Source organism: Staurois parvus, unplaced genomic scaffold, assembly GCF_062004578.1.
Source record: "Staurois parvus isolate SC_StPar_1 unplaced genomic scaffold, SC_StPar_1.0 ptg000249l, whole genome shotgun sequence".
NCBI lineage: Eukaryota > Metazoa > Chordata > Amphibia > Anura > Ranidae > Staurois > Staurois parvus.
The window spans coordinates 7,351,198-7,495,376 of record NW_028318045.1 but is presented as its reverse complement, the minus strand read 5'-3'; the positions used below and the strand labels follow the sequence as shown (position 1 = coordinate 7,495,376).

General features: G+C 43.9%; 2 protein-coding genes across 3 annotated transcripts; one reads left to right on the top strand and one right to left on the bottom strand.

Moving 5' to 3' along the window:
* Positions 1 to 16,149: 16,149 nt before the first annotated feature.
* Positions 16,150 to 38,803, bottom strand: MKRN1 (makorin ring finger protein 1). Of its 2 annotated transcripts, none has more exons than XM_089680720.1 (8): positions 38,642 to 38,803; positions 36,123 to 36,251; positions 34,564 to 34,667; positions 30,501 to 30,724; positions 27,810 to 28,024; positions 24,917 to 25,027; positions 21,382 to 21,523; positions 16,150 to 16,613 (listed from the first exon to the last, which is right to left on the bottom strand). In XM_089680720.1, exons 1-8 carry the CDS (start codon positions 38,758 to 38,760, stop codon positions 16,401 to 16,403), a joined length of 1,257 nt encoding a protein of 418 aa, XP_089536846.1. In that variant the 5' UTR covers positions 38,761 to 38,803; the 3' UTR covers positions 16,150 to 16,400. The 2 variants fall into 2 exon arrangements, with proteins under 2 accessions (XP_089536846.1, XP_089536845.1); XM_089680719.1 differs by having other exon boundaries at positions 34,456 to 34,667; positions 38,642 to 38,802.
* Positions 38,804 to 47,399: 8,596 nt separating this feature from the next.
* LOC149459739 (uncharacterized) lies at positions 47,400 to 137,816 on the top strand. Its single transcript, XM_089680718.1, has 18 exons — positions 47,400 to 47,502; positions 52,394 to 52,508; positions 53,430 to 53,604; positions 54,737 to 54,848; positions 55,978 to 56,084; positions 67,284 to 67,410; positions 71,100 to 71,220; positions 75,676 to 75,761; positions 79,945 to 80,090; positions 80,300 to 80,359; positions 93,993 to 94,059; positions 95,682 to 95,776; positions 118,133 to 118,261; positions 125,415 to 125,529; positions 129,179 to 129,334; positions 132,279 to 132,439; positions 133,660 to 133,748; positions 134,202 to 137,816. Exons 1-18 carry the CDS (start codon positions 47,406 to 47,408, stop codon positions 134,431 to 134,433), a joined length of 2,190 nt encoding a protein of 729 aa, XP_089536844.1. The 5' UTR covers positions 47,400 to 47,405; the 3' UTR covers positions 134,434 to 137,816.
* The last annotated feature ends 6,363 nt before the right edge of the window (positions 137,817 to 144,179 follow it).

Here is a 144,179-nt window from a genome sequence, read left to right as displayed (position 1 = left end):
GCCAATGTAACTCTGCAATAAGATCCATACCTGGAATTCAGGTGAAATTGCTGCTGATTACATTGTTATAATTGTTATAACCCAGAAGGAGTTTTTTCACCACATCATATATAGATTAATTTGCTTATAGTTTCCTTTGAGTCTTTATGCCATTCTTCTAAGCTCTGAGGAAGCAAACACTTGTTATATTACAGCTTACCAATAATTAGATGTGTTGGCTGCATTCATTTTCTCTTAGGTTTTCTTTTTACTGGTTTTATCTGGTGATCCAGGCAGCAAGTATGTTGTTTTTCAGAAGCTCAAGCTCTACAGCATTAGTTTACACGGATGAGAAAAAAAACATTTAACACTGACAGGGGTGCTTAAAATTATCAGCTTTTATTTATTCATGTAAAACCTTTATCCCAAAAGGAAAAATAAAAAACCTGTTTTCTGTAACTGATTATAAAGACTGACAATTCTGCTGTCTGCTGTACCTTCTGTGCTCATTTCTCCAGAGTTGTGTCTCATTAATACAGGAGGTGTGTTACTGGCCAGATCACCTGGTGAAAAGCAAGTAAAAAGAAAAAAACAAAGAAAAAAAACTGATGCACCACATATAATAATTGGAGTGGCTCTGAGGAAGAGGCAAGTCCTCGAAACGTGTCAACCTATTGGATGTCTACACTCCCCATTGTGGACTGTTACTCAGCGCGGTGTTGACCCAGCTGTTCTTTTATGATGTGCCTTGACTTTATTCTCGTTTGTGAGTACACCTATTTTATTTCTTATTAAACATTTTTTATGGTAATGCACTAGGCCTGTGCGCCCTCTCTTTGTTCTTTCCTCATTCAGTATATTTGGATTCCCCCGGTCCATTTGAGGGCAGCAAGGTGTGCATGTTCCAGGACATTCTTAATGTGGTTGTAACCTGCATCGAGTCCATCCCCAAGCGCAGGAGCATTTGTGTTTGCTGGTTCATAAGTATTTGAACACCTGAGAAAATCAGTGTTAATATTTGGTACAGAAGCCTTTGTTTGCAATTACAGAGGTCAAACGTTTCCTGTAGTTCTTGACCAGGTTTGCACACACTGCAACCGGGATTTTGGCCCACTCCTCCACAAAGATCTCCTCTAGATCTGTCAGGTTTCGGGGCTGTCGCTGAGCAACACAAAGTTTCAGCTCCCTCCAAAGATGTTCTATTGGATTTAGGTCTGGAGACTGGCTAGGCCACTCCAGAACCTTGATATGCTTCTTATGGAGCCAATCCTTGGTTATCCTGGCTGTGTGCTTCCTGTCGTTGTCATGTTGGAAGACCCAGCCACGACCCATCTTCAACGCTCTGGCTGAGGGAAGGAGGTTGTTGCTCATAATCTCACAATAAATGGCCCCATTCATCCTCTCCTTAATACAGTGCAGTCGTCCTGTCCCCTTCACAGAAAAGCACCCCCAAAGCATGATGTTACCACCCCCATGCTTCACAGTAGGGATGGTGTTCTTGGGATGCAACTCATCCTTCTTTTTCCTCCAAACACGACAAGTGAAGTTTAGACCAAAAAGTTCTACTTTGGTCTCATCTGACCACATGATTTCTCCCATGCCTCCTCTGGATCATCCAGATGGTCATTGGCAAACTTCAGATGTGATGACTTGAGCAGGGAAACCTTCCATGCAATGCATGATTTGAAACCATGATGGCGTAGTGTTCTACCGACAGTGACCTTTGAAACTGTGGTCCCAGCTCTCTTCATGTCATTGACCAGCTCCTCCCTTGTAGTTCTGGGCTGATTCCTCACCTTTCTTATCATCAGTGATAACCCACGAGGTGAGATCTTGAATGGAGACCCAATCCGAGGGAGACTGACAGTCGTCTTCAGCCTCTTCCATTTTCTAACAATTGCTCCAACAGTTGATCTATTTACACCAAGCTGCTTGGCAATTGCCCCGTAGCTCTTTCTAGCCTTGTGGAGGTCCAGAAATTTGTCTCTGGTGTCTTTTTACAGCTCTCTGGTCTTGCCCATGGTAGTAGTTGGCGTCTGACTGACTGTGGGGTGGACAGGTGTCTTTAAAGAGCTCAGACAGGTGCTACTAAGTTAGATTAATGAGTGGAGTAGAGGTGGACTTTTTAAAGGCACAGTAACAGGTCTTTGAGAGCCAGAATTCTTGCTGTTTCTTAGGTGTTTAAATACTTATGTTCAGCAGTGCAAGACAAATAAATTCTTTAAAAATTATACAATGTGATTTCCTGATTTTTTTTTTTAATTCTGTCTCTCAGAGTGGAAATGCACCTACAATGTGAATTTCAGACCCCTCCATGATTTCTAAGTGGGAGAACTTGCAAAATCGCAGGGTGTTCAAATACTTCTGTTCCTCACTGTATAAGAGGATGACTTTGCTCAATCAACAGGACGAGGTGACAACCTTGTCATCTATGTATCTTCTTTACCTAGTATTGTTAGTAAATGTGAGAGATTTAGGATAATTGTTTGTCCTCATGCTAACTATAGTCCTGTTCAGCTCCAGCCTGACTGTTTCTGGCCCAATGGATTTCAGATTTTTCAATCGTGGAGGCTCAGCATCACATGTGGGCATTACATTGGGTGGTGTGTATGCAAATACAGTTTTCCTAGGGACACCCTCTTCTACATGCTGATATTCACGCCTCAAGGCATTTTGCTATTTGCTTACAGTGTTACTAAACCCGGGATCCTGCATTCAATATATCTGGTTTCCCACAGTACACACAACATGGAAATGCAATTACTTTGCTAAATATAAACTGCTAAATACCTTTTCTCATCAGCAGTATATAACAGTCTTGTGTCCTCTATCAGTGTCCAGCAGAGCACTGGTTAATGCTTGTAGGAGGAGTTTTCATTCTCCCCTGATTGTCCTATGAGGCTGCATAACCCATGATCCTCTGTCTGGACAGCACTGATTGGCCCTGCGCTGATCACATGCACCCTACCAAGAAAGGAAAAAAAAAACTCTTTAGCAATACACATCAAACTGAGCATGCGCAGTTTGCCCCAAAGGCTCTGTTCTATCAGCAGATGGGTTGGGAACTGTATAAGAAGGGGAAAATCAGAGAAAATCAGAGAATTAGAGTCAAACATCCTTTTTACACAATGTGGAGGATTAACCTCCTTCCACAGTGAGTATAAAAAGCATGCTTTACTGCATATACAGACTGATTTTACTGTTGTGGGTTTAGTAACACTTTAACTACTCACAATAGCCAAACCAGCCAGGGCTCTTGAGTGGTGTCCTGAATCAGGAAGCTGCTGGCCCCTCTCACCAGCTTAGCATTACATAGAGAAGCACAGAGACCCAGTGATGACATCACTGGGTCTAAAATAAGGTATGTATGGACACATGGAGGATGTATTACAGGATCATTCTTTTATATGATCTGTATCTTCCTCTGGGATAAGAGGACAGTGTCACACATGCATGGTGGGTGTATTATAGGATCATTCTTTGATATGATCTGGGTCTTCCCCTGGGATAAGAGGACAGTGTCACACATGCATGGTGGGTGTATTATAGGATCATTCTTTGATATGATCTGGGTCTTCCCCTGGGATAAGAGGACAGTGTCACACATGCATGGTGGGTGTATTATAGGATCATTCTTTGATATGATCTGGGTCTTCCCTTGGGATGAGAGGACAGTGTCACAGATGCATGGAGAATGTTTTATAGGGTCATTCTTTTATATGATCTGTCTTCCCCTTGGATGAGATGACAGTCTCATGGATGCATGGAGGATGTATTGTAGGATCTTTCTTTCATTTGATCTGTGGCTTCCCCTGGGATGAGAGAACAGTGTTACAGACATATGGAGGATGTAATATAGGGTCATTCCTTTCTATGACTTGTGTCTCTTAGAGGCTGATTCATCGTATAAAGTGACTGATCACTTCTTAGGAACAAAGAGTTGGAACTCTGCACTGTTGTCTCGTCGGTGTTCTGTCCCGACTGTAAAACAGAAGCCCAAAACATCACCAACACAGAAAATGTGTCCTCTTATCAATGACTCATTGCCATTACTGGTCAATATTTGACATGCTTATGCACAAATCAGTGCAAATACACATGTAAATCACAACTCTCATTTATTATGAGAGCAAGAAGAGGTTTTTACACACATATACAGTATCTCCCAGAAGTGAGTCCACCCCTCACATTTTTGTAAATATTTTAATATATCTTTTCATGTGACAACACTGAAGAAATGACACTTTGCTACAATGTAAAGTAGTGAGTGTACAGCTTGTATAACAGTGTAAATTTGCTGTCTCCTCAAAATAACTCAACACACAGCCATTAATGTCTAAACTGCTGGCAACAAAAGTGAGTCCACCCCTAAGTGAAAATGTCCAAATTGGTCCCAATTAGCCATTTTCCCTCCCTGGTGTCATGTGACTCGTTAGTGTTACAAGGTCTCAGGTTTGAAAGGAGAGCAGGTGTGTTAAATTTGGTATTATCACTCTCACTCTCTCACTGGTCACCTGAAGTTCAACATGGCACCTCATGGCAAGGAACTCTCTGAGGATCTGAAAAAAAAAGAATTGTTGCTCTACATAAAGATGGCCTAGGCTATAAGAAGATTGCTAAGACCCTGAAACTGAGCTGCAGCATGGTGGCTAAGACCATACAGCGGTTTAACAGAACAGGTTCCACTCAGAACAGACCTCGCCATGGTCGACCAAAGGAGTTGAGTGCACGTGCTCAGCATCATATCCAGAGGTTGTCTTTGGGAAATAGATGTATGAGTGCTGCCAGCATTGCTACAGAGGTTGAAGGCGTGGGGGGTCAGCCTGTCAGTACTCAGATCATATGCCGCACACTGCATCAAATTGGTCTGCCTGGCTGTTGTCCCAGAAGGAAGACACTTCTAAAGATGATGCACAAGAAAGCCCGCAAACAGTTTGCTGAAGACAAGCAGACTAAGGACATGGATTACTGGAACCATGTCCTGTGGTCTGATGAGACCAAGATAAACTGATTTGGTTCAGATGGTGTCAAGCGTGTGCGGCGGCAACCAGGTGAGGAGTACAAAGACAAGTGTGTCTTGCCTACAGTCAAGCATGGTGGTGGGAGTGTCATGGTCTGGGGCTGCATGAGTGCTGCCGGCACTGGGGAGCTACAGTTCATTGAGGGAACCATGAATGCCAACATGTACTGTGACATACTGATTAGAGCATGATCCCTTCCCTTTAGAGACTGGGCTGCAGGGCAGTATTCCAACATGATAACGACCCCAAACACACCTCCAAGACGACCACTGCCTTGCTAAAGAAGCTGAGGGTAAAGGTGATGGACTGGCCAAGCATGTCTCCAGACCTAAATCCTATTGAGCATCCTCAAATGAAGGTGGAGGAGTGCAAGGTCTCTAACATCCACCAGCTCTGTGATGTTGTGGAGGAGTGGAAGAGGACTTCAGTGGCAACCTGTGAAGCTCTGGTGAACTCCATGCCTAAGAGGGTTAAGGCAGTGCTGCAAAATAATGGTGACCAGGGGCGGACTGACAACTCATGGTGCCCCCGGGCAATAAGGTATCATGGGGCCCCTGTGTCCTTGCCCAAACTCAAAAAAGCCTATGAAAAAGGTACCAGTGGCATCTCATGGGGCCCCCTACTGACCCCGGTCCCTCGGGCAGTGCCCGAGTTTCCAAATGGTCAGTCCGCCCCTGATGGTGGCCACACAAAATATTGACACTTTGGACCCAATTTGGACATTTTCACTTAGGGGTGTACTCACTTTTGTTGCCAGAGGTTTAGACATTAATGGCTGTGTGAGTTATTTTGAGGGGACAGCAAATTTACACTGTTATACAAGCTGTACACTCACTATTTTACATTGTAGCAAAGGGTCATTTCTTCAGTGTTGTCAAAAGATAGAATAAAATATTTACAAAAATGTGAAGGGTGTACTCCGTGTACTCAGTTCTAGATACTGTACATGTGTAAATGTACACACTTTACAGAACATTCTCTGCCAGTTAGATGCGGCTTTCATACATCAGCATTGTGTGCAAGGACCCTTAAAGTATAGCTAAAGGCAAAACCTTTTCTTTTAGTTTTGGACACAGTGGAGAGGGATAAAGTGAGGTCTTATTGCTGTCTCTACCCCTGTTAGGGATAGTCACCCTCTCTGTTTGTCTTGTTTATAATTATCATTGAATATGAAAGTATAAGAAACCCTAAATTTTGAGTTGCCCCAGAAAAGTAATAGAGGGGAAATTTTCCAATGGGGACACTAGGTCTTGTGACCTAGGTATCCCCAAGGAATTCCCTTAATTTGCAGAGATTTCTTCTCACTTCCTGTTTTGGCTATGGGACAGGAAGTGAAGATAAATCAACCCAATGGAACACCGATGGCAAAAAAATAAACTGACAGAGGTTTTAAGTCTCCCTTGGTTCTTCTTGAAGGGTCCTCTGTGGCTGACAGAAACCCGGGTTCAAAACAGATTAGGAAAACATAATGTGACCCTAAACTATATCCTTATTCTTCAAAAAGAATCCATACACATCCACTACTTAATGGCCTTGTAATCTTTTTGATGAAATCATGTAACGTGTTCCGCGATCTCCCATATCTCTCCTTTTCACCGTAACTTCCATTTGTAGATCATAGACTCAACATTAGCAAGAAAAGACAACCTTGAACTAAAAGGACTTCGGAGAAGGGTAACAAAATAATTAAGGGGAGTTGAGGACTTAAGTTTATATGGAAAGACTAGAAGGCCTCATGCACACAGGGCATTTTGAAAACTCTCCTAGAGGCTTTTCCTTCTGGCAGCAGCGTGTTTGCAGAAAAAATGCCTGACACTTGTAACAGTGTCTAGCACTTTTACAAGCCTTTAGGTATGTTTACAGGCATCAAGCGCTTGGACGTTAATTCATGTAATTGGCCAGAATGTTGGCCAATAAAACGATTTAACGCTCAAGCGCTAAATGCGCCTAGCATTAAAGTGGTTGTAAAGGCTCAATGTTTTTTACCTTTATGCATTCTATGCATGAAGGTAAAAAACCTGAGCGCAGCAGTGCCTGTAGCCTCCACAATACTTACCTGAGCCTCATGGCGATCAAGCAATGTGCAAGACAACCTCAGCTGTCCCGGGTTTCTGCCTCCTCATTGGCTGAGACAGCAAGCAGGAACGGGAGCCAGTCAGCCAATGAGAAGGGGGTGGAGCCAAGCCACGGCTCTGTGTGTGAATAGACATACGGAGAAGCAGGTGCCCCCATAGCAAGCTGATTGCTGCAGGGAACCCAAAAAGAGGAGGATCCAGGCTGCTCTGTGCAAAACCACTGCACGTAGTAGGTAAGTAAAGCATATTTATTAAAAAAAAATAAATAAAAATGAACCTTTAGAATCACTTTACACGTTTACAAGAGCAAAGTGTTTTTTTTATGCCAAAATGCTACTGCTCCTGGACACACTGGCTGTGGGTTTTTATTTTCCTGTCTCTAAACTCTCTTGCCACTAACCGTTCCTAAGAGTCTACGTGTGCATGGGCACATAGGCTAACATGGAATGGACATTGGGAAGCAGAAAAAAACAAAACGCCTGACACCCCTATAAGTGGAAATAAAAACATCTTGTGTGCATGGGGCACAAAAAAACTCTTTTTCATGGAAAAGAGCTGCTTAAAATGGGAAATTATTACTGTATACAAATTTTCAAGGGCGACAACAGTATTGGGAATAAATTGTTTAATCTAAGGAGTCTGAAGAAGACACGTGGCCAAGAAATTATTTAATCCTAAAATGTGTATGGGGTTCTTTCTTGTCAAAGCCCAATACATAACTGTGTAATTTTGTACAATGTTATCACTACCAAACCCCTTATGATAGGTGCAGGTGACACCCACGTTTGGGACTGACTCGGGAGTCTGTAGGTCCAACGTCAGCTCTAAGCCAGAGAAGTGAGCGATTATATGACTGCTGATCAGTCAGTTCTCGGTAGATTGTTAGTCACTGCTCTCTGCTCCTCCAATCCTCACTGGAGTGTTGGGCTGAAGAGGCGGCGGGTTCATCTGGCTTCACTGCTCAGCCAGCTGGGTGGATCCTGACAATATTGTTGGGACCCTTATTGAACCTGGAGCAGCTCTGCGATATCAGCTATAAGCAGACTCTGGGTAACAGGAGAGCAAAAGTGAGTGCACTCCTGTAACCCACAAGAGAAGTATGGCCAAAAAAAATGCTTTGACCTGTTTCCTTTTAATGATATTCTTGTGGCACTCAACATTAGGACTGACTTAGAGTCTGCAAGCCTGACCATTGAAACATCACCCTCCTTTTACTATGCCCTGGTGACTTCTTTGCACCCACCATCAGGACACCCCCAAAAAATCTGGTATACATAGCACTTCTTTCTCTGCATTCTAAGACTTGCCATGATAGCAAAAATAGGATTTTAATTTAGAGTTACATGGGCAGCTAAGGGATAATTCAACATTGGCAAACAAACTGTAGGACAACCCTTAACCCCACGTGCTACTCACAAGCCTCAGTTTTGAAGCAAAGCCATCCCAACAGCATGATCATAAACGGAGGTGAACCTTTGTTCCTCAATGGATTCCAAGAAAGGAGGTTTACAGAGATTACAAAACTCCTAGAAAGTTTTTACACTCAGACCATTCAAAAGCAGTCCAACTGAGGGATGGGCAGCACAGCAATACAAAAAAAAAAAAAAAAGGCTCAGTCTGTCTGCAGCTCAAAAAGCCACCTAAAGGCCTCTAGAGCTGAAGCTGGAATGAAATGAGGCCACAATGCGCACTTGGTAGAATATGTGAACAAAAGACCAGGTGGCAGCTTAAAGTGGTAGTAAACCACGGCCTTTATAAAAAAAAAAAAACACAACACAAACAAACAAACAAACCCTGCAACACAATGGCTTAATGCCTTGCATACTAGCACATGAAATGCTTACCTTAGAATGAAGCCCTCCAGCGGCATGCTGTCACCAACAGGGCTTTCTTTTTCACATGGTCTTCCTTCACGGTTCGTATGCTCCGGCCATCTGACTACCGCGATAACATTACGCACGCTCATGAGTTTTGGCCGTATTACGGTGCTCTGTAGAGATGGCATAGGTATGCCGTCCCTTCAGAGCACATGCGCCAGTGACGTCACAAGCTACATGCATTGTGAATATCTCCTAAACAGTGCAAGTTTAGGAGATATTGTCATCATAGGCCTGTAGGTACAAGTTTTAAAAAAGACTTTACTTCCACTTTAAAAATCCAGAAACTACTTGCTTGATGTTAAAGACCCAAGCAGCATTTACTGATCTAGTACTGTGCACCATGACAGGAAAAAGAAGGGACCCAATCCTTCAGACCATAAGCTTGGCATATAGTAATCCTGAGCCACCTAAAGATGGTAGAATAAAAAGTCAATGTACTCTTATGGAGACCATAGAGGATGACAAAAAGGGAATCTGTCTTTTGAAAAGAAAAAAAGCAATGGCTGAGAAATAGACTCTCACAGCCCAAACCACATCCAGACAATGGAGGATTTTTATTTTTGGTGAACTGGACAGAACAATAATGTGTTAGATGAGGAGAAAGACACAACCAACCTTAGGTAAGGAAGAATTCCTGGGTTTCCGCACCATCTTGCCCCCTGTGCAAAAGCAGAGGGTTCCTTACAGGAAAAGGCTATTAGTTCAAATGCAAACATAAAAATTGCTGCGCTGCCTCTCCCCAAAACTACTTTAAATAATTAATTAAATGAATGAACTTCATACTACACAAAGGGCCCCACAAATGTGCATGTGCTATAATGCCCCGTGGGCTGGCAATTATATCCCTCCTCCCCAGTTACTAAATCCCAGATAAACCAATAAGTAAATACAAGGTGCTTAAAGGACAATAGTGCTAAAAATAGCACATATACAATGCCATGAAACTGTGTATACAGTGAAATTGTCATGCTCCTAATGACATCATAGAACAAAACATGTAGAGCGGGGCTTGATAGCCCTACACTTGTCCTCTGAGAAGGAATTGCTTTTTGCTGAGATTTAAAGTGCCATACACATGGTTTTCATGTAAGTGCAATTTTAAATGTTTTTTACCCAATAAATATAGTGTTACGCTATGGAAGTTTCCCTTTGATGTTTTTACGGTGGTGGAGGAGTACTGTGGAGGTTCTGGAGGAGTTTTGGCACAAATGATTGATCTAGAGGTGTTTCTACTATGGAGTCTGTCATCAACGTATAGAGGTGTCAAGACCACACAGACGGCCAACTTTCCTGAAGGAGAGTGCTGCAACATTTCATGCGATATTTGACCTACCATTCTAGGTGGTCAATTATCTGTGGTGAGTGGGGCTCTGGAGGGGGATCACTAATGCTGGCCATAGACAGGTCGAAAATCAGCCGATTTTTCAGCTGATAAAAAAATCATCCAATTTTCCCACCGTTATTGGGTTAATTGGTCAGCTGTTTTTCAGGGTTTTTGCACATTTTTTTTTTATTGGGCATGTTGGAAAATTTGCAGCCAATTTTGACGATCTTTTTTTTCAATATAAACCAGCGCAAAACACAAACTACCTCACAACAATAAGTGAGCAATAATGAATAATAACCATTACATTTAGGTATAAGTGTCACACAAAAAATTAATTATTAAAATAAATTTAAAGTCCAGTGATACATAAAATAAAAAGTATTCCCATACAAAAAGAAAAAAAAAAAAGAAAAAAATCAGTGACACATAAAAAAGAAGTGACACGTAAAAAAAGAAAAGTCCAGTGCCCCAAAGAAACTTTTGATTGAGAATCTTCAATGCTTATAGTGATCCTTCCACCATCCACCAGTGCAAAAACCAACATGAACCGCATTCACCAGATAATAGTGAGTATAATGCCTTTCAGGATTATTTAGGGCTCCTGGACCCCCTTTAAGACCTCCACTATTTTCCACCTCAGAGATATGGATATTCCTCCAATTGTTCCCCTCACCAACTCCACCAAGTTCCAGGAAGGAAAAAAAGACTAATAGTGTGATACTGTTATACCTCTTACTTAAAATTTACTTTAAGCCAGACCACTCACATTTTAAAAGATAATAACCAGCATTTATTGTAGATAAAAAACGAAATTCCACAGATCTTATAGCAGGACCTCACAGCCTTGTTCACAACAGGATGGCAGACTCCAAAGAAAAAACTTCCTTCACTAAGCAAAATGGCCGCTTGGAACGCACCGCTCGGCGTGTGTTCCACTCACCGGAAAGGACGTAGGACGTTGGGACGACCAGCTGGAAGTACGTCAACACGTTTTGCCCCACCCACAGGGCGTTCTCAAGACCAGTCTGGTCTGGCTTAAAGTAAATTTTAAGTAAGAGGTATAACAGTATCACACTATTAGTCTTTTTTTCCTTTCTGGAACTTGGTGGAGTTGGTGAGGGGAACAATTGGAGGAATATCCATATCTTTGAGGTGGAAAATAGTGGAGGTCCTAAAGGGGGTTCAGGAGCCCTAAATAATCCTGAAAGGCGTTATACTCACTATTATCTGGTGAGTGCAGTTCATGTTGGTTTTTGCACTGGTGGATGGTGGAAGGATCACTATAAGCATTGAAGATTCTCAATCAAAAGTTTCTTTGGGGCACTGGACTTTTCTTTTTTATGTGTCACGGATTTTTTTTCTTTTCGTATGGGTCACTTGATTTTTTAATATTTTATGTATCACTGGACTTTAAATTTATTTTAATAATTAATTTTTTGTGTGACACTTATACCAAAATATAATGGTTATTATTCATTATTGCTCACTTGTTGTGAGGTAGTTTGTGTTTTGCGCTGGTTTATATTGAAAAAATTTTAATTTTGGTTCTTATACCTGTGCACAGCGGCATTTCACTTAAAGAGGGTGTTAGTGAGTTGGTCCTGGGCACTGTGTTTTTTCTATTTGCATTCGATTTTGATGATCGCCCGATTTTCCCGGCAATGATGGGCAAATCAGCCGATCGTTTTACCGATAAAAAAATCTGCGCATGAGCCATGACCTGCAAGAAGAAGAAAAGAATAAGAATTCCAGTCTGCTATTATATTTTATATGAAAAAGTCTTGTGGTTGCAACAAATGTATCCATTTGTAGCCAAATAAAAACATCTGTATCCAAATAAAAACATTGTAATACAAATAATGTATTACAATGTTTTTATTTGGATACAGATGTATTTATTTGGTTACAAATGGATACATTTGTTGCAACCGCAAGACTTTTTCATATAAAATATAATAGCAGACTGGAATTCTTCTTATGTATGGCTGTCACATTGTATGGTGTGCTCCCGTCTCTGCAAGGGACAGAAGTTATGGGGTTAATGCCAGCCGTAGGCAGGACAAAAATCAGCCAATTGTTTTAATGTTGGTGGTAACGGCCAATCGAACAACCGATTTTTCGCTTTTTTTAAATTGGTTGATGTTCGACCCGTCTATGGCCTGCTTAATTGGAGCACTACACACAGAGAATTGCTATGGATAAGAAGATTTACTACTGTATCACTTAATATTCACACCAGATGCAGATGGGGGTTTCTTTGGAACGTTCAATTTTTCTTTTTAACTGTTATATGTTTGCACAATTATTGGGACTTTATATATAGCTTTATACAATTTCACTGTATACAGTTTCATGGCATTGTATATGTGCTACTTTTAGCACTATTGTCCTTTAAGCACCTTGTATTTACTTCTTGGTTTATTTGTGATTTAGTCACTGGGGAGGAGGGATATAATTGCCAGCCCACGGGGCATTATAGCACATGCACATTTATGGGGACCCTTTGTGTAGTATGGAGTTCATTCATTCATTATTTAAATTCGTTTTTGGGAGAGGCAGCGCAGCAATTTTTATGCTTGCACTCACACATTTGTGATTTTGCTAGCAGCAGCCAGTCTAATTGATCAGTCCAAACGGGTGAGTCTGCATGGGAAACTCATTGTACAAAAGGTAATAACCAAGGAGTTTGAAGTCAATGGGCTCTGAAACTAGGTAGATAGGGTGAAAACCTGACCTTTGATAGTACTGAAAACTAAACACTGGTCTAGACCCAGCTGTTAGAAGGAGAGGCTTTCATCACACAGAGAAACACATAGGGTGGAAGCCAGAGACTCACACCAAGTGAAGTATTCCCTACATGAATGATGATAGACCTTGCAAGAGGTAGACTTCCAAGCTTTTAACATAGAAATCACCAATTCAGAAATGCCCGTGTCTCTCAGAACCTGAGCTTCAATGGTATTGATTTTAAAATCAGCAATGGTTCCTCATTGATGGATGAAGTATGCTATAGCTGTGGCATTGTCCATCTGAATCAGATGACCCTCCATAAGGATGGTAACACTGCAGCCAACCAAATCACCTAATGCTCCAGGATGTTGATCGGGAGCACTGACAAGATGCCAATGATTCCTCCCTAGCCCAACAGGCTGGCATCAGTCATGAGGATCATCCAAAGTATGGAAGGAAGGGCTTCCCCGAATCCAGCATTGGATTCCTGAGCTACCAAGCCAGTAATAACCTGGTGGCTCTTTGTGCCAAACTAGAGAAACTTGACCCACAACAACAGAATATTGCACTGTAGATATTTTATGGTGCCCCCTGGCAGGTGATGTGGTGAGGGAGGTTAGGAATTGGCAGTTATTTGGCACTAGGGCTCCTGGTGGTGCAAATTGTGTAGCTTGCAAATAGGTGAAAGGAGTGGATAACTCATACATCCATGTCAAAGTCTTTATTCCTTCAGCATAGTGACAAACAGCTTTTCAGCAAATAGCTTTAGTCATAACCTAAAGCGCATCCCTCAAGAGTGCTCCAAAAAAGGTATGGCTGGAAAGAAAAGGCTACAGTGGACAGACTAATCACTAGACTTCAAACAAGAGTGGCCAGGTAAGGCTGAAGTCCAGGAAGGGGTAATAGCAGGTGAGAGTAATCATGCCCAGGAATGGGTCAAGGTAGGCAGCAAACAAGAGTAGTCAAACTGGGTCAGCAACTAATAGACAGGTATTTTAATGCTTTAGCTCTGGGGTAGCTGGTGATCAGACAGCATCTGCAACTTCAAAGGCTGGTGCTAAAATACTCTTAATACCTACCTGGTCAGAGGACATGCCCTGCATTGTTTCAGTGAAAAATGTCCAAGGTATGCTAGAAGTCAATGAAGGGATCCTGAGTACTGCAACAAGAGGTCTAGAGTGAAACTGAGCAAACAGGACTTACTCAAAAAAGGAGGCTACCATCAATCATGCAAAAGAAGAAAGTCAGAAAACTTCTGGGCCATAGAGGCTCAATTGGAGATGGGAGAGTCTGAAGTTTCTCCTGTTGAAAAAAACATTCTGAGCAGGGCTGAGCAGAGTCCAGGACTAGAGCCTGCTACTCAAAATAAGTCCGTGCCAGAGGAAATTTCTGAAGGTTTAGGATTCATCTATACCACAGTAATGTTATAACAGTCAAAACCGTGTTGTACATCACAGCCTGCTGCAAAGGTTCCCTCAACAGGAGGTCATCTACATATCCCACAATAGGGATGCCACAAGAGCACAACAGGGCTAGTACTGAGGGCCACACCTTGGTGACCATGGCCACAAACTGATAGGGTCCCCACAGCAAAACATAGGAAACGCCAAGGCTCTAGAAAGATGGGACAGGTTGGCACACATCCTTAATGTTCATCAAAAACGTTTCCCAGGTGGGAGGACAATGACAGATGTGAGGGAGATTTACAAACACTGGTGCACACAGAATCTGGTGCAGCTGTACATAGTAACCAGTCTGCTTCTAACTTCAGCTTAATTAGGTTTTGACAATAAAACCTAGAAGCTGATTAGTTACTATGCACAGCTTTGACAGATTCTGTGTGCGCCAGTTTTAGTAAATCTCCCCCATGGTGTATTCCATACAGAATTTCTGAGCTTGAATGACATTTCAGTGATTTTAGATCCAAGATGGGGCTGATGCCCCCATTTGGTTTTGGAAATAGATTGGCGCAAAACCTCTGAAACTGTTCTGCCACAATGATATGGACAAAATTGCAATGGTCCAAAAGGGACCATGATGGAGAAGAGCTTGATGGAGATCTACTAATCTATACAGTTTTAAGGGTAGATCAGATACAGAATCTGTGGCAGAAAGAGGGGGGTGGGCACTTGTGGCCTCTGGTCAGCAAATAACTGAGTGAAAACCATAAAGTCTAGCATAACTGTCATAAAAGCCCCAGCCAAGAGGACAGAGGAACCAGCCATACCCGCCAGATCCAAGGAAGACTCCAAAGAGAATAGAGTCTACGAGCGGAGGACTATAGATTACAGGCTGCAGATATTGGCTGCATCCATAGGCCGTAAGCAGCCTCAGAGACATTAGTAGGTTGTGAGTTGGGGACACTTGGCACAGCAGGACTATCTCCCCGTGGCTAGAATTAGATATGGTGCAACTGCATTGCGGCAAGGCCACAGCTACTCATACAGCTAGTAGCAGGTGAGGATCAGATGGTCAGAGCTGCCGAAAACCACTGCAAACAGGCAGAACAGATCAAAATTCCAAATGGCTTTTGCAAAGTAGGAGCAACAGTGCTTCCAACATTTCAAGGCCAATGACTGCAGCGCCATATACCAGAAACCAGAGACCAAATCTAGCAGAAGTGTAAGAAAACTGTAGGGAGGGGGAAATAAAAAAAAAAAAATACAAGTTGCTAGCAAAAACAGGCTTGGATTTTACACAGCATAGCTAAAGAAAAAAAGACATCCATCTTCCCAGCATACTAGCAAAAAGGGCATATGTTGGTAGTGGGAGCAGTAACCAGGCATTGGCATATGCATTTTATTTTATTTTTTTTGTTTGCCAGTGTTCAATCCTCCTGCAGGCAAAATACTTTGTGCTTCGATGGATAAAAAGAAAGGACATCTATAGGGGTAAGCTATAGCAATTTGTGTAATATAGCACTGGATACTGTGTTCAATTCCCACCAGGGACCCAAGCTGCATGGCATTTGTATGGGTTTTCCTGCATTTGTCTGATTTTCCCACAATGAAAACCATAAGATTAATGTTGACTGGCTTCCTCCCAATCTGTCCCTAGGTTATGTATAATAGGGACAGTACAGGCAGCAAAGACTGTTATATGAAAAATAAGATTAATGCCTATGACAAATCCACACGTTTTGCATTTGATTTCATTTTGTACATGTGTGTTTTGTTTTTTTTTTTCCATATTTTTTTTTTTATTATTTTGAAACAGAGAAACAAACACTCTGGGGAAGGGGGAAAAAGACAGACATCAGGATAAAAATTATTACAACAGCACCTGGAATTTTAGGCCTGCCTAGGAGAAACACAGGCACTGCCACAACACCACAGGAAATAGCTACTGTCTGACACGGCCCAGACAGTCCAAACTCCTCTGACTAGCGCTATAGGTCCAGGTCATAAAAAGTGTCCAGCTCTTCATGGAACAAGTCCCACTCATCCTCTGAGTCTGTTAGGTCTTCGTCAGCACCTGCTGCCAACAACATAAGAAGCATTTCACCCAGTTCAAAGGTGACCATGTCATCATCGTCGTCGTTGTCAAAAGGATCCCCACTTTCACGCTCCTCAAATTCCCAAAACCGGTTCCTACGTTGGGCCTAGAAAGGATCAAAGTGAGGAAGTCAGGAAAAGGGTCTTTAACCTCTGTGTCAGGAGGGCATTGAAGTTCAGACCAAATAAAACATCAACATTATGCATTAGTTAATGTGACAAACTGGTTAATTAAGTAAATAAATAAGTACATAAATTTACAATAGCCAAACCCTAACTCTGGGATCAAGTCATCCATTCCCCCATTTGCAACCCCCATTACCACCCATGAAGCATCCCTGAAAACTTATGTTTCTGGCTGGGTTCAATGTCACAGGTCCACCACAATGATCAGCAGCTCCCAAATGCTGCAGGGAGAACTGCCACATAAACACAATGCTCTCTGCAGCATACTTCTGTGAGTCCAGGGCAGTGGGTGGGGCCATGATACCCTGGGCGGGGTCATGATATCCTGGGCTCACAGAAGTGGGAGGATGAATGCTGAAAGTTATTCAACCTGGAAAAAGCAGCAGCTGGGAACTGGAGATCGGGCGATTAAAGCCGCCACCACCACAAATTAAGCAGAAAATAAAAGCCTTACCCTAAATGCAGGGGTGGGAAACTGTGGCCCTCCAGCTGTTGGTGAACTACAAGTCCCATTATGCCTCTGCCTTTGGGAGTCATGCTTGTAACTGTCAGTTTTGCAATGCCTCATGGGACTTTTAGTTCTACAACAGCTGGAGGGCCACAGTTGCCCACCCCTGCCCTAATGGATTCCTCAAGGCTTCTCAAAATAACAAAGAATAAGCCTGTTAGTCTCTAATTCATTCCAAAGGTTTTCTATCATGTTCAGGTCAGGCCAATTAAGTTCCTCCATCCCAAACTCGCTCATCCATGTCTTTATGGACCTTGCTTTGTGTACTGGTGCGCAGTCATATTGGAACAGGAAGGAGCCATCCCCCAAACTGTTCCCACAAAGTTGGGAGCATGAAATTGTCCAAAATGTCTTGGTATGCTGATGCATTAAAAGTTCCCTTCACTGGAACTAAGGGGCCAAGCCCAACCCCTAATGGGAGAAAGGTAGTATTGTAATGACGGAGGTGTGGTCCAGAGTGGTGAACACACCCCATCACACCCTCTTCTGTGATGCAACAAAGAGGATAAGGCTTCTGGGAGGTGGCCTACAGGAAGTGAATGCTGAGAGACCATCTACAGGAAATTAAGCCGTCAGAAAATCAGTTTACATTTTTGTCAGTTTATGTGAGATTTTAATCATCCTGTGGATGAGGCAAGTGAGAGAAAAGCACATTGGGATGGCTGGGCCAGAAATGGCATTGGAAAACACTTCTATTTTTACAAAAAGTGAAATTCTGCCCGAAAAGGCAAACTTATCCTTTAAACCCGAAAAATATATATAATGCAGCTTCCCAATCCTTAATGTGGTGGGTGCATTCATTTTCTTTTGGCTCCCCCCCCCTCTTTTTTTTTTCTTATCTGTTGATATAGCCAGTAACACACTTCCTGTCTTGGGGTGTCTCCACTCTGGATGGAAAAGCAATGGAGACGCTAACAAATTTAATTCAACTCCAGCTAACATACACTTGAGAGGAAACAAGAAATAAAAAGGACACTAGATGTACAGTGCATGAGGAGAGGAGGAAAGGCGACACCTCATGGTTGATATATTTTCACGAGCCTGATTTGTCCCATTTATCTATGAAGGTTCTAATCATCTGGTGAGCATTTGATTTTTTCTGAACACTGCACAGAGGGGGTATATTGGATATTTTTCTTTTTTTATATATGCATGCACATGTAATATTTAGTACAGGTCATTGATTGCGTGGGACATTTGGGGGTTGTATCTAAGCGCTGGGAATATATGGTTTATCCTTGACAGAATGCCTTGCCTTTTAACCATTTTGGGAAACATTTACATCCTCTAGTACACCCTATGGTTTTCCACAATACTCTGAAATACTGCATGTGCAATTTAGGATGGAGACTTCCATTATCCTCTACAGTAATGCCCAGTGCAACCACAAAGACTTCAGAAGAAGATTTAAACATTACCATGCTTTGGACAGGCAATTTATTGCAACAATATTTACATGCAAATGGAAGGACCACTTCCTCACTAGTCCCCCACCACTAAAACAAATAAGCTGTAAATAAAAATTTACAATATTTGACCAGAAAAACTACTCGCCTAAGTGATGTTACCACTCCTCACTGCTCCTCCTGACCATTTGAAATCCCATAGGAACACAGTCCTGCACTCGCTGGGATTTTGAGTGCCAAGCTATGCAAGGGGGCAGCTGTAAGGCACGGTGATACCACCGGTGCCTGTGGTGAGTATTTACATTTGCTAATTTTTTTTTAAATATCCAAAGCATTTTCTACTAGTATGGAAATGGGAAATGTGAAGATTGTGCGCAATACAGACATGGAAGCTGTATGCGACAGCCATCTTGTGAAGGTCTCATGTGCATTGTTCCTACTCCCCCCCTTTTTTTGCAAACTATGGAATTTGTAGCTGTAACCTTTATCAAACTTCAAAAGAACCTCTTAATTAAAAATACAAATAGACTCAGTGTCCAAAGCTGTAAACAGCTAATTAGTCTTGGCAAGATGTCAGTTTCCAGGAGCCATGAAAAACACTTTCCTCTTCCCTATCGCAAGACAATAACTCGGTCAAGCCTTCACACATGACCCGCAAGGCCATTAAAGCTCTAGGAATGCAGATCGTGCCATAAAACATCTACTCCACAATGTAACAATTCCACATACAATTCATAGAATTCAACAGGAACAGGGCACATTAATATTAGATATATATCTGAATAAGGAATATCTCGCCGAACAAATCAAGGTTATACATGACTATGTTAGCATACAGGAAAGGGGAGAAAGCAGTTTTCTGCCTCCTGGACGACAAGGTACACAGTGTTTGGTATCCCTGGGTTCGAAATATGCATCTGAATATTAATCTGCCAGTTGCTAGAATATCACCTGCACATACTGGAAGTTATGAATAGTAATATGAAACTGTAGTTGGGACTGAATTTGGTGACCTCCTAGCACCCATCCCCTAAACCGGATGATTGGTCAGTTGTTCTCGGTCCACAGCCCTTTGATATCACAGAAAAAAGGATGACAGGACTTGTTAAGATTGAGCTCTCGTTTAACATCAACCAAGGAACATCTTAACGGACTTGAGAGCCACAGCAACATCTTTGCTCGGACAATTGGACTCTGCTAAAACCAAGGACTTTGCAAGTATTCTGCCTTCTTAACTCCTTTTTTTATTTCTCTGTCACTTTATATCTTTGTAACATCCCTTTCTGTAAATATTTTAATTGCACCATTTTACCTTTTCATTAATAAACCCCATTTTGAAAAGTGTTAAAAATTATCTTTAAGGCTTTTAATGCAAAGTAAAGAATCCCTGTCTCTTGAAGAGTGCTACTGTACGTAATAATCCTCTGAATATACTTGTCTGTGGTGACAGTGTGTGTTACATATGTTTATGGTTCACATTTGTTCTTGCTAACATTGTGAAGTGTTGATTGTCCCAAAGCTATCTGGTGGCAGTTTGAAGGGTTAATTGGGTAATTAACCTAACCTAGTGACAATCGTTCTCAGGCTGCTGGCACCTAGAGTGTGGTCCTGCGAGCTGGAAAATCTTTGTGCATGGTGCAGCTGAGAGTGGCTGTGTTACGCAAGTGACAGCACAGTGTGAGATTGGCTGGTCCTTTGCCAGGAGTTGGTGAGAAGCAACACGTTCGTCACAGGCATAAGTAACAATATCATTGCTGACACTGACACACACCTATGTTGTGCATATTCATGCTAAGAATATTTTTTTTTCTTAACTGCCACTTTAGTTTGGGCAGCAGGCAGGGAAGTGAACACTTGAAAGGTCTGCTCTAAAGTAGGACTGTGGCCAGGCTATGGACATTCTAAAAACATAATATACATAAATAAACCCTTGCTAACCTCTGTAGCTGCAGCTATTGCATAGTGATTTAGCCTGCAAACTTTGCAGCCCAGGCTTCTCAGTTTTACTTTCAGTTTCTGTCTGTAACTAGGCTCCCCTTCCCAGCATAGAGTTGGCCCTCTAACAGCTTAGACCTGACTTGAATGACTTCAAAGTTTTACTGTAAGCTTTGGGTATGTATTGCTCCACAGTACCTGCAACTACAGGAGGGTCAGGGAGGGCTTGTTTTAAAGCTTAAAAGTGGAATTCCTGCCTAACCATAACGATTCTTAAAAATGTACCCTTTTGCTTTCTGCTACCTTCCCTATGTAAAAAAAGATCTATATACTTACCTCATTTCACCCAACTCATGTGATCCTGCAGCTCCGGCCCCGTTTAAGGGAGCTTCCAAAACAGATAGGACTGGTGACAGCTCCCACAGCCCAGCTGCTGTCAGCATTCCCTCCTCTCCCCAGTAGCCAGCCATTCACTGACACGGAAGCCAGAGCTGAGGGATCACGCGACTGGACAAAAAAAAAAAAAAAAAAGGGAGGCAAAAAATACAGATCTGTGTTACACAGGGCAGAAAGCATAAGTAGCAGAAGGGGTTAGGAGGCATTTCCAAGACTGGTGGCCATTCATAGTTGGTTGTGCAGGACATTTCACTTTAATGGTGGTTAAGATCATATGAATATTTGAACGTTTATAAGCTGGTCACAGTTCTATTTGGTTACATGAGCATCTGTTGAAAAGTAAACAATTAAAAACCAAACAAAACAGAAGAAGTTTTAGTGGTCCATCCAGTAGAATAGAATGTGACAAGAATAGCAGAACGTAATAAAGTATGGGAAACTTACCCGATACCTGCTGGACATACCCCCTTTTTGTCGTGGCTGTGGCTCTTCTATACGACCATCAGGGTATGCATGTTTGTAAAAACAGTTGCCTCCAAATGGACAGGTGCCGCGGCCTTCATCAAAATACCGGCAAGATTTGTTGCTGGAAATAAGCAAGCCTCTCTTAGCTTCTAAACTGGGACAGCATTTTTTTACCACATAAAAGGATAACCAAAAAAGGAGTACTGTGTATCACAGTCCTCTCCGTGTGTTGCAACAATAATAACCTACAGAATCCAGTAAAACTACAAATACAGGGGTTGGACAAAAAAAATGGAAACACTACATGAATTGCAGGTGTGAAAGTGAAGACATGTTTTGCGTTGAAAGCGGAAGTGATAGAACACTCTTGCTTCCACTGTGTGATGAGACACCTAGCTAACAGATGGGAAGCCTCACTTGCCATTTCAGTGTGTGCGGTGCTAGTAATACAGTCATGTCAGGGCTTACTGAGCTTCAAAAGAGGGCAAATTGTTGGTGCCCGCTTAGCTGGTGACTCTTTGAGCGAAGTTGCCAATTTGCCGTGTCGTGAAGTTTAGTATCAAAGGTTATGATGGCATATACGGTTTCTGGGAAAACGCCCTCTCGTAAACGTAAGCGCGGTCGACATGGTCAACTGACCGAAAGACAAAAAAAAAAAAAAAAAAAAAAAAAAAAACCAAAAAAAGGACATTATGCAGGATCGTTACCCGGAATAAGAAAACTGCTGCAAAAGTGACTGCATAGCTCAATCTCAGTGTTCACGGGACAGAGATTGATCTCTGCAGTCACTTTTGCAGCAGTTTTCTTATAATGGGTCACAATCCTTTTGTCTCTTTCGGTCAGTGGACCATGAAGACCGCACTTATGCTCATCAGATGACATTTTCCAGGAAGCTGTTTATGCCGTCATAACCTTGAATACTGTACCTCACAACACGGCCAATAAAATGGCAACTTCAGTCACAGAGGCAACAGCTAAGTGGGCACCAACAATTTGCCCTCTTTGAAGCTCAATAAGTTGTGATATGACTCCTTATTACTAGCAATGCATGTAGTAAATGACAAAGTGAGGCTTCCCACCTGTTAACTAGGCGTCTCATCACACAGGGGAAGCAAAAGAGTGTTACATCACTTCTGCTTTCAACACGAAACAGGTCTTCACTTTCATACCTGCAAATCATGTAGTGTTTCCATTTTGTTTTTTTACCAACCCCTGTACATTGCATGCATTCTTTCTCACTCCTTGGACACATTAATATGTTCATTCATTTTCTAGGCAATGGGAGGGGAGGACTAATTCTCCCTTGCTGAGTTACAAAACACCCAATCATGTAATGGAATTGATGAGTGTGAGAGAAGAGTTCAGCAGAAGAAAACTGTGCAGGGCTGGTGACAGCAGCACACTGGAAGTTAGAAGCACACTGGTATACTGGCAGAATTATATTTTTTTTTCCCTACGATTTTATTTTAAAAAGAAAAAACATGGTACATATAATGCAGAGATCTACTTTTTTTTTTTTTTTTTGTATGCCCAGGCATACATAGACACAAGTGAGTACATTATTCACTAGTACTATAAGGGCCGATGGCCTCAATTTTAGATTAATCAGAATTCATTTAGGTGTATTTAACCTGCAGTTGATCTCCTTCCAGCAGGTTTTGCAATCCCATAAACTTTATGAGAATACAAAACCTTTCTGAAGCAAACAAAAGCCCATTGTCACTGGCCCAAACAGGAGTCTTAATTTGAAGCTATACTGATTAGTTTAACGCATTTTTATAATCCCCATTATAATACAGGAAGCCCCCTTAAAAGCTCCCCAAATACTGGGACTCATCCAGCTCTGACCTAAAAATATGGACAATCAAAGAAACATTGAGTGCATTCAGGTCAGACCTTCCAAATCTCTTCGTAAGTGACTATCAAAGGATGCAGAAAGTGGAAGAACATTTATCTCAGTGGCCTCCAAACTGCGGCCCGGGGGCCGATGTGGCCCTTTGCTTGACTTTATCTGGCCCTCGGGGCACTTTTATCCCCCACTAATACAAGACACTATTCCTTTCCTCCCACCAATAGGAGACTATTCCTACCACTGACACCAACGGTGGGGCACTATTTACCCCCACTGACCCCACTGATGGGGCACCATTCCTCCCACTGACCCCACTGATGGGGCACCATTCCTCCCACTGACCCCACTGATGGGGCACCATTCCTCCCACTGACCCCACTGATGGGGCACCATTCCTCCCACTGACCCCACTGATGGGGCACCATTCCTCCCACTGACCCCACTGATGGGGCACCATTCCTCCCACTGACGCCACTGATGGGGCACCATTCCTCCCACTGACGCCACTGATGGGGCACCATTCCTCCCACTGACGCCACTGATGGGGCACCATTCCTCCCACTGACGGGGCACCATTCCTCCCACTGACGGGGCACCATTCCTCCCACTGACGGGGCACCATTCCTCCCACTGACGCCACTGATGGGGCACCATTCCTCCCACTGACGCCACTGACGGGGCACCATTCCTCCCACTGACGCCACTGACGGGGCACCATTCCTCCCACTGACGCCACTGATGGGGCACCATTCCTCCCACTGACGCCACTGATGGGGCACCATTCCTCCCACTGACGCCACTGATGGGGCACCATTCCTCCCACTGACGCCACTGATGGGGCACCATTCCTCCCACTGACGCCACTGATGGGGCACCATTCCTCCCACTGACGCCACTGATGGGGCACCATTCCTCCCACTGACGCCACTGATGGGGCACGATTTCCCTCCCACTGACACCAATAGGACACTATTCCTCCCACTGACACCATTGATGGGGCACCATTCCTCCCACTGATGCCACTGATGGGGCACCATTCCTCCCACTGACGCCACTGATGGGGCACCATTTCCCCCACTGACGCCATTGATGGGGCACCATTTCCCCCACTGACGCCATTGATGGGGCACCATTTCCCCCACTGACGCCATTGATGGGGCACCATTTCCCCCACTGACGCCATTGATGGGGCACCATTTCCCCCACTGACACCATTGATGGGGCACTATTTCCCTCCCACTGACACCAATAGGACACTATTCCTCCCACTGACATCAACGATGGGGCACTATTTCCCCCAATGACACCAACAATAGGACACTATTCCTCCCACTGATACCAATGATGGGGCACCATTTCCCCCCCCAATGACACCAACAATAGGACACTAATCCTCAAACTGACGCCAATGATGGGGCACTATTCCCCCCACTGACACAACTGGGCACTATTCTTTCAGCTGACACCAACAATTGGACGCTATTCCTCCCACTGACACCAATGAAGGGGCGCTATTCCTCCCCATAATACCAAAGATGCATTGTTTACTCCCACTGATGTCGGGATAATTTCTACTCCCAATGACCCTAGTCCGGCCCCCCGAAAGTCTTATGGGCAGCAAATTGGCCCTATGTTTAGAAAGTTTGGAGACCCCTGATTTACCTCATAGCCTCCTTGTATTTCTGGATTAGCTTCTGTTTCTCCTCTTTTTCCTCCACCCAGTATTCGCTTGGAATGACAAAGTTTGATGTGATTCGGCATTCTGGACATGACCTGCATAACAAAAATGAACTATAAAAAGTGTTCCAAAAGCAACAAGCCACATGCCAAACTATTTTAATTTGGATTACATAATAAAGCAACACACTGTAGAGATTTTCAGGGACTAGCATGGCACCCGCAGCAAAATTTTGAAAAATGAATAACATGCATTGGTACGATCTAGAAAAAAAACTAAAAAAAAAAACAAAACAAAAAACGAAAAAAAAAAAAAAAAAAAAAAAAAACACACACTCCCACCACTGACTAACTTTCAAAGCTGAACTTCGGCCTTTCCTTCAGTACCAGACAGTAATATAGGCTCTTGTACGGATTTTGCTTACTCCGATTTCACAGCACGTTAAACTTTTCTCAGTGTGCAGGAGAAGCTGCAACAAATCTGACAGAGCCTGCCTCATTTCTAGGATGGGGGACATCCAGCGAAGTCAAGATTCTTTCCTCTCTAGCCTGACTGACCCTTGCCCACCCATTTCAGTCACTGAAATTCTATTGGAACTGCCTTCCACTGAAGGTGGAAGAGCGCAGATCATGCCTCACTACTGGTGGTCTATGGAAGCAATTGGGTGGCTGTACAGCTAGTCAGATTAAGCAGCCAGCAGTGTGTGTAAACCCCTCCCACTCTAGCTGACTTCTTACATATGAAAAATATTTGCGATCTCAGATTGCTACAGTGCCTTGAACAAGTATTCCTATCCCTTGAAATTTTCCACATCTTGTCATGTTACAACCAAAAACGTAAATGTATTTTATTGGGATTTTATGTGATAGACCAACACAAAGTGGCACATAATTGTGAAGTGGAAAGAAAATGATAAAAAATGGTTTTCAAAATTTTTTTACAACTAAATAGCTGAAAAGTGTGGCATGCATTTGTATTCAGCCCTCTTTACACTGATACCCTCAACTAAAATCTAGTGGAACCAGCTGCAAATCTACCACGACATGGCCGTCCAAACTGAAGGCGGGGCAAGGAGGGCATTAATCAAAGAAACAAACAAGAGGCCCATGGTAACTCTGGAGGAGCTGCAGAGATCCACAGCTCAGGTGGGAGAATCTGTCCACAGGACAACTATTAGCCATGTACTCCACAAATCTGGCCTTTATGGAAGAGTGGCAGAAACCGGAAGTTGTAAACCGGAACTCGGCTTCACAATGAGGCTTGGAGCGCAGGTGCAGTCGCTCCATGCTTCATCTGTGCTCGCCGCTCTCCACAGAGGAATTTCTCCTCGCATTTGGCCAGTGGGCGAGCGGCTTTTTCAAGCCCTGCCCTAAAACATTAGGATCATATATACACAGATATCACATGGGAGGATGGAAAGGAAAGTAAGACTTCCACCAACATGTACAAATGTGAATAAAGTTCAGTTCACTTCATTGATGTAATATTCCTTTAAGACAGTCCAACACACCACCATTATGATACTGCAGTGATGAACACCCCATCAATCTGAACACTCACCAGATGCTGGTGAGTAAACAGTAGTGGAAAATAAACCTCCCTGGTGTGGAATGATTATTAAAAAGGACCGACAGTGAAATATTCATCCTCAGTATCACAGACCAAGATCACCGTCCATCAGATATAAATATTGATCACTCTCCTTCCGACCTCCTCACCATCAAGACTTAATCATAATACTCCAATTCAATATGTGGGCAAAAGTAAATAACAACCACATAGTGTAATTCCGTTTAACACATTTATTGAACAAAACCCCCCTTAAAATAGCACTTAAAGTAAAAAAAAGCAGTGTATGAATATAACAGCCTCTTCAGCAGCGTGATAGTCTCACCACACACTTCCTGGTACGGACTCCCACAGTAGTGGTCACGTGATCACACCACGTGGTCCCGCTGTGCAAGCTGACATCAAGTGCCAACGAGTTTCGTCATTCCGAGTTCCTCTGAGCCACACCCTCAATCTGATGGGGCGTTAATCACTGCAGGATCACAATGATGGTGTACTGGACTGTCTTAAAGGAATATTACATCGATGAAGTGAACTGAACTTTGACGACATTTGTACACTTTGGTGGAAGTCTTACTTTCCTTTCCATTCTCCATGTGATATCTGTATACATATGATCCTAATGTTTTAGGGTAATTTTATTATAACACTGTTTAAACTACTCATCTATTTGCATGTTTATTATTTACATACATACACACAAACATATATAGTAAGATTTTAAAATTGCTGTTCACAGACACTCTCCATCCAATCTGACAGAGCTTGAGCTATTTTGCAAAGAAGAATGGGCAAAATGTCACTCTCTGGATGTGCAAAGCTGGTAGAGACATCCCCAAGGAGACTTGCAGCTGTAATTGCAGCAAAAGCTGGTTCTCCAAACTATAGACTCAGGGGGGCTGAATGCAAATGCCATCACACTTTTCAGATATTTGTAAAAACATTTTTAAATCTATTTATCATTTTCCTTCCACTTAACAATGATGTGCCATTTTGTGTTGGTCTAGCACATAAAATCCCAATAAAATACATTTACGTTTTTTGTTGTAATATGAAAACAATTTCAAGGGGTATGAATACCTTTTCAAGACACTGTATATATTTATAGAATATCTGGGGTGGGTATAAATATTCTAGGTTCATATTTAGTAGGTCTGATAATATGCAATAATAATTATGCAAAGTAAACATAAGTTATGTATAGTGATACAAACAAAACATGTTTTTATTCAGTCTGGGGTGTTTCAGGTTGTGTTGTTCTAACATATGTGCTAGCTGGATATACACATACATGATCAGAATACTCACTTGATGATCTTGCTCTCAAACTGTTTAGCGCTCCTCCACCTTCGTATACACTTTAGACAGTAGGAGTGGTTACAGTTGGACAGTATGCCAAAACGCCTCTCGCTGAGGTTTGTTTTTTCATATACCACCTCCATGCAGATGCCACACACAATGTCCTTACTGCGCTGAATGGCAAATGATAGCTCCATGTCTTTCTCATGCGCCTCGATGCAGGACTAGGTGGGGAAAAGAAAAATGCTTGACTGAGAAACTAGATAAAAGTTTTAACTTAAACATTGAGTTTTCCCATTGCTTATCTGCACGGTTTCTGATGTGGCTTCTAAATGTGTCAAATTATAAATTCCTGGCTGTGCTTCATATACATAGCAGCAGATATGTATTTTGGTGTTTATGGAAAGTCTCTTGCCAAAAGCTTCAATCTAAATAACACAAAAAACAGCACAAAAATTAAATAAATAAAAATAATCACAAATAAATGTCCGTGCAAAAAAAAAAAAAAAAAAAAATATATATATATATATATATATATATATATATATATATATATATATATATATATATATATATATATATATATATATATATATATATATATATATATATATATATATATATATATATATTTCAAACATAAGTTCTTATTTTCCCAAAAGGATTTTCAAAACAATATTCCAAAATGTGCTTCCACCTAATCACCACGTGAAAAATAATATTGACCGCACTCATCAGATGGAGGCGAGTAATAAGCCTCATAGGATATAAGGGATCCTATAGCCCCTCAGGAGGAACTCAAATCGCCTTCACCTTGCTTAGATACAGCAATCGACTCCACTCTACGTCTCCATGGAATCCTCAATAGTGTGCAAGGAAAGAAAGGCTACATAGTGTAATACTGCCACTCAATACCATATAAATCAATATAAGGACACTCACATGTTTCAATAAAATAACAGGCCTTGTTTAATAGCCTCAAAGGCTTCAAAGGAACAAGTTTCCAAATTGTAAATATAGGGATCTCACGCTTTAAGGATCACTGTAGAGGATGACCAGCTTTCCACCTCAAAAATGGCTGCTTTAACCGCAAAAGTCGGCGTGCGTTCCAAATACCGGAAGTGACGTAGGCCAAGAAGACGGCAGACCAGAAGTGCATCAATGCATTTCGCCCCACCCACAGGGCGTTTTTGGTCTTGAAAACGCCCTGTGGGTGGGGCGAAATGCATTGATGCACTTCTGGTCTGCCGTCTTCTTGGCCTACGTCACTTCCGGTATTTGGAACGCACGCTGACTTTTGCGGTTAAAGCAGCCATTTTTGAGGTGGAAAGCTGGTCATCCTCTACGGTGATCCTTAAAGCGTGAGATCCCTATATTTACAATTTGGAAACTTGTTCCTTTGAAGCCTTTGAGGCTATTAAACAAGGCCTGTTATTTTATTGAAACATGCGAGTGTCCTTATTCTATCGATTTATATGGTATTGAGTGGCAGTATTACACTATGTAGCCTTTCTTTCCTTGCACACTATTGAGGATTCCATGGAGACGTAGAGTGGAGTCAATTGCTGTATCTAAGCAGGGTGAAGGCGATTTGAGTTCCTCCTGAGGGGCTATAGGATCCCTTATATCCTATGAGGCTTATTACTCACCTCCATCTGATGAGTGCGGTCAATATTATTTTTCACGTGGTGATTAGGTGGAAGCACATTTTGGAATATGGTTTTGAAAATCCTTTTGGGAAAATAAGGACTTATGTTTGAAATATTACATATATATTTTTGCACGGACATTTATTTATTTGTGATTATTTTTATTTATTTAATTTTTGCGCTGTTTTTTGTGTTATTTATTATTGGTGGTTTTCACTGGTGCACAGCTACATAATTGTATACTTTCTTTGATTGGTGCTGGGATTTTTTTAGTTTGTTTGTGAAAAGCTTCAATCTGACCGAAACTCTGCACGTGTATTGAGATGCATTGGTTTTCAGTGTTGACATGTATTGCATTGCAGTGCACTCTGTTACATTGTACAAAAACAAAATTCAGCATTCTTGTAATATGCATTAAGAAAATCACCACAACAGGTCAGGAAAATTTACCAGCCAGGTCCTTTTCATCAAAGCACTACAATAGATCAGTAGTGTAAAGAGGCATCACTGTAATCTGTTTGCACCATTACCACATTTTGCTGCAGTACAACACCTAAATTACAGTACACTTATAGATATATATATATATATATAATGCTGCTAAGGTGGACTTATTGCAGGAGTGACTGTTCCTTTTGCAATAAAAGCTCATCTTCTGCCTTTTAGAAATAGTAGTAGGCATGGCTGAGCAGCTCAATATTCTTGGCATGCTTTGGATGCTGGGATGAATTAACTCCCATGTGCAGGAATTATTTCATCCTGGGCCACCCAATCAAGATAGGCAAAGATGCCAAACTCTGGAGATGGAAATATGAAGTCAGCTGTGGCAAGGAGGACAGAAGGAGATCAATCCACAATCAATATATAGATCTCTGTCGTAACACAACATACCTCAAAAGCATGCAAAGTGTGAATGGGCCCTTATAGAGTTAGAAAGAACACAAAAATCTGAATGATTCATCTTTATCTCCTACCTACTGAAACTGCTTATGAGATCGGACAAATGTTTTATGCAAGCCAGAAATAATTTTAATACATGTCTACCATGTACCTTAATGTGTTCCGACCTCTGAGACATGTCAGTGGGGTGCAGGACCTGTAGCCCGCACATGTCACATGGGTCTCCATGTAAGTAGACGCAGTTCTCTCCATAGCGGCATTCCCCCACTGCGGCATAGGGACAAAGCTGCTTCTTCAGTTCGGGGTCTGCTGGCTGCTCCTTGTCTTCCTCTTGTTGTGACGATCCCTGAGTTTCAGTGTCTGAGCCAGACGGAGCTGGAAAGAAAATAAATTCTCATGTTTTGTTCACAAATTGTATCATTTACAAATCACTCTGACCATGTACTGGATGCAAGCATTCCAGAGACTGCCAGATGGGAGAGACTTAGCAGGCAAAATGTAAGAGCTGTATCATCATGAAAGTGAAACCCTAGTTTATGGTTTTAGCTTGGACAGGGTGAGGAAGAGTTAGAACGGTCAGCTTATTATTGTGCACCCCTTGGGGAGAGTTACCCACAATTACAGTTACAGGGAGCATTCAGTAACTGACTGGAGGCAAGGAACAGAAATGAAAAAAATTTGATGAAACCAGTTGAGTTTGGCCCAGTGCCTCTTCCTACTTAATATTTAATGTGCTGGGTGGCCACTTTGACCTATAATGCAGCTTAGTAGGCAAAAGGTGGTGACACCAAACTTTAATTTTACAGGAAAAAAGGCCCTCAAGGAAGCTTCTGGCTATTGTTGGTTTTCCTTGAGCATGGAAGGAGAACTCCAGTACACGCCTGCATGTAAAAGGAAGATTTGACAAGCAGCTGTGAGATCTTGACAATATCTTTCTGGATTGGGGACAGGCAAGAAGAAGGGCATACTCACAATAGGGATGATTACCTATTACCATGACAGAGCATAACTGTCCCCCTCCCCTGCTGGCCTGCACTTACGTTGGGCTGGGTCCAAGAATGCTTTCTTCTGGTTCACACAAGTGTGTACAGTTGTGAGTCTAACTCTAACATGCCTACCTCTTCAAGTGGAACAGTGCAGAGTACAGAGAGCTCACATTGGTAAAAACAAAACAAAAACTAGACTCTGAAGGTCAAACATGCTCAACCACAATACAGATTGCCTAGTGTGAGTACACCCCAACACTAACAGAGGGGGCTGGGGGAACTACAATATAAGTAATTGTACCAAAAGGTGCCGTTACACTTTAAAACAGCTCCAGATGCTTGTTTGCACACTAATCAAAACCGTGCCCTGATATGCAGAAAATCTGCAGGAAAGGATAGGCTACAGCACAAAATGACAGCTCTGGTCCCTCATTGCTGTAATAAACACAGCTAATTTTCCAGGGTATCAGGAAAATACTTTGAAAGGGGAAGTACAGCCAAAGCCATTTTGGCTAGGCTTCTCCTGTAGGTTGCAGGAGTGCAGTTCATTCTGCACGCCTGTGACCCATTTTTAGCCAACAGCAGACTTTAGCCAGTCCACGTTCTAAAAAGATCCCCCACAGCCTGGGGCTCCAGTGAGCACTGAAGGGGCATAGCAGAGAGCAGAGACTGAGTGTCACAGCTCCCTGCTTAGAGCGGAGGGGACATCTGTGTGTTCAGCAGTGTTTGATTGCTTAGTTCTCACTGTAGTGCAAAAGCATCACATCGATACTGCAGCCACCTAGGCGAGTATAAATGTTTGTCCATACTTTAATGAAAAGGATAAAAAGGCAGGCATTGTAATGCACCAATTTTAAAAGCTGATACATTACAACAGGTCCAAGTACTCTTAACAGTGTATTTCAACTTCTACAGCCAAATAACAAAAAAAAAAAAAATGTGTTACAGGTTCTTATTTACATAGCAAGACTTAAAAAAATAAAAAATGAATTCAGCTTACTTTTTTAGATGCTCCATTCTAGAAGCTTCAGCACTGTAAAATCCTACTAGTTCTTTGATTAGGAGGGGGGGGGCATGTCATAATTAACCTTGTTTGCACTGTCCAGATCTACATTATGAGTTGTAACTAGATTTGAACACTGTCTGTCCTAATGCAGACTATACATGCTTAGTGGGAAACAAATAAATACAAACAGATTTTCCCATCCACACAAGCGAGGTGGATGCAGGAATCCTCCCTGCTATGCTATTGTATTCTGACGGTGGGGACTCCTCCACTGTCATAATACATTGATCAGTGGTGCAACTAATCAGATTCAGTGGGTGATCAAATTAAAGTTTTCTAAAAGTTCCATTTGACAGAAGTTGATCTACCATCGACTTCTGTCGAAAAGGGAGGGTCACACATCGAATAAACCGGCCGAATTTGGATCCATGTGTAGCCAGCTTATCAAATAGTTAACGGCTTATACACTTGGCGGCTTCTTGCATTGTACGATAATGGAAGGGAGCTCCTCTTGTCCTTAGGACAGACTCCATGACAAAAAAAATCTATGCAGTCAGCCACAACTTCTACTTAATAATAAAAAAAAAATAATAATTTTTTAAAAAGGTATGCTGTGCAAAAGGGAATACATAACCAACACAGACACGGCGTTTTATTACATTTGACTGCAGGAGAGGAAATAGACTTTAAAGAGTACCACAAAAAAAAAAAAAAAAACACAAAAAAGGATCCTGAAACTAGCAATTTCCTTGCAAAAAGGTGAATATTTTACTCCGTTCCCAAGATGGGACTTAAACACCCAAATGTTCTCAGAATAGAAAACTACCCATATGGAGTGGCAAAAACACAGGCAAAATTTTCATAGTCCCACCCACATTCTTGACATATTTTCACAGACCTGTCCTTATATGCATGCCATAGATCATATTACTGAGAGGTATTAACACAAGTAAAAGCACACAAGAATCCCACACACCTCACTGAGGATTTGTGTTGTCTCTACAAAGGCAAAAAGCATAAGAATATTACATACAAATACAGGAGAAAAGTTATTCCAGCCTTGATGGATGGTGGCACGTTACAGTGTATATCCAACCAATATACATTTATTTTTATATTAAATATAAACTTTTTGGATAGGGTTGATATGGATTAGGACCCCTGTTGGTTGGTTTTGATCTCCACTTAAGCTGCCCATAGATGGATCAAAATTTGGCCCTCTATTGCTTTTCCCCATTTGACAGAAGTTTATCTAATTGTCAAAAGGCTTGAGAACAGTGCTGCCCCAAAAAGCATAGCCGCCTCCCCACACACATCACATGCGACCATCACTGGTTGCATGGAGTCCCGGATGCTTCCCTGCATCGCTCTGCCTGCGACAGCCCAGGAGACCACCTTTCCAGCCACTTGCTTGCTCCACGCTGCCCAGCATGGCCGCATTCCTGCCAAACTCTGCAGCAAGATACACACCAGGGCAGACACCAAACTCATGCTATTTGATGTACTTATTGCTTTCACAATGAATGCATACATATGCGTTTTTAATCCGCCTCCCACCAGCCATGATCCGCCTGTATATATAAAAAAGGTATGTAATGAAATGGAAAGGTTTTAATAAAAAAAATTAATTAGCATGTTGGTGAGGGGCGAGGACGAACGAGTGAAGGCAAAATATAAGCAGATTCAACTTCAACGTGAAAAAGAAAACCATTACAAGCAGGAAGGCATTTTACTGGAAAATATATGTCTTTTTTTTGCAATAAAAGCTTCTCATCTGCTTGCTAGCGCAGTTTTGTATAATGTATACTGTGTAGTGCACAATTGTAATGCTGCTTTTGCCACAGTCTTGAAGGAGGTTGAAAAGTTCTGAACTGTGCATTTAACAAATTATGAAGAACCTTGTGGGAGGAGTCTACCATTGTTGTGTATAAAGACTTTTAGGCTATGCAAGAGTCTCCCTAGCATCACTGCAATTTTTCTTTTCCTACTTTTTACTGACGCCAGTTTCGTATATTATTAGAATATGATTTTTGGCTAGCCCCAAGATTTTTTTTCCTGTGCTGCTGGAGGAAAAAAACAAAAACAAAAAAGACGCCCCCTCCCAAAATGATTACCACGTCCGCAGTAGAGTTGCCCCGGTACAAACTCCACGGCATTGACCCAGTCTTCAGATTGTGAGACCCCTGCCGCCAGGTCACTAGCTGCCAAGTCAGCTGCCTTACTGTTTATGCTGCCGCTGGTTTCCGGGAGGGAGTTGAGGGGGCAGATCAGTGCTACAGAGGTATCGCCGATAACTTCTGGCTTTAGTGGTTTTGTGTGTTCATATCTTGGAGAGAAGAACAAACAAATTAGAATGGTGCATCTTCATAAAGAGTTAACATGTATCTAAAAACACAAAACACTTAAAACTGATCCACAATGTGAATGTGTTGCTGCACATATTTATATGTCCTGCAGATGCAGTGGGATCTGAACCATACAAAATGTATGGCTCAAATTACACCGCACAGAAATAGCATGTGATTTGCACAGGAATGCAGTGCAGTTCCTGTGCTAATCACATGTGATGTGCTGCACCGTATCAGTGTGAACCTGGGCTTAAAGGGATGTACAAAAGAGTAGACAGCAAATAAACAAGTAAAACTTATGTAGATTTGTTTCACCCTCTGTGTATGATCTTAGGCTATTCACTATCACTGAGTATAAGTTTACAACCACTTTAATAGAACAAGCGGAGATGAGAAGCTGATTGGTTACCATGCACAACTGCACTACATTTTGCACTCTCCAGCCTTAGTAAATCAACACGTGTCTTTGGGTGAAAACTCCTCAGCTTAGCTGCAGTGTTGTCACCCTTTCCTGCATACTACAATTGGTACAACGCACTCTTTAGAGATTAACGTTGTTTGTCCTGGCAACCACTCTCAAGAAAACTGAATGTGAAGAAGTCCAAAGGTTTTTAGTTGTAAACAAAACAAGAGGGGACATTTTCCAATGGGACTTTCTCACTACAGAGAAAATTCCCCCTTCTATCTGTTGTGCCTCCAGGGCAGAAGGTAAATGGAAAGTTCAGTAATTGGAAAGAAATAACTATTAAGAGATAACTGGAGTTATAACCCTTTCTGGAAAAAAGACCCTAAGTCTAATCAGCGGACGTTGGTTTTTTTTTTTTTTTTTTTTGAAGGTGCAAGCTATCCTTTTTGTGTTACCTAACCACTTGCCATCCACAATACATCACTGGACTGCAAGTAGTTATAACAAGCTCATGGCTGCAGTTGCAAAGTAAAGCAAAGGTGCAAGTGCCGGTTCACATATATGCGGAACGGATGCGGTTTGAACCTCATGCAAGATTGTAAGCTCCAAGGAGCACGGCCTTCCTATCCCTCTTGCATTGAACTGTATTGTTGTTGTATTGTCTCCCGCTATATTGTAAAGCGCTGAGCAAACTGTTGGCACTATATAAATCCTGTATAATAATAATAATCTACATGACGTGAAATAATATTACTTTCTATGGTGCCTGTTTACATATGTCCAGAGCACTGGCAGTGCGGATTGAAGAAAGAGTCCTGTACGATTTCTGAGTAGTGCAGTCTGGTTCAGGTGCGGATTACAGGTCATTAACTTCTATGGGAACCGTTACTTAACCGCATGTGTGAACAGGATAAAATCCTGACCTAAACCTGACCAACTACTGTGTCAATTAGCTATGAAACCTGAGCTTCAATCCACACCGCCCATGTGTGAATCCACACTAAAGGATACCACTAGAGCCCCTCACCTGCAGTGGTCTCCATAAGCACAGCACCCTCGTTGATAATATCTGCAGATCATACTGGAGCGGCTGGTGGAGAGATCGTGTGAATAGCGGCAGTTGTTTCCTTCTTTGCAGACGCCGTGCATAAAATATCTGAAACATAGAAGAATTAATAGAGCAAATGTACTTACAGGCAGCATGCTGATAAGAGACAAGTGCAGAGTGAGCAGAGATGACATCATCACTCTGCTGCTGTCTTTTCACTGTCCAATCAGCAGGCTGGAGGTGGAGAGAGGACAACAATGTCCCAAGCTATGTTTATACGGTAACAAAGAAAGTGGTATCATCCACTGGGCCAGGCTCTCTGGCAGAGCTGTGAATATCTCAGGACGAGATGGACAGACATAAAAGTATTTTTACAGATAAAACAGCTCCCTGTAGTTTATGCAAACCCATATGGGTGCCCGATTGGAGAGAAGCAATCTGGTGAATAGCCAAACTTACTTAAAAAGCCCACTATACTCTCAGGGGTGTGGAAATTTTTTGAAAAAACTACTTGTTAAAGGGACTAAATTGGTGTCCCAATCTACTTGTCCCTCATGACAACCTACTTGTTTTGATAAAATTGTTTTTGTTTTTTTTTTTTTAACCAAAACCGCATTTAAATCGGAGGTGATATTAGGAATGTTTTAAAAACAATAAAGGGGCGTTATGGTGATTTAAATGTTGAATAATTTTAACATTGCACTGTATGTCCTTTTCCCCGCCTGTCTCCAGCACCGTACCCGGGGACTAACAGGGAGCAGAGAGACACCATGTAGTGTAATGAGCACTGATTGGGTGCTTTTCAGAGAAGGGGAGTGTTGGGCTTATCCTTTATCCCTTTCGCTGCCAGAGCCGTTTTTGCGTTTTTTGCACAAGATTAAAAATAATAATTTTAAGCCTAAAGATTATACAAAACCCCCCAAAATTATAGATTTTCCTGAAAGCAGAGACCCTAGAGAATAAAATAGTGGTAGTTCCAATTTTTTATGTCGCATGAGATTACCGCAAAATTTCAGTAAAAATTATTTTAGGGCACAAAAAAAGGCAATAAATTACCATATTTTTTGTAAAATATAAAAAATGAGGTTGCAGTGAGTAAATAGATATTCTACTTGTCAAACTTTACATTTTCATGCACTCGTGAAATGGCGATGATCTTCAGTACCCTATATTTTCTATAGGCAACACTTCTAAAGCCCCTTAGAGGTCATCAGTATAGTGTTACGGAGGAGGTCTGGTGCTAGAATTATTGCTCTCATTCTGGCGTGCGCGGCGATATGCAACATGTGTATCGCAATCAACGGTTTCAGGTGTAGGCACCCCAGTGTGTGCTTTTACGTTTGTACGTATGTACAAGTGTGGAGGGACTCAATTTTTTTTGGGTGCAGCTTTCATTATTTACGATTTAAGAAAAATTTTAATATAAACACCTGAATGCCCCTACTGGGACTGGGGAATGCTGGCATGCCACAGGGAACCAATAGGAGCACCCAAAAGTGCCCTTCCACAGACTGACAGGGGCACCCCTCTGGGGACCAATCTGGACATCCCACTAAGAACTAATATGGGCATCCAAACAACTCTATAAGGGATTAGCATTGGTGTGCCTCAGGGGACCAATGTGGGCACCCCACCAGGGACTGTGGGCACCCAACTACCTCTCTAGGGAATAATGTGAGTGCTGCACCAGGGACTAATGTGGTCACGCAGCTGCCCCTGCCCCAGGGACTAACATAGGCACCCAAGAACTAATATGGGCATCCAAACATCGATACAGGAGACGAACATTGGTGTGCACCAGGTAACCAATATGGGCACCCAAGTTCCCGCCCAGGGACTAACATGGGCAACCAACTACTGCTCTAGGAAATAATGCGAGTGCTCCATCAGGGACTAATGTGGGCACCCAATCGCCCCTCCAGGGACTGACATGGGCAACCCTTCAGGAACTAATATGGGTATTCAAATACCCATAAGAGGGACTAACAATGGTGTCCCCCCCAGGACTAACATGAGCAATAATAGGGCACCCAAACGCCCCTACAGAGGACTAATGTTGGAATTACCCAGGGGATCAATGTGGGCACCCCTCCGGGGACTAATGTGGGCAGCAATCGCCCTCCTGTGGGCCCCCCTCCTGGATTATAGACACCCAAAACACCCCTACAGGGGACTAACACGATCATCCATCAGGGAACCAATGCAGGCACCCCAGCAGGGACCAATTCCGGAACAAAAGGGCTCTCCCAGGAACTAACGTGGGTGCCCATGTTGGGACTAGATTGGCCAGCCAAGTGTCCCTCTCTAGGGAATAGTATGAAAGGCCAGGTGTACTGCATGGGGCCAATGTGAGTTTCCAGGAAGTTTGTGGAAGATTCGTGAACACACACGTGCATATCCCACAACACATGGCAATCCCCACAACATAGCCTGCGGAGGGTCCCTGATAATCTGCCCCCTCCCGCCGTCTTCCCATTAGCTCCGCTCACTCCTCCTACCTGCAGGTCACCTGCCTCGTCCAGCCGCCCGCGGGGGGATTGTCCGGAAACGGGGGCAACGGGCTCTTCCCTGCCGCCACTGATGTAAGAGCTACAGGTGCCGCCGCTGCTTCCGCCATTCCTGTTTATCCCCCCTCCACAACACACCGGAACTTCCGGGATCTCTTGCTTCCGGCGGTGGGCGGGGCGTTACCGCACCAAAACTTCCGCTCAAAGGCAGCGGACAGCCGAGGTGGAGGGGCGGGGTATAACAAACCACGCCCCAGTGCATTCAGTACGGGCTTGGTTTCCCGCCTCTGTGAGGGATGGAACGCTTTTTTTCGCCCCGCCTACCAGAGTGCGGGAAACATAATACCGCCTGTGGGAGTAAGCGCCGGTACAGCCACGCCCACCGGCAATCTAGGGTAATAGAGTGGCAGCCGGCGGAGTTGTTACAAGGGACCTCAGTCATAGCGGGGAATTCATCAAAGCTGGAGCAGCTGTGCACGACAACCAATCAGCTTCTGCCTTTCATTCTCAAGGTTTAAATGAACAACCTGAAGATAGAAGCTGATTGGTTGCTATGTACACCTACTCCCGCTTTGATCCTCTTTAGCTTCCTCTGTTCTTTGCTCCTGCTGCCTGCTCATTGGGCGACCATCTCTACACTTGGCATGTTCTCTTTATGGAAACGAGTCTTTCAGCCCCCAGAGCCTGAAACATGTCAGAATGACTCCCTGTTCTGAGATACGGCTTTACTATAACTGTACAACGAGTGCAGCCATGCCGTTAGCTCCATGCCTGCTGTCCCGGCCATTGAGATCTCTGGTACTGCTCTTGGTTACACCATTCACAAATATTTTCAGTGTGTGTAAAGCCAATTTTTTTTTCAGTGGATGGGGATATCAAAAATTTGAGTTGTCATCGGAACAGGAAATGTGATTGGAAGGCCTGTTTTGGGGTCTGCAAACTGTGGCCCTAGGGCCGGATTCGGCCCTTTGCTTTCTTTTATCCGGCCCTTGGGGCACTATTACATCCACTGATACCAACAAAGGGGCATAATTCCTTCCACTAACCCCAGGAAAAAAGCACAATTCCTCCCAATGACACCAGAAATGAGACACAATTCCAATGACACCACTGATGGGGCATTATTCCTTCCACTGACACCTGTGATGGGGCACTATTTCTCCCACTGACACCACTGATGGAGCACTACTCCTCCCATCACACCAGCGATGGCACATTGTTTGCTCCACATACACCAGACCACTTTTTACTCCCAATGCCCCCAGTCCGGCCCCCCTTAAGTCTGAAAGGACAGCAAACTGGCCCTTTGTTTAGAAACTTTGGAGACCCCTGGTCTAAAGCCATATTTACCCAGGAGGTTGGGGGCGGTAAAAGCATGTGGTCAAGCCCTGTTAGACAGTTAGTCTATGGAGGTGTGTGTATTACATTGCCATGAAAGTGTTAGACTTGGAGGTCTCTGAAGAATTCTGATCTTGGAAGGTTGAACGTGGATTTTAGAATCCACTTAACTCGCCTTAACCCCTTCATGCCTACGGGTAAAACAAATCTTAATGCCTAAGCACAATTTTTCAACTTTGACATGTGTCAGCAAAACCGTACATATCATCACAACTACTTTGTACATCCAGGTGAATTATACCGTGTTTTTTTCAGGACAAATTTGGCTTTCATTTGGTGGTAAATGGTAGTGAATATCTCCTTATTTTTTTATTATCAAAGGAAAACTGGCCCAAAATAATAATAAAAAAAACAAAAAAATTTTTTAAATGTAGCTGTATATTTCTTACCATAATCTGCCACCATAGAACAACCCAAAATAATTTCTCCTGCTCCTGACGATCGCAGCGATACCACATATGTGTATGTTAGTTGTTGATTGTGCCTGTTAGTACAGCCCAGAAACAATAGTGCGCAATTTGCATTTTTTTTATTCTGTCACTAACTGACACTGATACTAATTTAAAAATTAAAGAAGAAACCCAGACCAAAATACTGACCCTGACCTTGACCCAATCCCTGGCACAGACCTAAATCAAAGGTATTTTTGTTTATTTTTTTATTATTTTCATTTTTTTTTTACACACACTTGCATTTTTGTTTATTTTTTATTATTTTTATTTATTTATTTTTTTACACACACTTGTTTTTTTTTTCCTCAATGTATCTCTCTCCTCCAATGTATCTCTCAATGTATCTCTCTCCTCTAATGTATCTCTCAATGTATCTCTCTCCTCTAATGTATCTCTTAATGTATCTCTCTCCTCCAATGTATCTGTCTCCTCTAATGTATCTCTCTCCTCCAATGTATCTCTCAATGTATCTCTCTCCTCTAATGTATCTCTTAATGTATCTCTCTCCTCTAATGTATCTCTTAATGTATCTCTCTCCTCCAATGTATCTCTTAATGTATCTCTCTCCTCCAATGTATCTGTCTCCTCTAATGTATCTCTCTCCTCCAATGTATCTCTCAATGTATCTCTCTCCTCCAATGTATCTGTCTCCTCTAATGTATCTCTCTCCTCCATTCAAAGAGAAAACAAGGGAAGCGGGCTTCACAGTGACTGATCACTGTGATAGCCATTCAGAGGCTATCACAGCGATCAGGTGACCTGGAATTGGGAGTTTCGGGTCCCGATCGTTAGAACGGGACCCAGGGCTCAGTGATACCCCAGTCTTTGTGCTGGGAGCGCACCGTGCGGCATGCTCCTAACAGAAAGACAGGTATGCATTAGAGGCCCCACGGAAAAATGCCCAGTTCTGTGAGGATGCTAATGCGGTCGGCATCATGGAGTTAACGTGACTGTATCTGCATTTTTAAAAATAATAAACATGTTATATTCACCTGCTCTGTGATGTGGTTTTGCATAGAGCAGCCCTGATCCTCATCTTCTCTGGTCCCCTGCCAGTGCTCCTGGCTCTTCCCCCCCCCCCCGCCAAGTGCCCCTATAGCAAGCTGCTTGCTATGGGGGCAATCGTGCAGGCTCATTCCAAAGCCAGCTCTGTGTGTCCATTAACATACAGAGCATGACTTGGCTCAGCCACCCCTCCCTCCTCACTGGCTGCACCAATGGCTGCCACCGCTGCCTCTGAACCAATGAGGAGGGAGAGAGAAGAGGGAGGGGGTTCTGCACACAGGATTGCACTTGGTTCTGCACGCCATTGACCCCTATTCAGCTGACAGCAGTCTAAAGCCTACTGGCGGCTGACATCACTGAGCCAGTCCAGCTCTGGAGAGATCCTGACTTTAAATGTTGGGAGCCACCCAGATTCCTGAGTGACAATTGGCCCAGCCTCTCACGTTGCTGAGAGCCTGAGGGAGCCCCTTCTACACCCTCCACAGCCTGACACTCCAGTGAGCGCTGGATGGGCACTGACACTCACTGGCTGTAAACCAAGAACTGAGTGATCAATGGTCTTTGATCACTCAGTTCTCGGTGTAGAGTCGGACCCATGCTGCATCCTAGGTGACTATAATTATATGTTATTTTACAACCTACACTTCTCTTTTAAGCTGTCCATAGATGGATTGAAAATCGACCAGCTGAGCAAGGACTAGCCAAATTTTGCTCCATCTATGGCTGTTCCAGCTTGGGAGAAGTTGTTCTAATGATCGGCTTCTCTTGAACATGAATGTTGGAAAATTTTAAATTGATCAGCAAATGCAGCCAGGCGGCTACAGTGCTGATTAGTGTATTCTGACAGCGGAGGAGCCCTCACTAGACATGTGCAGAACGAAAACATTTGTTTTGTTTTGGACCAATTCGTTAAGTTACTAATTTTGTTTCATTGCATTCATAAAAAAAAATTTGTTCTATTCAGTTTTGTTCTGTTTCATTTATTCCAAAGAATTCAAAGTATTAGAATCGAATTTGAATAAAAATATTGAATTGATTAAAGTTTATTGTGAAGAAGAGCTGGTTCTATTCTATTTCTTTATTTTCTGTTCTATTCTATTCTGTTTACTCTATTCTTTTTTATTCTATTCTTTTGGAAATTCGAATTTCAGAAGACAGCTATATTATTTCTATTTTATTCTTTTCTACTGGAATTTCGAAATTCGAATTCCAGAAGATGGCTATATTCTATTTTATTCTATTCTACTTTATTTTTTCTATTATGTTCTTTTATTTTCTTATTTTCTATTCTTTCATTTTCTATTATATTCTATTCTTTTATTTTTTATTCTATTCTATTCCTTTATATTCTATTTTATTATCTATTATTTTATTCTCTATTTTATTCTATTATTTTCTATTCTATTCCATTCTATTCAATTCTTTTATTTTATTTTCTATTCTGTTCCTTTATATTCTATTATATTATTTTCTGTATTAATCTATTTTATTCTATTCTTTTTGAAATTCAAATTCTGGAAGATGGATAATTTATTTCTATTTCATTCTATTCGAAATTAAAATGTTCGAAAATTCAAATGCAGGAACACCGCTATATTCCTTTTATTTTATTCTATTCCTTTATTTTCTATTTTATTCTATTCTGTTTTATTCTTTTGTATTATTTTCTAAATTAAAATTTCGGAAGATGGCTATATTCTAATACACACAGTCTTTGAAGGAAATCAGCAATAGTCAGCAATATGTTTACATTTCCAATTTTTTTTCAAATTCAATTCTGTTTTTTAATTCGTTTTGAATTCAATTAGAATTGGGATAATTCATTATTTTGAACAAAATATTGTTTTGCTATTCTGGATTCCTTTAAATTCATTACTATTGTAATTTGGAAATTTGAATACATCCGAATAACGAAAACTGCTGTCAGAATACACTGATCAGCGCTGCGTACGATTGGTGTTCTTTGTCCTCCTCGACCGTTTGGATGGGGGAATACATTTTATTTTTGTTATTAGCCCACTGGCTGATAAAAATGAGTAACTTAACAGACTTCAGATCAGCCCCAAATTCTGAACCAACAGACCTCAGGTGATCAGCTTCAATTCCTGAACCTTCAGACCTCAGATCAGCCCCAAATTCGGACCCAACAGACCTCAGATCAGCCTCAATTCCTGCACCTTCAGACCTCAGATCAGCCCCAAATTCGGAACCAACAGACCTCAGATCAGCCTCAATTCCTGCACCTTCAGACCTCAGATCAGCCCCAAATTTGGAACCAACAGACCTCAGATCAGCCTCAATTCCTGCACCTTCAGACCTCAGATCAGCCCCAAATTCGGAACCAACAGACCTCAGATCAGCCTCAATTCCTGCACCTTCAAACCTCAGATCAGCCCCAAATTCGGAACCAACAGACTTTAGATCAGCCTCAGTTCTTGCACCTTTAGAATTCAGATCGGATCCAACTCGGCTTAGGCATAGCCACAGTGAAGGTGCTGCAAAACAAACGAGCATTGGAAAATATCGCTCCAAAATAAAAATACACCTTCCCCTGCTCTTTGTAGCCAGAGAGTGAGACAGTCTGCTACACTGTGTGCAATCACTTAGTGATCAAATGCAAAAAAAATACAGGATCAGATAAAACCTGACCATCATCTGGGTCACAAAGTCATAAAGCACCTCCTGGTCTTTATATGGTTAAGTTGAGGGGTACATGTTGGTTATGGTCCAAGCAGGTCACACAGCTGCGACTCACCTCCCCCCTGTGCCCTTGTTAGGGAAGGATCACAGTTCCCCAGGACAACCCCCCCTCCTTTTCCAGCTGGTCTTGTGGTTAATGATAACCTAAAGAATGCAGCACAGTGTGGCTGGAACTCCCACCCCTCCCATGTGCCTTCCCCCCACCAAGGCTAAATTAGTAAGGAGTACAAACCTCGTGTGAGTGTCTCCATTCAGAGGTAAGACTGACACCAATATGGCACGTTTGTTAGACCTCCATTACAGTTATTGTACACTTACAAACTGTTTTTTAACTGCGTTCTGTGGACAGATAAAAAACATAGTCAAATTTGCTGCGGGTTCAAAGGTCATTTCTGATAAATTGTTTTTTTTACGTTTTGTTATTATGATTACCTTGAGGATACTATGACCTACTTCACACTGGCAATAATATGTATGCCTCTATATGACATTTATAAACATAAATAAATGCTGGTAATGATTTTACATATATTTCATGCTCTATGTTTGCCAGAATTTAGGTACATTCAGTTTAGCTACATATAGAGAAAATAGAAATCCATGTGTCCAGGGGCAGATAAGATGCTTTGAACACATCTAAACGCATGTAAATTCGGGTACAATAAAACACAGGAACATTCGATCTGGGAATCAGAAAGTTTGTTAACTTCCCAAATAATTTATCTTGCTTTATCCACTGGACTTCCGGAAGGTTTTACCCTATTCACAGGGGCGGACTGACAACTCATGGGGCCCCCGGGCAATAAGGGATCATGGGCCCCTGTGTCTTTGCCCAAACTCAAAAAAGCCTATGAAAAAAGTACCAGGGGCATCTCATGGGGCCCCCTACTGACCTGGGCCCTCGGGCAGTGCCCGAGTTTTCAAATGGTCAGTCTGCCCCTGCCTCTTCATGACCAGGGCATTTTTGTTTGCTATTCAGCACTGTGCTACTTTTAACTGGCCATTGTTTGGTCATTGGTATAAAAGAAGAAACTGTGCAAAAATGTGCAATAACAAATCATTTGTGAGCAGCAAACACAAGAGGATATCCTCTACAATATGTACTAATTTAATAAAAAGTGTTGTGCTATAGACACATACTGTATATCAAATTGTGCAATTAAAAAATATTACATATACTGAAATCCACAGTGATTATAAAGAAACTTAAAGCCAAAGTATAACACAAAGTGAATAAATAAGTAAACTATACTGAAAAATATAAAATAATTATAAAAGATGTGAACTAATAAAAAGGGGAGTCCCCTTTAAATAAATGTAAAGTGATTGCAAAAGAAAAAGTCTCCTTTCAATCCAGTATGGACTCCTGAAGTCATTTTTCAAAAGTTTTAATTATCGCCAGGAATGGTGAGTGAGATGCAGGCTTACCAAATGTTCTTGACCCCCGTCTTCAGAGAAATAAACATGAGCTCAATTCAGCACAGCCTCAGTCATGTCTCTCCATGCCATTTTCAAGGATGCCACTTCGCCAGTATGCAGTTAAAAAATTCATACAGTCTATATCATGTAAAAGGAGCAGATGTACGCTCTACATAATATAAATATAATAAAACACTATTTATACAGTAACATACAGTAAAATCAAATTTGCATATCTCATTCACCCAAGCAGGCAAAAAGATCACACTTCCGGTATTTTCTGTGCGCAATGACGTCATGGAGGAGGCTCCACGAAATGCGTTTCGTCATAAGCGGACTATCTCACTCTCTGGTTATAAGGAGCAGGGGAAGGTGTATTTTTATTTCGGAGCAATGTTTTTAAATGCTTGTTTGTTTTGCAGCGCCTTCACTGTGGCTATGCCTAAGCCCAGCTGGATCTGATCTGAATTCTGAAGGTGCAAGAAATGAGGCTGCTCTGAGGTCTATTGGTTCCAAATTTGGGGCTGATCTGAGGTCTGATGGTACAAGATTTGAGATTGATCTGAGGTCTGTTGGTTCTGAATTTGGGGCTGATCTGAAGTCTGTTGGTTCAGAATTATTTGGGGCTGATCTAAGGTCTGAAGTTAGAATAATTGGGGCTAATCTGAGGTCTGTTGGTGTAGGATTTGGGGCGGATCTTATTTCTGATGGTGTAGGAATTGAGGCAGATCTGAGGTCTATTGGTGTAGGAATTGAGGCAGATCTGAGGTCTATTGGTGTAGGAATTGAGGCTGATCTGAGGTCTATTGGTGTAGGAATTGAGGCTGATCTGAGGTCTATTGGTGTAGGATTTGGGGCGGATCTGATTTCTAATGGTATAGGAATTGAGGCTGATCTGAGATCTGTTGGTTCAGAATTTGGGGCTGATCTGAAGTCTGTTGGTTCAGAATTTATTTGGGGCTGACCTAAGGTCTGAAGTTAGAATAATTGGGGCTAATCTGAGGTCTGTTGGGTTAGGATTTGGGGCTGATCTGATTTCTAATGGTGGAGGAATTGAGGCTGATCTGAGATCTGTTGGTGTAGGATTTGGGGCTGATCTGATTTCTAATGGTAGAGGAATTGAGCATCAAAATTTTCTGCTTTTTGTACATAGGAAGTTTTTCCTCCTAATTGTTTCAGTTCCATTGGACATCCCATATACCCCTAGACCCCATCTAAGTTGTTTAACCCCTAATAAAACAACAAAACCAAGCTTATGCGCTGTTTACTCACTTTGGATACAAAAGTATAAAATGCGTGTTGCCTGGCTGTGCAGGAGAATAGGAGATCCCAAAAGCAGCAGCTCTCAAGAGGGTAGCGCTACACACATATAGACATTGCACGGGCATCACATGCGTACAATGTATGGACAACAGTTTGCACAGGATCACGCTGCCAGCTGAAAGCAGCTTAAAGATCACTAGGCCAAAAACAATCCCTATGTTTCTGATATTTGTAATAAATGACAGATGGACAGGCCAGAGATTAGCTGTTGTAAATCTGAGCTGCTCACTGAATTCTGCTAGTCAACATATGTGACATTCCTCACCTTTAGTACCCATTTAACATCCTCTGTACATGAAGCTTAGTGAGAAACAGGAAATTAACTAAGGGGCGTGTTGTGCAACTTTGTACATGTAAATAGATTACTTGTTAATGCTGATGGTGTGTTGGAATACATAGAATTACACTCAGCTGCTGTTTAACTGTCCTTTTTGTTTTATACTGTCAGGTGACAGGCTATGCTGGCATCCACTCTAAGAAGATGTTCTGCAGGCGTGTCTGGTGCGGTGGTCCGGGCAGGGGTCCCCGTGACTGCAGGACAGGGTCATCGTCATAGTAAGAAAGTCACCTTAAGAGAACTAATCATGATTGGCTTATGCAGGAGTTTGAATATTCAGTCTTAAAGTTTTAAACAGGCCTGCTTGCAAAGTATTTATATTTAATGATTGACGTAAATATAATGTCACCTTATTCCTTAAACTAAGGCTGACTGTAGCTGGCGGCAGTGCAAAAAAAAAAAAACAGGCTGGTTGTACTGAAATTGATTGATCGACTGTAGTACAACCAACCTGCCCATAAATGGATTGAAATTTGTCAGGTTCCTGCTGAACTGGACAAATTTTGATCCATCTATGGCTGGTTTAACGCCTTGACGCTGTGCGCATGCAAATATTCGGCGTCTGGGCCTTGATGTCGAGCGGCCGCATATTTGCATGCAATTAGAAAATACATATGTGCTGAGAGCGTGCGCGCTCCCAGCACATATGACCTTGACTGACAGGTCCCGATCTCCCCTTTCGATCGGGAACTTTTACGATCATGTGACGGTGAATCACGGCGGTCACATGACCCTAAAAGCTTCTGAAACTCTTAATGGGCCAGGAGGTGCCGGCACGAAGAAGTTAAGGCTAGCCATAGATGGATCCTTTTTTTTTGATCAGCCAGCGGGCTGATAGAAAAAAAACACACACACAAATTGCCCCATCCACACAAGCGAGGTAGATGGAGGAATTCTCCCCACTGTGCTATTGTATGCTGACAGCGGGTACTCCTCCACTGTCAGAATACACTGATCAATGTTGCAGCCATATGGCTACATGCTCTGATCGAATGAATGTTTTCCAACAAATCCCGTTCGAGAGAAACCAATCATTAGATCAACTTCTTCCTAGCTGGAACAGCCAAGATGGATTGAAATTCAGCCATCCTTGCTGAACCAGCTAATTTTCCATCCATCTTTGGCCAGTCTTAAGTGGGTATTCATTTTGCTATATGAATAGTCTCTATTATTATTATTACATCGAGTTTACAGTATATAGCGCCAAAGGATTTGCTCAGTGCTGTACAATAGAGGAGGGGGACAATACATGAAACAGTACAGCAACTACAAACAGCACACGAGGGGTTAGAGGGCCCTACTCTTTCGAGCTTACAATCTAGAAGGGAGGGGGTAGTGGTACAGGAGGAAATGGCTGTGGGGGATGGAGTGGTAGGAGGAATGAAGGAGAACGGCTGTTAGGTGAGGGTGGGGTAGGCTTCCCTGAAGAGGTGGGTTTTCAGGGAGTGCCTGAAGGTGAGGAGGGAAGGTGACAGTCTGATGGATTGGGGTAGTGAGTTCCAAAGGATGGGGGAGGACCTGGAGAAGTCTTGCAGTCGTGCGTGGGAGGAGGAGACCAAGGAGCAAGATAGGAGGTCCTGTGAAGAGCGAAGGGTCTGGGTAGGGTGGTACCTGGGAATCAGGTTGGTGAGGTAGTTAGGGGCAGTGTTGTGAATGGCTTTGTAGGTCAGAGTGAGTAGTTTGAATTTGATGCGTTGGGCAATAGGGAGCCAGTGGAGGGATGGGCAGAGGGGGGTGGCAGAGGTGGAGCGGGTGGTGAGGTGGATGAGTCTAGCCGCTGCGTTCAGGATGGTCTGAAGCGGGGAGAGCCTGCACTGGGGTAGGCCAGTGAGGAGGGAGTTGCAGTAGTCAAGGCATGAGATAATCAGGGAGTGTACTAGTAGTTTAGTGGTGTCTGGGGTAAGGAAGGAGCGTATCTTGGCGATGTTCCGGAGGTGGAGCCTGCATGTGTTTGTAAGTGATTTGACATGAGGTTGGAAGGAAAGGTTTGAGTCCAGAATGACGCCAAGGACTTTGGCTTGCGGGGTGGGATTGATGGTGGTGTTGTTGGTGGTGATGGATAGGATGAGGGGGGGGGGGGGCGTGGGCAGGGGGAAAGACGAGAAGCTCGGTTTTGGAGAGTTAAGCTTGAGGAAATGGAGCGCCATCCAGTCTGAGATGTCGTTTAGGAGGTGAGTGATGCGGGCGGAGAATGTGGGGGTGAGGTGAGGGGTGGAGAGGTAAATTTGAGTGTCATCGGCGTAGAGGTGGTAGTTGAAGCCGTGGGAGTGTATGAGTTTGCCAAGGGAGGAGGTGTAGATGGAGAAGAGAAGGGGTCCAAGGACGGAGCCCTGGGGGACCCCAACAGAGAAGGGGAGGGAAGGGGAGGTGGCACCGTTGTAGGAAACGCTGAAGGAGCATCGGGATAGGTAAGAGGAGAACCAGGAGAGAGCGGTATCTCTGATGCCAAGGGAGAGTAGTTTATTAAGGAGGAGGGGGTGGTCAACTGTGTCGAAGGCCGCGGAGAGGTCCAGGAGAAGGAGGACAGAGTAGTCAATCAATTTAGCAAATGGAGCTTGCTGATTGGAGGAGAGAGCAAAACCTCTCTAGCAAACCACTGCTCTTTTGGTAATGACAGCTTTGATAAAAATTTATTGCTGTGATTGCAGAACAGTGAAGTGTCAGTGTCTGGCTATGTAGTCTGCCGGGCTTGTCTGGATTAGAAATTTGGCCGAATAGAAATTTTTTTTTTTTAGAATGAAAGACAGTTCAAATATATATATGCATATTAACTGTGTGTTCAGTGGTTTACCTGCAGTTCAGATTTAGGTACATATCGAACCCAGGGGCATATTTACCACAAGCAAACAAGGCATCTTCCTAGGGCGGCATCATTCAGGGGGGCAGCGGCATTTTTCAGAGGGCAGCACTGCCCCCTGAAAAAAGGTATGGAAGAAGAGACACACAGCATGGGGACCAGGTGGGATCTGAGAGAGGCTGTGGGCTGCTTGATTGTGTATGCAGAGCCTGACTCTTTTTTTTCCTGGGGATGTCCGGAACTGTGAAGGTGAGTGTCCTCTCTCTTGCTGGGGTGGGTTGCCAGTGTATGGGGGGTGGTGGTAGTGGTAGTGGAAGGCTCTCTTGGGGGGGGGGGGGCTGGGGTGTTGTTGGTCAATGTCAGGCACTCTTCGTGGGGGAGGAGGTATTGGTCAGTGTCAGGGTCTCTCCATGGGGGGGGGGGGGCGATTTTTGTGTTGCCTAGGGCAGCACAAGTCTAAATACACCACTGATCGAACCCTGTTAGGTAGTGACAGATTAAGGCAGAATGATGCCCTAGATAAAGTCATTTCAGCACCCCCCTCACTTTGAGTTTCATTGATAATGGGCACTAGGATCCCTACTGGGTTGACTTGTGAATGATCTGGCTCTGCTGGTATGACTTTATTTGAGTTACTATATATACCCACTGGTATTTGGGCATTTTTATTTTCTCCCACACTTGACCATCAAGTTGTTAATGAACAAACTTTTCCTTGAGTCTTCCTGTTCATGTGTATCTCAACAAACCATTGGACTTTATCTCAGTATGATGTTGTTAACAGATGGGCAGCACAGTGGTTAGCACTTCCGCCTGGCAGTACTCAGGTTGTTGGTTTAAATCCCAACCACGGCACCTCCTGCCTGGAGTTTGCATGTTCTCCCTGAGCCTTCATGGGTTTCCTTCAGGTACTCCAGTTTCCTCCCACATTCCAAAGACATGCTTGTAGATTAATTGGATCCTGTCTAAATTGTCCCTAGTATGTGTATGTAGGATGAGAGTTAGGGAGCTTAGATTGTACCCCCCTTGAGGGTTAGGAACTGATGTGAATGTACAATATATATGTAAAGCACTGTGTAAATTGACGGTGCTATATAAATACCTGAAATAAATAAATGATGAACTGGTTAAAATTTGAAGGCAGACAGAACGAGCTTCTGATTGTCATAGCTTGTCAATCATGCAAACATTTAGATTTCCATATAGAGAAACTCTGCCCTCATAAATGTATTACTCTCATGCTAAGGATATTGATGAACACTCACTATATGTATAGCCAAAACTTTTTTTTATGTTTGAATAGAGTTTGGTAGGATTAGAATCTCTGCCAGGTTTGTGTTGCTTAATTTATTCATCATATGATCAAGAACCAATGTGTCTTGAGGGCACAAAACACTATCAGGACTTAAATGTTGTATTTTGTTAAAGGACTCGAGATGCAGAACCAGCAGTTCATGCTGCCTCTCTAAGAGTAGATTTAGACATGAGTCTAATCTCCCTTGTCTCTGAAGGCAATCCGCTTCTGGATTGCACTCCAGAGGCTACTGACAGGCAGTGAGGAAGTGATGCAACTTCTCCTCTCCACCTGTTTTAACCCCGTTTTTGCCAACAACTGAGCTGCAATCATGTGCGGGGAATTTGTGGCACTTCCCCCCATTTACTTGCATGCATAGTGATCAGCAGGCTTAAAGCGGAGTTCCACTCACCCTGTCAAAAAATAAATCAGCAGCTACAAAAACTGTAGCTGCTGACTTTTAAAAAAAACAGTCACTTACCTGTCCCGTGGTGTGTCCCCGCAGCCCTTTTCCCCGGCCATCCTGTATTCCAGGAGGCTGGCAACTTCAGTGTGGGCACCCGGCTGTGACTGCTTGCGGCTTCACAGCCGAGTACCCATTGCGCATGAGTGAGAAGCGCTGCGCTTCATGAATGGCCCCGTAGTCTTCTGGGACCTTTCATGTGTACCAAAAGACTACAGGGAGGACACCTTCCGATCGCCTAGGCGATCAGACCGGAAGTGGGAGCGGGTACCTGTCAAATTCGGGTACCCCCCCCCCCCCTGGTGATTGACATCCTCGGCTGCAAAAGGCGGCACGGATATATACGTGGAAATACAGAATGATGTGTGTATATATATATACGTGATTCTTTTTTGTTTTTATTCATGTGTCAGTGTGTCCGATAAGTTTTTCCTTCCTCTTTTGTGAACCTTTTTCCAAAACACACACACATATAATCAAGCTTTAAGTCCATTAACATTTTTCCAAACAGAATATTTAGTATTTATTAATAGTAATTCTATGATGCACATGCAGATACTACATTCAGAATACAGCCCAGTGTGGAAGAAGCGCTGGCAGAGGGGAGGCCTGTCGTGGCACTGGAGAGCACCATTATTACACATGGAATGCCTTATCCCCAAAATATCAGGTATTTTGTTTTGAATCTAGGAACTGTTGGAACTGAAAAAAAAAATCTGAAGAATATATTAAAAAAAGACATATTTTTAAAAATATATTTTAAAAAATATATTCTTCAGATTTTTTCTACTTTTATAAAAGTGATTTTAACATATGTTTTTATATATACTTGTAAATGCATTCCAAAAATATAGATTTTTATTTTTAAAGACATACAGTATATTTGAAATGCATTTTAAAAATATTTTTCATATATTTTGTAATAACAAATTTATATATATATATATATATATATATATATATATATATATATATATATATATATATAATATATAATGGCCAAAATTGTAGCATTTCAAATATATGTCAATATATTTGGGAAGAATATTTTAAAAACATATTTCAAATATGTTTTTCTTTCATATGGGGAACCAAGTCCTCCAGCGGCGCACTATCACTGCTGCAGAGGCTTCCATCTTCAGAGTCGTGCAGGAGTCTCAGCCACAGCAAACAACTCTAAAGGAACGACATGGGTATGCAGTTCCTTCAGAGCACATGCGCCGGTGATGTCACCCACTGCTGCTCCATAGAATATCTTCTAAATGGTAATATTCAATTTACTTGCAGGTAAGCTTTATTATAAGCTTACCTGTAAGTAAAAATGAAAAAGTGACTTTACTACCACTTTAATATGATTTTGCACATATTTTAAAAACAATTGCAAGGTTATTATTTGCGACTTTTTGCACAAATGCGGATACAGCGTACATTTGTCCATCAAAATTTTATAAATAGATCTAAATTATTTACTATTACTGGATGCAAATTCATGGAACAAAACTTAGTTGTAAGAAATGAAAGATTACTCTTAAACTCAGTATTCAGAATGCCTAGTTTTATACACCCTTTCCATCTGCCATGCAACTTATAGAATGGCTAATGAAGTGGAAGAAATTGTTCGGGTGAATGGATCAGTACCAGCAACAGTGGGTATCATAGAAGGTAAAGTTCATATCGGGCTCCGTGAAGAAGAATTGAAGTTCCTGGCGACCAGAAAAGACTGCGTGAAAGTGTCACGGAGGGACTTGCCATATGTCCTCAGCCAGGTACTCCAGCTGTAAAGTCACATATGAAGTCCTATGTATAGGGAGCTTTACAGATTCTGATTTTTTTTGTTTTTGTTTTGAGATTGTAAAGTTTCTTCAGTGTTGTGTTTTTTTTTTTTTTCTAGTTTTAAATATAAGAGCGTTTGAACTTCAATGTGTGTTTTAATCTTAATGTAGCACTACCTTTTTAAGAGTCGCTGAGTTTTGGGCCCCCCTATAGTCTTGCACAGCCAGGCAACACATATCTTCCACACAGACTTGCATCCAGGAGAAAGTAACCAATCCTTGAGCTTGTTTTTTGGATTTTATTAGGGGAATTTTTACTTGCAAATGCGCCCATGTGCTTGATCCCTAGTAAACTTGTCATTTTTTTGCATGTTATTTAGTGGTGCAGGCATTTCTCAGTATAGAGGGTATTGTATATGTGTTGCCGTTTAGCACAAAGTGACAGCATCTGTGCAAAACCATCCCCCATCCACTTTCTCTTCTCCCTCTTTATTCTCTCTTCTCCCTCTGCTGCTCCTTCCACTGCCACCAATATACCCAATGTCAACTGGTGTCAGAGGGAACCGTGACATCACCTCCTCCTTTACCTGACAGTGATCAAACCTAGCATAGTTTTGTTGAAGTACCACATTGCACCTGTGGGCAGCGCACAAGAAAACATTAACTCACAACTGATATGGAGCAGCAATCATTTTAGTTAAATAAGCTGGAGGGCAATTGAGGATGTTAGATTTAGGCAGTTTGCAAAATATACAAACGAAACAGAGATACTAAGCAGTTTTACTTTCAAGAAAAATTTTAAAGTAATTGACATACTTTGATGATCTGTCCCAACCCTTCTGCGCTCCATGGCTGCAAGTGTCCTGCCTCCTCCTCCCCAGCAGTTCTGTTAAAAAGCAGACACTTCAACTCAAAGTCTGATTTATGTTTTCAGCTGTCATATCACAATGCATTGTAAAGATAGCTTTCAAATTATTTTAGATGTGAAAATAAACAAAAAAATATATATAAAATGACATTTTAAGGAATACAGTAAACCGTTTTCTGTATATTTGTTTTTTTCTTAATACGGTTTGTGAACATATATTCTAAAGTGAAAATTAATTTCTAAAACTTCTTTTTCTAGGGTCTTTCTGGTGGGAGCACTGTGTCTGGGACAATGATAGCGGCCCATCACGCGGGGATCTCTGTGTTTGTGACTGGTGGGATAGGGGGAGTACACCGTGATGGAGAGAACAGTAAATACTTTGTTAATTTGTTCATAATCATGTTATGGATACCAAAAGGGATATTATGTCCATGGCTGCTGTTAGAAACCACGAGGCGCCACTCAGTCAACCTGACAGACTCCCCCCTCCCCCTCAAATAAACACAGTTTACTATGCTTCAATTATGAATGAATACAGTGAGTGATTGGAACAGATTGCTTGTTGTGTTCATTCAGGAAAGGAAGGGACTGGTAAATGTGACATATTTACTGGACCCTTCCCTCATTCTCCACCCTGAAGGATACTATTGTGTGTTTGCAGCTGCCAGTGGAAGAGAGGAGGGAAGCCGGCAGCACTGAAGGAGTTTGGGGGGGGGGGACACAGGGGCTTCTGGGCAGCAGGGGGAACTGTATGGTGCACAGGGAGGGCGATTGATGTGATGGGGGCAATTACTGGAACCAATCCCCTGTATGGCTATCTGCAGATAGCCGGTGGGAGGGAGCGGAGAAGAAACCAGCTTTCAGCTGCAGCAGAAATAGCTATACAGGGGATTGGTTCCAGTAATTCCCCCCAAACCTGCTGCCTGACCCTCCTGCTGGCCTGGGCCCTATACAGGAAGACCGGTGGTACCCCCTTATCCACAGCCCTACTTTTGACGCACACCTAATATGTCCAGCATTCCACAGTGTTTAAGCTGAATGGCCCAGTACAAATGGCAGCTCAGAAAAGTCTTTGCTTCACTTCATGTCATGAACTTGGATAGGGAACATTCCTCAAGAAGACGTTATGTTTTTCTTTTCAATTTTGCAGCATATTGCTGTTTTTCTGTCTAATTTTCCCCATTTTTTTTGGTTTACAGTAACATCACAAGTTTCCATTTTTTGTTTTTTTAAGCTCAAAAAAATGTCTGTCAACGGGGAGTTAGGGGAAAAGGGAAACAAAATGAAAGACGTTTATTTTGCTCATCTTTATAGATGTTCTTATCAGCATCTTAAAAAACTGTCAGCCAGGCATTTATTGGAAGCTAAAATGTTCATGTGTGTTTATAGTAAAATGTATACATTTGTAGCTCTATTTACAAATACAGTACATTTTTAATGTAGTACAAGATGTTTTTTATCCATAGTTCTGCATCAGTGTAATCCCCTATTTGTTTCAGCCATGGATGTTAGCGCAGACTTGACTGAACTCGGGAGGACACCAGTAGCCGTGATATGTGCTGGAGTGAAATCCATTCTGGACGTTGGCCGCACCCTGGAATATTTGGTAAGTGAAGCTTTGATTAAATTTACAGATCTTTATTTTAGGCGATTGTAAAGGTTTATTTTTTAAATTACATATTATACTTAAAGAGTGGCTCCAATCCTTCTCTTCTAGGGTCCCCCTCCGGTGCTCTGGGCTCCTTCTCTTCTCCATGCTCCACCATAGGAAGCCGCTTCCTATGGTGGCACATGTGCAGACTCAGTCCCAAGCAGCATTGTGTGTGTATGTGTGTCTATTGAAACACACAGTGTAGCTTGGACCCGTCCCTACTTCCTTGCCACTGGATTTGATTGCCAGCAGCCAGAGTCAATGGATCCTGCTGCTCTCACTGAGTCCAGTGAGGAAGGAAAGCGAGATCAGCACCACTGCTCTTGAGTGCTGGATCGAGATCATGCCCAGGTAACTGTTTATCGGGAAGCTGCACATAAGTTTTGTTTTTTTTTTACCTTAATACAGAGAATTAATTAGGGTAAAAAACCTGTAGCATTTACAACCATTATCCGGAAAATAGTCTGGGGAAATGGTGGAATGTTGCCATGGTAAAGGATTTCATGAGAACAGGGCCATGCTGGGGGTACATGCTGTCCAAGATGGCCATTTTTGCTGCCCCCTCTGGCAACAGTTTTTCTGTGCATTTGCAACTTCTGATTTTTGAATCCTGGGAAACAAATGAGACAGATGTGCATAGGCCAGGGTCTTAACACAAAAGATGAGACAAATTTTCAATCCATACAGATGCACAGTTAAGAAGTGGTCAGGGGCAGGTTTTGTTCTGTTGCAGTGTTACTTTTCAGCAGATGAGGGAGACAATTATGATTGAGTCTGAACTCTTAGAGCCCCTTATATATAATACATTTCACAGCTCCTATTTAAGTGTATCTAAGCCAAGAACAAGAATGTAATATGTTGCAGCTTATCTGTCCTTAAATGTGGTAGATGCATTTGTGTTTTTTTTTTCAGGCTTTTTGCAAGTACAAAAAAACTACTTGTTGATCTTGTCTAAAATATCTTTCTTTAAAACATTTTGTGCACTGAACTGAAATGTTAAACCATCTTATCAGCCCTCTCAGTTATCTTCTATAAACTGTCAGGGCACCTCTCTATGTAACAGAGATGAGAAAAGAGGGAAAGTGATTGTAGTCCAAATCAGGAGAGCAGTCTAGACCAGTGTTTCTCAAACTTTATTCATTCAAGGCACCCTTTAAAAATATGGACAGTCCCGAGGCACCCTTTAAAATCATGGACAGACTTGAGGCACCCTTTAAAATTATGGACAGTCCCGAGGAACCCTTTAAAATCATGGACAGACTTGAGGCACCCTTTAAAATTATGGACAGTCTCGAGGCACCATTTAAAATTATGGATAGTGCAGAGGCACCCTTTTAAAATTATGGACAGTCTTGAGGCATCCCATTCTAAAATGTGAAAAACTATCCTAATAGTTTTATATAAAGCAGCAACATCCACACACATGTAGGACATCCAACATTAGAGGTGATTTATTCTTTCAAATCAAATACACTTTTGCACACTGGTACTGAGTAGTATTCCAGTGTTTCTCTTCTCCCTCAGTTTTTCTAAATCACTGAGCTGATGTGACCCCAGCACTGATGGAGAGGAGCATGGGAGGGTCATACTAGGATGCTGTGCAGGCAACTGACATAGTCTTTATCAACTGATGATGTCATTGGTTGTAAGGAATCCGGTAGCTAGAAGGTTGTAATGGTTCACAATGAAAACCTGTGGCTTTATGTAACTAAAAGGCAGGCTTTTTTTCCACCCACTGGCTTGTATACAAGTTTTGGGCAATTTTTATAAATTTTGCCAAGGCACCCTTGAAGAAACCTCAAGGCACCCCGGGGCGCCTGGGCACCCTGGTTGAGAAAGGCTGGTCTAGGGGGACAAAACAAAAATTATAAAACTTTTCTTTTTTTACCCAAATAATAAATATATCCACCAATCCCACCTTACAAAAAGTGTCCAAAATATCAAAATAGTGTCCCAAATGTCTCAATTATCAAAATAAATCTCCACACATGTAAGCCATTAAATTCTTTCTTCTTCAAACTTGCAAATCCTGATGACAATAAACCTCAAAGGAAAAAAAAAGTTAACATAGTGTCATACCTTTTTAAATAATAAAACACACGTGCCACTCTCTGTGCAACATGCAAAATCTATATACACGTGTATACTCTATAAGTGAGCATCTATATGCATGCAGAAATATATCAATGAAAGACACTCACATAAAGTGTCAGCTGCAAACATAAGTGAAACTAAAAATGTCACTCCACACTCTGTATACATAAGTGTACACCTTAGACCCAAACCAGCAATCTCCACCTCATGTGCTGATGGATAATTACCCTATGTAGGAAAAGATAGGGCATCACACCACTCTGGGTTACTATCTCATCATTCAGATTTCAGGCTTCCTCCAATCCTAGGATTATTCCTCCATTTCCCTCATGAGAAAATTCACAATTACCGAAAGTAGATAAAACACAGTCTTCCTTTATTTGGCAACTTACATTAAAATATGGGTGAAGCAGCTCCTCCTCACAGGGATACAGATAAAGACAAGTTTAGGGAAACATTAGCCGCATGTTCCCACTTCCAAGATGGCCGCGATCGCACTTCCGGTCAGCGTCGATACGTCTGACGTCACGTGGTCCTGACGCGTTTCGTCACTTCCTATGACTTTTTCAGAAGGGTAAGGACGTCTACGCATCGACTCCTTATGTACCGCCCTTCCTACATTAACGGCACCACTAACCGCCATCTTGGAAGCTGGAAACCGCCGCCCACACTCATTTTCATTATCCCTTATTACAACAATGAATCTAAAGGACATTTCACATCTTATCCCAAACCCTGTGCCTCTATACTATCGTTTATAGCACCAAGAGCACCATTAAATATGCACATCAATAAGATCCAAAACGCCAACACACAGATAAATACATCTTAAAACGTTAGACACATATATATACTCTCTATTATTCTATATACTCCAAATTAATCTACTTCACCCTTCAAAACAACCTTGTGAATACAACCTTATATCATTCTTAAAAACAATTCAAATATATTAAAATATACCTATCCTCATTGCTATATTATTCATACAATATACCCCCTCTGCTGGTCAAAAATTGGAACCACCCCTATACTATATTAGTTACTTTAATTCTATCCTGTTTTCTTATAAAACAACTTAAATACCATAATTATCATTATATAACCTATATATCAATATTAATATCAGTATATACGTCTACCCTTTTCCCATATGTCCAGACACATATCCTAACGCCTAATAAGCAATTTTCTTAATATTATACTAAAATCAAATACACATCATTAAATAATTCTTAATTAAAATCAGCCTTATATTATCTCAAAATTTACTATTATCAATCTTATATTATATTACCTCCATGGGTCCCCATATAAATTTTCACGAATCCATATAACCTTCCCTCAATATATATTGGGTTTTATTAAAATTTCCTATAAGGTAAATATAATATATTAGATCTAAAATCATCTAAAAGAGTTATTTTATAAAATATTAATTAAAAAAAAAAAAAAAAAAATATAATATTAAAAATCCGAAATAAAACAGTTCAAATCCAGTTCTACATTTAAACCATTCGGTTTCAAAGTATTCAAATTAAAAATCCAATACATCTCGTTTTGTGAAATGCTTTTTACCCTATTACCTCCCCTCCAATGGGAGTCCACCGTGTCTATACCACAAAACCTTATGCTGCTAGGATCCGAATTGTGGTATTCTTTAAAATGACGTGAGACATTATGGTCCTTTTTCCCTTTAATAATATTAGCTACATGTTCTTTTAGTCTGGTACCTAAATTCCTTTTGGTTCTTCCCACATATTGTAATGGACATGGACATTCTAATACATAAGTCACATACTTAGTGTCACATGTAATGAATTTTTTTATATTGAATTCTTCTCCTGTGTGAACCGATTTGCAACTCCCGATTTTTTTCCCTTTAGTGCCTGTTACTTTACACATTTTGCATCTTTTACATGGATAGAACCCCTGTAGATCAAACATCCTCATTTTTTTGGGGGGTGAGATAACCCCCTTAACTAATAAGGTCCTTAGATTGTCACTTTTTCTGTAAACAAACTGGGGTTGGTTGGGTAACACATTACTCAATCTCTGATCTTTTTTCAGGATAGGCCAATATCTTTTAAAAATACTCTCTATATCTTTATACTGACAGTGGAATTTTGAAATAAAAGCCCAATCCGCTACATTTCTTTCCTCTTTCCTTTTAATTTTAGTCTTTATTTTAGTATCTCCTATGTAATTTTTACTGACTTTAAATCTAGCTTTTTCTAATTCAATTGGATTATATCCTTTCAAAACAAATCTTTGTTTTATTAATTCTGATTGTATAATGTAATCCTCTAATTTTGAACAATTCCTCATTATTCTAGTAAATTGTCCAATGGGAATCCCACGAATCCATTGGGGATGGTGGCAGCTCGTCGTAGGAATAAACCCATTCCTGTCAGTGTCCTTAAAAAAAGTCTTAAAACAAATTCTGTTTTCATGTTTAAAAATATTCAAATCCAAAAAATTGGCCGATTCCTTATCTATTTTACATGTAAGTCCCAACCCATACTCATTATCTTTAATCACATCTAGAAAGATTTGTAAATTCTCATCCGTACCCTCCCAGATAATTAAAATATCATCAATATATCTTCTCCAGATTTTGAGACCTTCCCATTGTCTACCAAAAATGACCTTATCTTCCCATTTGGATAAAAGGATATTTGCCACACTTGGGGCAAACTTGGCGCCCATCGCCACACCCTTTCTCACCGTCACCCTAAAAAACAAATATACAAATGCTGACCCTAAAAATACCCCCTGGTATTCATGTACATATATAAGAATACACAGCATGAATACCAGGGGGTATTTTTAGGGTCAGCATTTGTATATTTGTTTTTTAGGGTGACGGTTTTTATTGCAGTATACATCACATAATGGAGGTGTTTAATTTTTTGGATAATAGAAAGATCAATGTAGAAGAAATATTTTCAACAACAAATATTGAAAGAAATGACAATTTAGAATTTTTAATTAAAAAAGCTAAATATAGCATGGAGAAAAAAATACAATTATGGTGGGATATCCTGACATTAGAGAAATATCTGGCAGAGGGGATAGTTCCAAGGAGATTGAGGTGGGATTTGGGACCCAATGATGGGTTAAATGAAGATGAAGATTCAATGAAAGAATGGATGGGCCTTTTCCACAAATGTGAAAATCAGTTGCTAAATCTACTATTGGATAGGAAAAGAAGGAAATTGACAATGGTGGAGTCAAAAATATTAGACATAAAAATGAAGGTGGAAGTTTTTAAAGATAAAAAAAGAGTATAATGAGTTATTTAAAGTGGTACATGAACATTTGAATAAAAAAGATGTGGAAATTAAGAGGCAGAAGCAGAAAAAGTTTAACAGGGATATGGAAGACTATAAGAATAACAAGATTTATAAATGGCAAGATTTTGTAATCAATAATTGTCAGTCAAATGAGTCATCACCTGTGAGATCACTGAGTGAAGAAAAGAGAGGGGATCAGGAGATACAGAGGTCTGTTCTTCCTAAAAAGATGCCTGCATTTCAGAAAAAATCGGGTCAATCTAGAACACCCCAAAGGAATAATGGAAATGGATATAGCAAACCCCATAGTCCATCCTATCAGACATATAATGTTCCAGTTTATAATAGATTTCAACCATTAGAAGGTTGGAAAAATAATTATGGAAATGGATATGTGAACAACCCCAGAGGGAATAGAGGGAGAGGAGGTTTTCAAAGGAATCTTTTTCAGAGGAACTTCAGAGGCCGCCCCCCGGGTCCACCACAAATGGTCCCATACTACCCATATCAATGGGAAAGGGATCCAAGGGAGTCATCCCCTTACAGGAGAGAGTGGGGGGGCAGACCGGTCCCAAGATTAGAGGAGGGAGGAGGAACTCCTTATCAAAGAATAGAAAACCAGCCACAAGAGATGGGAAACGAAAACAAAAGGAAAAGGCAGGAAACATAGGGGAAGGAATTTATAATATTAGTTCCATAGTTTTAACGGATAATGAGATTAAGGTGCTTGATAAAGGTTTGAAATTTGCCCCAAAAGGGAATCTGAATAAATTTAATACCTATATCGATATTAATAAATATATTAGAAAATTGAATATTAAAAAATATTTTGCGTCCTTACCAGGACCCACCACTCTGACAAATAGAAACAGTGGATCTACTTTTACTCATAGTAATCTTAAGAATAAGTCCACATTTAATCCGGTCAATTAAAAAAAACAGAATATAGAGGTCTTAAAACAAATGGTAATAGAAGATCTCCGTAGTTTACAAATTTCTAAGGTTATGGAAGAAAGAAGTATCTTTCAGGGCTTAAATGATTTAAAAAAAGAAAAGAATGTAGTGATCAGACCGGCGGATAAGGGGGGAGGGGTGGTGGTGATGGATAGAAAACAATATGAAGAAGAGTTGGAACTCATTTTAAGTGATTCAGACACATATGTGAAGATTTTAAAAAATCCGATAATTTTATATAAAAAACAGTTAAAAAAATTAGTGAATCAAGCGAAAGAGAATAAAATTTTAAATGAGAAAGAAGCATTATATTTAATTTCCTCACATTGTAGAACCCCGTTTATTTACATTTTACCTAAAATACATAAAAGCTTGACGAAGCCCCCGGGTAGGCCCATTATAAATGGTATTGGGTCTATTCATTCGAGAATCGGTGAATATGCAGACTTTTTTCTGCAACCAATTGTAAAGGGAATGCCGTCGTATCTGAAGGATAGCAGAGATGTGATAGATCTATTAGAAGGAATGGAGATCTCACAGAATACCCTTTTTGTTACAATAGATATTAATTCCCTTTATACTAACATTAGACATCATGATGGTATTGAGGCTGTGAAATGGGGTCTGAGGAACTTCTCAGACTTACATCTGAAACAGAGGAAGTTCATTATCCAATTGCTCGAGTTCAGTATGAGCAAGAACTTCTTTTGGTATAAAGGGGAGTTTTATGAACAGAGAAAGGGTGTGGCGATGGGCGCCAAGTTTGCCCCAAGTGTGGCAAATATCCTTTTATCCAAATGGGAAGATAAGGTCATTTTTGGTAGACAATGGGAAGGTCTCAAAATCTGGAGAAGATATATTGATGATATTTTAATTATCTGGGAGGGTACGGATGAGAATTTACAAATCTTTCTAGATGTGATTAAAGATAATGAGTATGGGTTGGGACTTACATGTAAAATAGATAAGGAATCGGCCAATTTTTTGGATTTGAATATTTTTAAACATGAAAACAGAATTTGTTTTAAGACTTTTTTTAAGGACACTGACAGGAATGGGTTTATTCCTACGACGAGCTGCCACCATCCCCAATGGATTCGTGGGATTCCCATTGGACAATTTACTAGAATAATGAGGAATTGTTCAAAATTAGAGGATTACATTATACAATCAGAATTAATAAAACAAAGATTTGTTTTGAAAGGATATAATCCAATTGAATTAGAAAAAGCTAGATTTAAAGTCAGTAAAAATTACATAGGAGATACTAAAATAAAGACTAAAATTAAAAGGAAAGAGGAAAGAAATGTAGCGGATTGGGCTTTTATTTCAAAATTCCACTGTCAGTATAAAGATATAGAGGGTATTTTTAAAAGATATTGGCCTATCCTGAAAAAAGATCAGAGATTGAGTAATGTGTTACCCAACCAACCCCAGTTTGTTTACAGAAAAATTGACAATCTAAGGACCTTATTAGTTAAGGGGGTTATCTCACCCCCCAAAAAAATTAGGATGTTTGATCTACAGGGGTTCTATCCATGTAAAAGATGCAAAATGTGTAAAGTAACAGGCACTAAAGGGAAAAAAATCGGGAGTTGCAAATCGGTTCACACAGGAGAAGAATTCAATATAAAAAAATTCATTACATGTGACACTAAGTATGTGACTTATGTATTAGAATGTCCGTGTCCATTACAATATGTGGGAAGAACCAAAAGGAATTTAGGTACCAGACTAAAAGAACATGTAGCTAATATTATTAAAGGGAAAAAGGACCATAACGTCTCACGTCATTTTAAAGAATACCACAATTCGGATCCTAGCAGCATAAAGTTTTGTGGTATAGACACAGTGGACTCCCATTGGAGGGGAGGTAATAGGGTAAAAAGCATTTCACAAAACGAGACGTATTGGATTTTTAATTTGAATACTTTGAAACCGAATGGTTTAAATGTAGAACTGGATTTGAACTGTTTTATTTCGGATTTTTAGTATAATATTTTTTTTTTTTTTTATTAATATTTTATAAAATAACTCTTTTAGATGATTTTAGATCTAATATATTATATTTACCTTATAGGAAATTTTAATAAAACCCAATATATATTGAGGGAAGGTTATATGGATTCGTGAAAATTTATATGGGGACCCATGGAGGTAATATAATATAAGATTGATAATAGTAAATTTTGAGATAATATAAGGCTGATTTTAATTAAGAATTATTTAATGATGTGTATTTGATTTTAGTATAATATTAAGAAAATTGCTTATTAGGCGTTAGGATATGTGTCTGGACATATGGGAAAAGGGTAGACGTATATACTGATATTAATATTGATATATAGGTTATATAATGATAATTATGGTATTTAAGTTGTTTTATAAGAAAACAGGATAGAATTAAAGTAACTAATATAGTATAGGGGTGGTTCCAATTTTTGACCAGCAGAGGGGGTATATTGTATGAATAATATAGCAATGAGGATAGGTATATTTTAATATATTTGAATTGTTTTTAAGAATGATATAAGGTTGTATTCACAAGGTTGTTTTGAAGGGTGAAGTAGATTAATTTGGAGTATATAGAATAATAGAGAGTATATATATGTGTCTAACGTTTTAAGATGTATTTATCTGTATGTTGGCGTTTTGGATCTTATTGATGTGCATATTTAATGGTGCTCTTGGTGCTATAAACGATAGTATAGAGGCACAGGGTTTGGGATAAGATGTGAAATGTCCTTTAGATTCATTGTTGTAATAAGGGATAATGAAAATGAGTGTGGGCGGCGGTTTCCAGCTTCCAAGATGGCGGTTAGTGGTGCCGTTAATGTAGGAAGGGCGGTACATAAGGAGTCGATGCGCAGACGTCCTTACCCTTCAGAAAAAGTCATAGGAAGTGACGAAACGCGTCAGAGCCACGTGACGTCAGACGTATCGACGCTGACCGGAAGTGCGATCGCGGCCATCTTGGAAGTGGGAACATGCGGCTAATGTTTCCCTAAACTTGTCTTTATCTGTATCCCTGTGAGGAGGAGCTGCTTCACCCATATTTTAATGTAAGTTGCCAAATAAAGGAAGACTGTGTTTTATCTACTTTCGGTAATTGTGAATTTTCTCATGAGGGAAATGGAGGAATAATCCTAGAATTGGAGGAAGCCTGAAATCTGAATGATGAGATAGTAACCCAGAGTGGTGTGATGCCCTATCTTTTCCTACATAGGGTAATTATCCATCAGCACATGAGGTGGAGATTGCTGGTTTGGGTCTAAGGTGTACACTTATGTATACAGAGTGTGGAGTGACATTTTTAGTTTCACTTATGTTTGCAGCTGACACTTTATGTGAGTGTCTTTCATTGATATATTTCTGCATGTATATAGATACTCACTTATAGAGTATACACGTGTATATAGATTTTGCATGTTGCACAGAGAGTGGCACGTGTGTTTTATTATTTAAAAGGTATGACACTATGTTAAGTTTTTTTTCCTTTGAGGTTTATTGTCATCAGGATTTGCAAGTTTGAAGAAGAAAGAATTTAATGGCTTACATGTGTGGAGATTTATTTTGATAATTGAGACATTTGGGACACTATTTTGATATTTTGGACACTTTTTGTAAGGTGGGATTGGTGGATATATTTATTATTTGGGTAAAAAAAGAAAAGTTTTATAATTTTTGTTTGCTTGGCCTTCAAGGGTGGAGGTGGATAACTTTTCTGGGATATTGTATTGGGATTGTTTTGCTGTGTATTTTTATATATGGTCTAGGGGGACAACACTGTTCTGCCATAGATAATGTACAGCAAGTGAACTCTGTCACTCTAGGATAGGAAGTGGTACTGGCAGGATCACCAGATTAAAATAAAGGTGAGAAAATCCATTGAAAACAAAACGAATGCAGCCAGCACGTGTAAGGATTGGAAAGCTGTGATAAATTACATTTTTGTTCTTTGGTTTAGAAAGACTTTAAGCATATTTAATGCTATGCAACAGAATCGATCAATGTCTCCTACTGTACCTAGCTTTAGATAACCCTTTATAGGAGCACAACTGAATTTGCAAACAATCTGGGGACTACTCCTTGGTCCACTTTTTGTCAATTTGCATCAAAGTAGATGAACTGTTGATACAAGAAGTACATAAAGCAGATCTCCAGGCCTCAATGTAATTGTTTCCTTCATCCCCCTACACCTGGACAGTTTATTTATTGTCCAGAATTATTTAAAATTTGGAATGTGATATAGTGGTCACATGACAGTTTTTTAGTCCCATTCTTCTCCTTCCTGTGGTGTGGCGGTGGACAGGGAGCATTGGCGATGCACGGACTACATGTCCCAAAAGGTTGTGCATGTGGCCACTGTGGTCTTTCAGCCAATAGTAAAAACCACTGGCTGTGTTTGCTGCACCCATGTACTGAGAACTGTGGGGAATGGGCAGAGGCGGACTGGCAACTCATGGGGCACCCGGGCAATAGGGGATCATGGGGCCCCTGTGTCCTCGCCCACACTCAAACCACACCCAAAAAAGCCTATGAAAGGTACCAGGGGCATCTCATGGAACCCCCTACTGACCCTGGGCCCTAGGACAGTGCCAGAATGGTCAGTCCGCCCCTGGGAATGGGTATTATAATGATAGCTGGCCATGATAGTAAGCAGCTACTGAGGCTTAATGACATGTAGCATGCAGAGCATAGAGCTGTAATGCACAACAAAAAAATTAAAAAAAAACTGGAGTTATGCTTCTGTTTTTTGATCCAAATAAAGTGCAGAATTCCAGTTTTACTCCCTTGTATTTATTTGCAGGAAACAGAAGGGGTCTGTGTTTCCACTTTTGGGGACTCCAGAGAGTTTCCAGCTTTTTTCACCCCACACAGTGGCTGTCAGGCCCCATGTAATGTCCGCAATGTGGAAGAAGCTGCAAAGCTTATTGGTAAGTCATCATTTCTATACACTCCAAAAAGTTCACTCTGTTGTATGAAATGATACCTCTACTGCCATCAGGTCATTGGTCATGATGAGATGGTGATGTGACTAAAAGGGATGGATTATTCTCTTTATCCTGCTGTCCCACACATTACTTTGTCTCACTGCAGAAACTGTAAATCCTACAACAAGATCTAAAAAATACTGGATGCTTTTTCTAACGCTAATGTGAGAACAGTTACAAAAGGATAGCATGAAAATATTTTCAGGGAACTAAACCAACCATCTTGCTGAGGTCAGGAAATTTTATTTTTGTCTTCCTTTAACCACTTGCCCTCCTGAGGATTTACCCCCCTTCCTGATCAGGCCAATTTTTTCCTTACGACACTGCATTACTTTAACTGACAATTGTGCAATCGTGCAATGCTGCACCCAAATGAAATTTACGTCCTTTTTCTCCCACGAATTGAGCTATCTTTTGGTGGTATTTGATTGCCTGTGCATTTTTTATTTTTTGCACAATGAAAAAAAGACCGACAATTTTGAGAAAAAAACAATATTTTTGACTTTTTGCTATTAAATGTGTCCAGTAAAAAATTTTAAAAAATATCACATTTTGTCGAATTTACACCAAAATGTATTCTGCGACATGTCCTTGCTAGAAAAAAAATCCTGTGTAAATTAATTGTATTATGTGAAAGTTATAGTAATTACAAATGGCGGTATATATACTGGGATTTTTTCATTTTTACTATTAATCAGCGATTTATGGTGGGACTGCGGCAGACATTCTGACACTGGGAGGAACTGACTTGGTGTCATTGACATCCCCAGTGACACCAATACAGTGATCAGTGCTAACAAAAAGCACTGACACTGTACTAATGTCACTGGGCAGGAAGGGGTTAACCTAAGGGGCGATTAAAGGGTTAACTGTGTGCAGGGAGTGTTTTACTAAGGGGTGGTATGTGTATGTTTCACTGTAAGCACACTGCTCTGGATGGCTGTGCTATGCAAGGTCTCCAGCAAGGAGAACCATAAGCAGCACAGTGACATCACCAAATCTCACTCCAAATCTTGCAGTCCGAGGCAGCAACATAAATTTTTTCAATTAAAGCCAGTGCCAGACAACTAGGTCAAGGGGTAAAAGGATTTTCTCCTATGATCGTCGGCTCCCTCTATGTGACCCCAATAGGGTGTTTCCCTGAATAGCTCAATAAACAAATGTCAGGATCAAACAGCTGGAGCTGGCGATCATAGGAGATAATCTTTACAGACAATGCAACAAACATTCCTTGTGCAAGTGCTTAAAGTATTACTAAACCCACAACAGTAAAATCAGTCTGTAAATGCAGTAAAGCATGCTTGTTATACTCACTGTGGAACCTAAGGGGTTAATCCTCTGCATTGTGTAAAAACACTGTTTGATCCTGACTACTCTGATCCTCCCCTTCTTCCAGTGTTGCCCTCTTATCTCCTGATGAGACATATCCTGTGGAGTCACTCTGCACATGCTGAGTTTGGTGTGTATTGCTAGAGAGGTTTTTTTTTTTCTTGGCAGAGTGCATGTGATCAGCACTGTCCAGACAGAGGTCAGTGGATCTGTGTCCTCCTACAGAACACAGAATGAAAAATGAAAACTCCTCCTACAGGCTTTAGCCAGTGCTTGGCTGGACACTGATAGAAGTCACAAGACTGCTCTAACTGCTGATGAGAAAAGGTATTTGGCAGTTGTACTAAAATAATTGCACTTCCTTGTTCTGTGTACTATGGGAGACAGATATAGTGAATGCAGGGTCCTGCGTTTAATAACACTTTAAAGTGTAACTAAACCCAGGAGCCTGCATTCACTATATCTGGTCTCCCACAGTACACAGAGCATGTAAATGCAATTATTATAGTAAATACCTTTCCTCATCAGCAGTTTATAGCAGTCTTCTATCAGTGTCCAGCTGAGCACTGGTTTAAGCTTGTAGGAGGAGTTTTCATTCTTCCCTGATTGTCCTATGAGGCTGCAGGACCCCTGACCCTCTGTCTGGACAGTACTGATTGGCCCTGTGCCAATCACATGTACTTTACCAGGAAATATAAACTCTCTAGCAAAAGCAAAACACACCAAACTGAGCATGTGCAGCTTTCCCCCAAGGCTCTGTTCTATCAGCAGACGAAAGGGAGAATCAGAGAAGACAGGATCAAACATTCTTTTCACACAATGCAGAGGATTAACCTCTTAGGTTCTGCAGTGAGTATAACGAGCATGCTTTACTGTGTATACAGACTGATTTTACTGTTGTGGGGCTAGTAACACTTTAAAGAGGATCTTGAGCCCCCCCCACCCTCCCAAAAAAAAAAAATTAAAAGTCAGCAGCTACAAATACTGGCAATGACACTTACCTGTCCATGGATCAAACGCTGTCCTCACCTGGGACAGTTCTTCTTCATTCTTCAGGTCCCCAGTGCCTCCATGTCTAGTGTGGGAACCTGGTTGTGACTCCTTGTGAAGTCACAGCTGGCTTTGCACTGTGCATGCGTTAGTTGCGCTGCGCTTTGTGAATGGTGCCACAGCTTCCTGGGACCTGTGAGGTGTCCCAAAAGGCTGCAGGCAAAGGTGGAAGCTGGGTGATCCAAGTGGAAGTAGGAGTGGGTGCATAGCAAAAGTAAATATCCCCCAAAAAAGTGCCCAAAAGTTGAGAGGGGGAGGAGGTTGAAAAGTTCCGCTTTCAGACATCTGCACAGTGAATGTGTTTTACATAGAGTCCAAAATGTTTTTGTTGCCTTTTAGATAGAGCAGTGAAGGACTATAACTTATGTCATTGCCATTTGTATCCCCGCTGTGGAGATTTCCCATCCAGGGGTGGACTGACCATGCGGAAACTCGGGCACCGCCCAAGGGCCCGGGGTCAGTAGGGGGCCCCATGAGATGCCCCTGGTACCTTTTTTCATAGGCTTTTTTTGAATTTGGGCAAGGACACAGGGGCCCCATGCTCCCCTATTGCCCGGGGGCCCCATGAGTTGTCAGTCCGCCCCTGTTCCCATCATTTCTTGCTATGGTTGTCTAAAAGCACTGTAAATGAGGGGAAATCTTCAAAATGGGGACACAAACTGTGATATATAGTGGCGAAGGGTTGGAATCTGTAATAATACATACCTTTTAAGGCTAAAGTCCATAAAAAAACGAATATTGTCTAAATACAAGAGGCATGTGTATTCTTGCTTTAATATTGGTGTGCTTCGTGTATTTCTTCCAAATATGCACAGTAATCCAGTGTGAAACTTTGCCTGTGTGCAGGAGCTTCCTGTAATAAAGACTGCTGACTGTTGATCTCTCTTCTTGTGCAGAGTGACTGGTCCTGTCTCCGCCCCTCCTGTACTTTTCTGCAGGCAGATTGGGTCCCTCCCACAGCTCTGCTGTCTGCACAGACTATGTACAATACAGCGATGAGGTCACTGCTAATTTCACACAGTCAAGAGTGTGTAAAGGCATTTGGTGCAAACAAAGTGGATGCATAGCCTTTGTGGTTATTGAGGAATATATTTAAATGAACGTTTTTGTGCCCAGGGTTCAACTTTAAAAAGCAGCTGATTGAATGAATATTCCAGCTATTTGTTATATGTTCTTCATCAGAAAATTGAATTCTCTAGTTACCTGCTTGATTCCATATACCTGAATATTTACTCCATACCTTCTATCTTCAGCTCATTCCCTAGAGCTCAGACTGGGCAGCGGGGTCCTCATTGCTGTTCCCATCCCTCCGGAGCATGCTACCTCTGGAGAGGTAATAGAGGAAGCCATTCAGCAAGCACTGAAAGAAACCAGGTCTGTGTCTCCTTTTTGATTTTTAAATTGCCAATACATCTAAAATGAGAATTTTGGTCATGATACTGATGAGTAAAATAGTCGCTAGCTTCTTGTGTGACTCCAGATCATATCTCCTCACATCCTTCCCCCGTCTTACTCGTTCTGCTGGATTTTATGTACTGTTAAAAAGGTTGAATAAAGGAGGATTTCGTAAAGAGAATTGCACTAATTGCGCAGAAACATGAGCGTTCTCAAAGCTGTTGTCCCTGCAATAAGAGGCGGATTCAGTCTGTTGACATCTTTTTTTTTAACCACTTGCCCTCCAGAGGATTTTTTCCCCCCTTCCTGACCAGGCCATTTTTTGTGATACGGTGCTGCGTTACTTTGACTGACAATTGCACAGTCACGCAACACTGCACCCAAATTAAATTTATATCCTTTTTTCCCACAAATAGAGCTTTCTTTTGGTGGTATTTGATTGCCTGTGCGTTTTTTATTTTTTGCGCTATAAACAAAAAAGCCCCGACAATTTTGAGAAAAAAAACAATATTTTTGACTTTTTGCTATTAAACATGTCCAGTAAATAAAGTTTTAAAAATCAAATTTAGTTATAAATTTAGGCCCAAATTTTTTTTTTTTCCTAGTAATGGCGGCAATCACCGACTTACTGCGGGACTACAGGACTGCGGCGGGCATTCTGACACTGGGGGAAGTGACTTGGTGTCACTGACATCCCCAGTGACACCAGTACAGTGATCAGTGATAATGGCACTGGGCAGGAAGGAGTTAACGTGGGGCGATCAAAGGGTTAACTGTGTGCTGTTTCACTATGGGGGCTGTGTGTGTTTCACTGTAAGCACACAGGTCTCTCCCCCGTCGGAGATACTCGGCAATCAACACGTGCCAGCGAGTAATCGCCATCTTGAACCCGGTGATTGACAGCCGTGGCCACAAACTGCGAAATCACATATATATTTGTGATTTTACGCACCTCTGCTGCTCTGTAGCAGTATTTGGTATTGGTTAGAATGAGAGAGGTTTAGAACCCCTATCAGGTTTTTATTGCTGTCTGTGATCCTGCTGGGTACATGTGTCTTCCCTATTTTTGTTGGTGACCTTTGTTGGAGATAGTGATGGGAAATCCAAAACTATGATTGTATAGGAAAAGAAGGTAACACTGGGAACAGCTGTCTAAGTGTAATGATTTTGTAAATGATTGTTAATAGCATTTATATATTTTTTATTTAACTTTTGGAGACATGAAAATTTATATCATTTTGGTATATTATTATTATTATACAGGATTTATATAGCACCAACAATTTGTGCAGCGTTTTACAACGTCAGACAGTACAATCACAATACAATTTAATACAGTAGGAAACAGAGGGTTCTGCTCATTAGAGTTTACAATCTACAATAAACCTGTGTATTCGCAGCGCTGCAATTAGGTTGTATATACAAACCTGTCTAAAGCCTTGTTCACATGATGAGAACATATTATACAAATGAAACCGTTTTCAGAGCGATCATCCGATAATTTAATTGTTAGTACACAGCTTTCAAGAGTTGATCATGACAGCTCATGCAAAATAAACCGAAGGAACAAGCACAAAAATATTTCTCGTAAGATAACAGAACAAACGAATTTCGTTTAATCAGTACAGTATTTGTCCATAAAAAATCAAGTGACTAAGACCATGCATGCACAAAAATAAAATAATTCATTACAATACATTGAATAAAAGTAAATTCCTGTGCTCAGCCAACACAAACACTTAATAAGGGACTAAAATGCCTGTGCTCAGCCCGCCAAAAATGAAGATGAACAATACGGAACTGCTGCAACCAAAAAATCCTGAATACTGAATAAACAAAAGGTGTGCTGTCACTTTAAGGTTATGTGAACCTGTGCAAATCACCACACAGAACTATAAGTGATAATATGAATGACCAGAAATTATGAATGAATCAAAACAACATTTGCAGCCTTTATATTCAGCTTAGGAAGTTCATGTGAACCATATGAAACCCTCATGATGTATGCAATTCTGCTACCAAAATATTTTTGAGCCACATAAAAACACCTCTCATCTCAGCAGATTCAGAGGCAACATTATCAAATATTTCCTCCACATTAATTTTACGTGAACTGTGATATTCAAAAATATCCATTTTCAACCAGCAGCAAGAAAACATGTATCCAAATAATGGGACAATGTACATTCTTGCACTCAGCCAACACAATCACTAAATAAGGGACTAAAATGGTAAAAACCTGTGCTCAGCCCACCAAAAATTAGGATGAGCAATACGGAACCAAAAATCCTGAATACTGAACCCACTTACTAAATGTTTTAAAAGATGCGCTTTCCCTTTAATGTTATGTGAAACATATGCAAATCGCCACACACAACAATAAGGGATAATATGAATTAACAGAAATTATGAATTAATAGACACAACATATATCAATTGTGACATTTGCAGCCTTTATATTCAGCTCAGAACGTTTATGTGATCCATATGAAACCCCCATGATGTATGCTAGCCTTTTTCAATCAGGGTGCCCAGGCACACTGGGGTGCCTTGAGGTTTCCTCAGGGGTGCCTTGGCAAAATATCTAAAAAAAAAATTGCCCAAAACTTGTATACAAGCCAGTCAGTGGAATAGGCCTGCCTTTAAGTTACACAAAGCCACAGGTTTTCATTGCGGACCATTACAGCCTTCTAGCCTCCAGTGTCCTGACAACCAATGACATCCTCAGTTGATAAGGAGAATGTCAGTTGCCTGCACAGCATTCTTGTTTGACCCTCCCCTGCTCCTCTGCATCAGTGCTGGAGTCACATTAGCTGACGGAGAAAAACTGAGGGAGAAGAGAAACATTGTCATACTAGTCAGTACCAGTGTACAAAAGTATATTTTCTTTGGAAGAATAAATCACCTCTAATACTGGGTGTTCTACATGTGTGGATATTGCTGCATTATATAAAACCATTAGAACAGTTTTTTACATTTTATTATGGAGTGCCTCAAGACTGTCCATAATTGTAAAGGTTCCTTGTGCCTGTCCATAATTTTAGAGGGGGCCTTGCCCAAAAAAAGGTTGAAAAACACTGATGTATGCAATTCATTGATTATTTCGTAAGTGGATTTAGTATTCAGTATTTTTTTGGTTGAAGCACTTCCGTATTGTTCATCTGTTCATTGTTACAACCACATTCATAATGGGCAGCACAGTGGCTAAATAATTAGCACTTCCGCCTGGAAGTACTAGGGTTGTTGGTTCAAATCCTAACCATGGCACCACCTGCCTGGAGTTTGCATGTGCTTCCTGTGCCTGCGTGGGGTTCCTCTGGGTACTCCGGTTTCCTCCCAGACTCCAAAGACAGGCTGGTAGATTAATTGGATCCTGTCTAAATTGGCCCTAGTATGTGTATGTATAAATGTAAGTTAGGGACTTTAGATTGTATACTCCTATAGGGTTAGGGACTGATGTGAATGTACAATATGTGTGTGCAAATTGATGGTGCTATATAAGTACCTGATATAAATAAAATATTCAGAGTGTAACATTTAACATGGTACTGTATAAATGGCCCCGCAACCCCCCAATGGGACATCAGGGGACCTTCTTACCCTGCTAGCTGTCATGATAAAAAAAATAATTAAATTCAGTTGTCTATTCAGAGTTCTGTGAATGGGAAACTACAAGTCCCAACAGCCTTTGCAGCTGTCGGCTTGTAGTTCTCAATAAATTACCACCGTGCTGTTAACACTGTGGTAGTTCATTGATTCTTTCTGTCAGTGTAAACCTCCCGCCTCGTACGAGGTATGAGCACACAGATTACACTTGACAATCTGCACAAGACCTGCATGGCACCAGCGATTTGCTGATCACTGGTGAAATGCTTCCCAGGCTCCTAAAACAAAAAATAGTAAATACACATTTTTACCTGCAAAAAAGTGCATTTATTATTTTTTGTTAAAAGGTGAACTTATCCTTTAAGAGGGGATTCCATCTCACTCCCTATTGTGTTTCCAAGACAGAGAAAAATAGGAAATCCACCCAACAAGACACAAAAAAATGAAATACACTGTAAAAAAAACTGACAGGGAGTTTTAACTATTTGTTAGTCTGGCCAAAACAAACATAATGTTTTGACTACAGATACACTTAAAAGGCTGGTTGGTTAGCAGCATAGCTGTGAGGAAGGAGGTACGCGTCTGAAACGCGTCAGCTTGCCAGTCCAGCTGGGTTGCATGGACACACGTGATTCCCCTTGCTGTGGCATCTTGTGGTTTTTATGCGATTTTACTTTCCACTTCTGAGAGTATCCATTTGGCATCCATGTTTTGTGAATAATAAACTGTTGGTAAAGCCCTAAGAGTTTGCGCCCTCCTGTTTGTTCTTTTTGTAGTGTACACTTAAAAGGCATTTCATTTTTTTTTTTTTTATATTACAATATTTAGGCTGCAGGGCATCAGAGGAAAAGATGTGACACCTTTTGTCCTACAGAGAGTAAATGAATTGACTGGAGGAAGATCACTGGAATCTAGTATCCTTTCTGGCTTAGATGGTTTACATTTGCCCAGTTAGAATTTTCATATTATTTTGCATGTCATCTTTTTATGATTGTGGCTTCTTTGCCAGATTTATAGGTGTTCTTTCTAATAGCTATATTTACCAAATATTGCAAACTTCTGAAAAACAATCACTTACAAGATAGGACACCCGAAGATTGTATTGTGATGCAGATGGGGCAGAGCCTGAGCTGGAGAGGGTTGGCGCTATGTCACGTCCACTTTCAGTGAATCACTGTTGGTCCACAGTAGATATGTGCTGAGTTAGAAGAAGGGCACATCCATCGCTTTCAGCACAGAGATCCTGACTCTTGAGTTTGATCTCATAATAATCCTCCTAAATAAACCTTTTACGATTTGAAGTCTAATTGAATTCTCTGTTCAAATCAGCTAATAAAATCCTAGCGCAGCAAAAGAAAAGTTGTGCAAAGACTTACTGTTCATTGTTTTTAGAAAGCAACCACACCATAGGTAGAAAAGTCTGTCCACCGCCAGCATGTTGTAGAGAAGGACTGTCAGGGCTCCAGGTATGACCAGAGATATGTGAACTGACACAGGGAAATGCAGGCTTCAGGAGTGATATAATAAGAATATAATTTATTCAAAACTACACGAGTATACAATGCACAGTACAAACAAAACCCAAACCTCTAACTAATGACAGTATGTGCAGGAACACAGACAGGCAAAGTCAGGGCTGGAGAGGAAGAGTGGTCAGGCAGGCTGGGGCAGTCAAGGTACCAAAGGAGCAGGCAGAAAAGTGGTCAGGAATAGCCGGGGTCGGTGCAGGCAGAGTTCAATCAATGTCAGGAGTCAGGCAGAGGGATCAGGAAGGCAGACAACAGGATCAGGTTCAGCCACAGGGGCTCATGGGCATAATACACCAAGGCACTGACTGCAGGCCTGGCCATTGCATAAATACACCTCCTGCAATCAGCCTCAGGTGATGGCTTGATTGCAGGAGTGAGATTCTGGCTGCTGAGAGCACCCGCTGGCCAGCCTTGGTACTGCAGCCAACAAGGCAGGTGAGTCCCACCACCATTGGCGAGTCCATTCCTGGCAAGGACTCTCGTCCTTTGTGTGGAGCAGTGGTCTCTCTGCAGAGGTCTAATACACCCCCTGCTAATATCTAGAGCTCTCCAGTAGCCAAGCAGCATGACGACACCTAATGGTGGAGAGGAATTACTGTAGGGGACAGTGCTTTAGATCAGGTGAGTATTAAAGCCAGAATTACCTGTTTTCACCCACTGCTGGGGTACTGCTATAGGAAAAGCTTTATTTGGGCTTTGCCATACTCCATTAAATCCATACTCACCTTTCATGTACAGTTATTCTCTGCACCGAAGGACAAAGATTCCAGTGCTGAAATCCACTATTTGCATCCCCTGTGCTGCTCTGCTAGACAGAACTCACTGTGTGTGTAAGGAGTAGATATGGTTGCATCCAAGTACTCAAGAAATGAATGCCAAGTATTTAAGGCTGACCTCAAGCCTTCTCTTCAGTCTTGCACAATTCTCAGATAGAACCTTCCTAATTTCCTGGCTTTAGGACGTCCAGCATCATCTAGCCCTTTCCTCCCCAGCTCGACCCTGGCTGCCCCTTTCAAATTTAGTTATTTCTATCATGAAGGCTTAGGATCGCATGTGGCAGTTAGCTATGGTGGACTGCATGCAAACTCAGTCTGCCCACTGCTGCAGACTGATATCCACCCATCAAGGCATAACTCCCCCCAAGAGCCAGCTCACTGCTTGCAGGACTCTTGAGAGGAGCACTGAGGCAGGGTGCTGTGATGATTTCAGGAAGCTATATATAGAACCCTGCCTGGCTCCTTCCAGCCGTCCACATTGCATAGAGCAGCACAGGGACCCAGTGATGACATAATTGGGTCTAAGATAAGGTACATAATGAGAACAAGGTTTATATTTTTTTTTAAATTGTATGCTAATGGAGGGGGGGGGAAGGCAAAATATCAGCAGATTACACATCAGGTTTAAAATATACAGTATGCACAAAACAAAGATTTAACAGAATAACACAGGGTGATTTATTTACATTATTGCAAGATCACATAGACACACACACACATATGATTTTTTTTTATTTTCCTTAAAGGATAAGTTCCCCTTTTGAACAAATAATAATAAATGCACATTTTTTTGCAGGTAAAAAAAATGTGCATTTTTATTATTTTTGTCCAAAGGAGCCTGGAAAGCAATCAGTAGATCGCTGATGCCATGCAGGTCTCCTGCAGACCTGTCAGAATATCTGCTTGCCATATGGGATGTACGAGCAAGCATAATTTCTGGCAGGAAGCTTCAATGAACTACCACGGCGCTCCACAGCACTATGGTAGTTCACTGAAAAAAGCCCACAGCCGCTAAGGCTGCCGGGACTTGCAGTGCATTTATTCACGGAAGTCCATGAATGAATGACGCCGCATGTGGGCGGAGCCCCGAACTTCTGAGATGTTTTCAAATTTGACAGATAGTATGGGGAAACTTCTCCCCATACTGTCTTTCGGGGGGCAGCAGGCACGGCTGTGGCTATGGGAACACGTTGCATATTCCACCCTAAAAACGGGTGAAACATGTAACATGTTCCAAAGGTGAACGTATCTGTCATGATCGTGCGTCAGACCCCAGACCTTCTCACCAAACTCGTGACCGAAGGACCGGCCAGTCAAAAATCGCGATGTGACGTGCGTAACCATGCCACAACAGCTGCACCCTACACAACGATTTTCCAGCTAATGGACTACAATCTGTGCCTGCAGCCTGAATGCGCTTGTTACTGGGTCAGGTTAATCACGCAATTAATCATTCACTGCCACCACCTCCTTTTTGTACCGAGAAAAGAGGAAACTCGGGGTTCAGCTACAACACTATGATTGGAATAATTGTCTGTATAAAACAGTCCGCAGGCCGGTTATACAGAGGTTAAAACAAACAGTAGCGTTCTCTTAAAAGGCAGGGATTCGTAAATTGCAATTAAAAGCTATAGAAACAGTTCAACACTTTCAGAAACTAAGATTTATTACTAAAAGGTCAAACGGGCGCAATAAAAATATTTACTGAAAAAAAAGATGTAACTGAGATAGATAGATAGATAGAGATAGATATATATATATATATATATATATATATAAAGAACCCTAGCACAGCAAAGAGATAATAGGAAGGACGTTAAAGGGTTAAGTTACTTGCCATTTAAGCCTTTGATGTAAGCAGATCCAAGTTGCAGAGCGAAAGGGTCTCCCCAGGTGGTATTGGTTAAATGGGAGATGTCTTTAACTTACTCTTTAGGCCTGCTAGCCTGTTTTTTAAAGTCCCCCAGCAGGGGGGTGGCTCTGAGTAACTGACCAATACTCTGTTTAGGGAGGGATTGGCAGGCGGAACCCAAAATCAGAACCAGCATCTTTCATAATTCATATTCTGGCCTATAACTTCCCATCTGCACAAGCAACAACCTTCCCGCGGGTATTTTATTTTTCAAATAAGTCTAAGGATCATTAGATATGAATTATGAAATTGAACGTTACACGGTGTACGAGTTCTATGTTCTGGCTCCCCTGATGATCTGAGGTGGGCGTGTGACCCATCAAAATGTTAGTCTGCGCAGGAGCCATCTGACGAGGTGCCCGGTTTTTATGTAGGTCTCTCATATTCCAAGATATGAGACATAGGATAAAATTGATTTGAGGAATGTTCATTTAATTCTGTCACCTATGCTGCTAGGTTTTATGAGGTTAAGACCTCTTTCAATTCCTAGGAAAAGCTGCCTTATCTCTGTTACGAGGTGAGAGATTCCACAGGTTCTTGGGCAGAGCAGTGCCATGTGGCTCCCTGCTGGGATCTGGCCTGTGACACTTTTAACACACACACACATCTGTCACAGTGCCTCTCAGAAAGGGAGGGGGAAGGAGAATAAAGAATAAATGAATACTTTTAATAAAAGGGGGAATCTCCGTCCATCTCTGATGTGCAAGTTTGCTACAGTATCCTTTAAGCAAAGATTGCCTGCTCCTAAGTGACTTTTTCATGAATCAAACGCCTGTGTGAAATGGGCTCTGATATAGGCTGGCACATCCTAACTCTAGATTGCACAGCGAGAGTGATAGATCATTTGCAGACACACTGTATTTTCTTATCCCTTGCAAAGATATTGCTCTCGTAAAGAATAATGCCAAGGTGGGAAGTCGCATTGCTGCAGCCCTCTGCCAGATCCGCAAACCCAAAGGGGGCACAAGGAAAGAATCCCATCAAAGGGAGAGAAAGGAAGACGATGCAAAACAAGATTCTAGGCCGGTGAGGCATCTCTGCATGATAAATGTAGCTTTATTAAAGTATCCTGCAGTAGCCTATGATTTTAAAAAGGAACTGTCTAAGTTTGTGTGTTGCATTCATAGTAAAATATAACAGTAAAAATAACTCAAACCAAAGCAAATTATAAAGAATAGGAAATATTGTAACATTTTGCAGAGTTGATGTAGTAATATTGCCTCAATTCTTTCCAGGTGGTAATTGGTGGCATCAATGTGGACTTTATTGCGAAGGCAGCTCAGGATAAAATGGAGGTATGGAAATGTTACTGTATATTCTCCAACAATCCTAAAATAACAAAGACATGAGACTGCAGGAGTAAAAATTGTGCTTCAACATATTTACAGCCTAAAAAGATTAAAAATAGTAGGTAGACCTATATGCGGTCCATTATTATGTAGTCAGTCTGCCCAAGGCTGATTATTCTTTTATGGATAGCTGCAAGTACATAGAATCACCCACCGATATTCTAAAGTGAACCTGTGCTATGCCCATTCAGTGAAATTTAATTGCTCACGTAATAATCCCCCTCCTTCCTACTGCTGATGCAGGTCTTCCTTGACCATTTCTGCCACCCCATTTACCAGCCATATCCCTAAGAAAAGAGCCAATTGCTAGGCCTGAAGACTGAATGTTTGGGTGGGTGAAAGGTCCTTAACCCTGTATATGCTCTGACTTGGCCAAATTGGAGTATATTATTATTATATTAATATTATTATAATACAGGATTTATATAGCGCCAACAGTTTATGCAGTGCTTTACAATAGAAAGGGAAACAGCACAATTACAATACAGTAGGAATAGGAGGGCCCTGCTCATGGAGCTTCCAATCTAAAGGTTGGTGATAAATCTGTGTTACAGTGCAAGGACTAGCTATTGGCTGTTAAGCTGTCCATAGCTGCATTGTAGAAGGAACAAGATGATACCTGGAAGTACTGTGTATGTTACTTGCAGACTGGGGAGTGACACAGTTGGGATGGGCTAGTTTTGCAAGTTAACGGGTTTGAGAGTGTGGACTATCATGTTGACCTATAACTTTGCCCTGAACAAGTACTTGTATACTTAGTCCCAGCATAGAGTCCAACATTGTCTTCTATCAGCTGAAGAATGTGGATTATCACGTTGACCTATAACTTTGCCCTGAACGGGTTAAAGAGGATCTTCATCTTGAGTACTTAGAAGACAATGTTGGACTCTATGCTGGGACTAAGTACACAAGATGAAGATCCTCTTTAACCCGTTCAGGGCAAAGTTATAGGTCAACGTGATAATCCACATTCTTCAGCTGATAGAAGACAATGTTGGACTCTATGCTGGGACTATCAACTGAAGAATGTGGATTATCATGTTGACCTATAACTTTGCCCTGAACGGGTTAAAGAGGATCTTCATCTTGTGTACTTAGTCAATCAAACAATTGACTTCTGGCGAGTGGGCACTGCCACACACTGATCAATTTTCGAGCATTGTATGGCCAGCTTTAAAATGGTTGTTAACCCTTACATATGACTGGTGAAGTGACTGGCCTCGGGTGATATACAGAGATGAATCAAATCCTCCTACATAAGTTGTACCTGTTTTATCTGCCGTCTTCCCTTCTCTACATCCCGTAAATGTCCAGAATTTATAAAGCTTGTCTGAGCTGTCAGGAAAAAAAGGGGTCAGAGAGCTGAAAGTTCACACTGTAGAGCTCAGTGAGGAGAGCTCTGAGAGCTGGATGGAGAGAAGAGACACCTCCCCTTCACACAGCACACAGGAACAGAGCTGAGGTTGTCAACCTGGAGATCCCTCCCCTGTCACCATTTATCTCTTGGTGTCAGGAAAACTTTTCAGAAGTGACTCATGCGCATAGCAGAGAAACGGGGTGGTAGACAGAAATTACAATTGGTGCTCTGGATTGAGACAAGTACACACTAAAGAGGGATGTGATCTGTTCATACGCCATGTCTGAGGTTTACAACCACTTTAACAACATCGGCAGTTGTATTAAAGGGAGTGGGGAAGCAGAAGAAGTGTTTTTTTGTTTTTTTCTTTTTCAGTATGCGAAAGTTCTCTTTAAGATTAATTTGGTCAGGGAGATCTCTTCCCTCACAACTCCACCCATGTGCAGTTCCTATTATATTTCTTTTGCTATTTGACATTTTATTTAATTTACAAAGATTTTAGCAGGGGGAGTGAGACAGTTTGGCGAGGGGCACAACCAAGAGTCCTGACAAGGACTGGGTTGCCCACAAGCGTGTAACTAAAATATTAATTTGTGTAAATGGAATCTTCATATGCCAGTAGTTAGCAATGGGCACAGTGGGTTTCCTGCCAACAACTGAACACCAAAAATATAAGCTGGCATTTGTTATGAGATTACTTTCATGTTTAGAAATTTTCATGAAAGCATAAAACAAAATCCCAAAAAACAGAATTCCAATACTCTTTTCTGTAAAAATAGAACACATTAAAAATGATGAGAAACACGAGGGAGAGGTCTAGAGAAACTGTAATAATAGGCAAGAAGAGGGGCTGATTTTTTTTAAACAACACAACTGTTTTAAAACATATATTTATAAGATGATGATAAGCAAAATAAATGCAAAAAATCCCCCCCCCCCAGTAGGGGCAGACTGACAACTCATGGGGCCCCCGGGCAATAGGCGATCATGAGGCCCCTGTGTCCTAGTCGACACTCAAACCACACCCAAAAAAGCCTATGAAAGGTACCAAGGGCATCTCATGGGGCCCCCTACAGACCTGGGGCATGGCTCGAGTGCCCAAATGGTCAGTCCACCCTGCACCCCAGGATACTTTATGACCCCCTACCCTCAACCCCCCCCCCCCCCCCGTGCATCATTCTGGGACATGTAAAGATTTCCCAAAGCCGCTTTGAAGGAAAACAACTTTATTTACCTCTGTCCCCCTGTTCCTTATCTCTTTTTCTCTTTTCTTCTCATCCCTCTCTCTCTTTATTTATGCCTCTCTTCAGGGTTTCTGTTAGAAACCGTGGGGCCCCATACAGGCAACCTGAAAGGGCCCCCTCAAAAAAAAGAAAAAAAAAACAGTTTACCATGTTTCAGTTATGATTGATCAATACCGATCAATCATTGTGTTCATTCAGGAAAGGAAGGGACTGTTAAATGTGACATATTTACCGAACCCTTCCCTCCGTCTCCATTCTCAAGGCCCCTTTTTCATGACTGCAGTTGCCGGTGGAGAGGAGGGAAGCCAACAGCACTGCAGGGGTGGGGGCACACAGGAGGGTCAGGCCAGCAGAGGGAAACATATGGTGCACAGGGAAGGGAGATGGGTGCAGCAGGAGGGAATTACTGGAACCAGTCCCATGTATGGCTCTCTGCAGCAGATGAAAGCGTGTGGTTGGGAGAGGAGAAGAAGCCATCTTTCAGCTGCTGCAGAGAGCCATACAGGGGATTGGTTCCAGTAATTGCCCCCCGCCATGCCAATCCCTGCCCACAAATCTGATTCACCCAGTTGCCTGGGCCCCTCTGCTGGCCTGGGCCCCATACAGGAGGAATGGTAGTACCCCCTTATCCACAACCCTGCCTCTCTCTCCTCTCTAATTTCTCTACAATCACTCTCTTTTTCTATGATCTCACTCTGATGCACATATTTCTCTCCCATCTTCCCCTTTCACTCTCCCTAAACTTTCTCTTAGGTCTCATTTACACTATGTGCAGGGATCTGCATTTTTCCACACTAGACACTGCTAGGGCATACTGTATAGAATACAATTGTTTTCTATGTGTTCCGTTCACACCACAAAGTGCTGTGGTGCTGAAACATGCATTGCGCCACTCCCTGCCAGAGCAGACACTGACATTAGTCTAAACCAGCAATGGGCAAACCTTTTAATCCGGCCCGCGGAGCTAGGCTCCCGCTAGGCTCTCACAGTCCGCCCTGAAGACCGGTGTAGCATGAAAATCTGTCTCCTATGAGGATCTGTCCCCCTCGACGTATCTGCGCATGTGCCGGAGATCGCCGATCGGCTGCTAATGCCTGAAACTGGCACATGCGCAGATACGTCGAGGGGGACAGATCCTCATAGGAAACAGATTTTCATGCTACACCGGAACGGCGCGGGAACACGGCGAGAGGAACGCGCGGAGCAAAGGTAAGTGAATTGACACAGGGGGGACTTGGGGACTTAATATGGGGGATGAATTAATATGGGGAATGAATTACTATAGGGGGGATGAATTACTATAGGGGGGATGAATTACTATGGGGGATGAATTACTATATGGGGGATGAATTACTATATGGGGGATGAATTACTATGGGGGATGAATTACTATATGGGGGATGAATTACTATATGGGGGATGAATTACTATATGGGGTATTAATTAATATGGGGAATGAATTACTATAGGGGGGATGAATTACTATATGGGGGATGAATTACTATATGGGGGATGAATTACTATAGGGGGGATGAATTACTATAGGGGGGATGAATTACTATGGGGGATGAATTACTATATGGGGGATGAATTACTATATGGGGGATGAATTACTATGGGGGATGAATTACTATATGGGGGATGAATTACTATGGGGGATGAATTACTATATGGGGGATGAATTTCTATATGGGGGATGAATTTCTATATGGGGGATGAATTACTATATGGGGGATGAATTACTATGGGGGATGAATTACTATATGGGGGATGAATTACTATGGGGGATGAATTACTATGGGGGATGAATTACTATATGGGGGATTAATTACTATGCTTACTATGGGGGAATATTACTATACTTACTATGGATGACACATACACATCATTCATCTACTCTTGGTCCGGCCCCCGGGTCCAATATATGAACCCATTGCGGCCCTCAAGTCAAAAAGTTTGCCCACCCCTGGTCTAAACACTAAAATGCTACATTTTAATATACAGGCTACTGTGAACCTAGCCTTGGGCTGCTTTCACACTGATCCTGTGACCATATATTCCTATGGAACTCTTCACACTGATCCGTTGCAGGGCCTGTGAGTTTTTAAAATTTTGCTTGCTTCATTTTTGGTGTAGGTTTGGTGCAGAAAAAAAACCTGACACCTCCCCATTTAAATCAATGGGTAAGAACACAAAAAAATGCAAAAACACGTAAAAAATGCACCCGCACTGCTTTTGGAGCATTTCCTTTAAGAATGCACTGCAAAAGCAGTAAAAACACAGTAAAAGAGTGCAAAAATGCAGCAAAAACACAGGCGTTTTTGCTACAGATCAGTATGAAAGTATCCTTGCTGACAGACACTCTAAGGCTAGCTGAACATGCTTACATTTCTCTCCATCATCTAGAGGGGAAATCGGTCAATTCTCTCATCCGTGCTATATAGCATGAATGGAGGAATCTGCACTGCTGGCTATTGTATTCTGACAGCCAGCAAACTACAGCTGTCTGAATACTGACCACATCTGATTGGGTGCAATTGCTGTTTGACCAACAATTTTCCATCTGATTTTAAAATTGACTTTTGTAGAATTTGGTGCAGACAAGGTCATCTGATATTCATATGTAAGGCCAGCTTAAAGCAGAGCTCCACTCAAAAGGGGAAGTTCCGCTTAAGGCCCCGTCTCCCGCTCCCCAATAAGGATTGGCACCTTTGGGTAGTGGGTATCTGATTTGGCAGGTACCCGCTCCCACTTTCTCTGCTACTGCCCCCCCCCCATAGTCTCTTGGGATACGTGACAGGTTCCAGAAGACTACAGGACCATTTACAAGGCGCAGCATCTCTCGCACATGTGCAGTGGGCATCCGGCTGTGAAGCTGTAAGCTGTCATAGCCGGGTGACCACACTGAAGATGCTAGGGAGAGAAGACGGCTGGTGAAGCCGGCTGTGGTGAGCATACCACTGCATTGGGGGACAGATGAGTGTCTGTTTTTTTTTTTTAAAGTCAACAGCTACAGTCAGTGGCGTATTTTGGTTTCGCGCTGCCCTAGGCAACACTAAAATCGCGCCCCCCCATCTAAATTTGACCCACTCCTTCCTGTTTCGGACCCGCCCCTTCATCTGTAAACTCTGCCTCTTCCATTTTCGGCTCCATCTCTCTCTTCCTATTCGAGCTCCACCTCAGGAGACGGTCAGAGACTGAGGACAGGATACAGCAGATGATCAGAGTCTGCTGACATAGTACAGGAAATGGTCAGAGACTGTGGACAGGATACAGGAGAAGGTCAGAGACTGTGGACAGGATACAGGAGAAGGTCAGAGACTGTGGACAGGATACAGGAGAAGGTCAGACTGTGGACAGGATACAGGAGAAGGTCAGAGACTGTGGACAGGATACAGGAGAAGGTCAGAGACTGTGGACAGGATACAGGAGAAGGTCAGAGACTGTGGATAGGATACAGGAGAAGGTCAGAGACTGTGGACAGGATACAGGAGAAGGTCAGAGACTGTGGACAGGATACAGGAGAAGGTCAGAGACTGTGGACAGGATACAGGAGAAGGTCAGAGACTGTGGACAGGATACAGGAGAAGGTCAGAGACTGTGGACGGGATACAGGAGAAGGTCAGAGACTGTGGACGGGATACAGGAGAAGGTCAGAGACTGTGAACAGGATACAGGAGAAGGTCAGAGACTGTGGACAGGATACAGGAGAAGGTCAGAGACTGTGGACAGGATACAGGAGAAGGTCAGAGACTGTGGACAGGATACAGGAGAAGGTCAGAGACTGTGGACAGGATACAGTAGAAGGTCAGAGACTGTGGACAGGATACAGTAGAAGGTCAGAGTCTGTGGACATGATACAGGAGAAGGTCAGAGACTGCAGACAGGATACAGGAGACAGTCAGAGACTGTGAATACGATACAGAAGACAGAGACTGCGGACAGGACACAGTCATTGACTGCGAACATTGTACAGGAGACGGTCAGAGACTGTGGACATAGTACAGAATAGGGCCAGAGACTGCAGATATTTTACAGGAGACTGTCCGAGACTGCGGACACGATACAGGAAATGGTCAGAGACTGCAGACAGGATGCAGGAGACAGTCAGAAACTGTGGACAGGATACAGGAGACAATCGGAGACTGTGGACAGGATACAGCAAACTGTCAGAGTGTCAGGGATCGCGGCGTCCTGTCGGCCGGCGCATGCGCACTGGCCACGGCTCACGCCGGGACACAGGCACTAGGTCCCGGCGAGCCGTGGATGACAGGATGCCGCGCATGCGCAGTGGGACCCGCGGGCGCGCCTCGGGTCGGCCAATGACAGCCCGGGGGCGCGTCCCGAGCGGCCAATGACAGTGCAGGGCGCAATATTTAAAGATGCCCTGCACTGTCAGTAATCGCCGCAAGGTCTATCTGAGTTCCTGAGTCCTGTACCTGTGCTTTTGACCCTGATTGACCCTGACTACGCTGCCTACTCCTGTGTTGACCCGGATTGTACCTGACTACTCTGCCTTCTCCCATCCTGACCCTCGGCTTGTTTTGACCTCTCTACGGACTGACTTATCCTGCTGACCCTGCGTGTGACCTGACTACTCTCCGCCTGCCGATTCTGTACCTCGCCTACCCCACGGGACCCCCGCTCGTGATCCATCCTGCTAGGTCCTGCCGTCCTCCTCACATCTGGCTCTCCCGGTACCAATACATCCCCGGAGGTTGCCCCTGCCACTGGTGGGCCTGCTCGGAGGTCGTGACCTGGTCCCGGTCTGTTTCAAGTCCATCCCCACCATCAGGGGCCCTGGTGAAAGCACAGACCGGGACTTAGACTCCACGCTTTGGGTAGGTCTGTCAAGTGGGCAGCCAGGGGCACCACCTGGCGGGTTCTAACAGTACCTTGCGGCCATGACAGAGCCAGGAAGAGGACCGGCGTCCCTAGAGGATATATGCCAGCACCTGGCGACTCTGACCCAGGCCTTCCAGAATTTTCACAGCCGCTGCACCCGGCTTGAGGACCGCATGGAGTCGTTTGCCACCCAGACTCCCCCTGCTCCAAGTTCCGCAACAGCGGAATCACCCGCTGCTCCAGCATCTGGAGCAGTTGCGGCACCCCTAGCTCCCGAACCCCGCGTTCCCCTGCCGGAACGATTCCGTGGAGACCGAAGCCGTTTTCGTGCCTTCCGGAACGCGTGCACTTTATTTTTTGACCTGCAGCCCCGCACGTTTTCTGTCGAGACCGTCAAGGTGGGGTTTATAATCTCTCTCCTTCAGGATGAGCCCCAGGATTGGGCTCACCGCCTGATGGAGAAGCGTGACCCCCATCTCGATTCCGTGACTGAGTTCTTTCAGGCCATGGCCGTCCTATATGACGACCCCCAGCGGGCTGCCTCTGCAGAGGCTACTCTATACTCTCTGCGGCAAGGCCGCCGGGCGGCCGAAGAGTATGCGTCTGATTTCAGGCGTTGGATGGGAGATACCAGATGGAACGATGCGGCATTATGTCACCAGTTCCGCATTGGGCTGTCTGAGTCTCTAAAAGACGAATTAGCACGAGTAGGACTACCGGACTCTCTTGAGAAACTGATAGAGTTGGCCATCCAAATTGACCGCAGACTGAGAGAGCGTCGCCTGGAAAGGAGTAGCCAGGGTCAAAGGGTGGCATGGATCCCACCGAGAGAAGCAGCTCCAACCCCAGGGAGCCATGCTCGGAGCACGAAAGCAGGGGACACCTCAGAACCCATGCAACTGGGACTGGCCCGTTCCACGTTATCGGCCGAGGAACGTCAGAGGAGACGATCGCAGAACCTATGTCTGTACTGTGGGGAAGCTGGTCACCAGGTGCGCTCCTGTCCTGCAAAAATGAGTAAGTCCGCTTCCTGTTTTCCTTTACCTACAGAAAGGGGTGACCTATCTAGTTACCTGGCAATACCTGTGTCGTTACAGCTTCCCAGAGGAACCCTGTCGGTGACCGCAATCATTGATTCGGGAGCATGTAGTTGTTTCATTGATCTTACTTTTGCTCACCGGCAAAAGATCCCCCTCCAGACCAAAGAAAGGGGGTTTAACATCTTCCTGGCAGACGGGTCTAGCATAAAGTCGGGAGTGGTGGATCAGGAGACTCCCCCTATTTTTACCACGATGGCTGACCATCATCAGGAGTTCCTCCGTCTGGATGCCATCGCATCCCCCCTTTTCCCAATCATTCTGGGGCTTCCTTGGCTGCGGGCCCATAACCCCCGGGTTGATTGGGAGAAGGGAACGGTTCAGTTTCGGTCACCATACTGCCGGGATCACTGCCACGTCCCAGGGCCCGTGCCGCCCCGGTTTCTCCTATGCATGGATGGTGATACGGATCTGTCTCAGGTTATCCCTCCGGCCTACCACGATTTCTTAGATGTGTTCAGTAAGCGAGGAGCAGACATTCTTCCCCCACACCGTTCCTACGATTGCCCCATAGACCTCCTACCCGGATCTGAGATTTCATTCGGTCGCATTTTTCCATTATCGGAATTAGAATCAGGGGTTTTGAGGGAGTATATTGATGACAATCTGCGGAAGGGATTTATTCGCCCGTCCACGTCCCCGGCCGGGGCTGGGTTGTTTTTTGTAGAAAAAAAAGACAAATCGTTACGGCCCTGCATTGACTACCGAGACCTGAATAAAATCACAGTAAAAAATCGCTATCCGTTACCCCTAGTCCCTGAGCTCCTCCAGAGGTTAGGGTCAGCAGCGATTTTTACTAAATTAGACTTGCGGGGGGCATATAACCTTGTACGTATCAGGGAGGGGGATGAATGGAAGACAGCCTTTCGTACGAGATTCGGTCATTTCGAATATTTGGTGATGCCGTTTGGGCTCTGTAACGCACCGGCCACCTTCCAACACTTTATTAACGATGTCTTTCGTGATTTCCTCGATGTCTTCGTGGTTGTCTACCTAGATGACATCCTGATATTTTCACCCTCACTGGAGGCTCATAGGGAGCATGTGGCAAGGGTCCTAACACGTTTACGCCAACACGGGCTTTACGCCAAGGCAGAAAAATGCTGTTTTGAACAGTGTGAAATAACGTTCTTGGGATTGGTCCTCTCTCCCGCGGGGGTCGCGATGGATCCCCAGAAAGTCACGGCGATCTTAGATTGGCCAACACCCACCGATAAGAGGGGGGTACAGCGTTTCATTGGATTCGCAAACTTTTATAGAAAGTTTGTCAGGAACTTCTCAGGGCTGGTCTCCCCAATCACGCAACTGACTAAACAAGGGACTCGTTTTAAATGGACCCCTGAAGCCCAGACCGCGTTCGACATGCTCAAGAAATTGTTTACTTCTGCTCCCATTCTCTGCCATCCAGATTCTTCTCTTCCATATGTTTTGGAAGTGGACGCCTCCAAAAACGCGGTAGGAGCGATTCTTTCCCAAAGGAGTGGTACCAAGGAGTTACTGCATCCCGTGGCGTTTTTCTCCAGGAAGTTGACTCCGGCGGAGCGCAATTACGATATTGGAGATCGGGAACTCCTGGCCATCAAGTCCGCTCTAGAAGAATGGAGGTATCTCCTGGAAGGAGCCACACACCCAATCCTAATATTCACGGATCACAAAAACCTCGAGTATTTAAGGACGGCGAAACGACTGAGACCACGCCAGGCGAGATGGGCTCTTTTCTTCTCTCGATTTACCTTTCATATAACGTACCGACCTGGGTCTAAAAATACAAAACCAGACGCTCTGTCCCGCATGTTTGAGGACCCCGACGATACAGTGTTACCTGACACAATTTTGCCATCCGGAAGCTTCCTCGTCCTGCAAACGGAACTTCGCTCCAGACTGATTGACGCTTCCGTTGGACTGCCAGTCCCGCCCGGGTCGCCTCTCCAGAACCGCGATGGTCTGCTTTGGAAGAAAAATCGGATCGTGGTGCCAGAAGGAGTTCAAACTTTCGTCCTGGGGCACTGCCACGACCATCCAATGGCAGGGCACTTTGGGGTGGCGAAGACTCTGGAGCTACTACGGCGCTCATTCTGGTGGCCAAACATGGTCAAAGACTGCGAGCGCTACGTCCAGACCTGTCCCACCTGCCAAAGGAACAAGCCCTCCAGAAGCAAGGCCTGGGGATTGTTGCGTCCATTGCCGATACCCAAACGGGCCTGGCAAATGATTGCCATGGATTTTGTGGTCGAACTCCCACCGTCTCAAGGCTACACTGCTATAATGGTGATCGTGGATCGCTTTTCAAAGATGGCTCATTTCGTGCCCTTGGAAAGAACCCCGTCGGCACCGGAGACTGCACGGATATTCATCAAGGAAGTAGTAAGGCTACATGGGATACCCGAAGACATAGTATCGGATCGGGGAGTCCAGTTCACATCTAGATTCTGGAAAGCCTTATGTGAAGCATTAGGAATCAAACTGTCACTGTCATCTGCTTACCATCCACAGACCAACGGGCAAACAGAAAGGACCAATCAAACATTGGAACAGTACCTCAGATGCTACACCTCCTATCTCCAGGACGACTGGCTAACACTGTTGCCTTCTGCAGAGTTCGCCTATAATAACTCGAGCCACTCAGCGACGGGACAATCACCGTTTTTTACCAATTTCGGATATCATCCTACGTTTCTCCCCGACCTAACGCCCGAAAGTCCGGTACCCGCATCTCAAGATGTCTTGCATTTCTTTTCTGTCAATAACAAAACGATTCAGGAGGCCATCACTAAGGCCCAAGAAGATAGTAAAAAGGCGTTCGACAGGAAGAGAAGAGGAGAGCTGTTGCTCCAGCCGGGGGATCAGGTTTGGTTGGCTACGACCAACTTGAAAATGCTGTGTCCTTCCAGGAAGTTAGGACCGAAGTACCTAGGACCATTTCCAATTAAACGGGTGATCAATGAAGTGGCCTATGAACTTGAGCTCCCGGAGTCTTTCAAAATACACCCGGTGTTCCATGTCTCTCTCCTGAAACCATCCAGACCAGATTCCTTCCCGGATCGCCAATCCAGACCTCCTGAGGCAGTCGCCATAGGTGACCAGGAGGAATATGAGGTAGAAACTATTCTCAGTTGCCGAAAGAGGGGGGGCCAGACGCAGTTCCTGATAAAGTGGAAGGGTTATGGCCCTGAGGAGAATTCTTGGGTGCCCATCCAGGATGTTCACGCCCCCAGACTCATCCGGGAATTTTTTCGTGGCCACCCGCGGTGGAGAGATCAGTGGGGCTCCCGGAGGGTGCCCATAGGGGGGGGGCAATGTCAGGGATCGCGGCGTCCTGTCGGCCGGCGCATGCGCACTGGCCACGGCTCACGCCGGGACACAGGCACTAGGTCCCGGCGAGCCGTGGATGACAGGATGCCGCGCATGCGCAGTGGGACCCGCGGGCGCGCCTCGGGCGGCCAATGACAGCCCGGGGGCGCGTCCCGAGCGGCCAATGACAGTGCAGGGCGCAATATTTAAAGATGCCCTGCACTGTCAGTAATCGCCGCAAGGTCTATCTGAGTTCCTGAGTCCTGTACCTGTGCTTTTGACCCTGATTGACCCTGACTACGCTGCCTACTCCTGTGTTGACCCGGATTGTACCTGACTACTCTGCCTTCTCCCATCCTGACCCTCGGCTTGTTTTGACCTCTCTACGGACTGACTTATCCTGCTGACCCTGCGTGTGACCTGACTACTCTCCGCCTGCCGATTCTGTACCTCGCCTACCCCACGGGACCCCCGCTCGTGATCCATCCTGCTAGGTCCTGCCGTCCTCCTCACATCTGGCTCTCCCGGTACCAATACATCCCCGGAGGTTGCCCCTGCCACTGGTGGGCCTGCTCGGAGGTCGTGACCTGGTCCCGGTCTGTTTCAAGTCCATCCCCACCATCAGGGGCCCTGGTGAAAGCACAGACCGGGACTTAGACTCCACGCTTTGGGTAGGTCTGTCAAGTGGGCAGCCAGGGGCACCACCTGGCGGGTTCTAACACAGAGACTGCAGACATGGTACAGAATTCGGTCAGAGACTGCGGACAGGATAAAAGAGATGGTCAGAGACTGCGAAAATACTACAGGAGATGGTCAGAGACTGTGGACAGGATACAGGAGACGGTCAGAGACTGCAGACATAGCACAGGAGACAGTCAGAGACTGTGGACAGGATACAGAAGATGGTCAGAGACTCTGGAACAGCTGGAGAGGCCTGTTCTACACCAAACACTATGGATGACTTGTTTGCCTACTCACATTATATGGGTGCTGCACAACCTGTTAAACCTTGACGCCACTTGAAGAGTTAACAGGACTCATCCCAGTGCTGGCAGCATGTCCAGTAATTCACAATATAAAATACAATGAAGTAATTTCATACTTGCCAAAAGTTTCTAGTCTACATCAAGCTTTCACCAATATAGTTAATCATCCAGCACTTTGGAGAAAACTCACATACTGAACCTCCTAGTAAAACGAGTAGAACCTGTAGATCTTCATAGATGTCGTGCCCTTTATTGGGCATGGCTGTCCAGATGATCGGTCTCCTCACCTGTCCTCTCCCCATCCCACCTGAACACAGCCGAGCCGCTCCCTACCCAAGCACACACTAGCCTGTCCCCCTGTACAAACGCAGATGAGCCTGCGCGAGCACACACGAGCTGCCCCTCTGCCTGAACACAGCCCTTTTTAGCGATGGCACTGGTCCCTTCTGCCTGGGGGAAATGCCGCCCCCCTGAAAAATGCCGCCCGAGGCAGATGCCTTGTTTGCCTCGTGGCAGATACACCCCTGGCTACAGTTTTTGTAGGTGCTGACTTTTATTTTTTATTTATTTATTTATTTTTTTTACATTTTGACTGGAGCTCTGCTTTAAAGCCTCATTTACCAGGCATGAACTTACATGCATTTATTTGTCAGTAATTTTGTCATACATAATATCATTGTAATCTCATTGGACATGGATGCCCACCTTTGCACCATATGGTTTACTCTAGTGTAGTTCATTGGGTTTTATTTTTTGCAGTTTGGAGGACAGACCAATCCTGGACAAATTCACCAGTCCTTTGGTGGTGTGGGCAGGAACCTGGCAGGTGAGCAACAGGAGGAGGTAAACAGATGCATATTGTGGAACTGTTTAAAGGAAAAAGGTTAGCTTTAGCGCTTGTTAAAACCAGGTTGTCCTGGTCCAGTCATGTGATTCTGCTCCCTTGTGTCAACCAGAATGGCTGCAGGGGAGAGGAAGCAAGCCTATGGGTGATGTCACTGCTTCAGGCTTTACTAGCTGTTCTCAGAACTCGATCTTGTCCCATGCCCCCCATCACGCTGCCCCCCACTTGTCCCTCTCCACTCCTCCTGTCCTGCTGCCCCCCACTTGTCCCTCTGCACTCCTCCTGTCCTGCTGCCCCTATTCTGTCCCATGCCCCCCGTCACACTGCCCCCCACTTGTCCCTCTGCGCTCCTCCTGTCCTGCTGCCCCCCACTTGTCCCTCTGCGCTCCTCCTGTGCTGCTGCCCCCCACTTGTCCCTCTGCGCTCCTCCTGTCCTGCTGCCCCTATTCTGTCCCATGCCCCCCATCACACTGCCCCCCACCTGTCCTTCTGCGCTCCTCCTGTCCCACTGCCCCTCACCTGCCCCTCTGCACTCCTCTTGCCCCGATCCTGTCCCATGCCTCCCACCTGTCCCTCTGCGCTCCTCGTGTCCCACTGCCCCGATCCTGTCCTATGCCCCCCATCATGCTGCACCCCACCTATCCCTCTGCACTCCTCCTGTCCAACTGCCCCTCTCCTGTCCCTCTGCGCTCCTCCTGTCCCAGTGCCCTGATCCTATCACACTGCCCCGATCCTGTCCCATGCCCCCCATCACGCTGCACCCCACCTGTCCTTCTGCACTCCTCCTGTCCAACTGCCCCTCTCCTGTCCCTCTGTGCTCCTCCTGTCCCGGTGCCCTGATCCTATCCCACTGCCCCGATCTTGTCCCATGTCCCCCATCACGCTGCACCCCACCTGTCCTTCTGCACTCCTCCTGTCCAACTGCCCCTCTCCTGTCCCTCTGCGCTCCTCCTGTCCCGGTGCTCAGATCCTGTCCCTCTGTCCCCTACCTGTCCCTCTGCCTCCCCACCCATCACGCTGCCCCCCCCTGTCACGCTGCCTCCCTCTTGTCCTGTTAGCCCCCACCTGTCTCGATGGCCTACTGCTGTTCTGATATCCCCAGTCATGCTTCGCCCCTCCTGTCCCACTGCTCCCTTCCTCTCCTGCGCCCCCCCATCACGCTGCCCCCATCTTGTCCCACAACCCTCCCCCCCCCATGTCACATTGCCCTCCATCATGCTCCTGTCCTGAAGAGGTGGATCTTAAACAGCAAAGGGCGGGATAAATTTAGATGGGGGGGTGCCCGATTTTAGTGTTGCCTAGGGCAGCACAAAATCACAATACACTACTGGGTGTTAGGAGGGGGTAGAGGAAAGATTCAAGAGTAGTTAGGATTAAGCCTGGAATTGCAGGGTCTGTAAAGCAATAAAAAAATTGGAAATGCTCATGTACTGCAAAGACATACAGCGTGTGTTTTTTTTTTTGTTTTTTTTTGCCTTGACACACGTTATAATCTGTTCACAAAACACAATAGAATTGTTTGGTTTATTTTCACACATTTGGCAACTTTAGTAAAATGTTAGAAGGATCCAATAATGACATTACAGATTCACTTCTCTCTACAGATTGCCTGAGTCGGCTGGGAGTGAGACCTCTGTTCATCTCCGCTCTAGGACAAGATGAGCTGTGTTCCTCCGTTCTTCAATACTGCTCTCACATGGTGAGGGTGTACTCTGCACTGCAACGATTCATTCAGATTTGTTCACACAAAGGACTGCTGTGAACACACATACTGCTTGTGCATTTTATTCATTTAAATGAGAAGTCTAGCCAAAGCTTTTTTTTATCTGTACTTCTCTTGTGGATCACAGGAGTACAGTTCGTTCTGCACTCCTGTGACCCATTTTCAGCTGACATTTGGCCTGCTGTTGGCTGATGTCAAAGCCAGTCCAGGCTGGGGAAAGATCCCAACTTTAAAGTTGGGATCCACCCTCTAGTCTGGAGTGACACCTGGCTCAGCCTGTCAGCGAGCCATTGAGAGCCTGAGCCAGCCATTCCCGCCCCTCCACAGCCCAGCGCTCCAGTGAGAGGGGAGGGCAGAGCAGACAGCAGTGATTGACAGCTCATATTACACTCATATTCAGGGTGTAACATGTTACAATTGGACCGGCCCGCTGTACCCCCCCCATTGTGACAGCTAGTGGGGGACCTTCTCCTCCCTGCAGAGGCGTAGCTGGGGGGGGGCAGGGGGGTACATATGTACCCGGGTGCCAAAATGAGGTCACAAGATCACTGCAGCGGCTGCAGCAGACGTATCATCTGATACATCTGCCATCCACAGTGAGTTATGAGAGGAGCCGGCCGGGAGAGGAGAGGAGGGCAGTGAGCCGGGCATGTGCCGGGACGAGGGGAGAGCCGAGCTGGGTGAGTAGTGCCATGGATGAAGGGGGGGGGGCAATGTGATGGGGGGGTGTCTACAGGGGCCATATGAAGCGGGGGGGGAGGGGGGGTGTCATGAGGTGGCCATTCGTCCCCGGATGCAAAATATCCTAGCTATGCCTCTGCCTCTCTGCTAGCTGGCACAATTTTTTTTAAAATTTGGCTCCACCCACATGGCTGCGTCACTCATTCACGGTGTTCTGTGAATAAGAGCACTACAAGTCCCGACAGCCTTTGTGGCTGTTGGCTTGTAGTTGTCAGTGAATTACCAAGGCCCTGTGGAGCTCCGTGGTAGTTCATTGAGTCTTCCTCTCAGTAAGTATTTGCTTGCCCGTATGCAGTGGTGTATTTAGGTTTTGTGCTGCCATAGGCAAAACAAAAGTCAGCTCCCCCCCCCAGAGAGACACTGGCACCGACCAATCTCCCCCCCCCCCTTCACAAAGAGAGCCTGACATTGGCCAACAACACCCCACCTGAGAGAGCCTTCTACTACCACTGTCCCCCATACACTGGCCACCCTCCCACCCCGGCAAGAGAGAGAAGACACTCACCTTCACAGCTCCGGACATCCCCGGGAACAAGAGTTGGGCTCTGCATACACCATCAAGCAGCCTGCAGCCTGCAGCCTCTCTCAGATCGCACCTGGTCCCCATGCTGCGTGTGTCCCTTCTTCCTTCCCTGCTTCTAGGGGGCGGCGCTGCCCCACTGAAAAATGCTGCTGCCCCCCTGAAAAATGCCGCCCTAGGCAAATGCCTTGTTTGCCTTGTGGTAAATACACCCCTGCCCATATGGGATGTATGAGCATCAAATACACTGACCGGTCAAAGGGAGACCTATATTGCACCAGCGATCTACTGATCGCCGATGCAATGCTTTAGAGCAGGGCTTGAAATTTCCACTTGCCTGCTCTCATTGGCAAGTGGAAATTATGGTGAGGGTGAGTGTGTCCCCAGGTCCGTCTTGCTGAGCAGGCTCGGAACTTAGGGCCAGATCTGTCACTCGCACTAGAAGCTGTCAGACTCCTCGATAGTTAAGCAAAATGAAAGCAAAGGAAGGAGTGTGTGCTGTGCTCTCTGCCTCCCCCTAGAGTGCAGTACCCAGCTCTGTGAGTGAAGGTAACGTTATACTGCAAATTTTTATAGGTGTGTGTGTTTGTGTGTGTGTATTTGTGTGTGTGTATCTGTACATGTGTCTGCGTGTATGTACATGTATGTGTGTGTGTACATGTCTGTGTGCATGTACACGTGTGTGTGTCTGTGTGTACATGTTGTAACAGCATATACCCAGAGATGGATGCGGTTCAACCATTTTGGCTTCAACCTCCATCTTGGCAAAGGGATTAACCATCCTGACAAATATATTTCTCCCTCATTCTTCCCCCCTCCCTCCTTAGAGAGGCCCAGCGACATTTGGCCAGTGTGTATGTGTGTGAGTTGGGAATGTCACAGGAGGGTCATAGGAGCTATAAAGCCCCACAAGGGAGCCGGGGCCTCCCTGTACAAAGAACCTGCAAATTGTAACACCTCGTAAGAGATCAGGCAAGCTTTCCCAGGAGTTGAAAGATATTCCAACCTAATAAACCTAACTCAGTGTAGGTGACAGAATCAGATAAACACTTTTCAAAATCCATTTCTCTCCTATCTCTCATATCTTGGAATATAAGAGACTTACATAAAAACCGGACCTATCGTCAGATTGGCCACGAGAAGGCGAACAGTTTGATAGGTCACTCGAATTGTCTTGGATACATAGGAAAACAGAAAAGTAGATCTCGTGAACCGTACAGTGTATAATTTCATAATTCATATCTAATCAATCCTCATATGTGTCTGCATAATAATCTACCCGCGGGTGGAATGTCACTTGTGCAGCTGGAAAGTTATGGGCCAAAATATGAGTTACGGGAGATTTTGGCTCTAGTTGAGGTATCCACCCATACCTCCACGCCCTAAGCGGGGTATTGGTCCTTGACTTCAGAGACACCCCCTGCTGGGGACTACAAAATAGGCTGTCAGGTCTAAGAGTCAAGTGGAAGACGTCTCCCATTTTAACATCTGCTCTGAAACTTGGATCTGCTAACCCAGGACTTTGGCAAGTACCTTAACCCTTTCACCTCTCTCTGATATCTCTTTGCTGTGCTGTTAGTCTCTGTATATTTATATATATATATATATATATATATATATATATATCTATATATATATATCTTAGTTACATATTTTTCTGTAAATATTATTATTGCACCTGTTTGACCTTTTAGTAATAAATCTTTCCTTCTGAATAAAATGTTTTTTTTCTTAATGTAAATACCTTAAAATAGTATTTCAGGACTGCACTTCCGGTCCCGGCCCCCTAGGTGATGACGTGTTAAGGTGATTTGCAACGTCTCCTGGGATGTCTTTTCCTGTATCCCAGGAGTCCTTGTGGCTTCCTAGTGACTAAATATCACATTACTTTGAAACCGGAAGTGACGCGAATAGGCGGAGTTTGGCGCCATTTTAACGGAGTCCAGTGTGGGAAGGAAGTGTAAGATATGTGTGTTCTAATTATTGTTGCGGGCTTGCTCCATTTCCAGACTTCACTTGCCTTCCCCCTGAAGTGATTTGATGGACAGGTTGCCATAAGGGGGCGGGAACTTTCGCCGTTCTTGCCATTGTTATGGCAACCTTCTCTATACAAGTAGCGCCGAGCAGTGTCAATACTGCAGTACAGGCGCGAGATGGAGTGGTGCATAACCAGCAGCACCAACTCCAGGAAAAAAAGCCTTGTGGACTTCAGATGCCCACAGCCATCATGGCGCCTGCCTGCTTCCGAGATCAGCATAAAGATTTACATATTTAAAACGAATTAGAAGGCTATAACTTATAACTTTATCCATTTGTTAATGTTCTCGAAAACTTTTTAAAAAAATTTCTTCTGGGGACTGGAACTCCGCTTTAACTACTTGCCAACCGCAGATAGCCAAATGATGGCTACACTGCGGCCGGCCAGTTCTGGGAGGGCGTCATATGACGTCCTCCCAGAACGCGTTCTCCTGCGCCCCCCCGGCAATCTCCATGATCGCTGTGTCCTACAGACACAGCTGATCACGTGATGTGGTAAAAGGCCAATCACAGCGACCTTTTACCACGTGGTCAGCCGTGTCCAATGACACGCTGATCACCGGGAAATGCAATTGCCGGTTCTCGGCTGCATTTTCCTCACGCTGTCAGACCGTGAGGAAAGTACTGCCGAGAACCGGCAGTTGTCAGAGCAGGGATCGGCACTGATCATGATGATCGGTGCCCAGCAGTGCCACCCACCAGTTCCGCCCACCTGTGCCCAGCAGTGCACCCAACTGTACCCAGCAGTGCTACCCAGCAGTGCCACTTACCTGTGCCCAGAAGTGCCACCCACCTGTGCCCATCAATGCAGTGCTGCTAGTCAGTGCCGCCAGTCAGTGCCCAGCGGTTGCGCCAGTCAGTGCCCAGCGGTTGCGCCAGTCAGTGCCCAGTGGTTGCGCCAGTCGATGCCTGTCAGTGCCCAGCAGTGATGCCAGTCAGTGCCACCTATCAGTGCTGTCTATCAGTGCTGTCTATCAGTACCCATCATCAGTGCCGCCTATCAATGCTGCCTATCAGTGCCACCTCAGTGCCCATCAGTGCTGCCTCAACGCACATCAGTGAAGGAGAAAAATTACCTGTTTTAAAAATGTTATAATAGAAACAAAGAAAAAATTTTTTTTCAAATGTTTTGCAATTTGTTTGTTTATAGCACAAAAAGTAAAGTTCCAAGCAGCGATTAAATAGCGCCAAAAGAAAGCTCTATTTGTGAGAAAAAAATGATAAATATTTCATATGGGTACAATGTTGCATGACCGCGCAATTGTCAATCAAAGTGCGACAGCGCTGAAAGCTGAAAATTGGCCTGGTAAAAAAGGGAGTATAAGTGCCCGGTAGGCAAGTGGTTAAGGATTATACTAATGAACTTCTCCTGGTTTTTCTGATCTGCACAATAAATAATTTTACCCTCATTACTGACTTCCCACATTGGCTGTTCGAACCACAACTTTGCATGCTGGGAGGAGGTCACATGCTCCCTCATACCCAGAAGCAGCGGGCACTTGCAATAGGGTGGACTCAAGTCTCTTTTCAACCAGTCAGGAAAACATGTTCAGCTGAAAAACACTTTCCTAACAATTACAGCGTGTCAATATTTTATATGAAGAATACCAATGAGCCGCGCTCCCCCTTTTTTTTTTTTCTATAAATCTTTTAGTTGGATGGCAAGATGACATAGAGGGCATAGATATGGATGCTCCTTAGACCCAGTATTACTGTTCATTTGATGGGAAATAAAGCCTACTGCATGCGCTATGAAGGTCACGTGACCCATTTTCCAGAAATATTGCATGAGATGAGATAATAAGAGTCAATTCATCAAATTAAAATCTCAAATGTGAGGTAAATACCGCAAAAAAAGAGATAAATCAGTAAAGTCAATTCACTAAAGAACATTCATTATTTATCTATCCCCTGGCAGTAGGCAGTCAGTATTTTAGCAATGTACTAAATAACAAAGAGGGGAACTCTGCACTGGCCAGTAAATTGAAAGCATACAATGTATCGGTGTGGAAATGTTCTGCTCTGAGTTCAGGAATGGAAATCATTTGTAACATTTCACCACAGGGAAATTTCTTGTAAATGAAAGCACACTAGAATGTTTTCACAGTTTCATAATATTTCTGTGTGCATTTATTTATTTCTCTGATGCAGTGTTAGCATTAGAGATGAGCGAATCGAAGTATCCGAAGTGGAATTCGAGTCGAATATCTGAAAAATTTCGATTCGTGCCGAATCCGAAAAATAGCCTAATTCGGACGCGCGAATCGAAATTTTTCAGAAAATGGCGGCTGACATGTGCGGCGACGGAGCGGGGATGTCTGGGAAGGCGCGCAGACAAGGCGCGCTGACCCATAATGCATGCCTCAACTACATGTGATCGCATCAGCCTATCAGCAGCCAGCCAGCCAGCACTGTGTAATGGTCGAGCTATAAATAGCGGCCATTTTGGAATTCTTCATTTGCCTGCAGTTATTGAACAGAGGCAGACCGCTCTGTACTAGGGACAGGGACAGAGTTAGGGCCACAGAAACGATAATTGGGGACAGAGAAAAGTTACTTAGGGACAGAGAACCATTACTCAGGGACACAGACTTGTTAATGAGGGCCACAGAATCGTTATTTAGGGACAAAGAAACGCTAGTTAGGGCCACAGAATTCATAATCAGGGACAGACAGAATTGTTACTCAGTGCCAGAGAATTGTTACTTAGGGCCACAGAAACGTTATTAGGGCCACAGAATTGTTACTCAGGGACAGACAGAATTGTTACTGAGTGCCAGAGAATTGTTACTCAGGGACAGACAGAATTGTTACTGAGTGCCAGAGAATTGTTACTTAGGGCCACAGAAACTTTAATTAGGGCCACAGAATTTTTACTCAGGGACAGACAGAATTGTTACTCAGTGCCAGAGAATTGTTACTCAGGGACAGACAGAATTGTTACTGAGTGCCAGAGAATTGTTACTCAGGGCCACAGAAACTTTACTTAGGGCCACAGAATTTTTACTCAGGGACAGACAGAATTGTTACTGAGTGCCAGAGAATTGTTACTCAGGGACAGACAGAATTGTTACTGAGTGCCAGAGAATTGTTACTTAGGGCCACAGAAACTTTACTTAGGGCCACAGAATTGTTACTCGCACAGACACAGAATTGTTACTCGCACAGACACAGAATTGTTACTGAAGGCCACAGAACTGTTACTTAGGGCCACAGAATTGTTACTCGCACAGACACAGAATTGTTACTCGCACAGACACAGAACTGTTACTGAGGGCCACAGAACTGTTACTTAGGGACAAAGAAACGCTAGTTAGGGCCACAGAATTCATACTCAGGGACAGACAGAATTGTTACGGAGTGCCAGAGAATTGTTACTCAGGGACAGACAGAATTGTTACGGAGTGCCAGAGAATTGTTACTCAGGGACAGACAGAATTGTTACTGAGTGCCAGAGAATTGTTACTTAGGGCCACAGAAACTTTAATTAGGGCCACAGAATTTTTACTCAGGGACAGACAGAATTGTTACTGAGTGCCAGAGAATTGTTACTCAGGGACAGACAGAATTGTTACCGAGTGCCAGAGAATTGTTACTCAGGGACAGACAGAATTGTTAATGAGTGCCAGAGAATTGTTACTTAGGGCCACAGAAACTTTAATTAGGGCCACAGAATTTTTACTCAGGGACAGACAGAATTGTTACTGAGTGCCAGAGAATTGTTACTCAGGGACAGACAGAATTGTTACCGAGTGCCAGAGAATTGTTACTCAGGGACAGACAGAATTGTTACTGAGTGCCAGAGAATTGTTACTTAGGGCCACAGAAACTTTCATTAGGGCCACAGAATTTTTACTCAGGGACAGACAGAATTGTTACTGAGTGCCAGAGAATTGTTACTCAGGGACAGAGAGAATTGTTACTGAGTGCCAGAGAATTGTTACTTAGGGCCACAGAAACTTTAATTAGGCCCACAGAATTTTTACTCAGGGACAGACAGAATTGTTACTGAGTGCCAGAGAATTGTTACTCAGGGACAGACAGAATTGTTACGGAGTGCCAGAGAATTGTTACTCAGGGACAGACAGAATTGTTACTGAGTGCCAGAGAATTGTTACTTAGGGCCACAGAAACTTTAATTAGGGCCACAGAATTTTTACTCAGGGACAGACAGAATTGTTACTGAGTGCCAGAGAATTGTTACTCAGGGACAGACAGAATTGTTACGGAGTGCCAGAGAATTGTTACTCAGGGCCACAGAAACTTTACTTAGGGCCACAGAATTTTTACTCAGGGACAGACAGAATTGTTACTGAGTGCCAGAGAATTGTTACTCAGGGACAGACAGAATTGTTACGGAGTGCCAGAGAATTGTTACTCAGGGACAGACAGAATTGTTACTGAGTGCCAGATAATTGTTACTCAGGGCCCCAGAAACTTTACTTAGGGCCACAGAATTTTTACTCAGGGACAGACAGAATTGTTACTGAGTGCCAGAGAATTGTTACTCAGGGACAGACAGAATTGTTACTGAGTGCCAGAGAATTGTTACTTAGGGCCACAGAAACTTGAATTAGGGCCACAGAATTTTTACTCAGGGACAGACAGAATTGTTACTGAGTGCCAGAGAATTGTTACTCAGGGACAGACAGAATTGTTACCGAGTGCCAGAGAATTGTTACTCAGGGACAGACAGAATTGTTACTGAGTGCCAGAGAATTGTTACTTAGGGCCACAGAAACTTTAATTAGGGCCACAGAATTTTTACTCAGGGACAGACAGAATTGTTACTGAGTGCCAGAGAATTGTTACTCAGGGACAGACAGAATTGTTACCGAGTGCCAGAGAATTGTTACTCAGGGACAGACAGAATTGTTACTGAGTGCCAGAGAATTGTTACTTAGGGCCACAGAAACTTTAATTAGGGCCACAGAATTTTTACTCAGGGACAGACAGAATTGTTACGGAGTGCCAGAGAATTGTTACTCAGGGACAGACAGAATTGTTACGGAGTGCCAGAGAATTGTTACTCAGGGCCACAGAAACGTTACTTAGGGCCACAGAATTTTTACTCAGGGACAGACAGAATTGTTACTGAGTGCCAGAGAATTGTTACTCAGGGACAGACAGAATTGTTACGGAGTGCCAGAGAATTGTTACTCAGGGACAGACAGAATTGTTACTGAGTGCCAGAGAATTGTTACTTAGGGCCACAGAAACTTTAATTAGGGCCACAGAATTTTTACTCAGGGACAGACAGAATTGTTACTGAGTGCCAGAGAATTGTTACTCAGGGACAGACAGAATTGTTACCGAGTGCCAGAGAATTGTTACTCAGGGACAGACAGAATTGTTACTGAGTGCCAGAGAATTGTTACTTAGGGCCACAGAAACTTTAATTAGGGCCACAGAATTTTTACTCAGGGACAGACAGAATTGTTACGGAGTGCCAGAGAATTGTTACTCAGGGACAGACAGAATTGTTACTGAGTGCCAGAGAATTGTTACTCAGGGACAGACAGAATTGTTACTGAGTGCCAGATAATTGTTACTCAGGGCCCCAGAAACTTTACTTAGGGCCACAGAATTTTTACTCAGGGACAGACAGAATTGTTACTGAGTGCCAGAGAATTGTTACTCAGGGACAGACAGAATTGTTACTGAGTGCCAGAGAATTGTTACTTAGGGCCACAGAAACTTGAATTAGGGCCACAGAATTTTTACTCAGGGACAGACAGAATTGTTACTGAGTGCCAGAGAATTGTTACTCAGGGACAGACAGAATTGTTACGGAGTGCCAGAGAATTGTTACTCAGGGACAGACAGAATTGTTACTGAGTGCCAGAGAATTGTTACTTAGGGCCACAGAAACTTTAATTAGGGCCACAGAATTTTTACTCAGGGACAGACAGAATTGTTACTGAGTGCCAGAGAATTGTTACTCAGGGACAGACAGAATTGTTACCGAGTGCCAGAGAATTGTTACTCAGGGACAGACAGAATTGTTACTGAGTGCCAGAGAATTGTTACTTAGGGCCACAGAAACTTTAATTAGGGCCACAGAATTTTTACTCAGGGACAGACAGAATTGTTACGGAGTGCCAGAGAATTGTTACTCAGGGACAGACAGAATTGTTACGGAGTGCCAGAGAATTGTTACTCAGGGCCACAGAAACTTTACTTAGGGCCACAGAATTTTTACTCAGGGACAGACAGAATTGTTACTGAGTGCCAGAGAATTGTTACTCAGGGACAGACAGAATTGTTATGGAGTGCCAGAGAATTGTTACTCAGGGACAGACAGAATTGTTACTGAGTGCCAGAGAATTGTTACTTAGGGCCACAGAAACTTTAATTAGGGCCACAGAATTTTTACTCAGGGACAGACAGAATTGTTACTGAGTGCCAGAGAATTGTTACTCAGGGACAGACAGAATTGTTACGGAGTGCCAGAGAATTGTTACTCAGGGACAGACAGAATTGTTACTGAGTGCCAGAGAATTGTTACTCAGGGACAGACAGAATTGTTACGGAGTGCCAGAGAATTGTTACTTAGGGCCACAGAAACTTTAATTAGGGCCACAGAATTTTTACTCAGGGACAGACAGAATTGTTACTGAGTGCCAGAGAATTGTTACTCAGGGACAGACAGAATTGTTACGGAGTGCCAGAGAATTGTTACTCAGGGCCACAGAAACTTTACTTAGGGCCAGAGAATTTTTACTCAGGGACAGACAGAATTGTTACTGAGTGCCAGAGAATTGTTACTCAGGGACAGACAGAATTGTTACGGAGTGCCAGATAATTGTTACTCAGGGCCCCAGAAACTTTACTTAGGGCCACAGAATTTTTACTCAGGGACAGACAGAATTGTTACTGAGTGCCAGAGAATTGTTACTCAGGGACAGACAGAATTGTTACTGAGTGCCAGAGAATTGTTACTTAGGGCCACAGAAACTTTACTTAGGGCCACAGAATTGTTTCTCGCACAGACACAGAATTGTTACTCGCACAGACACAGAATTGTTACTGAGGGCCACAGAACTGTTACTTGGGGCCACAGAAACGTTAATCAGGGACACAGAATTGTTACTGAGGGCCACAGAACTGTTACTTAGGGCCACAGAATTGTTACTCGCACAGACACAGAATTGTTACTCAGGGACACAGAATTGTTACTCAGGGACACATAATCGTTTAATTAAAGAGTATGTCAGACAACATGCAGAGGAGTGGCAGAGGAGGCAATGTTTTAGGAGCGAGCAGACGTGGCAGCAGAGGAAGGGGTCGAGGCAGCACTATTCGCAGCCAGAGGCCAGTGCTCCCGGTGTCATCCAGCGGTCGTGTCTCCACCGACAACCCTGCCGTCGTCGATTGGTTGGCTCGGTCGTCTTCCTCTTCCCAGGTCACCTCTGACACCTACAGCCAACGGTCGGTGGGTACGTCAGACACAACCGTTAGTTGGCATGGCCCGGGACCAAGCCCACTGAAATCACGTGTCCTCTACCTGCCCCTGTCCTTTGGTGTTCCCTCACCAAGCGAAGTATCGCATGCTGTGGGCTCAGCCCCACTGTACAGTGAGGAAGAGCTAACAGAGGGCGGTCAGGAACGGGGGGAGACATCCGCCTTTTCAGCAGCCAGGCGAAGAAGTAGTGGCGAGGAGAGTGGCTCGGTAGCCGGTCTAGAGACAGGTCTGTCTCCTGACCCAGACGCAGCCGAGGGGGCTAGTAGTGAGGCGGAGACCCTACTTGATGATGAGGAGGTTGATCGCACTTGGCAGCCTCGTCGTCATCAGGCAATTTCTTCCGCATCATCAGGAGAAGAGGGTGGCAGCTTGGCAGCGAGCAAAACAGTCGGTGGGTTGCCCAGGAGACAGCAGCAGGGTCGCAGCAGTGTCAGTGGAGCCAAACGGCCACGGAGTAGAGCACCAGCTCCACTGCAGCCTACCACCATGGCCAGTAGTGGTGCCGGTGTGCACGGAGGAAGCAGCAGTCAGCCAGTGAGGAGTATCGGGGGCAAAGTTTCCTACTCGGCGGTGTGGCAATTTTTCGTCAAGTCGCCCGAGGAAGTAAACGTAGCCGTATGTCGACTATGTGGCCAGAAAGTCAAGCGTGGCCAGGGGGCCCATGTTGGGACTACAGCGTTGCGGCAGCATATGCAGCGTCGCCATTTGGTGGCCTGGGAAAACCGTGATAAAGATACGGCGGTTCTGCCCGCCCCAGCCCCCGCTCCATCACCCGCTCCGTTACTTGCTCCGTCACCCGACGTCAATCGCCCTCCATCAGCCAGTCAAGGCTCCAACACCTCTGCTGAGGGGAGTTGTCGCTCGTTGGCATCTTCCGCTCGTTCAGATGCTCCTTCTCCTGCTACTCCTCTTCACGGATTCCGTCAGCAGTCTTTCTTGGAATCCGTTTCCAAGAGACAACAGTTTGCGAGCACGCACCCGACGGTGCAAAAGCTGAACGTCCTCCTGTCCAAGTTGCTGGTGCTGCAGTCCCTCCCTTTCCAAGTGGTGGACTCAGCACCTTTCAGAGAAATGATGGCTTGTGCCGCGCCGCGGTGGAGAGTGCCAAGCCGTCATTTCTTCGCCAAAAAGGCAGTGCCAGCCCTGCATTCACATGTAGAAGACATGGTGGGCCAGTCTTTGAGCATGTCGGTCTCTGCCAAAGTGCACGGCAGCGCCGACGTGTGGAGCTGTAACTACGGTCAGGGACAGTACATGTCATTTACGGCCCACTGGGTGAACGTGGTGCCGTCACAGCCGCACCAGCAACTTGGACAGGTCACGCCGCTTTTGCCTCCACGTTTGCACGTCCTTGGTCCGGCAAAGATGTCCGCCTCTACCACCTCTTCTTCTGCCGTGTCCTCAGCCGCCACCCCCGTGCCAAGTCCCATTACCCGACCGGCATATCACATGTGCAGGGCGCAACGGTGTCACGCTGTTCTGCACCTGGTATGCCTTGGCGAACGTAGTCACACAGGGGAGGAACTTCTGAGTGTAATGAACAGAGAAATCGACAGATGGCTGTCTCCGCGCAAACTGAAAATCGGAACCATGTTGACCGACAACGGAAAGAACATGGTGTCTGCTCTGCGTCAAGGAAGGTTGTGCCATGCGCCATGCATGGCTCACGTGTTCAATCTGGTTGTCAAGCGGTTCTTAAAATCCACCATCCCACTGCAAGACATCCTTAAAATGTCACGTAAACTTTGCATGCATTTCAGCCATTCCTACACCGCAAAGCACACCCTCCTTGAGCTGCAGCGGCAGAACGGAATTCCACAGCATCGCCTGATCTGCGACGTTGCAACAAGGTGGAATTCAACACTACACATGTTAGACCGCCTTTACGAACAGCGAAAGGCCATCACCGATTTCCTGATGTTACAAGCGGATAAAGGTACTCCCCTGTGTAACTTCGATGTCAGCCATTGGCAGCTCATGCGTGACACCTGCCGCTTGCTCAGGCCCTTTGAGGAGGCCACGCTATTCGTGAGTCGGCAGGACTATGGGATGAACGACGTCATTCCTCTGTTGCACGTCCTTGAACAAATGCTGTTAACAATGGCTGGTCAGGGTGCGGTAGACGTGGCGCACAGATCTCAACGCCACATGACCCCTGTGGGGGCAGGACAGGAAGAAGAGGAGGAGGTAGAGGAGGACATTTGTGCTCAGGAATTATTGAGTGAAATGGGTGGTTTTTCCACTCAGCGGACAGGAGTGGAGGAGCAGGAGCATCTGGTAGAGGAGGAGGAGGAGGAGACAGAGGACCCAGACGCACCGTGGCAGTATGCTGTGGAGATGGAGGCAGGGAGTCCCTCGCATTCCTTGGCACAAATGGCCCATAGCATGCTCGGTTGCTTGCGTAGCGACAGCCGAATAATAACCATCAGACAGAGGGATGACTTTTGGCTGTCCACCTTGTTGGACCCTCGCTACCGTTCAAAAATGGTGGCCTTTTTCACACCTGCTGAGAGGGAGGCCAAAATAACGTACTATAAAAACCACCTATGTAGTCAGTTGGTCTCTGCCTTTGTGCGCCAACGTCCATCCTCAGACACTGTGGGCCCTGTGCGCTCGCGTTCCGCTGCCATGGCAGCAGGGGAGGGGTGGGGTGGTAGGAGCAGTGGCAGCTCCACCAGCAGCAGCTGCCTCAGTCTGCAGTCGATGATGAGTAGCTTTCTTCACCAGCGCAGTGAGGAAACTACTAACCAGCCGCAGCAGCAGCAGCAGCATCAGGTGGACCTGGAGCAGGACCTCAAACAACAGGCTTGGGCCTACTTGGACAGCACCCTGCCAACCGAGGTAGACAATCCCCTTGACTACTGGGCAACGAAACTTGACCTTTGGCCCCAACTAGCTGAATTTGCCCTTGAAAGGCTGTCATGCCCAGCCAGTAGCGTGGCATCGGAGCGCGTGTTTAGTGCGGCAGGAGGTATTGTAACTCCGCGGAGGACACGACTGTCCACCCAAAGTGTGGAGAGACTCACGTTTGTGAAAATGAATCAGGCGTGGATTAGTCTGGATTTCAAACCACCAGTTCCTGACACAACTGACTAAATCCGCCATGAATCATGCCTCAAACATGTGCCACTTTGAGGTCTCCTCACACACTGCTGGTGTGTAGATTTTTTTGACATAGGGTGCTGGCAGATTATGGGCCTCCCATAGCTGCTGCCAGGCCCCTAATCTGCCATAGGCCCCTATATACCGCTTCCTCATGCTGCTGCCAGGTCCAGAGTCTCTCATGGGTCCCTGTACGGCCTCCCATTGCTGCTGTCTCCATCGCCACACTCTGCCATGTGCCACTTTCAGGTCTCCTCACACACTGCTGGTGTGTAGAATTTTTTAACATAGGGTGCTGGCAGATTATGGGCCTCCCATAGCTGCTGCCAGGCCCCTAATCTGCCATAGGCCCCTATATACCGCTTCCTCATGCTGCTGCCAGGTCCAGAGTCTCTCATGGGTCCCTGTACGGCCTCCCATTGCTGCTGTCTCCATCGCCACACTCTGCCATGTGCCACTTTCAGGTCTCCTCACACACTGCTGGTGTGTAGAATTTTTTGACATAGGGTGCTGGCAGATTATGGGCCTCCCATAGCTGCTGCCAGGCCCCTAATCTGCCATAGGCCCCTATATACCGCTTCCTCATGCTGCTGCCAGGTCCAGAGTCTCTCATGGGTCCCTGTACGGCCTCCCATTGCTGCTGTCTCCATCGCCACACTCTGCCATGTGCCACTTTCAGGTCTCCTCACACACTGCTGGTGTGTAGAATTTTTTGACATAGGGTGCTGGCAGATTATGGGCCTCCCATAGCTGCTGCCAGGCCCCTAATCTGCCATAGGCCCCTATATACCGCTTCCTCATGCTGCTGCCAGGTCCAGAGTCTCTCATGCCATGTGCCACTTTCAGGTCTCCTCACACTGCTGGTGTGTAGAATTTTTTGACATAGGGTGCTGGCAGATTAAGGGCCTCCCATAGCTGCTGCCAGGCCCCTAATCTGCCATAGGCCCCTATATACCGCCTCCTCATGCTGCTGCCAGGTCCAGAGTCTCTCATGGGTCCCTGTACGGCCTCCCATTGCTGCTGTCTCCATCGCCACACTCTGCCATGTGCCACTTTCAGGTCTCCTCACACACTGCTGGTGTGTAGAATTTTTTGACATAGGGTGCTGGCAGATTATGGGCCTCCCATAGCTGCTGCCAGGCCCCTAATCTGCCATAGGCCCCTATATACCGCTTCCTCATGCTGCTGCCAGGTCCAGAGTCTCTCATGGGTCCCTGTACGGCCTCCCATTGCTGCTGTCTCCATCGCCACACTCTGCCATGTGCCACTTTCAGGTCTCCTCACACACTGCTGGTGTGTAGAATTTTTTAACATAGGGTGCTGGCAGATTATGGGCCTCCCATAGCTGCTGCCAGGCCCCTAATCTGCCATAGGCCCCTATATACCGCTTCCTCATGCTGCTGCCAGGTCCAGAGTCTCTCATGCCATGTGCCACTTTCAGGTCTCCTCACACTGCTGGTGTGTAGAATTTTTTGACATAGGGTGCTGGCAGATTAAGGGCCTCCCATAGCTGCTGCCAGGCCCCTAATCTGCCATGGGCCCCTATATACCGCCTCCTCATGCTGCTGCCAGGTCCAGAGTCTGTCATGGGTCCCTGTACGGCCTCCCATTGCTGCTGTCTCCATCGCCACACTCTGCCATGTGCCACTTTCAGGTCTCCTCACACTGCTGGTGTGTTGAATTTTTTGACATAGGGTGCTGGCAGATTAAGGGCCTCCCATAGCTGCTGCCAGGCCCCTAATCTGCCATAGGCCCCTATATACCGCCTCCTCATGCTGCTGCCAGGTCCAGAGTCTGTCATGGGTCCCTGTACGGCCTCCCATTGCTGCTGTCTCCATCGCCACACTCTGCCATGTGCCACTTTCAGGTCTCCTCACACTGCTGGTGTGTTGAATTTTTTGACATAGGGTGCTGGCAGATTAAGAGCCTCCCATAGCTGCTGCCAGGCCCCTAATCTGCCATAGGCCCCTATATACCGCCTCCTCATGCTGCTGCCAGGTCCAGAGTCTGTCATGGGTCCCTGTACGGCCTCCCATTGCTGCTGTCTCCATCGCCACACTCTGCCATGTGCCACTTTCAGGTCTCCTCACACTGCTGGTGTGTAGAATTTTTTGACATAGGGTGCTGGCAGATTAAGGGCCTCCCATAGCTGCTGCCAGGCCCCTAATCTGCCATAGGCCCCTATATACCGCCTCCTCATGCTGCTGCCAGGTCCAGAGTCTGTCATGGGTCCCTGTACGGCCTCCCATTGCTGCTGTCTCCATCGCCACACTCTGCCATGTGCCACTTTCAGGTCTCCTCACACTGCTGGTGTGTTGAATTTTTTGACATAGGGTGCTGGCAGATTAAGGGCCTCCCATAGCTGCTGCCAGGCCCCTAATCTGCCATAGGCCCCTATATACCGCCTCCTCATGCTGCTGCCAGGTCCAGAGTCTGTCATGGGTCCCTGTACGGCCTCCCATTGCTGCTGTCTCCATCGCCACACTCTGCCATGTGCCACTTTCAGGTCTCCTCACACACTGCTGGTGTGTAGAATTTTTTGACATAGGGTGCTGGCAGATTATGGGCCTCCCATTGCTGCTGCCAGGCCCCTAATCTGCCATAGGCCCCTATATACCGCTTCCTCATGCTGCTGCCAGGTCCAGAGTCTCTCATGCCATGTGCCACTTTCAGGTCTCCTCACACTGCTGGTGTGTAGAATTTTTTTGACATAGGGTGCTGGCAGATTAAGGGCCTCCCATAGCTGCTGCCAGGCCCCTAATCTGCCATGGGCCCCTATATACCGCCTCCTCATGCTGCTGCCAGGTCCAGAGTCTGTCATGGGTCCCTGTACGGCCTCCCATTGCTGCTGTCTCCATCGCCACACTCTGCCATGTGCCACTTTCAGGTCTCCTCACACACTGCTGGTGTGTAGAATTTTTTAACATAGGGTGCTGGCAGATTATGGGCCTCCCATAGCTGCTGCCAGGCCCCTAATCTGCCATAGGCCCCTATATACCGCTTCCTCATGCTGCTGCCAGGTCCAGAGTCTCTCATGGGTCCCTGTACGGCCTCCCATTGCTGCTGTCTCCATCGCCACACTCTGCCATGTGCCACTTTCAGGTCTCCTCACACACTGCTGGTGTGTAGAATTTTTTGACATAGGGTGCTGGCAGATTATGGGCCTCCCATAGCTGCTGCCAGGCCCCTAATCTGCCATAGGCCCCTATATACCGCTTCCTCATGCTGCTGCCAGGTCCAGAGTCTCTCATGCCATGTGCCACTTTCAGGTCTCCTCACACTGCTGGTGTGTAGAATTTTTTGACATAGGGTGCTGGCAGATTAAGGGCCTCCCATAGCTGCTGCCAGGCCCCTAATCTGCCATGGGCCCCTATATACCGCCTCCTCATGCTGCTGCCAGGTCCAGAGTCTGTCATGGGTCCCTGTACGGCCTCCCATTGCTGCTGTCTCCATCGCCACACTCTGCCATGTGCCACTTTCAGGTCTCCTCACACTGCTGGTGTGTTGAATTTTTTGACATAGGGTGCTGGCAGATTAAGGGCCTCCCATAGCTGCTGCCAGGCCCCTAATCTGCCATAGGCCCCTATATACCGCCTCCTCATGCTGCTGCCAGGTCCAGAGTCTGTCATGGGTCCCTGTACGGCCTCCCATTGCTGCTGTCTCCATCGCCACACTCTGCCATGTGCCACTTTCAGGTCTCCTCACACTGCTGGTGTGTTGAATTTTTTGACATAGGGTGCTGGCAGATTAAGGGCCTCCCATAGCTGCTGCCAGGCCCCTAATCTGCCATAGGCCCCTATATACCGCCTCCTCATGCTGCTGCCAGGTCCAGAGTCTGTCATGGGTCCCTGTACGGCCTCCCATTGCTGCTGTCTCCATCGCCACACTCTGCCATGTGCCACTTTCAGGTCTCCTCACACTGCTGGTGTGTAGAATTTTTTGACATAGGGTGCTGGCAGATTAAGGGCCTCCCATAGCTGCTGCCAGGCCCCTAATCTGCCATAGGCCCCTATATACCGCCTCCTCATGCTGCTGCCAGGTCCAGAGTCTGTCATGGGTCCCTGTACGGCCTCCCATTGCTGCTGTCTCCATCGCCACACTCTGCCATGTGCCACTTTCAGGTCTCCTCACACTGCTGGTGTGTTGAATTTTTTGACATAGGGTGCTGGCAGATTAAGGGCCTCCCATAGCTGCTGCCAGGCCCCTAATCTGCCATAGGCCCCTATATACCGCCTCCTCATGCTGCTGCCAGGTCCAGAGTCTGTCATGGGTCCCTGTACGGCCTCCCATTGCTGCTGTCTCCATCGCCACACTCTGCCATGTGCCACTTTCAGGTCTCCTCACACACTGCTGGTGTGTAGAATTTTTTGACATAGGGTGCTGGCAGATTATGGGCCTCCCATTGCTGCTGCCAGGCCCCTAATCTGCCATAGGCCCCTATATACCGCTTCCTCATGCTGCTGCCAGGTCCAGAGTCTCTCATGCCATGTGCCACTTTCAGGTCTCCTCACACTGCTGGTGTGTAGAATTTTTTTGACATAGGGTGCTGGCAGATTAAGGGCCTCCCATAGCTGCTGCCAGGCCCCTAATCTGCCATGGGCCCCTATATACCGCCTCCTCATGCTGCTGCCAGGTCCAGAGTCTGTCATGGGTCCCTGTACGGCCTCCCATTGCTGCTGTCTCCATCGCCACACTCTGCCATGTGCCACTTTCAGGTCTCCTCACACACTGCTGGTGTGTAGAATTTTTTAACATAGGGTGCTGGCAGATTATGGGCCTCCCATAGCTGCTGCCAGGCCCCTAATCTGCCATAGGCCCCTATATACCGCTTCCTCATGCTGCTGCCAGGTCCAGAGTCTCTCATGGGTCCCTGTACGGCCTCCCATTGCTGCTGTCTCCATCGCCACACTCTGCCATGTGCCACTTTCAGGTCTCCTCACACACTGCTGGTGTGTAGAATTTTTTGACATAGGGTGCTGGCAGATTACGGGCCTCCCATAGCTGCTGCCAGGCCCCTAATCTGCCATGGGCCCCTATACCGACTCCTCATGCTGTGACGTTGCAACAAGGTGGAATTCAACCCTACATATGTTAGACCGCCTTTACGAACAGCAAAAGGCCATCACAGATTTCCTGATGTTAAAAGCGGATAAAGGTATTCCCTGTGTAACTTAGATGTCAGCCATTGGCAGCTCATGCGTGACACCTGCGCTTGCTCAGGCCCTTTGAGGAGGCCACGCTATTCGTGAGTCGGCAGGACTATGGGATGAACGACGTCATTCCTCTGTTGCACGTCCTGGAACAAATGCTGTTAACAATGGCTGGTCAGGGTGCGGTAGACGTGGCGCACAGATCTCAACGCCACATGACCCCTGTGGGGGCAGGACAGGAAGAAGAGGAGGAGGTAGAGGAGGACATTGGTGCTCAGGAATTATTGAGTGAAATGGGTGGTTTTTCCACTGAGCGGACAGGAGTGGAGGAGCAGGAGCATCTGGTAGAGGAGGAGGAGGAGGAGACAGAGGACCCAGACGCACCGTGGCAGTATGCTGTGGAGATGGAGGCAGGGAGTCCCTCGCATTCCTTGGCACAAATGGCCCATAGCATGCTCGGTTGCTTGCGTAGCGACAGCCGAATAATAACCATCAGACAGAGGGATGACTTTTGGCTGTCCACCTTGTTGGACCCTCGCTACCGTTCAAAAATGGTGGCCTTTTTCACACCTGCTGAGAGGGAGGCCAAAATAACGTACTATAAAAACCACCTATGTAGTCAGCTGGTCTCTGCCTGTCTGCGCCAACGTCCATCCTCAGACACTGTGGGCCCTGTGCGCTCGCGTTCCGCTGCCATGGCAGCAGGGGAGGGGTGGGGTGGTAGGAGCAGTGGCAGCTCCACCAGCAGCGGCTGCCTCAGTCTGCAGTCGATGATGAGTAGCTTTCTTCACCAGCGCAGTGAGGAAACTACTAACCAGCCGCAGCAGCAGCAGCAGCATCAGGTGGACCTGGAGCAGGACCTCAAACAACAGGCTTAGGCCTACTTGGACAGCACCCTGCCAACCGAGGTAGACAATCCCCTTGACTACTGGGCAACGAAACTTGACCTTTGGCCCCAACTAGCTGAATTTGCCCTTGAAAGGCTGTCATGCCCGGCCAGTAGCGTGGCATCGGAGCGCGTGTTTAGTGCGGCAGGAGGTATTGCAACTCCGCGGAGGACACGACTGTCCACCCAAAGTGTGGAGAGACTGACGTTTGTGAAAATGAATCAGGCGTGGATTAGTCTGGATTTCAAACCACCAGTTCCTGACACAACTGACTAAATCCGCCATGAATCATGCCCCAAACATGTGCCACTTTCAGGTCTCCTCACACTGCTGGTGTGTTCCATTTTTTGTCATAGGGTGCTGGCAGATTACGGGCCTCCCATAGCTGCTGCCAGGCCCCTAATCTGCCATGGGCCCCTATACCGCCTCCTCATGCTGCTGCCAAGTCCAGAGTCTCTCATGGGTCCCTGTACGGCCTCCCATTGCTGCTGTCTCCATCGCCACACTCTGCCATGTGCCACTTTCAGGTCTCCTCACACTGCTGGTGTATTCCATTTTTTGTCATAGGGTGCTGGCAGATTACGGGCCTCCCATAGCTGCTGCCAGGCCCCTAATCTGCCATGGGCCCCTATACCGCCTCCTCATGCTGCTGCCAGGTCCAGAGTGTGTCATGGGTCCCTGTACGGCCTCCCATTGCTGCTGTCTCCATCGCCACACTCTGCCATGTGCCACTTTCAGGTCTCCTCACACTGCTGGTGGGTTCCATTTTTTGTCATAGGGTGCTGGCAGATTACGGGCCTCCCATAGCTGCTGCCAGGCCCCTAATCTGCCATGGGCCCCCGTACCGACTCCTCATGCTGCTGCCAGGCCCGTAATCTGTCATGGGCCCCTGTTGTCGCTTGTTGGCATATTCCGCTCGTTCAGATGCTCCTTCTCCTGCTACTCCTCTTCACGGATTCCGTCAGCAGTCTTTCTTGGAATCCGTTTCCAAGAGACAACAGTTTGCGAGCACGCACCAGACGGTGCAGAAACTGAACGTCCTCCTGTCCAAGTTGCTGCTGCCAGGCTTGTAATCTGTCATGCGCCCCTGTACCGCCTCCTCATGCTGCTGCCAGGTCCAGAGTGTGTCATGGGCCCCCGTACCGACTCCAAATGCTGCTGCCAGGCCCGTAATCTGTCATGGGCCCCTGTACCACCTCCCCATGCTGCTGCCAGGTCCAGATTGTGTCATGGGTCCCTGTACGGCCTCCCATTGCTGCTGCCAGGCCTGTAATCTGCCATGGGCCCCCCTACCGACTCCTCATGCTGCTGCCAGGCCCGTAATCTGCCATGGGCCCCTGTACCGCCTCCTCATGCTGCTGCCAGGTCCAGAGTGTGTCATGGGTCCCTGTACGGCCTCCCATTGCTGCTGTCTCTATCGCCACACTCTGCCATGTGCCACTTTCAGGTCTCCTCACACTGCTGGTGGTTTCCATTTTTGTCATAGGGTGCTGCATGGCCTCCCATTGCTGCTGCCTCCACCGCCACACTGTGGCTCCACACTCTGGTTTTGGCCCCGTGACTGGCCAAATGAGTGAAGTGTGCGGTGATTCTAAGATCGACGGCACTCATCTGCATGTCATACTGCCTGACAGTATTATTTCTCTTCCCCAGCAGACTCCAAGGGCATTTAAATTAAAGGTACAGTGTTCAGCACTAATATTAAGTCTCTCTGAAGCCTAGAAACACCCTTTTTTAAGTTAAATTCACAGTGAATATATTCGACTCGAATCGAATTTTTTCTACGAATTCGCCGAATCAGTCGAATCGAATTTTTGAATACTTCGCTCATCTCTAGTTAGCATGTAAAAAAGAAAAAAAAAGTTGCAAAAAAAAATGCCAAAAATAACAATAAATATCACAAAACATAATTATTTAACACATTCAGTAATTATCACATTTCTTAGTGATTTAACTACTTTTGACATAAATACCGCATGAGTTATTTTAACTAAAAAAACTCATACAGTATTTATCTCTTACCCTAGGTTCACACCTAAGCGTTTTCTGCAGCGTTTTGCAGAAACACAGTACAGTCCATTTAACATGATTTCCTATGGGACATGTTCACATCTGAGTGTTTTTACCCGGTGCATTTTTTGGAAAGGGTCAGGGACTTTTAATGAAAAAAGTTGCATTTTTGGTTCTATAGATTTCAATGGAAATGCTGCAGAAAAGCATGTATTGCGTTTTTACTGCATTTTTTATGCTTTTTGAGTTTTAAATCTGCCTAGCAACAAGAAAAATTTAAAAGATGAAAAAAAAAAATACAGAAAAAAACGCAAGTGCAAAAAATGCAAAACGCAATGCAGAAACAGCTCAAACGCAACCTGCATAGGTGTGAACCTAGCCTTAGTGAATTAACCTCTATAACTCCTCTCTTTTTTGCAGGACATGGCAGGTGTGGCACGCCTGAAGGGTCACAGTACAGCCACCTACTGCGCGGTGATTACTGGCAGCGGGGAGCTGAGCCTTGGAGTAGGTGACATGGAAATCCATCAGCAGATTACTGAGAAACATGTAAGAATTCAGTCATTGTATGTTTTACATCTGCTGTGGTTATACAGTGTATATATTTTTTTATCGTGATATGGAGGATGTTTAGGTGTGTGGCAGATATCAAGTGAGTTCACGCCAGTCAGGAATTATATTTCAGGGCTTGGTAGCCCAATTTTATTAAAAGGAAAGGCAAAAACAAAAGTCCAACATAAGGTTTCCCACACAGGGCTTCTTCTCCAGTGAAATACACACAGTCCAAATTAAATTATTAGCCCACCTGGCTACTATTAAGCAGCACTGCTGCTATAGATACTGGTCTTATTGACCACCAGCTCTTCCAGGCACACAGCTTAGAGCTTCTCAGATGCACACAGTTCCTCTGGCCTTGTCCTCGGGCCAGTAACTCAGAAGCACACAGCTCCTCTGGCCTATTTCTCGGGCTGGTAACTCAGAAGCAAACAGCTCCTCTGGCCTAGTCCTCGGGCCGATAACTCAGAAGCACACAGCTCCTCTGGCCTATTCCACGGGCTGGTAACTCAGAAGCACACAGCTCCCCTGGCCTGGTCCTCGGGCCGGTAACTCAGAAGCACACAGCTCCTCTGGCCTGGTCCTCGGGCTGGTAACTCAGAAGCACACAGCTCCTCTGGCCTGGTCCTCGGGCTGGTACCTCAGAAGCACACAGCTCCTCTGGCCTGGTCCTCGGGCTGGTAACTCAGAAGCACACAGCTCCTCTGGCCTGGTCCTCGGGCTGGTAACTCAGAAGCACACAGCTCCTCTGGCCTGGTCCTCGGGCTGGTAACTCAGAAGCACACAGCTCCTCTGGCCTAGTCCTAAGGCCATTAACTGTCTCTTGCAGACATTCATACTCCGGCTGCCACCTGCAGCCTCTCTGAGGCTCCATGTACACGTGCCTACCTTGACCACCGGCCGCGGACAAAAATGTTCCTATCCTGAATGTGATTCTTCCACATTCAGGAGAGGGAGGTTTAACCTAAACACGACAGCTCCTAAACTCTGCTAAAAGCCTATCTATACATGGACACATAGGCGTTTATGGAGATGAATTTAGGAGCTTTGGCAAAAAAATGCCAAAAGCTCCTAAACTCGAGTTTAGGAGCTGCTTGTGTACATGAAGCCTGACTCCTGTAGGAGAACTTCTGTCTCTCTTGGGTGGAGCCCTGAGGTATTCCTAAATCTCCATTATAAGGCCTGTGTGCACCTGGGCACACACCCTGCTGTTCCTCCACAAAACCTGGACACGGGGTTGGAGATTCTGTCCCGCCCAAGACACAATGGAATCTCCAAACTAGGGAGCCCCATCCAGGACTCCCAAAAACTGGAGAAATCTACAAAATAAATTTTCTCCAATTAAAACCTATGTTCCCTAGTCCTGCATTCAGCAAAGGTGCAAACCCCGTGTCCTTTTGATGACCAATTTCGCCATGACAGTCTCGTCCTATCACTATATGTATGTATGTATGTATGTATATATATATTATTATACAATATTTATATAGCTCCAACAGTTTGCTCAGTGCTTTACAGTATATATGTTATCGCTACTCCTTACATATTGCTTGTGGGTTAATGTTATTTTAGTTGATTTTAGTGTATTTGTGAAATGTTGCTTTAAATAAGTAACCTTTGTTTTACAAAATAACACGTAGGGCTCATTCACATGAGTGCACAAGCCCGCACAGTGTGCCAAAGTCATTTGTTTGTGTTTACAGAGCAGCGTGTGGCTGTATGCATGTTATTCAATGGAGACCAAGCTTTATTTTTTTTTTTCTTGTGCTTTGTTCCTGTAGTGAGAAACAGCTGGTATTACTTCCTTTATTACTTCCAAAAGTCCTGCAGAGGCAGCTTCTGGGAGGTCAGTTCCTAATCCCATGGGCTCACCCCAACACTACATCTCCCAGGAGCCTTTTCTCTAACAAGACAGTGTGTGAGCAGGCTCCTGGGAGTCAAGGCAGTAGCTTTGTTTTTCTGGAAAAAAAAAATCAATGTATGTGGAGAGGGACAGAGATGGGTGGGGAATAGATTTTTTAGGGCTGGTTCACACCATATGCATTCTGGTGCGCTTTTGATGAGTTCTGGTTAATTTTTTCCCCTCTCTTTTTCTTCAACTTAAATAAGGACATGTGTATTATAGTGTTTTTTGGTACTTTTTTATGCCTTTTACTGCATTCCAGTACAGTTTAGTGCAGACAAAATGCAGCATTGTCTACTTTTTTTTTTTTTCTGTAACTGGAACACACTGGAACTGATTGCACTGGTGTGAACTATACCATTGGAAACCATGTAACAGACTATCAATGCATCTATGATGCAGAAAAAAATGCAACGGACTGCATGTGGTGTGAACTGGTCCTACGTCCAGCAGGCTGACAACACTCCCTGAGAACACACGGTACTGATCACTGTACAGGACCCTCTGTGTGAGGTCCCAATTTATGTGATCACTGATTGGCTAATCACTTCCTGACATCATTGCTTACTACTTGTGAAATCTGTGAATGATCACAGAGGTCACATGGTACAAGCCTATTAAGAACAGCCTTGTACCATGTGACAAGCTGTGACCAATCACAGCTGTTATAGTGTTTCTCAATGGCTGCAAGAATGCAGCCAGAGAGAAGGAGAAATGATCGTCATCACCCCCCACAAGTAGTGCAGTGTCACTATGGTGACACTATACTGCTAGGGTGACCGTATGTTAAAAAAATAAAATCTATATATGTATGTATGTATGTATATGTATGCTGTCAATTTACACAGCGCTTTACATACATATATTGTACATTCACATCAGTCCCTAACCCTCATGGGGTGTACCATCTAAGGTCCCTAACTCACATTCATATACTAGGGCCAATTTGGACAGGAATCAATTCATCTACCAGCATGTCTTTGGAGTGTGGGAGGAAACCAGAGTACCCGGAGGAAACCCACGCAAGCACAGGAAGAACATGCAAACTCTATGTAGGAGGTGCCATGGTCGGGAATCGAACCCATGACCCATTTACTGCAAGGCTGAGGTGCTAACCATTATGTGTGTGTGTGTGTGTGTGTGTGTGTGTGTGTGTGTGTGTGTGTGTGTGTGTGTGTAAAAATTAAAAATTTAAATTTTTGGTTATAAACTAATTTGGGTTTTTTTTTCTTCTTTTTTTTTTTTGAATGAATGAATGAATGATGAATACATTTTGGCCAAGAAGATTATTTATTTGCAAAATTTTATAAGAAAAACACTTTTTTTTCCAAAATGTTTGGACTTTCATTTATATAGCAAAAAAAAAATAAAAATCCCAGTGGTGAATAAACACCACCAAAATAAAGTTTTATCTGTCTCAAAAAAATGCTAAAAAATTCATATGGGTACAGTGTTATATGACCACGCAATTGTCATTCAAAGTGTAGTAGCACAGAAAGCTGAAAATTGGCCTGGACAGGAAGGGGGTGAAAGTGTCCGGACTTGAAGTGGTTAAAACAAAGGGCTAAAATAATAGGAAATGTGCATGTATTGCAGAGGTGCGCTGATTTTTTAAAATTATTATTTCACTTTGACTTACACTTTAAATAAAAGTAAAAAAATAAACTGAGCAAAATAAAATTAAAATAAAACACAGATCATATGCTTTTAAATCTACAGTTAAATCAGCAGCCTGTTATGTGATGCACAGAGTCAGCTCACTGTACAGCTGTCAAATATTGTCAGAAGGAGATTAGAGGAGCACCTTATTAGATTTGGAAAGATTAAGCCGTTTGCGGGTTCTAGAGAATGCAGACAACTCCACCCCCCACATGACACATGTTGCTAAGACTCCGCTGAGCCTGTTGATGACAGGGAGATTGGAGGGGGATTGTAAGTGAGACATGGAACATGGAAAAAGTGAGGTGAGAGATCAGGGCAGGTCAAGAGATCAGAAAAGATGAATCCTGGATTAAGATACTTTGTGGAGCAGGCTGATGTTCCTCTGCCACTCAGAGACAGATTCTATTGTGTGCTTCCTGGAGTGTTTACCTGAGCCCAGACATTGACATGTATAACTGCTGGAAACTGCCTGATACCGCTGCCAGCTATTTACAACAATCTACTTTGAAATCTTTACTTGGATATAAAGGACATAATCACATATACACATAGGTTGAACTGTCTTTTTTTAAACCTAATCTACAATGTAACTATGTAAGGCATGAACAAATGCAGTTCTGCATTCATTCGTCATTAAATGTATGAAATTTATTTATTTTTTTAACTCAAGCAGTGTGTGTACTTTAATTTGACCTGGTATCAGTCTCTCGCAATCTCTAGCAGAACTCAGACTGAGAGAGGGAGAATCGGCCCTAGAAGCCAGTCAGTTTTGCTGCAGTGCAAAGAGCATGCTGATAGGAGGCACAAGCAGAGTGACAGAGAGATGAGCTCATCAGTCTGCTTTTGCCATCCAGTCACAGGCTGGGGCAGAGATAAGACCTGAAACTTACCTAAATGCATCAGATATTCTGTCTTTTGTGACCGCTTGTCTCTGTTACTATTTACAACATGAATGAAAAACCTTTACGTCTCTAAATAAAATCTGATTTAACAATGCATCAGATAAAAATCAGATCTCCTGCTCTGTCTGACAGAAATGGATAGAAATACAAATCTTTTTGCTGGTACAACAGCTACTGTATTTGTATTTCATATTTGTATTTTGCTCTTTGCCTGAAGTTCATATTTTACACTTTCAAATGTTTTCACATTTTTGATAAGGTATTAATGCAGTTACATTCCCTGTATCATTAGTCTGCCTTGCCTTTTTAAAGGATGGGCTCAAATGTGGTAGCTACAGTTTGCAGTGTCATGGCTGAACGATTCCCCCATGTCCATATATTCATTCACCTAGTTTGTCCCTATTCGCTAAAGGGACAAGTAACTTCTTGTTTTGGTTACACAGTGTCCAGTCAATCCCCACTTCCTCTGTGTTGCATCGCAAATGTGGAAGTGCTAATGTGATGAAACTCTGCATGGGAACTTCTCTGATAATTTCTTTGCCTGTTTGTGGCTGTGTCAGGTCTAATTACTATTTAGTTCACACCTGCAGAACACTAAACTGAGAAACCCAGGCTTTGCGTTATATATAGTTCCTTCACATGACGTGTCAGTACAGGCAGGGATCATGCATTAACCATTGCAGTGCCATGATGTATATATTCATGTTTGAACACAAATTGAAATGCTGACACCGGAATGTGAAGATTTACTCTGCTATAGGATGTGCCAGGGGTGGACTGACCATTCGGACATTGCCCGGTGTCAGTAGGGGGCAGGGGTGGACTGACCTTTCGGACATTGCCCGGTGTCAGTAGGGGGCAGGGGTGGACTGACCATTCGGACATTGCCCGGTGTCAGTAGGGGGCAGGGGTGGACTGACCATTCGGACATTGCCCAGTGTCAGTAGGGGGCAGGGGTGGACTGACCATTTGGACATTGCTCAGTGTCAGTAGGGGGCAGGGGTGGACTGACCATTCGGACATTGCCCAGTGTCAGTAGGGGGCAGGGGTGGACTGACCATTCAGGCATTCCCCGAGAGGCTCACTGGGCACAATTCACTAAGAGGTATCTTACTGCATCCAAAAATGCGGGAGGATACTGCACAGCATTTAAAAAAAACAAAAACGTTTGAATTCACAAAACAAACCTACTAAAATACTGCATGAATGATTTTATCAAGTCATGCGGTACTTTAGTAGTGAAAACCATGCAGTAATGTTTCAGCTGTCAGCGGGGTTCCCCACTGACAGCTGAATGTAAACGAAAGAATTGCCGGTATGGATTTTGAGTGGAACCCCCACGCCAAAATGTAAAAAAAAATGGCGTGGGGGTCCCCCCAAAATCTATACCAGACACTTATCCGAGCATGCAGTTCAGGAAAGGGGGGGGACAAGTGAGCGCCCCCTCCTGAACCATACCAGGCCACATGCACTCAAAATGGGGGGGTTCTTTGGGGAGGAGGGGGCTCCCCCTCCCAAAGCAACTTGTCACGTTGATGGGGACAAGGTCCTCATCCCCACAACCCTGGCCGGTGGGTAGTGGTACCATGTACCCCATACTCATTCACATAAGAGGGGGGTGGTATCTGGGGGCCCCCTCGCTAAAGGGGGCTTCCAGATTCCGATAAGCCCCCCACCCGCAGGCCCCCACAACCACTGGCCAGGGTTGTGGGGAAGAGGCCCTTGTCCCCATCAACATGCTTTGGGGGGGTGGGGGGAGGGAGACCCCTCCACTTCAGATCACCCCCCCATGTTGAGGGCATGTGGCCTGGTATGGTTCGGGATGGGGGTGCTTGCTCGTAACCCCCCCCCCTTTCCGGACTTGCCAGGCTGCATGCTTGTATAAGGGTCTGGTATGGATCTTGGGGGGGACCCCACGCCATTTTTTTTTTTCTGGCATGGTGGTTCCCCTTTAAAATCCATACCAGACCCGAAGGGCTTGGTATGAATGGAGGGGGGACCCCGCAATGTTGTTTTATTAATATTTTATTATTTTTAATGCCCTTTCTATGCAGCTGATATGCAATATGTAGGCTGAGTGTTGTGTGGGTGAGGCTTTGGCTTTAGTGTAGGCGAAGACACGGGGCCCCATTATCTCTTATTGTCCGGGGGTCCCATGAGTTGTCAGTCCACCCCTGGGCTGTGTATAGAAGGCAGCAAATGACACTATGAAACTACATGATCAGCACACATCTTATGCAGGTGAAAAACACAAGGTGTAGGTAGGAAAGTTTTTAATGCATTTTTACTTCCTTTTTTTTAACAAAGTTTATATTTTCAAATTTTTTTTAGATATATGTGTGAAATCAGATATACATAAAGATAGAGTGTGGAAGAGTTAAATTAACTGTTGTTTTTTTGTCAGACATTCTAACCGTCCTCACTTTACTAACAAGGCGTGTCTGTTTTTGTCTGTGTCCCCATTGGGGTGATTTCCCATCACTTCCTGTTCTCACTGCAAGTGAAGGGAAATTCTTCAATAAGGACACAGACAATGATAAATCCTTGACATATGCTCTATCCCTTCCTTGCATTATTCAAAGCCTAAATTAAAGGAGCTTGACTCTAACAGTTCACTTGTTTTCCTTTTCCTTTTTGTCTGGAATTACAATTTAGACCATAAATCCATCTCTTTTGCCAGGTATCTCAGTTTGCAGACAGTTTACGCCAGTCCTGCCTGGTGTGTCTAGATGGGAATGTACCTGTATCCACTATCCAGTACGTGTGTGAGATTGCACGGCAGAACAGAGTGCCAGGTCAGTGTGCCAGCAAAGTGTTGGCTTCATGTTAATGCTGCCAGCAGGGAAGGACTGACCATTTGGAAACTTGGGCACTGCCCGAGGGCCCAGGGTCAGTAGGGGGCCCCATGAGATGCCCCTGGTACCTTTCTCATAGGCTTTTTTGAGTTTGGGCAAGGACACAGGGGTCCCATGATCCCCTACTGCCCGGGTGCCCCATGAGTTGTCAGTCCGCCCCTGGCTGCCAGTCGCCACTTTGAACATTTCAGCTGTATGGATCCACCATTGTTGCTTTGCACCACTTTATTCTATTCTTAACCACTTCAGCTTTTGTACCTGTTTACTTTTTACGGACCAAAGCAATGTTTACATTGCCACTATAGGCCATTTTATTTGGTGATAACTTCTTCGTTAGGTAACAGCAATAGATAACAATGTGATAATGAAAACGCATGCTTTGTTTTTTTGAGGGTTTATTTTTTGTTTTTTATTTTAGAAAAAAATTGGCTTACTTTTGAAAATATTGCTTTGCAAAAATTTTATTTTCCGTGGAATCTATAGACAAAAGTTAAAAAAAATAAATATTGCTTTTTTCTGGATCAGTGTCCACTAAAAAAAAAGTAATTTTCCTGTTTAAAAAAAAAAAAAAAAAAAATAGGTTACATTTTATTCTATAAATTGAAAAATTTAAAATGACAGTAAAATTTTATTTTGACACGTTATTTACAAATGGAAAAATAATGCAGATTTGCACATTTTCTTTTAAAGCCTAAATGCAACCAAATCCACAAACAGAAAAATCAGTACAAAGGACATAACTTGTATGCCCTTGTAGGATGTGTCCCTCGTCCTGGTGATTCCTTTTCTGTTAGTGAAAGTCTTCCTCCAGCCATGCTGTCCCTCACCACCCCTGCCGCCCCAGCCACCATAATCTTTTGGTGTGGTGGGGATTAATACAACTAAGGCTGGCCATACATTATACAATTTGCTTGAGAATTTTGCTTTAGGCTACGTTCACACTAGCGTTGTGTGCAGACGGCGAGAGGCGTTTGGGAAGTGTTTTTACTGCTTCCCAAACGCCTCTGCCAATTTTGCACATTACAGCACATGGTGCTGTTCTAACGGGAGCGTTTGCGTCGCGTTGCGTCACGGCAAAACGGACGCCTCTGGTCAAGTCAGGAGGCGTTGAAGCCTACTATTCTCGTCTATGGTGCTGCTGGGCCGGCGTTTGCGGTGCGGTTATGACGCAGTTGCGGGGCGTTTGCGGAGCGGTAACACCACTCAAACTGCATTATAGGCGTTTGTGGGGCGTTATTAACGCTCGGCAAACGCCTAGCAACCGGGTATATGTAAGGATTTGCAACCACTTTAAAGCTGGCCATACAGTGGTTCGGTCGATCGGGGTGTGGCAGCCCCCAATTGTTTGGGACATATTGGAAAATTTTTATAGATCAGCTAGTGCTGCTATCAGAATACAATGTCCCAGGCAGGGAATCCTCCATCCACCTTGTTTGTGTGTATGGAGGAATCTGTTAAACACAAACTAATAGTGTATGGCCAGCTTTAGATACAATTTGCAGATAGGCCTCTACTAAATCTGGCCATGCAAATTTTTTTTTTTGTTCAGCCTGCAGGCTGAACAAGAAAAATCTGAAAAGATTATTCCATCCATGCTAAACAGTATGGACTAAGGAATCTTCACTGCAGCTGTTGGACTCAGATAGCAGAGGCACCTGTGGTTTTCTGAATACCCAAACATTGGCTGCATCTGGTTGGATGCAGTCTCTGTTCAGCCAATAATTTTCCACTGGTCTCCTTAGATTTTTTTCAATCAACGTTTGTTGGGCTAGGCAGTGCTGTCAGTGCCGGCTACCCATGGCATAAAGCAGAAGTATAGCCATGGCTATACTGCTGCTATGGATCACAGGAGTGCAGTTACTTCTACACACGTGTGACCTGTTTTCATCCAACAGCGGGCTGAAGCTGTCAGTTGACGTCACAGAGCTGGTTCAGGCTCTGAAAAGATCCCAACCATATCATCATGATCCACCTAAAACCCTGTACCGATGCCTGGCTCAGCCTCTCAACGAGCTGCTGAGAGCCTGAGCCAGCCCATTCCGCCTCCTTGCAAAGCTTCGTGCTCCACATCGCGTTGGAGGGGCAGAGCGAGGTGGGAGAACCGATCGATCGTGGTGTTTGATTGCTCAGTTCTCTGTGCAGAGCCGGTAGGGGACAGATATAGCATCGGATCACTGCTGCATCCACCTAGGTGAGTAGAATGATTTTTTTTTTTCTACAACCCATACTTCTCTTTTAAATTCTGTCAATTTCAACAGAAATTGGACAAAATTTTAGCTATAAGGCATTATTTAGACAAAAAGATGCATTTAGACACACTTTACAGAGGGTTCTATACTTGGACAACAAGGTAAAAAAATAAAAAAAAAATGTATAAATAAAAATCCAAATGTTAAAAACATAAAGGGGCAGACATGATGGACTACTTGGTCTTTTTCTGCCATCATTCTTCTATGTTTTGTGAATCAGCCTTTTATGGATAACTAAAGGAACATTATAGTCACCTGATCTCCACCATCTCCAGTTGGAAAGGGCATATTCTGCATTGTGTTACAGTACGAGATCTGCACTGCGGGTTTGACAGCTGCTAGGGGGACAACTATAAATCTGTATACAGTACATGTATTTTCGCACATATTTACAGTACATGTATTTTTGCTCATATACAGTTTGACAATATTTTTCTATAACAATAATTCTATGCCTCCCCAAAGCCATAGGGGAGTATAAATATGAAAGTAACATCAAAATGAGCTCAGGGCAAATAACACAAAACGTGCACTCACAAAAATACACTCAAAGCAGGAGGATAGCAAGGAAGTTAATAAAGGAGTAATAAACGTAGCTCTGTAATCCTTAGTGCTCCTCTGCAAGTACTGTAATTAACCGAATTTGACTTTGTATCAGCTTCTTGCAGTGCAAGGAGCATGCTGATATGAGGAGAGAGCTAAGTTTAAGTCATCTTCCCTGCTGGACAGGGTTGTACTCTGGGCCAGAGCTGTCTAAACCTCAAGACTGGATGGACAGAAATACGCCTTCTGGAGTGGCCCAGTCAGAGTCCTGACCTCAACCCAATTGAAATGCTGTGGCATGACCTTAAGAGAGCGATTCACACCACACATCCCAAGAATATTGCTACACTGAAACAGTTTTGTGAAGAGGAGTGGTCCAAAATGACTCCAGATCGTTGTGCAGGTCTGATCTGCAACTACAGGAAACATTTGGTTGAGGTTATTGCTGCCAAAGGAGGGTCAACCAGTTAAGTCCAAAGGTTCACATACTTTTTCCTCCCTGCACTATGAATGTTTACATGTTATGTGCAATTAAACCATGGTAACATCTAATGTTTGTGTAGTATTATGTTCAGCAGACTGTGTTCTTCTATTGTTGTGACTTAGATGACGTTCAGAGCACATTTTATGCCCAATTCATGCAAAACTCCACGTAATCCCAAGGGGTTCACATACTTTTTCTTGCAACTGTATATGTATTTAATCCATGCAGTATATATAGTTGTTTGCCTGAAGTTTAGCTTCAAATGTTTAAATGTGAATCAAGCACCATTCATTTGTTCTCAATTCTTTGGCAGTTTGCTATGAGCCTACAGATATAGACAAGGCATCTAAACCCTTCACATCTGACAGCTGGACGGCCTTAACCTACATCTCACCGAACCTTAAGGAGCTCATCTCCATCAACCGGACGTTAGGTTATTCGGTGAACTTCGGTAAATTCACAGATAAAGGTGACACATCTAACTAACCCTTATTCTTCTCAAATGCAAGCAGAACAGATCTCTCCATAAAATGAAAACAAAGGTCTACTGCATTGTACAGTACTGTCAGTCAAGTGAAATCAGTGTTTTAATTCTTCTTCATTGTCCAGTCAAAAGTGGCCTGGCAACAGATCATTGACCAAGCAATATTTTTGTCATTAGCATGTCATGCTGTCTGTTCCCTATCACGTATTTTAAAAAGGTACATAACTGTTTGCCTGGAGTTCAGCTTTAAAGAGACCCTGTCACCAAGTTAAAGTGGAATTCCGGGATAAACCTAACTAATTTAAAAAATGCTCCCTCCCCCCTCCTAACACCAATTCTGACTAACCTGTGTAAGAAAGATATAGGTCAAGAATCAGCAGCAGGCATGGCCAGATCTGTGTGGCTACACTCAGGAAACTGGGAGCAGACTGTGTATGAGTTAAATGAGATTTATTTATAGTGATACAAAATCCATCCAAACACCAAAACACAGCAAACATAAAAATATAAGTGAGCCAAAAACCCAGGATACCTAACTAATCAACGTACCAAACAGCCTAGCTAACAACTAACTATATACAATACTGTATATACAAAATGGGGAACACAGAAAAGCAAGGGAAAACTGGAGGTGCAGGGAGCAGATGAGAAGAGGGAACAAACACTGGAATCAGGAACAAGCGGGTGCAGGTTCAAGGCAGCAGGGTACAGGGCAGGAGCAAGATCAGGATCTACAGCAAACAGAATCTGGCAGCAGCAAAACACTGGAGAGAGAAGCAGTTGTAGGAGAAGACCTAAATACCCTCCCAGCAGATTCCACTAGTCAGTTTCCACCTGATGCTGGCTACTGGGAGAGTTTTATTTGGGAGACACCCGCTGGTGGACACTGGAACTACAACCTTCTATTCTGGGAAGCACAGTGCCACCAGCAGGGGATGCAGGTCCTGACAATGTATATACTTACCTATTCTTGGTCCAGTCATGTGATCTGGCTTCTCTGTGTCAGCCAGTGGCAGCTGCAGGGCAAAGGAGGGCATGGCGACAACAGATGGGTCAAAGGAGTCTATGGGTGACATTACCACTTCAGGCTTTACTAGCCATTGTCAGAATGCTCTCTCCTCTCCCTGCTCCGCTGCTGGATGACCCAGGGGAGATCATGTGACCAGACCAGAGTGGCCTGAAAATAGGTAAGTATATACATCTTTTTCTACATAGGTTAGTCAGCATAGGTGTTAGAGGTTAGGGATCATTTTTAAGATTAGTTAGATTTATCCAGGAATTCAAATTAAAAAAAGAGTGAAGGTAAGAGGACAGATAAAATAAGTATTTTAGATGATTACTTGCAGTGTTTTTTTCCTTTCCATAAATTATTTTCATCACTTGCAGTGTGCTTTTGTACATGCTAGAAAATTTGACAACTCTAGGAAGAGTCAAGTCCCTATTACAGCCCCCTCCCTTCTTGCATGTTATAATCCTATCCTCTGTTGGGAGTGTCTAACTACTGTCTGCTGACCCAGCTCCTCCACCCTTCCCCTCATCTCCTTACATAACCTTTTATGTAGCTACTGTGGGAGAAGTGAAGGGGAATACTATAGAGTGGCGCTTGAGTGACAGCTCTGACTCTGCTGGGGCTGCTGTCCTTCAAGATAGAGGCATCAAGCAGCAGTCTCAAGGTCAAATGTCCACACAAGGGAGGATTTTAAAAGTAAATAACATGCATAACCTACATAAAATTGCATCCAGGAGCTAGACAACACTAGCTTAGGTGCAACCTGGAACTCTCTTTACTGTTAATTCACACAGAATTAATATGAAACAAAATCAGGTAAGAGCTTTATCACATTATCCTAAACAATGCAAACTGTAAACAATAATATCATCAGTACATCTAATGAGCAGCTAACAGCTGTGCAGTAATCTAATAAAACAGTAATTTAATTAACAGCTAGCAGCTAACAGCAATCTAATTAACAGCTTATCAACAGCCAGGCACTCAGGTCAGCCAGGACCCCACCCCAGACAGCCCTGCAACAAGCCCACACCCCTGGAATACAAAGTATATTACAACTGTTGTCTTTCACATGTTTGCCTTTCACTTGTCCACTAGAAAAGTCATCCTAAGACAAAACTCCTGCAATGTTTCAGCAGTCTGAAAGAGTGGAATTAACTTATCTTCATAGATTTCTTGAGGGAGATTGTTGATAAATATTTCTGTCCCAAGTGGAGGGGCTTCTCCAACCCAGTCTGCAGGAGGGTCACCATATTTCCTCTCACCATAAACCTGTACAGTATTAACAAGAATAATATCCTTATTCAGACAATTAATCGAAGCCTCACTCTCAGTATTCATCGCATTATTATCCATCATCACATACTGACACGTTCTCTCCATATGATCAGAGGCTGAACTGAGTTCTTTTCCATGCTCTGCCCAGGAGATACAGACTAAATTCCCATTTCCTCCATGGGCCATAATCAATGGGTAGAAAGCTAGTACCTAGTCCCCTCCAAAAGCCCCTGTTCCGGTTTGGGTCTGTCACAGTCTTATGCAAAAATGTTTGTAGAAATGAATGGAACAGCAACAGTGTCACCTAAACATGTGAAACTTCCAATTACCAAATCATTATCATGATGGTAATTGTATCAATGGAAAGGGTGTACTGTGTCTCTTACCTCCCAGAGTATCTAAAAGTCATCATATTGACCTTTTAAGTGATTGACAGAGTGAAACCTCTATTCTCAATGTCTTTCAGTACTTCAGTATTCATAAAAAGGATTCTTAATGAATAAAAAGACAGATGTAATGACAGACAGTCCTCAAAGTTCAAATCATTTCTTAGAGACTAGATATTTCATTATTCTCCTGTTTAAGGCAGATTTCCATTCCAGGTCAGCACTGAATATCTCTTCTGTTGTTCCCTTGTCTCAGATGTTCCATATGAATTGGATGATGTCATTGATATGGCAATCACCCTGTCATTGCCCCTTCTGGAGAACCTGCACTGTGTCATTGTAACCCTGGGAGCTCATGGGGTCCTCCTGTGTGGTCACAGCTACAATGGGGTATTGTCTCTGCATCCTAAAGTCAAGGTGGGTCCAAATCCAGGACAAATCAACTGATTATTCCAGTGCATGCCTTTTGAACTTTTAAAGGATAACTCCACTTTTGTGGGAAAAATATAGAAACAACTCCCATTGCATATACAACTGCTACACAAGCCATGTTCTAATGTAATGTTATTTAAAAGATTACCTTTCCTTTTCAATCCTTTTCAATGCAACATGGCAGCCTGGAGGCTTTCTGTACATAGCTGGTGTACAAAACCTCTGCAGAAATGTAATTTCCTGCTTGTGTGATCGGCTCAGTAATATTCCCAGAAGTCATATTTTAGGCATCCTCTGCAATAAAAATGTTATTTTCTGTGAAATACTCCCAAAGGGGTAACTACATCTAAAAGGATGCTGACACTTCAACTTTCCTTATTTGAACACAGCAAGTGCATTAGTTGATTAGTAAGGAAAAGTCACTACTCCCATTCAGATTTGCTCCAAATACTCCAATTCATATTTGCTCTGCACATTGACATAACCAAACAAAAGGTTTTTTTTCTTCAGAGCAGAAACTGGTAGGAATCTGTAACAGTTTGTAAAAATCCCCTTATACTTACCTGAGCCCTCATTCGATCCAGCACTGTGCCCATCTGCAGCAGCTCTCTCCCCTTACTTGCTGGTCTCAGAGGCTGTGCTGAGGCATCTGTAGTCACTGGACCCACACTGCTGTCAATCAAAGCCGGCGATGAGGGGGTGGGGCTGAGTCCCATTGTCTGTGTCCTTAGACACAGGCAGCATGGCTTGGGAGCAAACCCACACGAGTGTGCCCATAGGAAGTGGCTTCCTATGGGGGCACTCACCGGAGAGGAGGAGCCAGAAGTGCCAGTGGAGGACTTGAGAAGAGGAGGTTTGGGGCCACTCTGTGCAATTCCATGGCACAGAGCAGGTAAGTCTAAACCTGCTTTTTATTTATGAATTTTTTGCACTTAGTCACATTAATGTATGTAAACTTTTGTTATTTGCTCCGGTTGTTTTATTGCAGTCAAAGTTGAATTATATCTTTTTGTGGCTTTTGAGGAATATGTTTAAATTACAGTTTTTTTTGTGTTTTGTTTTTTTTTTTTTTTGTTTGGAGATCAGCTTTAAGAATCCAGGTGGATGACCAGAAATATGGTCAAACCCAAAGATGTACCTAAATTATTCATTTTGTGTAAATACTGTATAACCCTATATTTACATTTGGTTTTCTTCACCATCAGACATCATTTGGAGACCTGTGTGCTGTACATTATCCTGCAGCCCCCATCTCTACTGAAGAAATTGTTAATGTCTCAGGAGCTGGAGACAGGTCTGTTGTACTTTTCACTATTATTACTTTTTTATGTAATGCAAATGTTTGACTTGCAGAAATAGCTATAACAAGAGGACTGTATTTAATGTATTATATTGAGTCACAGGCCAACACATAGGACAGCAGGTTCAAGAGGGAGGAACAGGAACCTGAAAACTTTCAAACTGCAAAACTAATATTATTTATTATTACTATTAATTATTGGTATACTTCCCTCTTTTAGCTCTTCTAGACACCTATGGATGTTTGTTGCTAATTTCAGCAAAAGAACAGTAGGGAAAAGTGTGCAGGGGATGTTGAGAGAAGTCAGGAGGCTCTTTATACTTCAGGAAACAAAACCAATTCTCTGTTTTCTTCTTTGTTGATCTGTACTGTTGTGTGTCTGATTCAGCCACAGTTCAGTGTGACCTATGATAATACTCGATTATTTTTGTCCTTCTGTCCCTGCAGTCTTATGGCTGGTCTCCTGTCTGGGGTCCTGGCAAAACTGGACACTGCTACCTGCGTCCGAATGGGACTCCTGGCAGCCCGCTTGTCCCTCCGTTCCCGCGGGCCCATCTGTCAGCTCATCTCTCCTATCAGCGTCAGTGTGCAGCAGGTAGCAGAGGAGACATGGCCTGAGCCTAGAGTCTGGACCATCTCTCCAACCAATGGGAAGTCCTTCCTCAGAACCAGCCATTAACAGACATCATGGAGAAGTCAATCATTGGACGCAACAAATTTTAACTCATTTTATAAACCCTTTTGCCTTACAGTACTGGAGCCCTTCCAGTCAGAGACATTATCTCCAGGTTCTTCTTGTAATTTGTCAGCTCAGGAGTTGGAAACTGATAGTGGTAAACTCTGGGAAAGCTTCAGACAAAATAATGGGAATGTTATTTATTAAATTAATGTATTAATTACAAGTATTTACAGTATATAGTGCTGACAGTTTAGGCATAGCTTTTTGTATTAGATACTTAGGTCGAAATTTATAATCATTTTGTAGAATGAAGTCACGCTGCTTGTATTTAGAAAATACATTTAATGACATGCACTGGTGTTCAGCTCAGTGAACATTCAATAGCAGATTGCCAACAGGCAGATAAGGTTGTTTTATTGCAGTAGAGACATAGCAAGTCCCTTCTGCAATTTAAAGCTGCTTGCTCATAATTTATCTTTGTCATACATTACAGGACACAGGGTTTCTTCATGTTCATGACTACATGGGTTATGCTGCCACTGGCCAAGAATAAAAGCTGGCTTCCCTGCCCAGACATAACCCTTCCCAGCACAGCCTGTTTCCGTACACCGCTTTTGGGGTGGCTACGGTGCCATGGCATGTGTGTGATGATATCATCCGTGCATGTGTGGCCACCTTATTGGATTCCCTTGGTGCCAACTGCACACATGGGAAGCACTCTCCAGGACACCTCCCTCCACAAGATCAGTGGCGCTGGTGTCAAGTGTTCTTTTCTAGGTGCAATCCTTGTAAGTATTTGGGGCAGTCTGTACTCTGGGCACTAGATGAATTGCAGCAAGCAGACATTCCTCTCAGCTGGCTGGTCATCCTACCTGTTCAGGGATAAAGGCTTGTTTACCTTTTGCAAGCCATGGCAGAATGCTGGCAGATAGGTTGTGGGAAGGATGAACAGATGGGTTTGCCAAATTCCTTACTCAGGTTGAGACACCTGCATAGTTCACCCTCTAAAACCCCAGCTAAGGATCAGATCAGTTCTGAATTCCTGTCCTCATCTGGTTTTTCAACTGCTTTGGAGACATTCCTCCAGTTCATTTGTATTCAGAGAGAAATTCCCAGTAGCCAGTTATGGCCTGCTGAGCAACTGTCAGGAGTTCTCATTGGGTTGGAATGCCTGGGTTGCAAATGTGAGAGCTCTCCCTCCTTTCCTCACCTGTTGCAGGAAGATGAGGTGTCAGATTATCATCCTTTTGGATAAGGATGTAGAAGAGGAGGAGGCCAGTGAGGACTGAGCTGATTCTCTTAGAGGGTGAGTGCTTGTTTGGGCCATCATTGGGTGTGTTTATCCAGAAGGTGGCTTTGGGGAAAAAAAGCTTGCTTTTTACCCTGAAGAAGGAAAAAAGCTGGGATTTTCTTTAAGTGCAAAAAAAGCAGCCCTTGCATGCAAAAGTCTACCTCTTAGTTCCACAAGAAGAACTCAAACTCGAAGACCACCAGGACCGAAACCAAATCCTCTTCCCAGTGAAGGGGCGCCTCCACTCTTGCAGGTGGGGTGACGTTTGTCGGCTTTAAAGCTGTCCAGACTTGGGATATCACAGAAAAATGGATCCAAGGTTTGGTGCCAGGAGTTTACATACTGGAGTTCTGAAGCTTTTCCCTCCATGCCATATGAGTTCACATTCCTCTTTGGATCCTCAAAAAAGAACAAGTTTATTTGCAGCACTGGAACGATTGGTGTCCCAGGCTGTAATCACATGTACCAGAAAGGGGCTGGGGGATGAGTCCCTGTTTCTACAGGGAGGAGGACTGTGTTTGGCCTTTGCTAAGGCCAATCACAGTCCTGCTAACCCTGTCTATTGGACCCAGGGAATTGAGGAAGATAGTCTGCACTGAGAACAGAAAGAACACCATGAGTCCAGGTGGTAAGCTGAACTCTGAACTTGACATCACTTGCTACAAACCCCTTAACTCTGTGTCACTTACTCCTGACCTCTGAGCTGTTCATCACTTACTCCTGACCTCTGAACTCTGTTATTTACTCCTGACCCCTGAACTTTGCATCACTTACTCCTCTCCTCTGAACTCTGCATCATGTACTCCTGACCCCTGAACTCTGCATCATTTACTCCTGACCCCTGAATTCTGCATCATGTACTCCTGACCCTAAACTGTGTCACTTACACCTGACCTATGAACTCTGTGTTACCTACTCCTGACCTCCGAACTTTGTGTCACTCACTCCTGACCTCTGAATTCTGCATCACTTACCGACCTCTGAATTCTGCATCACTTACCAACCCCTGAACTTTGTGTTACTCCTGATCCCTAAACTCTGCATCCTTTACTTCTGACCTTTGAACTCTGCATCACTTACTTCTAATGCCTAAACTCTGAATCACTTTTTACGAACTTCTGGACTCTGTGTTGCTTACTAGTTAACCTTTGTGTCATTTACTACTGAACACCTGCACTCTGTGCCCCTTTAAACCACTGTCAATATTCAGTGCAATGGAAACCACACCCAATTTTTGTTACACACACCACATTTTTTTTTACTCTGACAAGAGGGCCAAATTTATGATTTTGCACACAGGCCCACTGCTTTCAGACTTGGATGACCCGCTTTTCCCACAGCTGTTCTTGCCACTGCTGATGCTAGTTTTGTGATGAAGGTTCTGACGGCTCTTTACCCTGCTCTGTTTCTGAGTTTTGTGTTTGGTACCATTGTGCTGTGTTGCCCACCCCTCACGTTCAGTGCTTTGGGATATTCCAATTAGTTATGAATATGAAGAAACCTTGTTTCATATGATAAAGAAATGAGGAATTTTGATTTACCTGTACATTTTTCTTGGAGCACTTATCAGGACAGATGAATCCCACTGCTTTTTGAATTTGCTATAAAACTAAGGCTGTGCTGTTAGGGGTTAGGTGTGGGCAACCTGCCTTTTTTCTTGTTCATTAACTTGTAGGTGGCAGCATAACCCAAGTAGTTTATGAACGCGAAGAAACCATGTGTCCAATGATGTCCTCCAGGAAATGGATTTTGCAGTTTTTTTTATAACTTTAGTTCCACTTTGCTAACTACAGATCTGTATTAATTGTGTCTTTTATAACTGCCTAAAGTTCAGATTTAAAATATAACGTTATCCAAAACTTTGATAGGTAGTGTGGAAGGGTTAGAATGTCTGTCAGGTTTTTATTGCTTTGTGCCCAATGGGGAGAGTCACCCTCCCAATCTGTCCTGGTGACCATCCTCTACCCTATCCAATGCTATAGAAATGGTTTTAGATATACTTTAAAGAATATGTAAACCTAACATTTTGTATTCCTGATATGTGCCTGCTGTACCATGTACTTGTATGAAAAATTATCCTGTTCTTTTTGTATTGCTTCCTTTGTGTGAAATCCCTGCTGTTCCTGCAAGTCCCTCTGCTTTCTCTAGCTGTACTGGGAATTCGGCCTGCTTTCCTCCAATGCTCAGGCTTGTCCTTACACTCCCCCCACCTTACAGCCTTTCACTTGGAAGTTCAGTGTACTGTTGTTTCTCCTCCCCCAGCTCTTAAGCAGCTGAGAACAGAGGGTATGTGGAAGGGGCAAAAAAGGTATTTCTAATGTGTGTGTATATATACACTATATTGCCAAAAGTTTTGGTACACCCCTCCAAATCATTGGATTCAATAACCTCCATGGCCACAGGTGTATAAAACTAAGCACCTAGGCATGCAGACTGCTTCTACAAACATTTGTGAAAGAATGGGTCGCTCTCAGGAGCTCAGTGAATTCAAGCATGGTACTGTGATAGGTTGTCACCTGTCCATCCGTGAAATTTCCTTGCAACTAAATATTCCACAGTCAACTGTTAGTGGTATTATAACAAAGTGGAAGCAACTGGGAACAACAGCAACTCAGCCATGAAGTGACATGACAGAGCATGGGTTAGCGCATGCTGAAGTGTGCAGAAGTCACCAACTGTCTGCAGAGTCAATACCTAAAGGCCTCCAAACTTCATGTGGCCTTCAGATTATCACAACAACTGTGTGTAGAGAGCTTCATGGAATGGGTTTCCATGGCCGAGCAGCTGCATCCAAGCCTTACACCACCAAGTGCAATGCAAAGCACCGGATGCAGTGGTGTAAAGCATGCCGCCACTAGACTCTAGAGCAGTGGAGACTTGTTCTCTGGAGTGAGGAATCATGCTTCTCTCTCTGGCAATCTGTCATGTCTGGGTTTGGCAGTTGCCAGGAGAATGGTACTTGCCTGACTGCATTGTGCCAAGTGTAAAGTTTGGTGGAGGGGGGATTATGGTGTGGGGTTGTTTTTCAAGGGTTGGGCTTGGACCCTTAGTTCAACATACCAAGACATTTTGGACAATTTCATGCTCCCAACAGTTTGGGTATGGCCCTTTCCTGTTTTAACATGACTGCGCACCAGTGCACAAAGCAAGGTCCATAAAGACATGGATGAATGAGTTTGAGGTGGAGAAATGTGATTGGCCTGCACAGAGTCCTGACCTCAATTTGTGTCACGTACCTGATTGGAGACTGAAATGACGAGGTCGGCCTCACTTGTGTCACTAGCCCTGACCCCACTGGAAGTGGAACAGAAGGTGTCTAGGGACCAGGGGGACAAGAGTGCCAGCAGATGTTGTTTGCAGCACTTGCAGCTGGAGTCCTTAAAAGACTGATGAACCGCCAATTCAGGAACAGTAGCGATATGTAGAGCTGGTATGGTAGATCGGCAGGTGTGCACCAGATCAAGGCAGGAAGCTGGGATGGGAACAGGAGCAATGTCATAGGAATAGCCGGGGTCATCAACGGGCGGACAGCGAGGTACCAAATCATAAGCAAGCCAAAGTCAAGAGCAGAGCCGAGGTCAGGAACAAGTATCAAGCAGGAGAGTAATCAAGAGTCAGGTCAGGAACAAGCTGGGTCAGCAACAAGGGAATCACACAGGAACGAGCAGGAAACGGGGAACAGCTGAAGACCAGTCAGCACTCAGCACAGGCAGAGGCACCTTTTAAATAGTCCGTCTGGCGCCAATCTTTGCCATGCGTGTTCGCAATCGCACATTTCTGTGCGCATATGCACGTCTATTCACCAGCCGTCTCACGGGAATTCCCTTACAATCCGATAGAACTCCTTTGGGATGAATTATAGCGGAGACTGTGAGCCAGGCCTTCTCGTCCAACATCAGTGCCTGACCTCACAAATGCTCTTCTGGAAGAATGGTCAAACCTTCCCATAGGCACTCTCCTAAACCTTGTGGACAGCCTTCCCAGAAGAGTTGAAGCTGTTATAGCTGCAAAGGGTGGGCCAACTCAATATTGAACCCTACAGACTAAGACTGGGGGGCCATTAAAGTTCATGTGTGTGTAAAGGCAGGCATCCCAATACTTTTGGCTGTGTGTGTATATATATGTGTGTGTGTGTGTGTGTATATGTATATATATGTGTATATATATATATATATATATATATATATATATATATTACACACACAGTTAGGTCCATATATATTTGGACACTGGCACAGTTTTAGTTTTTTTCAGGTGTTTACCAAAACATATTCAAGCTATAGTTATATAATTGATATGGGCTGAAAGTGCACACTCTCAGGTTTAATTTTTGAGGGTATGTACATCCAAACTGGAGGAAGGGTTTAGGAATTACAGCTCTTAAGAGTAGGCTTCCCCCCTTTTTCAAGGGACCAAAAGTAATTAAAATGTTCCTTTTTTTTTTAACCTCCCTGGAGGTATTCCTGAGTGTAGCTCGGGGTAAAGTTTCAGCACCACAAGCGGTAACCCCGAGCTACACTCGGGAATACCTTGCAGCGTTGTTCCGGGATCTTTTCTTCACTTACCTTGTCCTTCGCTCCTGCGATGTCCCTCCTGCAGTGTCCCTGGCAATGTCCTCCAGCTGATGCCGGCATCTGTCTTCTGGGTTCCGTTCCCTGCGATGTCAGGACATATGGGGACGGAATGGCGGGAAATTTAAAAATGTGAAAAAGTGACATTCACTAAAATCACATAGTATAACATTACTGTATCAAACCATTTCACATACATTTTGTCCCTAGTGCTTTGTCCTGTGCCCTGCCTGCATTTTTTCCGTTCTTTCTGCCTTGAAACTGAGAAACGTCCATGGTGTCCAAAAAGCGTCCCTTTAGGTCAAAAGCGGTTTTAGACCAGCTAGAGAACATCGATTAGTAAATTAGAACCACTTGCAGAATTGAGTGATAATGATTTGTGGGGAAATTCGTCATCAGACACTGAAAATGATTTTGCGACTTTTCTCAGTGATGTGCGAACGGGGCGCTATATTTCAAATTTCAGTGTTTTTGGTTTGATTATATTATTGAATTACATTTATTATATTATTTTTATGATTATTTAATAAATTATAATTTATGATTTTGTGTTTCAAATTTTAACATACCCGGGATGTTTATTAGACTCTTGTTCGGACAGATTTCAGTGAGTTATTCCTAAAAATTACAGGCCTACAATAAAAAAATACATATTTCCATGCAAAAAAATTTACCGCTCTGAGCTCAGAAATACTGATTTAATCAGACTTTAATCAGAGAATCCTTTACTGGCAATGACTGCCTGAAGTCTGGAACCCATGGACATTACCAAAGACTGGGTTTGCTCCTTTCTGATGCTTTGCCAGGCTCTAACTGCAGCTTGTTCTTCAGTTGTTCTTTGTTTGTGGGTCTTTCTGCCTTTAGTTTTGCATTCAGCAAGTGAAATGCATGCTCAATTGGGTTGAGATCAGGTGATTGACTCGGCCATTGCAGAATATTCCACTTCTTGTTCTTCAAAAGCTCCTGGATTGCTTTTGCAGTGTGTTTTGGATCATTGTCCAATTGTACTGTGAAGCGCCTTCCAATCAACTTTGCTGCATTTGGCTGAATCTGGGCTGACAGTATATCTCTAAACACTGCAGAATTAATCCAGCAGCTTCTGTCTTCTGTCACATCATCAATAACCACCAATGACTCAGTGCCGCTGGAAGCCATGCATGCCCATGCCATCACACTGCCTCCACCATGTTTTACAGATGATGTTGTGTGCTTGGATTATGCGCTGTTCCAAGCCTTCTGGTACAGATTAATCTTGGTTTCATCTGTCCAAAGAATACTTTTCCAGAACTGGTCTGGCTTTTTTAGTCTAATCTGGCTTTTCTATTCTTCTGAATAGTTTGCACCTTGTGGTGAACCCTCTGTATTTGCTCTCGTGAAGTCTTGTCTTAATTGTAGACTGACAATGATACGCCCACCTCCTGGAGTGTCCTTCATTTGTCTGGATGTTGTGAATAGGTTTTTCTTTACCATAGAAAGGATCCTGCGATCTTCTACCACTGTTGTCTTCCCTGGACGTCCATGCCTTTTTATGTTGCTGAGCTCACCAGTGCATTTTAATAAAATGTACCAAACTGTTGATTTGGCCACTCCCAATGTTGCTGCTATCTCTCTGATGGATTTGTTTAGTTTTTGAAGCCTTACAATGGCCTGTTTCACTTTCATGGACAGCTCCTTTGAATTCATGATGTAAGTTCACAGCAATAGATTCCAAATGCAAATACCCCACTTATGCAGGCCATAGATGGGGAGAAAACCGGCTGATTTTTCTTTAAAAAAACGAAAAATTGGTCGTTCAATCGGCTGATGTTACCAGGAACGGTAAACAAAATCGGCCGATTTTCATCCCGTCTACAGCCAGCAAAAAGTGTCTCTGCAGAGAGCTCCGCTATTTCTTTGACAGTTCTTTGACATTTATAGCGGCTGCAACATTGTATCTATTTGTATCCATTTGGAATACAGATGTTTTTATTCAGAAACAAATAGATACATTGTTGCAGCCGCTATAAATGTGAAAGAACTGTAAAAGAAATAGCCGAGCTCTCTGCAGGGACACTTTTTGCCGGACTGGAATTCTTCTTCTTCTTCTTCATCCTCTTCTTCTTCATCCTCTTCTTCTTAATCCTCTTCTTCTTCTTCATCTTCTTCTTCATCCTCTTCTTCTTCTTCATCCTCTTCTTCTTCTTCATCCTCCTCCTCCTTCTTCATCCTTCTCCTCCTTCTTCATCCTCCTCCTCCTCCATCTTCTCCATCTCCTCCTCCTCCATCATCTCCTCCTCCTCCATCTTTTCCTCCTCCTCCATCATCTCCTCCTCCTCCTCCATTTTTTATCAGTTAAAAGATCGGCCGATTTGCCCATCATTGCCGCGAAAATCGGCCGATGTTATTTTAGGCTGATTTTCGACCCATCTATGGCCTGCATTAGAATCAACGCCAGACCTTTTACCTGCTTAATTGATGAAGAAATAACGAAGGAGTAGCTCACACCTGGCTGTGTAACAGCTTTTGATTCAATTGTCCAATTACTTTTGGTCCCTTGAAAAAAAGGGGGAGTGGCTACTCTTAAGAGCTGTGATTCCTAAACCCTTCCTCCAATTTGGATGTACATACTCTCAAATGAGAGTGTGCACTTTCAGCCCATATCCATTATATAACTATAGCTTGAATATGTTTTGGTAAATACCTGAAAAAAACTTAAAACCTAAAAATTGTGCCTGTGTCCAAATATATATGGACCTAACTGTATGTATGTGTATATATATGTGTGTGTGTATGTATATGTGTGTGTGTGTATATGTATATATGTGTGTGTGTGTGTGTGTGTGTGTGTATGTGTGTGTGTATGTATATATATATATATATATATATATATATATACACACATACACACACACAAATGTTTTGCCTTCCATTTCTATTTTAAACTAAGTAATTCAGCTAACATAATTTTTTAATGCAGTGTTTGACAGAATGATAGATCCTGCTGCTCTTGCATCTTCCACCAGGGGGTGCTGCAATACTCAAACAGCTCATACTTGTTTTATCAGAACATTTCAATTGATTATTATTATACAGGATTTATATAGCGCCAACAGTTTGCTCAGTGCTTTACAATATCAATTGCTGAAGATTCTGGTTCTAAAACTAAAATAAAATCTGAGTTGTTTTAAAATTGCAGTATTTTATGAAAGAACAATTTACAGCTTAAAAAATACATTGTACATATAAAGTATTTTTTTTCCCACAAATGATTTTAATGCTGTATATCATCATTTCAATGTTAACAATATAATTTTTACAATGTATTCATTAAAATATTGTTTTTACAGCACAGGATTCCTTCATGTTCATTTTGGCGGATTCAGTTCTTTTTGTTACTTTTTGTAAAATGTATAAAAATATTTCATTTAGCACAGTGGCTAAATGGTTAGCACTTCCACCCGGCAGTACTAGGATCAAATCCTAACCACGGCACCACCTGCCTGGAGTTTGCATGTTCTCCCCGTGCCAGTGTGGGTTTCCTCCTACACTCCAAAGACATGCCAGGGTAATTGGATCCTGTCTAAATTGGCCCTAGTATGTGTATGTACGAATGGAAGTTAGGGACTTCAGATTGTACGCCCCTTGAGGGTTAGGGACTGATGGGAATGTACAATATATATGTAAAGCGCTGTAGAAATGGATGGCGCCATATAAGTACCTGTCTGTACTAAATTAATTATCAAGAAGTATGACGATCAGCTGATTAAAATATGCAAAAAGCAGCAAAAAAAATGTATACTGCATTACCTATACTTAAAGAACTATAGTGAAAAATATTGCATTCTGGTAACTCTATGTGCCCAATATCGGTAATGATAGCATTCAGGGTATGACCCCCTTTAAAG

What these genes read in the sequence shown, in the direction of transcription:
- LOC149459739 (XM_089680718.1), top strand. Translation starts at nt 47,406, where the DNA reads ATGCTGGCATCCACTCTAAGAAGATGTTCTGCAGGCGTGTCTGGTGCG. An exon ending in AGGACAGGGTCATCGTCATA is followed by an intron (nt 47,503 to 52,393) that starts GTAAGAAAGTCA and finishes ATGCACATGCAG; the next exon opens with ATACTACATTCAGAATACAG. An exon ending in CAGCTCAGGATAAAATGGAG is followed by an intron (nt 80,360 to 93,992) that starts GTATGGAAATGT and finishes TATTTTTTGCAG; the next exon opens with TTTGGAGGACAGACCAATCC.
- MKRN1 (XM_089680719.1), bottom strand. Translation starts at nt 38,760, where the DNA reads ATGGCGGAAGCAGCGGCGGCACCTGTAGCTCTTACATCAGTGGCGGCA. An exon ending in GCTTATGGAGACCACTGCAG is followed by an intron (nt 34,668 to 36,122) that starts GTGAGGGGCTCT and finishes CTTCTCTCCAAG; the next exon opens with ATATGAACACACAAAACCAC. An exon ending in GTATGTCCAGCAGGTATCGG is followed by an intron (nt 16,614 to 21,381) that starts GTAAGTTTCCCA and finishes GATCCTTTCTAG; the next exon opens with GCCCAACGTAGGAACCGGTT.